Raw genomic sequence first — 129,234 nt, forward strand, 5'->3', positions numbered from 1 at the left:
ATATAGTAATTCAGTAGACTACTCTAGAGCAAGATAGAACAGCATTGGATAAGTTATAAGATGTAAATTGAGTTTAAAAAGTGGTGACTAACAGTGTAATTCCATTAAGATATATTTCAAACAAAACAAAATTTTTAGGGATGTAAACATGAAAAACTAAAAGAAACCAAAGAAACAGTAAAGAAACTCAATACAGTGTCTATTCTAAGGATGTAGAGAAAGAGATGGAAAAGTAATTGGGTATATAGAGAACCTTAGGGTAATGTTAATAATCTTTTAATGAAATTGAGTGCTGTCCCCACAGAGGATTCCCACATCTTTTTTCTTTCTTTTTTTTTTTTTACAAATAGTTTATTGTCAAATTAGTTTCCAATCCCACATCTTTATTTACCCCTTATATATACTGCACACAAATTCTTTTGTATCTACTAAATATTGAATTTAAAAAATTATTTAATGAAGATTGATAGAAAACTGTGCAATATCTGTGTTTAAAATAGGTATTTTTGATGAAATAAAAATTAAAACTCGGGACAAAATTTTTTAAAAAGAAAAAAAACCAGGAGTATTACTTGGGATCTCTGCCATTAGCTACTCTTCTTACCCTATTTGTTACTGTGGTATAGTTCAGAGGTAGACTCAAACTTTGCCTATCCCTAGATCTTTCTGGCATACAGAGTGTTTAAAAAAAAAAACTGATAAGACCTAGAATTGATATCATTATGACTCTCACAGAAGCAGGTTCTTAGCCAAATTTAAGTCTATATTTCTTTTGGAGTAGATGTTCATGTGTGTGTTTGTGTTTGTGTGCATGGAAAGCACTGAAACAGGTCAATACTTCCATCCATTTGAGACACCATTTTTCCATTCAAGAGCTGTGAAGTATGTTTGATGAATTGAATGGACCTGACTGATGACATATCACTATTCCTACATGGTGAAATGTCATCTGTCGCAGGGAAGCTAAAGGAGAGGTATGGGTAGTAGAAAGTTGTACAGTCAACTCATATACGTTTCTCCTTCCTGTGGTACAGCCCAAAGTCAACACCCCATGCGTAGCCTAAGTGTGGAGATTTAAGCAGCAGTCACTTCTTCAACCACCATAAAGTTGATTCCACCTAACATAAGTTCTGCACAATAGGCTTTCATGGGCAAACAACTTTGGAAAATATATTGTCAAACAAAGGTGATAAGTTTCTTTAGTAAAAATTATTTTAGAGGATGTAAAACACTAAGCCATGTGATTCTCCTCAGCAGGAGATTGTGTATACATTTTTCCTTAAATGTATTTGATTCTATTTTCTTTTCCTTTTTGGATTATCATTCCATGAGATTGTTGACTTATGTAATAGACCCTGAGAAATGCTGTTGTGAGTTGTTCTATTCTTTACCTTTTCCTAAAAAAGTATAGTAATTACAGAATATAGGATATCCCAGTGGAATATTAGGGTCTAGTATGGGGTGGCAGAATGTACAGAGAAGCAAACTGAAGTGAAATTTTGAGCATACTTATACTCTACAAAAATAGTAGAAAAACAGTTTATAAAAGCATAGATTTATCTACTGATCTCTTAAGATACTGCTAAAGGCTTCCTTGGTCTTTAATATTTCCTCATCATTCTATTCTACCTTACCATCTCCTGCCCCGATCTAAACCATAAAACATTAATCTAGACTCAGGAGTTTAAAAAAATAAAAGGAGAGGTCTCTTGCTAAGTTCATCTTCTTTTTAATCAGGCCAAAGATTTTTCACTTTAAATATAGAAGTGTGTCTCACTCAAGTTTCTCTACAAATATCATACGACCCACATCCTACTTGGCTGTTTTTAGATTCTTAGTCCTCATAAAAGGATAAGACTAAGAGGTGAGAGAAGTCAGGTGAATGTACTGAATGAAATGGAATGAAAAGTTAACACTCCATATGGAACCATGTTTTATTTGAGTGTGAAATTGGGAAAAAATAACCTGTCAAGCTGTTGTTAGTGGCTATTGGGTTTTTAGGATTTGAAAAGTTGTTTCACACATACCAATTTCTTCCACAATTTTATCAAGGTTGTGCATATATAGGATTATTTTTATTTGTATATAGTGATTAGAAATATGTAAAATGAGGCAAATTTAGATAACCTGTGTAAAGTCACAGGGGGTGAGAGGGTTGGATTAAATGAACTTTAAGAGCCGATTCTAGATTTAGCATTGTTGCATTCTACTGTGACAGTGCTCTTTCTAGTCTCAAGTTTCTTCTAGAACATCCAGGAGATATGGTAACAGGGAATATTTAGGGATAGTATTAATACTTGATACTGATTATATATACTATGTTGATTAACTCAGCCATTCATTATGGATCTTTGTGAAAGTGTGTGCTGATGGCTCTGGAGTCCATTGCTTGTTCTCTATTTCCCCAGGCCTGGGAAGAGGGATATTACATCTCTTTGGTCTACAATGAAGGAAGGTGGAATTCTGCCTGTTACTAGTACATAATACAAAATAAAATGGCATGCAGAGGTTATATAGATTAAAGAAACTGAACAAATACACAAAATAAAAGAAGTAATGGGATTCCTGTTTCCATAATTTCTGTTGATTGGATGAAATTTATAGTTTTGTAGAACTGTAAAACTATCATTCAAAATGATATTTTATTAATTTATTTTAACTATCTAGATTAAATTTAATATATTTGCTAAATATATTTAATTAAAGTATAATTAATTTATTTTATTCAATGATATCTATATTTTATTAATTATTAGTTTAAGCTTGTGCTGTAAAGTCCTCAAAAAATGAAGTTTGATAATAATATCAGCTACTGGGTAAATGTCAATAGAAAAGTATATTTGATAATGACTCTTGAAACTTCCACATGATTGTTTGTATACCAGAGCAGGGGATGAAATTATCAGCAAAATTGTCAAAAAATACAGAGAAATGATCTATCTTTATTCCTTATCTTGTGCTGAAAATGGTCTGTAGACTAAGAACTGGAAGAAAATTTTTGCTTGTAAAGTGTACCTCTTAAAAAGATAGGTGAGGTACACTTGGGTGGCTCAGTCAGTGAGCATCCGACTTCAGCTCAGGTCATGATCTCACTGCTGGTGGGTTCAAGCCTCATGTTGGGCTCTGTGCTGATAGCTCAGAGCCTGTAGCCTGCTTCAGATTCTGTGTGTCCCCCACTCTCTCTCTGCCTTTCCCCCGCTGGCACTCTGTCTATGTCTCTCTCTCAAAATAGATAAACATTATTAAAAAATAGGTGAACTTTGGCATTACCAAAACTATAGAATGGTAAATCCAATATTTTCATGTTTGTGTTTCCTAAGCCTTAGAAACAGTTCTTACGGACTACTCTGATAATTATTCCTATTATATAGAATGGGGAAGCCATGTCTCAGACAGGTTAAGTAAACTAACCAAGAGTAAACACCTGATATGACAACTGCAGAATTCCAATTAAAATGTTTCTGACTCCAACACCTGATATCTTAAGCATTAAAGTAGGCTGTCTCTATATATATCAGGAGCTTCTCTTCATGTAGAAGACTTTTCTGAACCCCTGAAATATTATTATTTACCCTCCTGTGGAAAGCCAGTTTGGCACCACTCCTCCATTTCTTTATCTCACCATCAGGGACAAATTTATAGATAGATATGAAATTCAGGATACTGGGATTCTTTTACCTATGAGAACAGGGGCAAATCACATAATCCCTTCAGAACTTAGTTTCCCCTTTCATATAATAGGAAGATTGTAACAGATCGTCTTTGAGATGCCTTTCAGATTGAACACTGTTCAAAATTCCATCACGATTTTCTCTCTATGCCTAAGAATATGATTTTAAATCTCTTCAGAGTTTTTCAGAACTCAAGAGAGTTTCTTCAGAACTCTTTTGGAAAACAGGATCAGATAATAACTAATTAAGTTAATAATAAATAAAAAATAAAACTGTTGTGACGGGTACCTGGCTGGCTCAGTCAGAAGACCACGTGGCTCTTGATATTGAGGTCATGGATCTAGGTTGTGAATTCTAGCCCCACATTGGGTGTAGAGATTATGTAAATAAATAAGTAAATGCATAAATAAAATTGGTGTGATATCAACATTTTAGCCATATTTTAGGGATCTACCTTATCCATTTTAAATATTATATAGTGCTCCATAGAACTCCATGCCATTCTAAAATGCACCAAGTTTATTTTGTCCTATAGCTTTGTAAGGGCCTTTCTATTTCCAGGGTTTCTTTTTCTTTTTCTTTATATTTATTATTTTTGGCTTTTACAAGTAAGTTGCACTGTATATACTTATTTAAACTGGACATATTCTTTAGATTTCTAGTATTGCTAACTGGGACAAAGTGTAGTGAACATTTTAGTTTATTTACAGTTATTTGCTGATGATTATCCAGCATGTTAAAATGATTTGTGTTATCACTGTCAGTATTTGAGATCTTACCAGGGTACTCTGGGCTGCAATGAATACAAAGTATCAATTTAGTTTACTTAAGTAATAATAAGAGTCATTATCTTGGTTAACTCTAAGTCCAGAAAATGAAAGGGTAGTCTTCAGATCTCATTCCTCTCCTGTTCTCCTATCCTTATATAGCTCGCCAAGATATTGCAAGAGACTGCAGCTCTACCAGGTGTCTGCTCTAGATCTAACACCATCCAGATGCAGAAATGGACATCTTTAATCTTCCTTTTCTTTAAGCATAGTTGACGCACAATGTTACAGTAATCCCAGGTGTACACCATAGTGATTGAACACCTCTTTGTTGTGCTGTGCCCCCACAAGTGTAACTACTGTCTGTCATCATGCAATGCTGTCACTATGTTCCCTATGCTGTGTTTTTTATTTCCATGACTTATTCATCTCATAAATAGAAGCCTGTATCTCTTGCTCCTCTTCACCCATTTTTCCCATCTTGCTTTCTTCTAGCAATCAGTAGTATATTTTCCATATTTATTCGTCTGATTCTGCTTTTTGTTTGTGAATTCATTTGTATTTTAGATTACACATGAGTGAAATCATATGATATTTGCCTTTCTCTAACTTAATTCCTTTAGTGTCACACCCTCTAGATCCATCCATGTGGTTGCAAATGGCAAGATCTCATCCTTTTCTATGACTGCATAACATTCCTGTGGTGTGTGTGTGTGTGTGTGTGTGTGTGTACGTACCATATCTATCCATTCATAAATTGATGGACACTTTGGTTGCTTCTGTATCTTGGCTATTGTGAATAATGCTGCATTAAACACAGGGATACAAATATCTATTTGAATTAGTGTTTTCATTATTTTTGGGCAAAGACCCAGTTGTGGAATTTTTGGGCCATACAGTATTTCTATTTTCAGTTCTTTGAGGCACCTCTGTACTGTTTTCCACAGTGGCTATACCAATTTACATTCTTAGCAACAGTGCACAATGATTCCTTTTTCTCCACATCCTCACCAATAATCGTTATTTCTTACCATTTTCACTTTAGCCACTTTGATAAATATAAGGTCATAACATTGTGGTTGTGGCTTGCATTTCCCTGATGATTTGTTGTTGAGCTGTAGAAGTTCTTTATATATTTATGGTATTAATCCCATTATTGGATATATCTTTTGCAAATACCATATCCCATATAGTAGGTGGCCTTTTAGTATTGTTGATGGTTTCCTTCACTGTGCAAAACCTTAGAAATGGATTTCTTGATATATTTTGTAAAAGGTGTGCAATCTGCAGAATTTTACCTCTTATTTCATTGGCCTGAGTTATGTGAGAAATCTATGCTTAAACTAATCACTGGAAATGGATTGACTCAACAAGATTTAACCCTGGAATTGCAAGTAGAGCCAGCAAATTCTCCAATGTGCCAAGAAGGATAAAAAACTAAATAAATTTGATTATTTCCAGAAATAAAGAGGTAATTGGGTGTGGTTAGGTAACTAACAAGTCTGTGATTTTTAGTCTTGGAAGGTTAGTTTGCTCCCATCTGATGGACATAAGGATATCACATAATCGTTTTTAAATAGATTTAGAAACATGTTTAAATGTTTTATTTATTTATTTATTTATTTTTGAGAGATAGACACAGAGCACAAGTTGGGGGAGGGGCAGAGAAATCCAAAGACTGAGTGGGCTCCAGGTTCCAAGTGCTTAGTCTAGAGTCCAAGGTGGGGCTTGAATTCTTGGACTACAGGATCATGACCTAAGCTGAAGTCGAATGCTTAACCAGCTGAGCCACACAGGCATGCCCACATAATTGTTTTAATTTGAATTCCTCTGGCTATTGGTATGGTTAAGTCTCTCTCTCTCTCTCTTTTTTTTCCCATGTATTTATTGGCTTTTTGTAATTTTTCTTCTGTTAACTGACTGTTAGAGCATGTTCTCATTATTCTGTTGGAATGAAATACTTGTCAGTTATATAAGCTCTTGGCAGAATAATGTGTTAATACATTTTGAGTAAAATAATTTAAAAAAAATATGTGGTCTATAGTTGGACTTTGATTTTTTTCATAGATCACGTTCTTTATGAATGTTTCCTTCTCCTAACTCCCACTTTTGAATCCTGGATTTTTGTCTTACTTAAGAGGCCATAAGATATAAAAATATTTTCTTGTGACTTTTGAAGTAAAATTTAACTCATTCAAATATTGATTTTGATATAAAAGTATTATGAGAAAGTGAAGGGATAGTTGCCATAAGGTACTTATTTATGAGAATAAATGAAGCATCACAAGGCAGTATTTGTTAAGGACTCAGTGGGGCCTTCCTTGAGCCCCATCCCAATATAAACAAGTTCTCCATTCTGCTACCACTTCTTATCCCAACTTATGTAGTTTCTCAATAGCACTTATCACAACTGGTTTGTTCATATTTATTACTATGTGTTTTTCTGTTTAATACCAGTCTTCCCACCTAAAAAAATAAGCCCAAAGAAGGAAAAGGCCATTCCCTTTCTATACTTTGCTGTATCCTCAGGACACCTAGAACACATTGCCTGGCACATAGGTTTTCAATAGTAAATACTAAATAAATTAGTTAACACAAAGTGAAGTGGGGAGCTGTGTCATGAAGAAAGAGAACATTTCACCTTGCATTGTCAAACAAGTGAAAGAAAGGAGCTATTACTCTGGAGAGTCTGTTTCTAAATTTTAGTTGCTGCCAAATTCTACAAGTTTGGCAATATTGATCCAAAGGCAAGCATTGTAAAAATACTTCTGCCCTTTCACCTGGGTGGCTCAGTTGGTTAAGCATTCAGCTTCATCTCAGATCATGATCTCATGGTTCATGATTTTGAGTCCCACAATGGGCTATGTGCTAACAGTGCAGAGCCTGCTTGCACTGTCTCTCCCTCTCTCTCTGCCCTTCCCCCATTTGTCCTTTCTCTCTCTCTCAAAATAAATAAATAAACTTAAAAATACTTGTGCCCTTTGACTCAATAATTCAATGTCAAGAAATGATTCCAGAGAACCAAGCAGAGAGATAATCATAGGATTACATACAAGAAGTTATCGTAAGTATTAGTTATAATGGCAGATATTTGGAAATAATGTCGATGTCCAACAAAAGAGGACTCATTAAAAAAATAAAAAGACATGGCAGACAAAACATGATGCAATATTATCAAATCATCACAATTGGAATTTTAAAGACTATGTAATGACCAAATAGCCAGTATTAAAAGAGGAATTTCAGTAACTTTTAGTTTTTTCTTTATAGTTTTTATTTTTTCCAAATACAGTAAAACCTTAGTTTGTGAGCATAATTTGTCCTGGAGACATGCTTGTAATACAAAGCACTTGGATATCAAAGTGAATTTCCCCCTAAGAAATAAAAGAAACTCTGAAGATTTGTTCCACAACCCAAAAATATTGATATTGAGATGATTATAATTCTGTAGTATAACATAAAATGATAAAGAAAGTACAAAATATAAAGAAAAATAAATTGACCTGCACTTACCTTTGACAGCCTTTGTGGCTGGTGTGAGGGAGATGAAAGAGGAGGGTTATTGTGTAGGATAGTTTTTGCTATCACTAACAGATGTTGACTAGTGTACAGTATTACTAAACTCTTGTCATATACTGTATTTAATGTGACTGGCAATAAGGCAGCAGAGGGAAGGGTCTATATCAGTTGGCAGCCTGACCTAGAATGAAGCAAAGCATTCCTAAGCTTACTCTTGTATTACTCTTGTATGGAAAAGCAAAGGACTATCCATAGGTGCTTTATAGTGACAAAAAAAAAAAAAAAACAAAAAAAAACAAAAAAACAAAACAAAACACTAGTACCAGTTGTGGGCACCTTTAACATTCTGAGAAATCACTGATTTCTGCCAAACACTACAACCTGGCACTGAGAATCCAAGCATGGGAGAGATAATCACCCACAATCCTACAGTGAGAGGGAAAGAAAGAGAGAAAGAGAAGAACCTTTGGATCAGTTGTGATCATGTGATGTCCAGGGTCACATACTACTCATATTGCAAGACATTGCTCATTTTTAATTGTATGGTACCTGGAACATGGATTCCTTTTACAGTCAGCCAAAGGTGAATATTATAAAAAGTATAAAGATTGAGCTTTCTAAGTAACAGTGGCATAGTCAGTATTATCTGAAGTACACTATTATTCTTAACTATTTTACAGCCCCCCACCACTGCCCCACAACTAGAAATTCAGTTGACTAGAATCTCCTCTATCTCCTACCTATGAGTGATATCATTTTGCACATTGTGACTGAGATTTAATATAGTTTCTTTATCACTCTATTTCTTTTTTAAATTTCTTTTAATGTTTATTTATTTTTGAGAGAGAGAGAGACAGAGTGTTAGCAGGGGAGGAGCAGAGAGAGAAGGAGACACAGAATCTGAAGCAGGCTCTAGGCTCTGAGCTATCAGCACAGAACCCGATATGGGACTTGAACTCACTAACTGAAAGAGATCATGACCTGAGCCAAAGTCAGACATGTAACCAACTGAGCCACTGAGGCACCCCTATCACTCTATTTCTAATAGCTGTATCTAATGAATGAAAAAGAGATAGAGGCTTCTGATGACCAATACAACAAATAAAACATTTTCCTTATGTATATTATTTCCTCCAAAATACTCCCAATATTTTAGGAAATTGAAAACATTTATTTTTTCTACTTTTTGCTCCTGCTTTTCCTACTGTTGTTTGCATAAACTAAAGGGGAAAAAAAAAAAAAAAACATGGGATACCTGGCTGGCTCAGTCAGTGGAGCATGTGACTCTTGATCACACGGTGGTGAGTTGAAGCTCCATGTTGGGTACAGAGATTACTTTAAAAAAAGAGATAAAGAAAGAAGAAAGAAAGATAAAAGAAGGAAAGAAAGAAAAACATTAGTTAGACTTGAAAATATTTGTGTGTTTTGATCCAAACAATAGAGGAAGGCCTTCAGAGTGTAAACCTCTCATCAGAACTGGATCCAACACCATTTATTCCACTTCACAAATATTCTCTTTCCCTAGTGGTCTTGTCCCATTTATTTCTGTTTAGGAATTTAACTCAATCATGACCTTTGCCACTTGTTAATGTCTTTAGCTAGAGAAAAATAACCCTAAGGCAGTGTGGAGGCAGTTATACAAATAGAGGTTAGGTTTTTCATTAAAGGGGGGCACAGTCCATATATAATGAAACATGTAATTTTCAAAACCAAAATAGAATACAAAACATGAAAGATTATAAGTACTAAGCTTAGAGTTATCTGCTCTGGCAATTTAGAATTTAATACCATATTAAACTATGTAGTGTCCATTAAATGCCAAAATATTTGACTGAAAGCTTTTGCAAATAAGTACCTTTCTAAGGAGTAATTACAGAGTTTCTGACAACGTATACAGAGTATTCAAGTATACAGAGCATAAAAAACACCTTGATGATACAGTTTAATTTTATAATGGCTATTTATTTAATGCATAGTACTTGTGTCTAATTAAATGAGGAATACTTGGATTTCTTTTGACTTAAAGTTTCTCTTCAGGGACAAACCATAATTTAAAGGGTGGAGGAGGGAAGGAAGGAGGGGAACATGGCATGGGTGGCAGAGGATTTCAAAGAATTTCTTCTAATAGAATGGAATAGTGGATAGGGACATAGCCTCTGATACCAAGAAGACCTAGTTCCTAGACCAAGCTCTGACACTTATTAGTTGTGTTACTTTTTATTTTTTTATTTTATTTTATTTTTTTAATTTATTTCTAGGAGAGAGAGAGAGAGACAGCCTGAGCAGGGGAGGGTCAGAGAGAGAGGGAGTCACAGACTGAAACAGGCTCCAGGCTCAGAGCTGGCAGTCAGCACAGAGCCAAACAAAGGGCTCAAACACAAGAACCGAGAGATCATGACCTAAGAGAAAGTCGGACGCTTAACCGACTAAGCCACCCAGGCGCCCCTAGTTGTGTTACTTTTTAAATGTAATTTAATCTCTTTCAGTTTTAGTTTTCTACTGGTGAAATTTACAAACTATCACTTACTATTTCAAGGACTTGTTGAGACTACAGGAGATCAACATATGAACTGGCTAAGATGGTGCTTGGCACAAAGCATTCACTAATTCCTTTTCTGAGGCAGCTAATATTGAGGGTCCATGACAATGACCACTTCTATCCCTTGTGACCCGGTCCTCTTGTCAAAGTTGATTTAACAAAGGAATATACCTTACACACATAGAACCAGTTTTCTCCCTCTGAGAAATGTCTATTTTCTGATAGAGAAAAACACAGGAAGATTAGAAGACTTCTGCCTGCTTGTTTTGCCCTTTCTTAATGTTAGGTAGTTACTTAGTGTTTCCAGACTTCAAGTTATTTTTTTAAGTTTTATTTAGGGGGGGGGGGAGAATACAAGTAGGGGAGGGTCAGAAAAAGAGGGAGAGAGAAAATCCCAAGCAGACTCTGCAATACCCTGTGGAGCCCAGCCCAAGGCTTGAATCCATTCACTGTGAGATCATGACCTGAGCCAAAACCAAGAGTTGGAAACTCAACTGACTGAGCCACTCAGGCACTGCAGCTTCAAATTAATTTTTAGTAAAATGAGGAGGTGTGGGGTGCCTGGGTGGTTCAGTCAGCTAAGCATCTGACTCTTGATTTTGGCTCATGTCATGATCTCAAAGTTGTGAGATTGAGCTCCATGTCAGGCTCCATCTATGGAGCCTGCTTAAGATTCTTCCTTTCTCTCCCTCTGCCCTTCCCCTAAGCACATGTGCATGTGTGCACTCTCTCTCTCAAAAAGATAAAATAAAGTAAAATAAAATAATAAGAAAAAGAGGTTGGATTTAATTATCTGTCATGAGGTTCATTAAACAAATTACTGTGCATGGTTCTATTTGAAAACAATAGTATGTATTTTATAATTCGTTCTCCTTAATTGCAGGGATTTTAAGTTCTCAATGCTGCATGCAAAGTAAAAATGAGAATAAGTAATATTGCAAATGCCAAAGTTGTCCATGAAATTAATTTTAGTAAAATAATGTCACATCAGATCTGGTAGAATACTCACACTATGAGGGCATGTAGGACATGAAGACAAATAAGGCAATAAAGAATTGATTTACTTCATCCTCTGCTTCCTCTTGGGTGTACAGTATGTTTAATAATAGAATCATGGGGAAAAATCACTTGGTCCTTACTCTCTCATTTTTGAACTTTCACTCTCTGGCTCTTAAGTTTGAACTCTCTTATTTTCATTTTCCACCCCCTGTGATTACTATTCTCTGTGACTTCATAGCATCATGGCACATGTATATGTCCATAGGTCTCTTACAAACCTACACATAATGGGTGATTGAGAGATGTTTACTGAAACAACTATCAAATTCAGAAATTTAAATGGTTTTTTGTTTAATGAGACACTAATGTAAAAATTTACATGCAGCAAATTGTGTACATGAATGTATATAGTTATAATATTAGCAGTAAATGTTCACTATTATGATACTGATACTGCTCATTATTATGTTAAGTACTTAATTGGAATTATTTTACTCATAATCTGTGAAGTAGTTAACAGTGTTACCTACATTTTACAGATGTGAAAACTAAGGTTCAAAAAGTTAAATAATAGATATTAAAATAATTAATATAGAACTTGGGAACTTTCAGCCACTATCCAATCTTTTAATTATGGAAGCCACAATGTATTTCTTCTATGTACCAATCTACCTACCATTCCCCTCTCTCTCTCCTCAACTTCCAATAATTTATAACTTTATTAAAATTATGTAACTATATACTTTTCAGTCCTGCTTTATTTAGCAAACTGTCACCCACATTTTCCATGTCACTAAATATTTTAATATAGTCTCACTGAAACATACATATTTCCTTGTTTTTAACATTACCTTATCTTTCACCAAATGTAAATTGTGCTATTTTAATTTTCTTTTTTTTTAATGTTTTATTTATTTCTGAGAGAGAAAGACAGCATGAGCAGGGGAGGGTCAGAGAGAGAGGGAGACACAGAATCTGAAACAGGCTCCAGGCTCTGAGCTAGCTGTCAGCACAGAGCCTGATGCGGGGCTGGAACCCACAAACCGAACTGTGAGATCATGACCTGAGCCAAAGTCAGATGCTTAACTAACTGAGCCACCCAGGCACCCCCTATTTTTATTTTCTTGTTACTTAACCTAAACCTCAACACAAATTAATCTTCAGCTTTTTAAAAAATTCAAGAAGGATGGCATTTTACTCAAGAATTATTCATAAAATAAGTAACGTGTTTCTAAATTTAATTCTGTATTCATTAATTAATTATGCCTAACAAAACAAAACAAAAATAGCCCCTTTAAGTAGCTGCATATCATACTGGAGTTTGAATTGTACAGGAATTTTTCATTGATTTAAAGACTGAAGTCCCAAGTCTGAAATAAAATGATAAATGACCAAATCAGTTCTACCCGCCAGCATCTGGAGATGACAAGGTTAATATAGTCTAAAGGAAAATGAAAAATGTTTGAAAGCATTGTTTTAATATTAGGAAAGAACATTTTGTTTTTCATATCTCTTTGCTCATACTAAAAGCTTAATGCTAGCCTAGTTGAAATGAACAAATGTTTCCAAAGGGAAATAAAACTTATAATCACTGCTTACATTGCTGTAGACGTAAGGTATACAAAGTACTTTTTAAAAAGTAATGAAAATAAAATAGTTGGTTGTCAGCTTGGTAATTACCTGAGTAGAATCAAGATTCCAAGAAAGAAATAAGGCTCTCTGAAGGGATAAGTAGGAGATGAGAATGTTACCAACACTATGGTTCAGACCAAGTTGTATCATTAAACTAAACTCATAACCAACTGAAACTACCTAACTAAATACCCCAAAAATCTGCTTGTCAGTAGTATGCATACCTTCCTTCTCCATCCCCGGCGTCATCAATGATAACTGGCCTTCTACCGTATTGAAGAGTTAAATGGCAAGACTCAAAAAAAAGTAAATTATCTTTGAAGACTGGATAAAATAAACAGGAAAGAATTTCAATTATTACAATATATTTAAGAAGTACTGAAACAAATATTTTATGGTGATAACCTATATCTTTTTCTTAAACTAAAAACTAAAGTTGCTATGTTGTGGTTTGGGGTAGGAAGATCATTTCCTAGTTAGGAACTCTGTATTTCCTATTCTCACTCTGCTACTGATTAGCTGAGTAACTTTGGATCAGTCATTAAAACTCTCTGGGCCTGATTTCTTTTTTTCCCCCCTTTTCCCCTTTTATTTCTTATTCTTCTTTTTTTGGCATAAGGCTAAGCATTGGTGGGATATTTTCTAAAATCAATTTTCAGCCCCACATTGTATTTCATAACTTTTTCACTGAGTAATCTGATAGTGATTAATAGAAATATGGAAAGGTAATAAAAGTATGAAAGTATCTAATTTTACAAGTAGAACATCAATGAACTACAGCCATTTCAAAATGTTTAATTGATAGTCTTTAAAAGTTTTTTAAAATGTTTAATTCATTTTTGAGAGAGACAGCATGAGCAGGAGAGAGAGACAGAGAGAGAGAGAGAGAGAGAGAGAGAGAGGTAGAGCTCCTCCCTAAAGAATGTGGTGAAAATCTCAAGAAAAGGGAAGACAACCTGGCTATGTGCACATGCATGACATTCCTCACAACTCTGTAACATAGACTACCCATTCAGACTGAATGCTACCGTATATGGGAGACAAAGGAGCAAAAATTGTACAAAACACAACCTCACCACTGCTCTTAGGACTCAGCCTTTTTTTTTTTTTTAAATGTTTTATTTATTTCTAGGAGAGAGAGACAGCGTGAGCAGGGGAGGGTCAGAGAGAGAGGGAGTCACAGACTGAAACAGGCTCCAGGCTCTGAGCTGGCAGTCAGCACAGAGCCCGAGGCGGGGCTCGAACCCACGAACCGTGAGATCATGACCTAAGCGAAAGTCGGACGCTTAACAGACTAAGACACCCAGGCGCCCCTGGACACAGCTTTTTGGGTCTTAGCCTGCTGAGCCTGTCGGGGCACCAATAAAATTGCTTCCTGGAAAGAAAGCCTTAGTGTCCTGATTCTGTGTGTGACTCACCACTACAAGATGGAGACACAGAATCTGAAGAAATCTCCAGGCTTGAGCTGTCATAGCCCAGTGTGGGGCTCCAACTCAAACCATGAGATCATGACCTGAGCTGAAGTCAGAGGCTTAACCAACTGAGCCACCCAGGCACCTCTAGTTGATATGCTATTCAATATCAAGTTTTCAGAATCAGCCATGTATAATCTCTTACAATGCCAACAAATATTCATCTTCTTAAGTCACCTTTCTAAAATGTACATACAGTGTCCTGAAAGTGAACACCAGGCTGCCCTCCTAATGAATCTGTGTAGGGCTTGAGAACAAAAATCATGGCTTACCTATCTCTATATCACCAGCACCTGGTGCAGGGTTTGACACGTTAGCTGACAATTAAAGGAACTTGTTAAATGAATGAATGCATGAATTGATAAACTAACTTGAAAGCATACTGGTTTGCTTGGGTATCTGGTGAATAAAGTTCAAAAGAATTTTCTGTTAGAAAAAAGGATTCAAGCAAGTCAGAATAAACATTATAAATAAGTAAGTAGCTGCTTTACTAATATGAATTGAGGAATCAATGTCAAAGGAATCATCTCTTCTAATTTTTATGTCACCATTGCTATCTTCCATCTCCAAAACACATTTCTTCTTATAAAACTGACATTCCATATCCATTAAACAATAACTCCCCATTTCCTCCTCACAGCTGCCCCTAGCAACCATGCCGTTTTTTGTCTCTATGGTTTTGACTGCCCTCAGTAGCTCATATGTAAGTGGAATCATGCAGTGTTCGTTTTTTTGTGACTGGATTATTTCACTTAGCACAGTGTTCTTAAGGCTCATCCATGTTGTCACATATGTCAGAATTTCCTTCCTTCCTTTTTAAGGTTGAAAAGTATTCCATTGTATACAGATACCACATTTGGATTATCCACTTACATATTGATGCATACTGGGATTGCTTCCACTTTTGAGCTGTTAGAATTTCTTCCCTTCATTTTAGGTCACAGTTCAAGAGAACCATTCAAAGAGGTGCCTGGTTGACTCAGCCTGTTAAACATCCGACTCTTGATTTTGACTCAGGTCATGATTTCACCATTTGTGGGTTCAGGTCTGGTTGGGCTCTGCACTGCCAGCATGGAGGCTGCTTGGGATTCTCTTTGTCCCTTTCTTTATCTCTGTCCCTCCCCTGCTTGAGCTCTTTCTGACTTGCGTGTACTCTCTCTCTCAAAAAAAAGTGCATATATGTGTGTGTGTATGCACATTTATATATATATATATATATGAGATTTATATTATATATATATATATATGGGAGCCACTGAAAGAGAATGATATGAGTTCTTTGGAGAATGAGGTGGGTGGGGGCAGCAGGATCTGCATATGACTCAGAATTTTAACAGTCTAAAGACAAGAGGCTATGACTAGAGTTATCTGGTAACAGAGGAAGAGACTGGGTGCATTGGAAACACTCTGTACTTTCAGAGCTTGGCAACAAAATTGTGTTTTCCATGAGTCAGTTATGGCTCCCAGGAAAGGGAGTTGGCTGTGAGCTGTTTTGAAAGATTCCACATAAAGCCTTTCTGATCAGTAAAGAGACTGAGATCTACCTGGCGATGCACAAATCCTCACCGTCACTCAGATGCATTGTCCGTACCAGTAAACTTCTGGTGGCTCTTGGTGGATATCTATTAGGAACACTCAAAGGTGCTGAATAAGGAAGGACAACAATAATGTATCTAAAGCCCTTGTACCAGATTCTAATAAATCAATCAACTGATATCTACCCCCTTGCCCCTTGTTGAAAAACAGCTAAAAGGTGGGTATATGTTTGTGTGTTTGCTGTGTTTATGTGGGTGTTTCTATATTAGGGACAGAGTGAGGGAAGATATCCTAAGAAAAAGCAGAAATGCCAACGAGTTTCTCCCTTCCTTTTTCACATACCTTATCATGAAGTAGGTCTTTTCATTGCAGTAAGAACGTTATACATTGGAAAGTGCTTAGAATTTTATGTTAAGTTAAATTGTACATGTTAGTACCTGGTAAACACCAGTCATTTATCAGCTGATAATGCTGGGGAAAGCTATAAGATATGCCTGAAATTTCATCTGGAAGAAAGAATAACGAGTGCAGAGAAAGACTTGAAATGAATTTTTGTGAGAAAGATCTTATAAGAACCTATGTCTTAGACATACTGAGATTGTTCTACCTGGCAGCTGGACATAGGAAACAGAGGAGGGGTGGGGGAGAGGAGGGAAGGGTGTGCAGAGTAGGAATGATAGCAAGTCACATGGCTAAACTGTAATCTCTGCAAGGGCACCAAATGGGTTTCATTATTAAATGATGCCTAGACAGGGGGCTCTTGGGTGGCTCAGTCGATTAAGCATCGGAGTTCAACTCAGGTCATGATTCCCTGAGTTTGAGCCCCACATCAGGCTCTCTGCTGTCAGCAAAGAGCCTGCTTTGGATCCTCTGTCTCCCTCTCTCTGCCCTTCTTCCTCTGCATGTGCTTGCTGTCTCTCTCAAGAAATAAAATTTAGAAGTGAAATAAATAAATGATGCCTTGACTAAGGCCTGATAACAATGAGGTACTAATACATTTTGATGGATGTTATTAAGTAATAGGAAAATAGATAATGATAGATAATATTTATTGAATTTACAATATCATCCATAAGTGGTATAAATTATACATATATGTTTATTTATCCATACAACAGTATTATTAGCCCATATGTGGATGAGACAAATATAATAAATCTTTATCAGTGGTGACCCATTCATATTAGTAAAATTTCTAATAAGATTTAACATGTAATTAATTTTTTCTTGCTGAAACCTCTCCCTTTTTGAGAAGGGCAGTAGAAATTTTCACATATTTTCTGCAACTTTAAAGAAGTCATGTTTTAAGTGTCAATTTGAGGAGCTGAAATTAGTTTCCTCAATAAAATAGTCGGAAATTTTAAACTGAAAGTTTTTTTTAATGTTTATTTATTTTTGAGAGAGAGAAAGAGAACACGAGCAACTGCTAGGGAAGGAGTAAAGAGAGAGGGAGACTAAGGATCTGAAGCAAGCTCTGAGCTGACAGAAAAGAGACTGATGCAGGGCTCAAAATCAGGACTGCATGATCATGACCCGAGCTGAGGTCAGACACTTAACCACTTAACTGACGGAGCCATCAAGGACCCCATGAAAGTTTTTACAGTTTGGTCAATCCATATTGTTTTGTTTTGTTTTAAGTTTTCACATTTGTTTTCTACTGATGCAAACTATGATGTTTGCAATTATGATAGAATTTATATTTATGTTTTTACCACAGTTAATTGTTTTAAATCTTCTTCTGCTTGGGGCACCAGGATAGCTAAGTCAGTCAGGCAGCCAACTTCAGCTCAGGTTATGATGTCGTGCTCCATGGATTCAAGCCCCACATTGGGCTCTGCATTGACAGCTCAGAACCTGGGGCATGCTTCAAATTCTGTGTATCCTTCTCTCGCTGACCCTCCCCCATTTTTATTCAATCTCTCTCTCTCTAAAATTAATAAACATTAAAATTTTTTTAAAAACCTTTTTTTAATGTTTATTTACTTTGAAAAAGAGAGGAAACATGAGCAAGGAGAGACAGAGAGAGAAGGAGACAGAATCCCAAGCAGGTTCTGTGCTGTCAGTGCAGGGCCCAATATTGGGCTCAAACTCACAATCCATGAGACTGTGACCTGAGCCAAAATGATGAGTCAGACACTTAACCACCTGAGCCACACAGGCACCCCTACCAAAGGAATTAATTTCTTTTGAAAAATTAAAAAAAATTAATTTTAAAAATTAAAAAAATAGAAATAGTAATTGTTTTTAAAAATGAAATTAATTATTTAAAAGCTGGTTGACCTTTCAACTGAACAAATAAAAAAGAAGGAAATTAAGTCCATTTAAAGAATGCCATAAATTATCACTATAATTATTTGCAGTTATTTTTATTTGTCCTATTTTCCCCTGTTGTTTAAAATCCTCTTATATGGGGTACTTGATTCTGGAGCCAGTAGCAGGGAGTTCGTTCATACTACATACAGCTCCAGGTCTGTCTGTCCCACCAGCCTTAGCCACTCACATTGCCACACTCAGTGACACTCCTGTGACTCCAGAGTCTAAAAGAAAATCCCTGGGAGGACCATCATTAGCAATGAGAGACATTAGCCTGGGAAACGTCTGTTTTACTGTGTCATGATTGCCTAGAACATCTGAGAATCACTACAAGGTAACTCACAACATTGATCAAGTTCTTACATGGTGTGCCATGTTAGGTATGTGTTGAGAATGCTTGCAATTTTCAGGCCATAGTTTTGTATTAAAAAAAGATTATACACTGTGATTTTGGAAGAATGACCAACTTGACCTTCTTAGCATTCATGTACTGTTATTGCAAATATAAATGGTCTCATTTCTGGAGCATACTATATAAGATTCAACTTTTAGATTTTAGCAAATATTCACTGAACACATACCATGTTCCTGGTCCTCTTCTAGGTGCTGGAGAAAGTGCCCTGAGAATCAAGCAAGTAAATGCCCTGTTGTCACAGAGAACTAATGTTTTTATGTGATGGCAAGAGCATTCCAGGAGATGAAGATGGAAGTGAATATGTGTTTTGAGGTTCAGACTGCAGAACTCACACATCTGTACATTCTATTGGACAAAGCAAATTCAAGGTCAGTCCAAATTTAACTATGGGGACAGACTCTACCTTGGAATGTGGCTTGTCTAGTACCCTGAACATTGAGGTACTGAGTTTCTCAGGAGACAGAAGGAGACAGATTCAGATAATCAAGCCCAACTTTGTGTGTGTGCGCAATAACATAGACATTGACCCTGATAATGTCATGCTGTAATTAAGGGAGATAAATCTTTTGGCAGAAACTATAGATACTCCTTGCACCCTACTACCCTTCAAATGCTTTTGGGATCATAGATTACTGAATGTTAGAATTGAAAAGATCCATCTATACCACATGTATTATCAATTATTTTGTTGATAAGAAAATAAGGCCTAGAGAAATAAAGTAATTTTCCTGAAGTCATAGAGTTAATGATAGAACCGATTCCTGACTTTGGGACTCTATGCTCTTTGTATTACAACATGTTGCTTTTCAAGTTTTAGAGAAGACCATTAATAACTATTCCTTTTTTAACCACCATTATGTTATTCAGAAACTGCATGCATTCATTCTTAAGAGTTCAGTTTCTTAAATCAGATTGCCTGTGTTTAATATCTCCTCTGCCATGGACTGTATAACAACTCTGTGGGTTATTAAGGGCAAATAATTAAACCTCTCTAAACTTTAATCTTTCCTTGTGGAACACGGCAATGGTAGTTGTTCCTGCCTTGTAGTTTTTTTAGGAGGATCAAAACGATGTCTCACAGAACTGTTCCTGATGAAAATTATCCCTTTTGATAAAGATACTATTTATTTTATCAATAAATTTCTAAATTAAAGTGAAATTAACATACAGTGAAATGTTTAGATTTTAATTATGAATTTCATAAGTTTTATCGGTGGATAAGCCTCTGTAATAATCTTCCTAATCAAGGTATAGACTATTTCCTTTATCCCAGAAATCTCTCCTGTGCCTCAGTTAGCACAAGCCTCAGTCAGGCAAACTTTGTTTTGATTTTAGTCACATAGACTTCTTTTGCTGACCCTGAAGATCGTATAACTGGAATGGTTTGCTTATTTATTTATTTATTTATTTGAAGAGACAGTGCAAGCAGGGGAAGGGCAAAGGGAGAGGGAGAGAAAGAATCTTAAGCAGCTCCATACTCAGCACTGAGCCTGATTCAGGGCTCGATCTCATGACACTGAGATCATAACCTGAGCCAAAATCATGGGTAGGGCACCAACTAACTGAACTACCCAGGTGCCCCTGTATATATGTATGTGTGTGTGTGTGTAGATAGACAGATAGGTAGATATATAGATAGATACAGATATGTGTTTATATATATACGTGCATGTGAGTGACTCTTAAGTTTATTGCTAAAAACCGTATTTTTCCATTTTTTTTAAATATGGCATGAAATCTGATTATCCATTCACTTGTTGATGATACTTAGATTGTTCCAAATCTAATAAATCTTCAACACAATTCTTAAAAAGGGCTTTGAGGGGACATATTTTTATTTTTATTTGATAAAATATTTTGATGTAGAATCACTGGTCACATGGTAAGTGCATGTTTGAAATTGCTAAAATTGTAGTACCATTTTACATTTTCACCAGAAAATGTGTGAGTTTTGGTTGCTCTCCACCCTTTAAAATTTTAGTATTGTCAGTTTTGTTAATATGAAAAAAATCATGTGGTTTCAATTCATATTTGGTTAATGAGTACTGACAATGAGAAACTTTTCATGTTCTTATTAGATACACATACAATTTTTCATTAAATATCTATTCAAGTGTTTTGACCATTTTTATTAGGTTGTTTGTATTTTCATTAATAAGATAGAGGATTTCTTTTTTCTCTTTTTTTAATATTTTATCTTATTTTTGGGACAGAGAGAGAGAGAATGAGACAGAGAAAAAGCAGGAGAAGGAGAGAGACAAACACAGGAGTCTGAAGGGGCTCTAGGCTTTGGGCTGACAGCACAAAGCTCCATGGCGGGGGGGTGGGGAGGGGAGAGGAGAAGGGGGGGAGGTGCTTGAACTCACAAACCTTGAGATCATGACCTGAGCTGAAGTTAGCTGCTTACCCCACTGAGCCACCCAGGTATCCCGGATTACTTTTTCTTTTTCTTTTCTTTTTCTTTTCTTTTTTTTTCTTTTTCTTTTCTTTTTCTCTTCTTTTCTTTCTTTTCTTCTTTTCTTTTTTCTTTTCTACTTTCCTTTTCCTTTTTCTTTTCTCTTTTTTCTTCCTTCCTTCCTTCCTTCCTTCCTTCCTTCCTTCCTTCCTTCCTTCCTTCCTTCCTTCCTTCCGTCCTTCCTTCCTTCCTTCCTTCCTTCCTTTCTTCCTTCCTTTCTCATGTTTATTTAATTTAAGAGACAGACAGACAGTGCACGAGCAGGGGAGTGGCAGACAGAGAGGATCCCAAGCTGGCTTCGTGCTGTCAGCAGAGCCCCATGTGAGGTTCTATCTCATGAACAGTGAGACCATGACCTGAGCCAAAATCAAGAGTTGGACACTTAATCGACTGAGACACCCACATGCCCCAAGATGTAGGATCTCTTCATGTATACTGGATACAAGCTCTTTGTTGGATATTTTCATTGGGAATATTTTCTCCCTGTATGTGACTTGACTGACTTTCTTTCTTTCTTTCTTTCTTTCTTTCTTTCTTTCTTTCTTTCTTTCGTGGAATCTTTTGATAAACAGAAAGTTTGTTTTTATGAAGTTCAATTTATCAGTGTCATATTTTATATTTAATAATTTTTATATCTTGTCTAAGAAATTTTTGCCTACCCCAAAGTCATGAAGATAGTCTTTCTTTTCTAAAGACTAAATTTTTTAGCTTTTGCAGGTATGATAGAGTAAAAGACAAAGATTATTTAAAAAAAAACTTACCCATCTGGGAGCACATGGCTGCCTCAGTCAGTACCATGCAAGTCTTAATCTCCTGGCCATTAAGTTCAAGGCCTAAGTTAGGCATGGAGCCCTACTTAAAAAATAATTATTATAAAATAAAATTTAACCATTTCCCCAACATTATTGTTTTAAAATATTAATCTGTCCTGTTTAAAATGTCTCACCTTTGGGGCACCAAAGGGGCTCAATCAGTTGAGCATTGGACTTTGGCTCAGGTCATGATCTCAGGGTCTCTGAGTTCTAGCCCCACATTGGGCTCTGTGCTGCCAGCACAGAGACTGGAGCCTGCTTCCAATTCTGTGTCTCCTTCTCTCTCTGCCCCTCCACCACTCGTGCTCTATCTCTTTCTTTCAAAAACTACAATAAAATCTAAAAAAAATTTTTAATTAAAAATAGATAAATAAAATCCTTCACCTTTGTTGAAAGCCAAATGAAAATGTATATGTGGAACTCATTAATTGATTCTTTTGGCTAGTTACTAAAGCCAGAAGCTTAGATAATTAATTTTAATTTTTCCTGTTTTCTATATATTTGCAATTATAAATTTTTCTCCATATCCTGCTTTAGCTCCACAGAACAAATTTTGATATGTTGTATTTTCATTTTTTGAAGCAAATATGGTTTCCTTTTTGATCCATTAATTATTTAGAAGCATATTGTTCAATATCCCCAGTTTTTAGAACTTTTCTATTACTGATTTCCAATTGAATTCTATTGTTGTAAGAACATATATACTATAAGCTTTCAAAACTTTGAAATTTATTGAAATTTCAAAATATTGAAAATTATTTTATAAACATTTGATAGTTATGCACATTTGATAATTTATAATAATTGAGCGTAGTGTTCTATAAATGTAAAGTCAGAAGACTTTTAATATTGCCAATGAGGATTGTGGGATAGATCTATTTCTCCTGTCAGTCTTTGCTTCATTTTATTTTAAGCTTTATTATCAGGTGTGTACAATTTTATAATTTTTCTGTCCTGTTGATGAATCAATCCTTTTGTCATTATAAGAAATAGCACTTTATCTCTTCTAATAGTCCTTGTATTTATATGTATTTTCAGCCAGCATTTTGCTGTTTGTATTCTTCTTATCTCATTATTTCCTCCCCATTCTGTAATTTTCTGCCTCCTTTTGTACTTATGAATTAATTTTTAGTATTTGGTTTGAATTTCTCTAACGATTTTTAGATATATCTCTTTATATTGTTTCCAGGGGTGCTTTAAGGATTGCCATATTCATCTTTAACTTATCAAAGTCTATTTATAGTTGCTATTATGTCACTTCATGAAATAGAAGAAACTTGGAACAGAGTAACTTATTTAACCTTGGCTCCGAGATACTTGTTCTTTTATACATATATTTGATATAAACTTCAAAATGAGTTGTTATAATATTTGCATTAAAATTCAGGCATCTTGGGGGTGCCTGGATGGCTCAGTCAGTTAAGCCACCAGCTCTTGGTTTTTGCTCAAGTCATGATCTCACTATTCATGAGTTTGAGCCCTGCATGGGACTCCATGCTGTAAGTGCTTGTGACTCTCTCTCTTTCTCTGCCCCTCCCCCACAGGCACAACCACTCTCTCTGAAAATAAATAAAAATATACAAAACAAAACAAAAAAGGAAAAACGTCAAGTCTCTTTTAAAGGAAACACAATAAGATATGTGGGGATTTTTTGTTTTCTCACATATTAACCATTTTCAATGCTCTTCCCTTGTATAAATCTGGGTTTCTATATGGCATCACTTATCCTCAGCCTGAAGAGTTTACTTTATTAATATTGTCTCCTCACTGCCGGTGACAAATTCTTTCAGCTTTCATCTATTTGAAAATGTCTTTTTTTAAAGAGGGGGTTCACTTTTGAAAGATCCATTTACTGGATATAGAATTTTATATATACATTTTTTTCCAGCACTTTAAAGATGTCACCCACTGTTTCCTGGCCATTTTTTGATCAGTCAACCATCATTGCAATGTTAGCCTCTAGCAATTAAAGTGTTTCATTGTTCTCTGAATATTTTCAAAATATTCATTTTATCTTTAGTTTTTATATGTGTGATCATGAAGTTCCCAGGAGTAGTTTTCATTATGTTTACTCTGCTTGGAGTCCATTGAAATTCTTGGATCTATAAGAAATATTTTTATTAGCAATTTTGGGACATTCTTTGACTATTACTTTAAATATTTTCTGCTTTATTTTCTTCTTCTCCTTCTACAATAGTTTATTAGGAGGCTTGATACTGTCACAGATGTTAGAAGCTCTTTAAAATTTTTTTCAATATTTTTCTATGATTTTTATGTTAGATAATTTTTATTGATCTATTTTTAATTCTACTGATTATTTTCTCCATTCTGCTATTATCAATCTGTTACAGTTCTAGAGTTTTCTCTGTTTTAAAGTAGTTCCTGGGGCGCCTGGGTGGCTTAGTCGGTTAAGCGTCTGACTTTCGCTTAGGTCATGATCTCCCGGTTCTTGGGTTAGAGCCCCGCGTCGGGCTCTGCGCTGACTGTCAGCTCAGAGCCTGGAGCCTATTTCAGAGTCTGTATCTCCCTCTCTCTGACCCTCCCCTGCTCACGCTGTCTCTCTCTCTCTCCTAGAAATAAATAAAAATATTAAAAAAAAAAGTAAAGTAGTTCCTATTGCTTTGCTGAAAGTCCCTACTGTACACTCATTGACCACATAAATATCATGATAAATTAGTTGACTGAATATCCCTTATTTACTAATTGCACCTCAGGTTTTGTTTATATTGAAAGCTATTTGTTAAAAAATATGTGTCCTATTATCCTGTATGTATAAGACTTTGAATGTCTTTTGATATTTTTTTGCCATGAATCAAATACTTTTACCATGTATCAATACAACTTATATATTATCAGCATTCTGATTTTTATTAATCCTCTGAACAATGTTTACTTTTTCTTTCATTAGGAGTTAAATTATTAACAAAAGACCTTCATCTTGGGCAAGATCAATTTTTTTTGCTTTTTTCAGGTTAGTTTCAGTTTTGATCTTAGGCTTAGAGCAAATCCTAGTTCTATAGCACAGAAGGGTCATGGTCCTTCTAGGTAGGTTTTTAAGAAAAGAGTGATGTATTTATTATGATCCTCTAACTTAGAGGATTGAAACTCCAAACACAGTCTCTCCTGCTGATTGGCAGCTGGAATATTGGCTCAACATTTTCAGTCTTTCTGTTTTTAAACTTTTCCAGGTTTTTTGGTGTCTTTTGCCCAAAAACAAATCTATGCAAACAAGGGAAGTTTGCATACAGATTTCAAGTGTTACCTCTCTTGTTATTTTTTTTTCTATGATTTCCTCCTAGCTTGAGCAGCTCAGGCACCCCCACACGCTTCTTTAGAATCTCAAAGCAATAAGATTGCCGCTTTCTGATTCTAGTCATCCTGTCTCTCTGGGATTGCGGGTTTTCCTGGAATGCGGGACTTCCCATGCTTAAATCAGGCAAATTGGTGGCTAATAGGGACAAGCTGGTCATTCTGTAATTGCACTCTTTGGAAAAGCTACATAATTTTACATTTCATCCAGTTTAGTTTCATCTTTCTGTGGTCAGATGTTCAACACTTTATGCTTGCTTTGGTAACTTTCTAGTACTTTACACAGTTTAATATTTTGTCCACAACTTAAAATTGTTAGCATGAAGGATGGCTAGCCAATTTCATCATTACCAGGACTAGAAATGCAATAATGTACTTTGATTTCCCAAGTGATAAGAGATTTGATATCAACAGCCAAACTGGCCCAACATCAGACCCCATAATTCACTTTGAGAATAATAATATCAAATTATAAGTAAAAATAAAACTTTATTCAGAAAAGGGTAAACTGCAAAATGAATCTCCAACATATTGACAATGGCTTGCTTGAATGACAGGATGCAGGTGGTAATTTTTTTTCTATTTTATGATAATTTATATAAATGCATATTTGCACCTGTATACATGTATACAATGAAAGTATAAGCATCACATTTCCCAAATAATGGTTATTTAAATGTGTATTATAAACATATTTTCTTTTTTTTTTTTTAATGTTTTTATTTATTTCTAGGAGAGAGAGAGAGACCGCGTGAGCAGGGGAGGGTCAGAGAGAGAGGGAGTCACAGACTGAAAGAGGCTCCAGGCTCTGAGCTGGCAGTCAGCACAGAGCCCGACGCGGGGCTCGAACCCACGAACCGCGAGATCATGACCTAAGCGAAAGTCGGATGCTTAACCGACTAAGCCACCCAGGAGCCCCTATAAACATATTTTCTTAAAAATGGGCAAGAATAAATGTAACTAAAAGGTAATTAAAAATAGTGGATAAGGTGTCTTCCAATACTAGTGAATATAAAATGTATTGCAAAATCTTAGAAAATATAGTAAAAGAATTTTCTTCAGAAGTACCCACAAGATAGGAAATATCTGTGGGGCCCCTGGTGGCTCAGTAGGTTAAACATCTGACCTTGGCTCAGGTCATGATCTCACAGTTTGGCATTTTGTGAGTTTCAGACCCACAACGGGCTCTGTGCTGACAGCTCAGAGCCTGGAGCCTGTTTAGAATTCTGTGACTCCCTAAATCTCTGTCCCTCCCCTGCTCCCGTGCGCGCTCTCTCTCTCTCTCTCAAAAGTAAATAAACATTTAAAAAAAAGATAGGAAATGTCCGCAGAGTCAAACTGAAGCCTAGCCAGGAATAGTACAGGTAAAATTGTACCTAAACGTCATAAAAAGTAAATTTCCTTCACAGATTCTCTTAATATGCTGAGAGGTATTCCATTATTAAAGTAGATTAGAATTTATAGAGATTATTATGATATTGATAAAGGATCAATATATGAATTATTACTTTGGGAATATGATAACATTCATTCTCTTAGGTTAATATGCTTGTCACTAAACTCAGAAGAAAAAAAAGCTTATGATGCAAAACTGGAAATGTTCTTACAGTAGAAGACAGAATAGTCACATCAGTTTTTTACATGGTATGAACAATATTTGCAACCTAATGGCCTACATATGTTTGGTGTGGCCTCCTTTGTGTTTTAAAAATTGGGACATTTTTCATAATTTTATTTCAATTTCCTCTGGCAACTCTAACTAGAACCAAGCAGTGGCAATTCCATTCAGATTGGGTGTGATCAATCCAATGTGTATTGTTTCCAGCACTTCAGTGATTCAGAAACACAGCCCTTTTCTTTCATTTATCTTACTGGCTTGGTTTTGATAGGCACCTAGCCTTAGCCTACAAATATACAATAGAATAGCTTCATTAAAAACAAAGATACAGCTGGGGTACATGGGTGGCTCAGTCACTAAGTGTCCAATTTCGGCTCTGGTCATGTTCCCTCAGGTCATGATCTCATGGTCCATGGGTTCCAGCCTGAGCCCTGCTTCGGTCTTTATGCTGACAGCTCAGAGCCTGGAGCCTGCTTGGGATTCTGTGTTTCCCCTTTCTCTGTACTCCCTTCGCTCATCCTCTGTGTCCCTCTCTCTCAAAAATAAATAAACATTAAAAAAAGAAAGATTCAACAATTAACAACCAAGCATCTTTTTGTCAACATAAAGAGGGCCAAAGTTCCTCACAGTACTGCAAGGAACAAGAGAATTGCAAAGATAGGGATTTATATTTGTTCTCCCTCTATTTGAATCATAATAGAAAAGCCAATTGCCTGCTGCCTATGAATATTGTTGTTTTGACTGGATTCTGTTCAAATGTCACAAAATAAGGTAGATTTTTAAGGCCTGTAGGATTCCAGGTATGTCTGTGAGGCCTTTTTTCCTTCATTGTCAGAATGAATTGCTTCAACTTCTATTCTTGGCGGGAGCTACTAGTAATTCTCTCTGCTTTCCTTGGGCATAATTTAGGCTTGTGGATGGAATTTTCTATTCCTCTGCCTCCTGGACTCCTTACTCAAGTTCCCCACCTCGAAGACTTTCTGTAGAAAAGCCACTGGTTTTGAAATGACTCCCTACTATATAGCAGCAAGGTGTCTTTTGGTCCTCTTCACCTGTATCTCTCCATAAACTTTTTTGCTGTGGTCTGAACTCTACTGGACACTTCAAACAATTTTCACTTTCTTCTTTATGATGAGTAATGGGGTTTCCTCTGTGGCAGATGAACTAGCATGGCACAGAGGGATATCTCCCATGTATCAGTATCCATGGTAACATTCTAAGCAAGAAGGAAGCATGCTAACAGGACTCATCCACCCCAGAAATTTTCAGGATTGTCTCCAAGCAAAACAACAACAACAAAAAGGCATTTATTTCCCACATAGCAAATAGAAAACTCCTTATATTGTTAAATGTCCTCTTGATCTCTCCTCTTTTACCAAATCTCTTCACAAAGCAGCCCCTATCTTGTGGTTTATATTCTTTACTCAAGCAGCTATCTCAGTGTAATTATTTTCATCGTTCAAATGTTTGTCTTTACATTTTCTCTGGGGCTGGGGAACCAAAAAGGGGCTAGTAAATCCTGGGAAGCATAACATTTTTTCATGTCTTTTCATTCTATCAATGTCCTCTCCCTTCATTCAAATGGAAAATTCACCAAATCTATTTCCCTACAGAGTGTTTTACAGAGAAACAGTCATTCCTCCCCCTTCCACCACCACTGCCCCTCCTCCCCCTACAGTGTAACCGTGATTTCTAAGACTGCACGATTTTAATAAGGATTCCTGGCAGATCTGATGAGACAAACCTTCTGTCACTGGTGATATAGTTTACGGGCTTGCTAAAGCCTCTCTTGTTGCCATAAAAGTCAGTCCTTGCATCTGTGTGCGTGCAGTAAGGAGTTTAAAAGCACTGGGAAGACACCACGCATGTGTTAATTCGTGCTGCAGCAGAGTGCATCACTTCCACTTTGACCTCATAGTTAATCTGCGTGATAGTTAATCGCGCATAGAGTCTTTGATTTTTTAAATTTCTTTTAAACTCTCTCTCTCTCTCTCTCTCTCTCTCTCTCTCACACACACACACACACACACACACACACACACAGTTTTAGCCCTGCCTGCCCCCACTAAAAGAAAAACACAAAACAGAAAAAAAAAAAAAAAAAAGCACCACCTAAAACGATGGACCGGGGGAGTATGTGTAAGTGTCAGGGGCAGGAGTATGTGTAGAGTGTGCGCGCATCTCTCTCCCTTATTTGTCTCCCTGTGCGTCTCTCCCTGTACCCTCCCCCTGCCTCAAATACATTATTCCCCCAGACTTGGAAGCCGCTCCCAGAGCTGACGCTTTGATGGTATCTGCAAGCGTTTGTGCAGATCTTATTTCTGCCCCCTGAATATTAATTCCCAAAGCTGGTGGCAACACAGCAGCTCAGTGACGGGACCTACTAGAGGCAGGTGGGGGGAGCCACCATCAGATCATAAGCATAATAATAATACAAAGGGGAGGGATCCTTCTGCAACCAAGAGGCTAGAGGCAGAGGAGGAAAAAAAAACCCTGATGAGTCCGACAAATATATGGAGCACAGGAAGCTCAGGCTACTCGACTCCTGTATTTTCACAGAAAATGACGGTGTGGATTCTGCTCCTGCTATCGCTGTACCCTGGGTAAGATGTGCTGTTTTCAGCGTTGTTTTCTTCCGGAGAGGTGGGGGAGGGGGTAAGAATGTGGAAATAGGGAGACCACCCAGATTTTAAACACTGTTCTGGGATATGGGGTTATAATTTAAGGGAATGTGAAAATATGGGGCAGAAAAGAGAGGGAGGAAAGAAGAAGGTCACTTTCATTTATGTCTTTTTTAAAAATTTTATTTGTTTCGTTTTAGAGTGGGAAAGCTAACGTCATAAAGACTTTGTATTTGGGGAGTAGCATTTTGATAATACTGCAATCTGATGTGGAGGTGGGCTTAACTGATACATGCCGGCCATTGAGGCCATGTTGGAGGCATTTTGGGAGGGGGGGTCTGGAGCAAAAACTGCAAATGGGATCTTGGCTCACACCCAGGAGACGTATGTGTGTGGCGGGGAGGGATTCTGTTCCTGTACACCAAATATTGTTTGCTCCTGGACCTGGGCATTCTTAAGATCAGTCAGTCAAATTTTGTATTCATCCCCATTGACCTAGCAGCAGATTCCCTGATGGGCAGACATGGTTCAGCACCAGGGACAGCAGTCCCAGTTAGGGCCAAAAGGAAAAGAAGCTTATCTAACCCCATAGGACACTCTAATTCTACACAGGACATCCCTATAGTGAAGACGGAAGGCCAGGGGAGCCAGGGAGCACTAAAACCCGAGGAGGGGGGGAGGCAATTCTGATTTCCCTCCACCTCCCAGGAGATGGGAGGGGGACTGTGGGCATGGGTGGAGAATGTAGTTGATGATTTTATAGAGGATATATGGCTAGAAAAGAGGTGGTCTTGTTGCAATGTTGAAAAATAAGCTGAACTAGGTGAATGTTAAGCCAAAATTGTGAAGTTATGCACTGATACCTTAAATTTAGCCTTGCTGCATTAAATGGAAAAGATGGGTAGGGGAAGATGAATTTCTAAAAACCCTAGCAAGTATGTGCTCTGAAGTCTTTTGTAGCTATATTTTCCTGAACTTCACTGCACCAAAAGTATCAGGAGAATATTCCTCCACCTATAGGTCATCAGTTATCTACACACCTAAATAGCCCCTGGCACCACACCTACACATACCCTTAGGATTTCTAGCCAGGGCCAAAGGCAAGTTAGAAGTCCACTACTTACACTTCTTACTTTCTTCTAAACTGTCATTTTGAAATAAATCTTTATAAGAATTACTCTCATCCCTTTCACCTCCTACCTCACAAAAATAAAAGAAAAAACTAGCCATAGAAGAAATCAAGTCATTGTCCTAAGGTTTTTGTGGAAGTTGATGCTCTCGTGTAGTAGTTGTGTCAAAAGAAGACAAAAGGGATGAGGGCTAAACTATTATTTTATTGAAAATTTCTAGTCAACTTCTCTGGTCCTCCTCCCTTCTCTAGGGTAGGTATTGGGAGATACAGATTTCTGGTAAAGAGGAGACCCAGGGAAAACAAGGAGTGAAAGCCTTTTCTTGGAGTTTCTAAATAGAGACAAGTTCTGCTTAATTCTTTCAGCACTTTTCATACCTTTGTTCTTTACTATAAAAATAGAATGTGTTTTTCTTAAGAGTATAAGATTTAGTGGCTTTCTCAGAAGTATAAACTGCCTTATACTGGAAATTGTTCTATGGAATACATTTGAGTGGAATCCTGGAAAAAACATTTTTTCTGTTTAAAATTTATGCATATATTTTTCTGTTCAGTGTTGTGTGTAGCTCTTAATTTGTTTCAGAAACTAAGGAGTTGATAGTTGCTATGGATAGAATATCATCCTCATATTCTTACCATTTATGAAACCTGTGGATTGAAATCTACACAGGACATAGGAAAATGTGTCTCCTTCCTCTTCATGTCTATCTTAGTAAACAATTTTATAACTTAATAGATGAAGATATTTTTATCTCCAGTGGCCTTATTTTAATGAAAAATGTATAACTTTATTATTATTCATAATTGTATGATATTTAAGATGTTATTTTGTTTCCACAGCTCTGACTTTTCTTCTCCAATATTATATAAAAAGTAAAACTTTAGTGATACATTTTAATTTTCAATTCCTTGCCTAGTACCCTAGATGAGCTTTTTAGATAGTTCAAAATAATGGAAACTATGTGTCATGTAAACCCTCCAGTAGGAGAATTTGCACATTTTGTTAGTAATGAGAGGGAATGGAGTCATTGCAGTTTAATGCAGAGAATGTGATCAGAGTTTCAGTTTACTGCAATCTCATAAAAAAAAAAAAAAAAAAAGCCATTTGAGTGGCTGAATAGGGCCGGATGGAAATAGAAGCTTTGATGTCTAAAGCTGATTCTAAAGGAGGACAAAAAGCATCTGGGAAAATGTAGGATCCTAAAAGCCAATATAAAAGAAGGTTTAGGGGTAAATAGTGGCAGTAGAACTACCTAGAGAGTTGAAGGGAACTTTAAAAAACAAATATTTAATTGGCTTTTTCATTTGTATAACTGCTAAGAATAAATTTTTATCTCTTATTAAATTGACTAAATTTATTATGTTGTGTTTATACAACAGGAAAACAAAGAGGGATATCAAGCATTGGGGAGAGGATGTTAACACCTAATATCTCTTCTTATGTGGGAAATATTAATTTCTGAAACTCAAAGTTATGTAAACTGTCCTGTTACTTCTGTATAGTGCTATCATATCACCTAGAAAACTTACTAAAATGGAGATTCCTGAACCATATACTGAAAGATTCTGAATTGTTATTTCTGGGATGGAGCTCAGGAATATTCACTTTCAACAAGTAGGCCTTCATTGAAAAAAAGTGGTATTTGCTTTGCTGATTTCCAGAAGTTTATTCATCACTGTATTTAATATTCAAAAGTGTTTCGACTATTGCTACTTAATTATTCAACTGACCACAATGAGTCAATTTCACATACAGACTTTTTCATTTATAACATTGGGTATATTATATAAACCACAAAAGATAAAGAATACCTAGAAAGAATATTAATAAACCCAACTCATGTTGAGTAAACGTTGGCTGAAAAAATAAAATATACATGTATGTATGAATGTGTGTGTGTAATTATGTTCACAAACTATATACACTCCATGTATAACTATTCATACATACAGGTTTTAGAACAAATTTTACAATTTTATAAACTCTTTCAATGTAACTATATTCTATCTCAGAGTGAAAATACCCTAGCAAGAAAAAAGGAATTGTAATATAATAGAACTTTTTTAGAATAAATAGGAATAAGTGTTAAAAGTCATTTTTATTTCTGTTATAATAAATAAGATTTTTATATCAATTTTTTCAAGGTTAAATTGAATGGAGGCGAATTTGATTAACTTTTTGATACTAAATGTAACCTTTACTTTGAAGTTCTAGCCCTGAATTTTATTTCATTTTTTAACTTAGTTTTTTATTTTTTGGGGCTTATTTTGGGAGGAACAGAGAGAGAGAGGGAGAGAGAGAGAATCCCAGGCAGGCTCTATCTACACTGCCAGCACAGAGCCTGACTTGGGACTTGAACCCACGGACCGTGAGATCATGAGTTGAAATCAAGAGCTGGAAGCTTAACTGACTGAGCCACCCAGTGCCCCACACTGAATTATGAAAGAAGAAAACTGAGTTCGAGATTTGTAAATATTTTCTATTCTTAGCTGTTCCCTGAACGGAAATGCTTCAGGTGACTCTTCTGGTGCACTGCTAAAGATCTTGACCTATAACCAATTTTTCATGGTTTTTAACATTATTTAGTAGGCTATGATCCTGCATGGAGAGAGGATGTTGTGATTCTTTATTATAACACTGTCTTAACAGAATTTCTTTATCTACAAGCCTATACTTTCCTATATTTCCAAATCTTCCACTTGGTTTTATTTAGAAGAAAAATAATTTCCTCAGCATAGTTAATTGCTTAGTTAAATTTCAAATAGTTTACCCTGAGGCAAACATCTACCTGGGGGGAAAAAAAAAGAAAAAATATTATCACCTGATATTTCTCAGAATCCAGATGACCATCACACTCTACACAAAACATTTGACTTATAGACAGAAATTTAAGAATCAGCTTTTAATTTAAATAGTTACATAAATGTCTGATATCTTAGGCTTCATTTAGAATAATCTCCTCTAAAGAATTAAACTAAAGAATATTTAATGATAGCAGTCTTTCTTCCACACACTTGAAAATTTGGTTCCACATCAAGAAATTTTTAAGTTGGGAGTCCCTGGGTGGCTCAGTTGATTAAGCATCCAACTTTTGGTTTCAGTTCAGGTCATGGTCTCACGTTCATGAGTTCAAGCCCCATACTGAGCTCTGTGCTGACAGCATGGAGCCTGCTTGGAATTCTATCCCTCACTCTCAGTCTCTCTGTTCCTCCCCGACTCGCACTGTCTCTGTCTCTCTGAAAGTAAACAAACATTAAAAAAAAAAAAAAGAATTTTTCAAATTGAAAGGAAGTTAATATTAACTTTGGAGGCTTTATCTTTGTTGTAAATACGTTAATAGAACTATGGCCCTTGTCACTGACACAGTTTCCTAGCCATTCCAAGATAGGCTTTTCATTGTTCAAACACAAGTAGGCTTTGCTGGAATAACACATACTTGTAATTGAAGGGGAACAGCTATATATTTGTCTCACTACATAGACTTTGGTTCTACAACCAAACTTGAGTTCATGGCAGGGCTTCAATTATTACAAAGGATCTTTGCTTAACAAGTATTCTTGTTTTCACCACTATTATTTTATTTGCTATTCATATGTTTTTCCTTATTAATGGGTGGAGAGCGTAATACCAGTGCTACTTGTTTAGCATTTACATGGCACTTTATCTATAGAATTATACAATGATATTTTAATGATATAGAATTATTACCATATTTTGCACTCTTATCACAATACTATAGGGATTAATATGATTTGGAGTTAAACCTTATTTTTACTCCAAGCCACAAATGTGTAACTTAAAGAAGGGTTTTTTATTTTCTTTTAAAGGATGTTTATTCCCCAGAATATGGGAGAAATGAATAACAAACAACCCTCCCAATAAAGTCAACTGGAGAGGCTTTTTATATCTCAAAACAATCCAAGTATTTTCTTAATGTTAGAAAAACAAAAGGGTGACTATACTTGTGTAGTTTGGATTATTGACCTAGGAATGTGACTAGGGGAGTCTTTGTGTGTGTTTGTGTGTGTGTGTGTGTGTGTGTGTGTGAGACTAGGGGAGTCTTAATCCTGCTGTACAAGTAATATTGAAGAAGACTCAGACTAGTCCTTTAACTTCTCCATATCTCAATTCCTACAGCAAAAAAGTCACAAAAAAGTATTATCTTCCTCATCAAACTCATGAGACCAGAAAATAAGAATGTGCATGCAAATATTCTCAGAAAAAATAAGACCACAATTTCTAGGTGTAAGTTCATACTCCTCTGGAAATTAAAGCTTAAGCACTTTGATATTAAGCTATCACATGCCAAAGTTAATTAAGCAGTTGCTTGTATTACTGAGGTGATTAAAATGTCAACCTTAAATATTAACATATTGAACACAGAGATATCCAGATATTGAGGTAGTAATATTATTTCTACTTGAATAGTATAGTTGCCTCAATTTCATCTTTCATTTTTTTTTCTAAGTATTTTTGTAGATCTTTAATTTCATGTCTTCTCTTAGGAGATGATACTTAAAATTTGCCTGAACTTCTCAATAACAGATTTATTGAACTTGCTATGTACAGTCTAGAAATTATGTTTCTCTTCAAACCTCATCTGTTAAATCTCTTTTCCTCACACCAGGACAATATCTAAGACAAATCCTATATGTTTCTTACTTATTTTAAAGTTGAGAATAATCTTGTTTTTAGCTATTAAACTCATCTAAATTGATCTTTCAACCTCCCAATGAGCTTTGTTTTGTTTTTTTCTTCTATTCTTTTGATCAAGCTTGACCTAAGATTTGGCCTTTTCGTCTCTTGTATTATGCTGTTTTTGAATATTTTTTGAGATTGGAGTGGAAGGAAAGAAGATAATTAAAGGAGCAGAAAGATATTAATTTAAATTATCTGGGTGACAGATACCTAAATGCTGAGTTACTCTTTCATGGTATGATTGGATGGGTTCTATGAAGATACTCTTTCTCCTTTCCACTTTTGGAGACTTCTGGCATCACACTATTCCCTGACATGAGTTATACTATATGATGGTTGATGTCAGATGATACCCCTTCAGCTCCACTCTAAAATATATTCACTGTGATTCCTTGCTAGCATCATCTCTCCAGATAGACAGTTTTAAAAGACAATTCCAACATAATTGTTTGTTTTGTTTTGTTTTGTTTTGTTTTGACATTCATTTAGCTCATGGGAAGGGAAGGAGGGAGGGAGAAGGAAGGATGGAAGGGAGTGAGGGAGAAAGAAAATATGAACTGATAGACTTAGCAAACTCTCTGTCTGATTCTGGAAGTGAAGATCTTTCTGACTCTATTCACTATTGGGCTCATTCAAACAAGCCTATGACCTTTAGACTTTTTCAGGAGAGAATCAGCCTAGTCATTTGGACTGTTCAGATTGTAGAGAATATAAGCCAAATTTACCTAAGATTTCTCTACCCACTCTGTGTTCAGATAGCACTAAGAGGCAGGTATGCAAGTTTTCTGTTTGGGGTAGAGATAACAATTGCCCTCCTTAGTTTTCCCTCACAGTGGACATCTATGAGTTGATTTCTTGACTTCCTTTTTAATTGCCTTGAGCTAGAAGTGGAGCAAGTACCTCCATGGGAGGAGGGGATATGAAATTGCACAGCTCTTTCTACTCATAGGCCAGTAACCTTCTTCTACAAGAACGCCTCTCTCATTGATTTCTTATACTTCTATCATGTAGCTCCAAAGTAGGTAAAGGAAAAGGAATCCATGACCTGTTTTAGCCTTCTCTAGCAAGTTCTGCCTCTCTTTGGTAGCCTGCCACATTTTGTATTAAATAAGTGTCTAACCCTTCTCCCTTCCCCCTTTTTTTTCTGTTCTCAACATTGGTCATGACAACAGAGAAAGTATATTTAACATTCTGTTCCCAGGGCACCTGGATGGCTCAGTCAGTTAAGTGTCTGTTATGACTTTGACTCAGGCCATGATTTCACAGTTCATGGGTTCGAGCCCTGAGTCAGGCTCTGTGATGACAGCTCAGAGCCAGAGCCTGCTTTGGATTCTGTGTCTCCCTCCCTCTCTGCCCCTTGCCTGCTCTCTCTTTCTCTTTTTCTCATTCTCTCTCAAAAATAAACATCAAAAATTTTTTTAATAAAAAAATTCTGTTCCCTTTGCAATGTTTCTCCCAGACATTCACTAGCTAATTCACCTACTTCAAGTCTTTTCTCGAATATTACATTCCCAATGAGGCCGATACTGATTATTTAATGTAATAGTGCAAACAACTCTCAACCATGTACTCACAATTCCATGTACCCTCACCTATGTTTGATCCTTCCTTATACTTCAGGCCTTCAGTAATTAAGTAGATAACTTTATTGCATGTTGCATACAGGTTTATTATTTTTACTTTCTATTTTCTGCCTCCCTTAGCTAGAAGCCAGAAATAATGAAAGTAAAGTCACTGATATGTCTCCTGATATAACCCAGGCTTTTAGAGAAGGGCTTTGCCTTGAATAGATGCTTAATAATTCTTTTCTAAGTAAATAATTAAAATTGCATTTTCTTTTCCTTCAAATTTGTCTTTTTCTAAAAAAAGAAAGGAAAGTCTTTTTATTTTCCCATCAGTATCTCAATCTAAGTTCAACATACTTAGCTGCAGGTAAAAAACAACAACAACAAATGGGTCCTATAGTGTAGTGTAGTCCTTAAAGAACATAAGCTATGGAACCACACTTGACCAGAATTCCAAGTCCTATCCCTATCATTACTTGATGGCCCTTAGTCACCTTCATATAGTCTTAGTGTCTTTATATTAAAAAAAATGAAGATAACAATTTTTCATAAGCTTATTCTGTGCCATAATTGATATGATACATGTTAAGGTCTTTACACATAGTAATCATCCCTTGTAGGTTGTCATTTTTGTTATTGTTTTTGTTACTACTATAGGGTCTATTTCCTGGAGATATTCCTAGAAGCAGAAATCTCTTCTCCACCTCTGTTAAACTCTAAATTTTAGAAGAGTGCATAAGAGAGTTTCTTAATAAAAATTCTCTAATTCTTCAGTCTCCTACCTTAACTTGTATAAGAAAAGAAAATAGGGGAGAGGTTCCTACATTTGTAGAATGCCTATGCTAATCGTTCACCTTAGATCATTATTGTAAACTTAATATTTCTAACATATGTTGATTAGATACCAATATAATAAGAAAATATATGTTAACATATGAAACTTCTTCTTGAAGATAGCTTCCTTAATGATATGCAAAGAAGGATCTTTTTCCAGAGATAGTGTGAAACCACTGCCTGGGTGTCTGAGCAAAATTACTCAACCCATTATTCAGAGCAAACACATGTTGTTACTCTTGATGAAAATTTGTATATTAGGCCATGAAATGTAAGCAATGGATTACATCTGGAGATGAAGGTGGAAGGAGACAATCCAAGCTGATATGTTGCTATTCAATGTCATGACTAACTCTTCATTTTTCTTTGTGCCTAAGAGGTCTGATCATAGAATTAAACTCAACATTATATGTTACATACGGTACTATATCAGTCATCCGAAGTATCTTTCTGATTTCAGTTTTGCTATCTTACTAATTTACCACACAGCAAATAGACTTTTCTTGTATCAGATATTTTTTAAAATAACGATAATTGAGATGTAATAAAACATTCCGAATTTAGATGTATAGTTAGATGAAATTTTTTCAAATGTATCCACTAGTATAGACATCCCTCCTATATACATATACATAACATATATACATATACACATTCATTTTTAATATATATTAGCTTCCCTCACACCTGCAGATTTTCTTGTGCCACTTTCTGATTAACTACCTGTCTACTCTCCCTTTCCTCCCTTCTGATAGTCTCTTTTATGACTTTTCTCGGCATAGACTATTTTTTTTCCTGCTCTAGAACTTGATAGTGATTAAATCAACAGTTTCTGCCTAGCTTCTTTTGCCAAACATAATGTTTTTGAGACATAATAATATTTCATATATTATGAGTTCCTTTGTATTGTTTAGAATCCCATGGTAAGAATTGAAACATGTTTACCCAGTCTTCTGTTAATGCATCCAATTTGAGGCAGTTTGGATGCAGCTCATAAGAACATTATTGTACAAGTGTTTCTTTGGACCTGTTTTCATTTCTCTTGGTGGGAATGGTAGCACATAGAATTGATTTATTTTTATAAGAAATTATTAAAAATTTCAGAATGATTTTCTAATGTGTGAAAGTTCAAATTACTGCAAATCCTTACAACTTTAGGTATTGTCTGCCTTTGTGTTAGTAATCTATTTCTATATAAGTAGTTATCCAAAACATTAAAAAAAAAAAAAAACATATCTCACAAGGTTTCTGAGGATCAGAAATCCAAGGGTGACTTAGCTAGATGATTCTGGTTCAGAATCTCTCATGAGGTTGCATTCAAGTTGTTGGACAGGGTTCCAGTTTTCTGAAGGTGCTGGAAAATCCGTTCCCAAGTTCACTCCTATATTGATAGGAAGCTCCATTTCCTTGACCAGTGGTCTTTCAAAGGTGATGGAGAGGTGGAGTGAAAAAAAGGAGAGAGAGAGAGAGCACTCCAGATAGAAGCCACAGGATTTTACAATAAAATGTTAAAATTATGAACCAATATTATTGCAATGTGGTATTAGTAACAAAGAACAATCCTGATACACAGTGCGAAAGGTTTAGGTAAAAGTGTGAATGCGTGGATACCAGGAAGATAAGGATCACCTGGGACATGTTAGAATCTGGTAACTAAAGCCTTTGGGATTTTAACCATTATAGTGGGAGTAAAGTTGTACCTATTTGGATTTTTTGTTTCTTTTGATTCATTTTATTATTCATTTGTAGGAGTACTTAGGAATTTTAGATAAAAGTCCTTTGTCAGATATATATACTGAAAATATTTTTCCAATATATAGCCTTATTTAGTAATTTACCTAGGTGAACAAAATGTTCAATTTTAAAGTACAATTCATCATTGTTTCTATTCTGGTTAGTGGTTTTACTGGCCTAAGATATTTGCCTCCCTGAAGTTTGCAAAAATATTTTCATATTTTTTCTAGAGGCTTTGTAGTTATAGCTTTCTCTTTTAGTTCTTTGATCCATCTCAATTTTTTATTATTCTTACTTAATATGTTAGAAGATGAGATTCATTTCCCCTATACATTTATCCAATTGTCTCAGCCCTATTTTTTGAGATTTTCCTTTTCCTATTGACATTCCTTTGAACTTCATCAAAATGTTACTAACATATATGTTGAAGTCTGTTTGTGAAATCTGTATTCATTTCCATTGGTCTACTTGACTATTCTTAAGTCAGTACCATATAACTTTGATCATTGTAGCCTTATGGTAAATTTTGAAATGAAGCACTGAATATAAAATACATCCTTGGGGTGCCTGGGTGGCTCAGTTGATTGAGCGCCCGGCTTCGGCTCAGGTCATGATCTCACGGTTAGTGGGTTCGAGCCCCGCGTCCAGCTGTCTGTGCTGATAACTAGCTCAGAGCCTGGTATATATACCAGGAGCCTGCTTCAGATTCTGATCTCCCTCTCTCTCTGACCCTCCCCTGCTCACACTGTCTCTCTCTCTCTCAGAAATAAATAAAAAACATTAAAAATCTGCCTTTAAAAGAAAAAGAAATACATCCTTATGTGTTCTTCATTTGCAAGATATCTGATTTATCTATTTTACATCTTTTAAATCCTTACATATTTTAGTACATTTGTCAATTTATACAAAAACAAAAATGGACTGCTGTGTCTCTCTTGAAATGGCACTGAATATGTAGATCAAATCGAAAATTATTGACAATTTGACAATATTAAGTTCTATAATCCATGGACATAGTTTATCTTTATGTTTAGGTTTTCTTAAATTCTTCTCACTAATTTATTGTATCTTTCATTGTAGACACTACACATTTTCCTTAAGTTTATTAAATATTTTGTCTCCTTTTAAGTTATGTTTTTAAATTATTTTCTGTTTGTTACTATTATATAGATAAACAATATATTTTGTGTATTACTTTTATATCCTTTGGAATTTGTTCTAAAAGTTATTCCAGTAGTTCTTATAGATCCCTTATGATTTTTTATATACCATATTGTTATCTCCAAATAAAGATAGTTTTACTTCAGAATGACTTCTTGAAATACAAATATGGTTGTTATATTGCCACATTAAACGTTTGCAATAACTCCCATACTACCATGAGACCCAGTTGTCTTAACTTGACTTGAATATAATTTACCATATATTTGTTATGCAAAATGGAGACATTTTTATTGTGAAAGGGTATAATTGTTAATAATTCTGTCAGGATCACAGGTGCCTGTGGAAAGTTAAATTTGGAATGGTAATAAACTGGGCATGTGATTACTCAATATAGTCTTTTTTTTTTAATGCTGCTGTTTCTTTTTTTTTTTTTTTAATGTTTTATTTGTTTCTGAGAGAGAGAGAGAGAGAGAGAGAGAGAGGCTGCATGAGCACGGGAGGATCAGACAGGGAGACACAGAAGCTGAAGCAGACTTCAGGCTCTGAGCTAGCTGTCAACACAGAGCTCGACGTGGAGCTTGAACCCACTAACCATGAGATCATGACCTGAGCCAAAGTTGGATGCTTAACCAACTGAGCCACCCAGGCACCCCTCAATATAGTCTTTGATGATAAAATCCCTGACAACTTCTATAGGGTCAGCTCTTGATTCTTTGTCAGACACAATTTGACTGTCACACTATATTTTGCCATTTTCTTTCAAATGCTAGTTTCATTTTCCTAACTCCTTTATACATACTACTTTCAGAGCTTTTTACCTCTCTTCAAAATTCTTTTGAAGATTTTGAAATTCTTTAATTCAGAATTTTCATTAGAGAGATGTTTTAGAATTGAGGAATATTTTTAATATAAATCTTTTCTATTTCATGGTTACAAAAGAGAGGTCATAGTGAAAGATATTTAACTAAGCTAATTATTACATTGAAAAAGATGAAAAATATCCAGTAATAAAACCCTACCTAAATGGATAAACAGAGCAAAACCTCCTAGTCATACCACGTCACCTCACCCAAATCTTTTATATAATACAATAAACAGCAAATAAAATCAACTCAGTAGCCCACATAATGGCCATGTTGGCCATTAAATACTCCTTGAAACATGTGACTTTTCAAGTACCCTTGTGGTCAAGAGGCCATTTACAGAGTTTCTGAGGTCCATTATGGGAGCTCCTTTCTGTAGACCTGCTACCATTCCTATATGCAGCTCAGTGCTTCTGATGAGTAAGTATGAAAGTAAACTCTGTAGAGAATCATAATAAGGAAGGAAAGGCTTTCTCATTAATTTTATTCTTTGGACTTCAGATTCCAAGTAATCTCCTAAGCATATTCTTAGTAGATGTTTAGATATAAATGAAATTTATCAGAAAAATGCATATAAAGCAGAAGTTTGGAGATAGTGGTTACATACTCTGAATCAGGTGATCTGAATAGTGACCTTCTTAATTCCTATCTATTTTGTGAATCACATTTTGTTTAATCCCTTGCCACTATATTCCTGGCACTATGCTGGATGCTGAAAAGTATTGAATGAGATGAATCCAGTCCTTGCTCTTGTGGAAGTTATTTTCCAGAATAAAGACATGCTTTTAAAAGCAAAACACTAAACTATTTATTATATATTATAATCATAATTTTATAAATTTACTTATAGAAAATGTTCTATTTTATAGTTATTTCAATTACTACCTGTGATTTAAGGAAATTGTGTAACCAAATAAACACTACATGCTCAATAATTTTTTCAACCCATCGGTCCATGTGATTCTGTCCATTTTCTCCTTGAAATAAGCTAACATGAGATGTCATTTGACTCTTGTTGAGCTTTAAATTGCTAACTTAAATGTGGAATGGTAATAAATGCAAAGCAGACAAATTTCTTCCTTCTTGTCTCCTGCCATCCTGCCATAAATAAATATTTGTTTCATCCCCAACACTTGTTTGGCACTGTACTAGAGGATGGAGATAAAACCATGAGAAAAATAGATATCTTCTTAATCCTCTTAGACTTTGCAGTCTAGGGACAAACAGTAAACAAACTTCAAAGAGAGGTAAGAGTTGAAGAAATAATAAAAATGTGGTATGATGGAGAAAAGAAAAGAATTACTTTAGGGAGAATGGTCAGGGAAAGCTATTCTGACTAATGGATAAGAAATTCCATTTATATGAGTATAAAAAATTTCATCCATGAGAAGATTGAAGGGAAGATGGCTCTCAACATAGGTAATTGCAAGTGCAAGGGTCCTGAATGGAGTGAGAACTTGTTGTGATTTAGGAACTAAAGAAAGGCCCAGTTGGCTGGAGGATAGCAACCAAGGATGAAAAGGTCAGGGTATAGGATTTGGGAGGCAGGAATCTACTTTCTTCCAGCTTTAGTGAAGAATTTGAATTATATTTGAGATACAGTGTTTGTGTCAAGGGAAATGCCTCATATAATAATACCATCAATTTTTTCTTCCTAAGTAAGAAGTGTGCTTCTATGTTTTGAGGAATGGTGAGAGTTGCAATTTACCTACCAATTTTCAGTTGCTTGTAATTATCAAAAATTTTGGCTTTAACTTTTCTTAGGGTTATATATAGTAGTATTCTATATTTTGATACAAAATCTTAGTGGAATCAAGAGTTAGTTATTAATTCTGCTATTATGTCAATTATTTGAAGCATAGTAATTTTTTTTTAAATGTTTTATTTATTTCTAGGAGAGAGAGAGAGAGACAGCGTGAGCAGGGGAGGGTCAGAGAGAGAGGGAGTCACAGACTGAAACAGGCTCCAGGCTCTGAGCTGGCAGTCAGCACAGGGCCCGACGCGGGGCTCGAACCCACGAACCGCGAGATCATGACCTAAGCGGAAGTCGGACGCTTAACCGACTAAGCCACCCAGGCGCCCCTGAAGCATAGTAATTTATTTTGTGGCATTGTTATCAAATGATTGCACTATATTTAAATAATGTGTTTAAACAGATATGTTTTTATGAAGATGAATATTCTGTATCTAAGTAGTGGCAAAGATAGTATCTTAATTCCAAAATAATCAATATGACTTAGAAGCAGTTATTAACATAACTGAATTTTAGAGTTTAAAGGATTCTCCAAGAGCATTAAAAAGTATACTTATTTCCTATCCATAAACTATGTTGTTTAACTTAATCTGTGAACAACAAAGCCATGCAAAGCAATGTTCCATCTAAAAAGCTGAAAGAATCCAACTATCATTGTCTCAACTTAAAAGGAAACCACATTACCATTTAATTAATAAAATTCTTTTCTCCCCAGAAGATTTTTAAATGTTTAGACTCAATTATCTCATATGTTGGCATATGGAAATTTCACAAACATCTCATATCAAAGAATATTTTTAAATGTTCAGTGATTTAAAATTACAGCATAATAGCTCTTTGTCTCATTTTTAAGTTAACCTCTCAAACATAATTGACCTTTATTGGTAGGGGATTGTATGAATTTTAACAACATAAATTCTTTTAATTCTGTATTGGTATAGTGAATTGTTCTATCACCCCCTCCTCCCACAATAATCGCCTCCTACAACCCCTTTGTAGTCACACCATTCCCCCTCCCTTAACTCTTGGCAACAACTGGTCTGCCATTCATTAGTGTAGTTTTTTTCTTTTCAAGAATATTATCTAAGTAGAATCATCTAGTTGACTTCATACAGTGCCTTTGAGATTCATCCAAGTTATCGAGGTATCAGTAAGCACACACAAAAAGAAGCTCAATGTTGTTAGTCATTAAACATAAATGTACATTATGATACCACTATACATTTATCAGAATGGGTAAAATAAAAAAGAATACTGGCAAAACTAAGTGTTGGTAAGAATATGGAGCAACTGAAACTCTCAAACGTTGCTAGTGGGAATAATTTGGCAATCTTATGTAAGGTTAAACATACATACATACTAGTCAGCAATCTCCTATTTGCATGGGAGAATTAAATGTCTTAGGAAATAATAACTTTAAAAATGGATAACTAGATTATTTTTTTCTGGAGTGCTTACACAAAATAATCATATTAAGTTTTTCCAGACAAGATGGAAGTTTCTTTTATTTTGACTTGAGATTGTACTCTTGACTGAAATAATCAGGACCTTTTCATTGATAGTGATGTCACTGAAATGATAATTAGCAGTGTGATCTGCTTTGGCACCACTGGTAATTATGTACCTGAGGACTGTGGAAAGAATGGAATGAATATTGTTAGGGAACACATAGGAAGAAGTATGGTTTTTGTGGGAGCCTCTTTTTATAATTTGTGCATTAGGTTATTAGTCTCTTGAAAAAAGTAGTAATATCCTATCTAGAAAAGACCATTATTAAATTTTATATAAACAGAAACATAGCATGTGGGTGTGTGTATATGAGTGTATGTATAGCATCTTTTGCTCAAAGTTTTATTTTTCAGATTTCATTTTGCTGAATTTAGTAATAGTGTGCCAATTTGTACTGTTGTATAATATTATGTGAATATACCATATTTTATTAATCCATTGTACTGGATTATGTTCTTATCTGCTTGGATTATGTTTTATTTTATGTTTATATCTATTACTAATAATGCAACTACGAATATTTTTGTACAAGTCTTTGAGTGGAAATGTGCATTGTTTCTTTTTGAAATAAATCTAGGGATGGACTTTTTGGGCTATGGATACATGGGTGATTATCATTAGCAGATAATGCCAAAATGTTTTCCCTCCAGTAGTAAATGAGTTCTAGTTGCTCTACATTCTCCCACTTTTATTTAAGAACAGTTAAACAAACAAGGATGGTGAAGTGGCTAACCCAGAGAAAATGAACTTCAGGGATAATCCTAGATCTAACATTGATGGGGTTTTTTTCCATGTACACCCTGTGACCCCAATCAGTGTTGCAGTTGCCTTTTCCATATTTTCTCTCCTCATTTTATTAATTGTCCCAATTATCACTGGGTGTCTCTGAAGTCCTCATGCTTTTTTATGAAGTGAATTCCATCTTTGATCCTAATGGCAGGATAGTCAGTCTAAAATAATTAAAATAATCCCACCCTCTGGCCATAGATCATAGTTTCATATGTGTGAATTCATATGTATTTGGCTAGTGAAGCACAAAATTAGACTTTCTGAGGACTTCTTTTTGAGAGAATTTCTGGAAGAGTTTCTCTGTGTTTTCATAGATGTAAATATGGAGGGATGGAGGTAAGGTGCTGGAGTTAGCATTTCCTGACTGCAGAATCAAGCCATTTTTGGGTTGAAGCTGACACCATGGAGGATAGAAGATTGAGGTGGAAAGAATTTTGAGTTTTTAAATACATAGTTATGAAGCTAACCAGAGCACCATGAAGCTCATCCTACTTTATGATTATATATGCCAGTGCTCCCCAGTTTAGTTTGAATGTTCTGATACTTGTCATGGATCATTGGTGATTGCTAATTAAAAAACACTTTGCATTTACACATTGGAATATATATGTGTGATAATGGACTCAGTCAAATAAGCATATTTACCCACAGCTGTTAACCTAATATTAAAAAATTGAACCTGGTAAGAGTTAAGGAAACCATCATAAGTAGGAATTGATACTTCCTTGCTGTAACGCTCACCTTTTTGCATATACATGCAGGCAGAGAGCATTCACAACAGGTTCTGCACAGTTTCCTTATATGTCCTTACTGGGAGGTACAGAATCGCATAGGCCGCTGAAGACTCTAGGTGAAAGAGTCATTTGTACCCCAATGCTCTTGTTCACAGAGCAGCACAGTGTCTGCTTGGACAATATAGAGTGGAGTCCCCTCCTCCCATGATCAGATTATGAGTTCACCTTCCATACTGCTCTGATACTTTGTGCAGTGGCTGGAAGACATCCTTTAAAATGAACTGGTTGATATGTATGCCTTGCCCCTGCAGTGTGCATGCCTTTCCAACCTGAGAAAGTGTTTGAGACGCTTGATCACATCCATCAAGTTAAATTGTGAGCTTTGCTTTTTATTTTTAATGTTTGTTTATTTTTGAGAGATGGGGAGAGAGAGAGAGAGAGCACAAGCAGGGGAGAAGCGCTGAGAGTGGGAGACAGAATCTGAAGCAGGCTTCAGACTCTGAGCTGATGTGAGCTTGAACTCACAAGCTGATATCATGACCTGAGCGTAATTTGGATGCTTAACTGACTGAGCCACCCAGGCATCCCAAGAACTCTGCTTTTATTCCCTGGTATGGGGAGCTCAAATTATAGGTATCTGGAATAGCAGGCTTATAAAATTTGAATTTATTAAAATTTGTGCTGAAGGTGGCAAACTATTATTGAGCTCAGGCATAAACTAATTTATTGTCTTAAAGGAAAATGAACTTGAACAACTATTTATTTTGGATGATTTTATTTTTTCATGAATGTACAATAGCAGATTATTTGGACCCAATTTCTTTTTTTAAAGGAAGTTTTGAGGTTTTTTAATTGTTTTTAATGTTTATTTATTTTGAGGGAGAGTATAAACAGGGAGGAGTAGAGAGAGAGGGAGACAGAATCCGAAACAGGCTCCAGGCTCTGAGGTGTCAGCACAGAGCCCGATGTGGGGCTTGAACTCACAAACTGTGAGATCATGACCTAAGCCGAAGTCAGATGCTTAACTGACTGAGCCACTCAGTCACCTCTGGACCCAATTTCTTTTTAAAGCCTTGTGGAATAATCATTAAACGTTTTGGTTTTGGCAAACTGAAGTAACTAATGGTAAATATTGTTTTTCTTCATTGGCAAAATGGGGATAATTATAGGAATAGTGGTGTTTCAAGTATTAAGTGGGAGAATGTATGAGAAGTCCTTAAAGTTATCCCTAGGACATGGTGAATATTGAAAAGTAGCTATTGTTGGTATTATTTTATTTGCCTCAGAAAAACTGATTAGCAAGAATATTTATTCTTTCCACAAATCTTTTTTTAAAAATATTTTTATTTATTTCTAGGAGCGAGAGAGAGAGAGACAGCGTGAGCAGGGGAGGGTCAGAGAGAGAGGGAGACACAGACTCTGAAATAGGCTCCAGGCTCCGAGCTGGCAGTCAGCACAGAGCCAACGGGGATCTCGAACCCATGAACGCGAGGTCATGACCTAAGCGAAAGTCAGACGCTTAACTGACTAAGGCACCCAGGCGCCCCTATTCTTTCCACAGATCTTAATTAAGCATGAATTTATAGTCTAGTAATGGAGAGTAATTTATAGTCTAGTAATGGAGACAGACCATAAGCAGATCAGTACACTGACATTGTAACAAATGCTATGAATCCATCATGGGACTGACTATAGGATATAAAGGGTGGAGTGGGTGACAGAGTTAGATAAAACAATAAGGGATGACTTCTATGTGAAGGTGATTTTTGTTGAATAGTAAGAAGGAATAAGCTATGCCAAATAACAGTTTAGGAGGTGAAGAGAAGAAAAGATTGTAGGCAGGAACGACTATATGTTTAAATGTACTGGAGTTTGGCCAAGTTTCTGAACTCAACAAACTTGGGTAATACGATGATGTAAGGAACAACACATTCTTTTGTTACTGATGCTTTTGGAATGTGAGGATTCTCATTGGATTTTATGGTCTAATGAAACTGTGAAGTAGAAAGGGATCTCTGTGGGAGTAGAGATTTGTGTTATATAACCAGTGGAGATTCACAAGAGGTAATTTTAACAGAGCAGAAAATCTAATGCATAGGAACTTTTAATAGAAAAGATTCAAAAGGTTTTATTTTGCTGACATACATCTCTTGGGAGATTTATTCTGACATATAAAATACCCTGTATTTCACTGATTGCACCTATAAAATAAAAGTAAACTGAGATTTGTACCAACAAAATATTGAAGCTAATGTTAGGAAATAACAAAACAGTATTTAAAAAGAACTCAAGCATAAAAATTAATGAGTTTTTGTATAATTTTTATTCTACTTACCTACATATATCAGAGAAAGAAAAAATATATGTTCTTCCTTTAGAAAAATATATACTCTGCCTTTATGATGTCCAGTACCAGTAGGTTTTAAGATACCTGAATGAAATGACAAATGTTTTTATATCTCACCCAAGCATTTGCTGTTATATTACCCTGGGAGGATACAATGATGAGATTTTTCCTCTCAAAAAACTTAGATATTTATTGAATTTCCAGAAATCTGAAATATATGGATTAAAATTTAAAATTTCAGGGTGCCTGAGTGGCTCAGTCGGTTGAACGTCCGACTTCAGCTCAGGTCATGATCTCATGGTTCGTGGGTTCGAGCCCCGCATCGGGCTCTGTGCTGACAGCTAGCTCAGAGCCTGGAGCCTGCTTCACATTCTGTGTCTCCCTCTCTCTCTGACCCTCCCCTGCTCACACTGTCTCTCTCTCTCTCTCAGAAATAAATAAAACATTTTTTAAAAAAATTCATAAACTGCATGATTAATCTTTAGTGTCAAACATTTAGAATATGTACCAAAAATGGAATATTTAGCATCTTCTATGTAATTGAACTCTCACTGAACATCAGTCAAGTTTTTTTTTTCTTTCTTGAAAAAGTTTTTTTAATGTTTATTTTTGAGAGAGAGAGAGAGAGACAGAGCATAAGTGGGGGACAGGAAGAGAGAGGGGGAGACACAGAATCCAAGGTAGGATCCAGGCTCTGAACTGTCAGCACAGAGCCCAACTCACGACTTGAACTCACAGGCCATGAGATCATAACTTGAGCTGAACTTAGAAGGTTAACAGACTTGAGCCATCCAGTTGTCCTTATTTATTTATTTATTTATTTTTGTTTTTCTAGGTGACTTTTATTTTTATAAATAAAATCAATTTTTGTTTCTGATTATAAACATGAACTTAAAACATGTTTGTAATAATGCATAAATGCAAATCATACATAAAATGTAAACATGAAAATAAAATACAGTAACCTAATTTACAACATGGAGACTTAGAAGATCTAAATGGCAAATCTGGGAATCTATTTTTAAAGAGCTAACCCCTACCTCATCCAGGAGTAAATGTCACTGGTTTAAACATTGACTGAGATTCTCAAATTTTAACGTGCAAGTGAATCGCTTGTAAATTTGTTAAAGATTTTGATTCGGGAATCTCAGTGGGGCCCAAGGTTCTGAATTTGTGTTAATATCTTAGGAGATACTCATGTTGCTTGTCCAAGGTTCATGGTCAGATGGCTTTCTCCCATTTTTTAAAAAGCTTTTAGGATGAGAGGTGCCTGGGTCAGGTTAGGCATCTGACTTCTGTTCAGGTCTTGATCTTGGGGGTTCAGGAGTTCAAGCCCCACATTGGGCTCTGTGCTGACAGTTCAGAGTCTGGAGCCTGCTTTGGATTCTGTGTCTCCCTTTCTCTCTGCTTCTCTACTGCTTACATGCTCGCTCTCTCTCTCTCTCTCTCTCAAAAATAAACATTAAAGACTAATATAAAATAGGGGCGCCTGGGTGGCTTAGTCGGTTAAGCGTCCGACTTTCACTTAGGTCATGATCTCGCGGTTTGTGGATTCGAGCCCCGTGTCGGGTTCTGTGCTGACTGCCAGCTCGGAGCCTGGAGCCTGTTTCAATCTGTGACTCCCTCTCTCTCTGACCCTTCCCTGCTCACGCTGTCTCTCTCTCTCCTAGAAATAAATAAAAAAAAAAACCTGGTATTTAAAAAAAAATAATAATAACATAAAATAAAAAATAAAAAGCTTTCAAGGATGAAAATTTACATTTTTGAGTATTGTCTTTGACAAATTTTTACTCAGATTACAAAAAAAATGTTCTTCAGTATGATAAGTTAAGAGTAATTTCAATTTTAGTTCTCTCTCTTCATAAGATTATTCTTAAACTAAAGGGTACAAGAACAAGTAATCGCTTGTAAAGGCTACTGCATTTGGATAGATACCGTTAGGGGGAAGTTCACCTTTATCTTTGCTCAGTGGACTCAATTGTCAAGTGCATTTTCTTGAATCATTATCAATCTATTTATACCCAGGCCTTCTTATGAAGTTGATAATTCCACAGAATGCATTTTTCTAATGATCAGCATTCATCTATTTCTAGACAGCCTACCTATAAATGAAGAAGTCTTGACTCCACAGAATTCTGGAGAAAGAAATAACCTATGTTGAATGAGAGAGGCAGTTTTTTCTTTTTTTTTTTTTTTAAAGACAAATCTGGAAACAATCCCAGATTATGCATCAGTCCCATTAATTTAGACCTCAGCTGGGAAAACTCTAGAGAATAAAAACTTCATTTATTTATGATGTAGGGGTTCATTATTTTTCTTCCTGGAAAACATCTATTTTTAGTTCTTCTCAGCATGTGTTAGATCAAAACCTGGAAGTACCTTCTATAGATTCAGGTTTTAGTTACATGGTTGGAGCTGTTGTTATAAATCTAACCATTATAACAGTAATATAACAATAATTACAATGGGCCTATTTTTCAGGGCTATGTGTCTGGCACTGTGTGAAACACTTAATAACCACTATCTTAACCTGACACAAAAATATGTCAAAAAATGCTAGAATATTAGCATTAGCTCTATTTTAAAGATGATAACTTTGTGAAGGTTAGCAAGTTTAAATAACTTGCCCCCAGCCATAAAATAATGATAGAGGAAAGACATGATGAATCCAGAAAGCAGACCTAGTACTTCCTAACTTAAAAATATATACTCTTAATTTCTCAATGCCTTTTTTTTACTTCTCTCTGGCTCAGTAGGCATCCTCAAGTATGACAAAGTCTGTTACTGATAATTTTATATGAAATAATCTGTTTATTATTTTGGCATCTAATAGATGATGACTCTAAAAAAGTTACTGGTGCAATTCTAGAAAGTGGTATTCCTTCTAAGCAAGTATCCTTTGTATTTTTACTTAATGTATTTTTCCTAGGAGCCTGCAGATGATGGTAACAAAAGTTATACAGTACCATCATGCTTGGGTCATTTAGTTGTTAGTGTGAGGAGTTGCTTTAACTGAGCAAACCAAATGATTTAATATTTCTTTCCTTCCCTTGAAGAAACTTTAATAGGGTACATTTGTCTGAGAGAGACAGAAAGAGAGACAGAGACACACAGAGGGCAGGGGAAAGGAAGAAGGAGAGATTTTTTTTTTTTAAGGCACTTTTGCATGGATGAATGAAATGGTGATACAGTCCCATTATGATGATGTCCAATGGGACTACCACATTCTTTTCTCAAAGTTGTTGAAGGGATTTGAAAGTTTCTTTGTCAGAGAGCTGTTTTTTCTTCTTAAACTGGTAGGATATAGGTCATAGGATTAGAGCTCTATTAGGCAGTGTTCAGCAGTGTTCTGGAGAAATGATGAATTGAGGTCCAAGGATTTTCCTAGCAGAGAACTGGACTTTGCCAGCACCAACGCCTTTCTCTTTGAGAGTTCCTTGAAGCTTTGTGCAGCCCATCATACCCTGAATGGGTGCTTTATGATATTTAAATGTTGTTTAAAGTTGTTATGCCAATCGAAGTACAAGATGTAAGGCTGCTATGATAGGTTTTATGCAGATGTGTGGCTCAGTTTTTATAACATTTCCTATTTATAAAGCTTTAAAGGAATAAAAGAGGAGATTACTTGCTTACTAAGTTGATCCATGCCAGTGATTACTCTTAAAAGTTTATCTCCTATGCTCATTCTCAAACCTGGTTAATCATGCAATCAGCTTTCTTCTACCATATGTAGTCAACTATTTACCTATTCATATACACATATACATACATATATTTTATATGTTTAAATTGATGAATGAGTATGATTGAAGAAAGATGATAAATATGGTTTGTGTGTGTGTATGTATGTATGCATATGTATATTCAGGGTAATAAATGTGGCGGTGGTTTGATTTCTGACCAGACCATTCTTTACCATATATTTACAAAATAAAATGAAGATGGGGATGGGACTTTATATATTAAGTTTGTAATTTTTTAAATTACTATAAACCATAAAAGAAACCAACATTCACTGAATGCTGATAAAAATGAAAATGGCAGCTGTTATAAGGTTTGCATTGCTCCTAGATCTGAAAAATGTAATCCTCTCGTGTGGAGGGTGGGGAGAGGGGAGTTGGACCTTGAAGCATGGGGAAAAGCGAGGACTGGGAATTCCAATATCTTTCCAAAGTCAGCCTTAAGTTCTGGTCCAATTGTGGGGGTTTTCTGATAGGTTCAGGCACTGAAAACTGAATCACAGGATATTATGTGGCTATTTGATCACTCAAAGTAGGTAATTTCATTTATACAATTATAGTACATTAACCATTAGTATGAGTTTCCAGGTTAGGAACTTTAGCTGTAATAAAGACTGGTTTAAAGTCTACAATGACATTTTTCTTCATAGTGCCAGGTTCTAAACAATCAAAGATAAATGAACCGCCCTTGCTTTCAGTGCAAGTGAGGGGAAAAAATACACATACACACACTCTGGGGGAAGAAAAGCAGCAATACCGAGTTCTCTTTAGTAGTTCAATTGAGAGGGGAGAGGCTTGTCTGGCTGTTTGTGGGAGTGAATCTAATTATCAGTCTCTTACTTTCATTAATAGGTTGGAGCAAGTTAACTTCTTAGAGGAGGAAGTAGACATTATGTGTGAATTCTTAGACTACATTATGATGATTTAAGCATTATTTAAAATAGGTTAAGCATTCACAAAAATCATTTTTTCTTAATAAGTCCTTCGTGTGGTTGGGTAGGTGGACAGGAAGAACGTCAAATATGGAAAAGACAAAAATAACATGTAAAACATGATACTTACAGATGGGAAGACAGAGCATTCTGGAAAACTGAAGAGTACACTTTAATAAATTTTAATCTACATCTGTGCATTTTAATTAGCTAGACTAACCCTCAGTGAAAAATGTCACTGTCATCCACTGTAATGCATTCCTGTAATCCTGTTTCATTTCTCCCTTCCTCTACAGTGGTATGTGAGTAAAAGTCTTCTTGGATGAAGTCTATGTTTCCTGACCAATATTTTCTGTTTTCTTAGCCTCACTAGCCAAAAATCTGATGATGACTATGAAGATTATGCTTCTAACAAAACATGGGTCTTGACTCCAAAAGTTCCTGAGGGTGATGTCACAGTCATCTTAAATAACCTCCTGGAAGGATATGACAATAAACTACGGCCTGATATAGGAGGTACGTTAAAATATTTTGTGAAGTGATGTAGACAGACACAAACACATTGGAAGAAAACATTAGCATATTCTAATAATCAGAAATACTTAATGATCATTATACATTGTAAAAATAGATAAGGAATGTGTAAATAGCATTCAGGCTTGGGGGTGGGAGAGGCATTGATAAATCGAAAATGAAGAAAGTTGATCTTCAAGTGAGGCGTGAGAGCTAGAAATTCAAATTTCCCTAAATATCTTAGGCAAAGGCAATAGAAGAAATATGACAATTTGCTTTATGAAGTAACATCAAATCAAACAAGTAAATAATGGTAAAAGAAAGGATGTATTAGTTACACACTGCTGTGAAACAAAGTGCCACAACTCTCAGTGCCTTATAATAATAAGCATTTATTTAACACTTTGCCAGAGGTGGTCTAATTTAAGCTAAACCAGGTTGCAGCTGCTCATTTAAGAAAGCTATATTCTCATTCTACTCCTAGGAGCAGCAGATTAGCCAGGAGTATCCTTCTCATGAAAATAACAAAGAGCAAGACAGAAAGTGGAAGCTCATAAGGATTAATGTTTGGGATTAGAACTAGTGTACTCACTTGCCTGTGTAGTATTGGCCAACATAAGTCAGATGGTTAAGCACCAAGTTCAGAGGCAGAGAAGTAGCCCAACTGGGGGCATAGGTGCAGGGACTAATGAAGAATTCAATCCAACACAGAACATTAGGCCATGACACTTTCAGGGAAAGTGGATAATGATGACAGAAAACACCCTTGTTGAATTGAGGTACAGAATTATCTTATAAATCCTTGTTCATTAACTCTTAAATGAAAATGGAGCACGTCCATTTGGTCATGGATGTAATAATACATGAGTTTTAATATCAGTCATCTTTGACAAATGGTTGTATATTGAGTTTCCATATGGTTTCCTCATATTGTTTGATGAGTCACACGATTGAATATGTCATTTAGGAAGACTGATTTTGTGTTGGCCGAGGTGTATGAGGATTAAGTGGTCAGGAAAGGAATCAATAGAGGGAAATGTTTTAAAAACAACTTATAATATTTGTTGCACTATAGGTATATGCCACGTTTTTAATACATATTTTTTTCTGAACCACTAAGTATTATTTTTTTCTACATGGGTCAAGTCAGATTATGATGCCCAAAAAGATTCTGGGGCTTGAAGAAAAATGGTAAAATTCAGGATATCTGAGAAAAGGCCGAAGAAAATCTAAGCAGTATTTTATTTGTTCATTTTAATGTAATTTTAAAGGATAATCAGTTTCAAAACTCTAATATGCTTAGTTACTGCATTTACATGCTAAAAAGGAGATTTTTTGAAAGTAAATAGTTATTTAAATGTAATAAATTAGTCACCAACACCAAATTAGTTGTGAATAAATCACTTCTAATGTAGCAAAATAAATTTATTTCTAGAATAACACAGACTAAAACATTAAAATGTTAATGCACATATCTCTATCATTCTCTTTAAAGTGAAACCAACATTAATTCACACAGACATGTATGTGAACAGCATTGGTCCAGTGAATGCTATTAATATGGTAAGTTTTAATGGTTTGTCCATTCTAGTAAAATATTAGAGAATGTAGTATCATGAAAATAGCAAAGAATATGCTAATAAAAAATTTATAAGAAAGAGACAATCTTGCAGATTTTTATTTCAGAATCTTAATTATAATATGAAGATAATTATAATTTATTATGAGACTTAAATATGATCATATGTATACAAATTAATTTTTGTAAATATATACTTTTAAATTATACTTTTAAAATTCAACAATCATTGCTTACTTGGTAAGTACTGTTTACTATAAAATAAAATACAGTGTTCCACTAGTTTTTAGAAAATAATGGAATAGAGAAGACAGGTTGCTTCATACTGGAATTATTTATCAGAGAAAATAGTGCATTAGATATAACAATAAATGTAGCTTTGTTATTGTATGATTCTTTCTGCCCAAATCTGACATAAAAACTAGATTGGAATCTAGAATAGAACAGAGTACAACATGCCATAACATAAAACATAACATTAGTGATACTATAGTTTTGAAATGGTGTTTATCAGGCTGGCAATATGGATGGTCTCTTGAGTCAGAGAGATGAGAGACTTTAAGTGCTCTCACTTACAGTGATTAAAAAAAAAAAAAAAACCCAAAAAACTCTACTACTTGCATACTCCAAGCAAGTAAGTTTGTTTGTTTAACAATGAAGCAAATACCAACAATCTTCTTCCGCATAACTAAAATTTTCAGCATATTTGACATTCCAAAGCAAATTGTAAATATTAAAGACAAAGCTGTATGTATAGTTTATTTAAACATAGAACTTTTAATTTCAGGAGTATTAGTCCCCAGTACTGTTATCCCAGAATCATATTTTATGACATGCTGGTTTCAATGAATCTTAAAGATTTTATTTTTGTGGGTTTTATATATTTATTTATTTTTTTGCTTCTTGCCAAAATTTAGTTCAGAAATTATTTAATTACTTTATCTACTGGCATATCACAAATTAGTTGATAAAGAATTTCATAAGATGGGTTCCTTTCTTACTACTTGCAGACTACAAATAAGGAACAGAATGATGAATGAGTGATGTGGTTTACCTGGTGGAAATGTAGTCAGTTACAATGAGACACCTCATTAGGAGCTGCAAAGAAATCAATGCAAGTGAGGCAAAGGAAGGAGATTCTAGGGTAATCCTGAGAGGCTATGTATTTTTGGGTAAATAAATAATCTCATTTTATGTATGTTCTTCATTATAGAATGGTGGTTGGTTAGTGGTATCGGACAGGAAATGTGGGTGATTCCCATCACTCAGCTCTCAGGTTCTAAGAACACTGAGTTTTTTTCATTTATAGACATCAGTGAAATGTCTATAAGTTATAAAATATGTCTAGACATCAGTGAAATGTCTAAAAGTTATAAAATAATGTTAAGTAATATCTAAATATGACAAACCAAAACTTGGGAGTTCCTACTCCGGGTCTAATGGTCTGAATTCATATCAAACAATTCTTTTAATTAAAATCAACCACTTGCCACTTTAGTGATATATACTTGAGGGTAATCATTATAGAATCATGTCTCATCACAGCACTTTGAGAATGTGCTTTATGATAGAGTAAGCACAGTATTAAAGATTATTTTTTAATTGGTTCATTTCCTTGTGTTTAGTGAAAAGGACAGCTTTGATAGTAAAACATATTTTAAAAGTTACCTTGCATTGGGTTTTTGCTCTCTGCCAGACCAAAACCACTTTATGTGCATTCTCCTTTTCCATCTTCACACTACATAACAAGACAGGTTCTTAAAGATCCCAATTTTATTATGAGGCAACTGAGCCTTCCTCCAGAGCTCCAGTTTAGGGCTGTTTTGAGTACTATGGACTTTCTTGACTCTTTAGCAGTGATTCTGAACCTATGTGATTGATTTCCTCAAGACACATGTGATAATGTCTGAAGATATTTTTAGCTATCACAATATCCAGAGGTTATTGTGCTACTGGTGTCTAGTGGATAGAGGCTAAGAACCTACTAAGCATTCTCACACACACAAAACAGCCCCCAACAGCAAAGAATTAGCTAGCCCAAAGTAACATGAGAAACTGCCCTACAGACACTGAATGCAAATGACTATATTAAAACTATGATCTTTTGCTAGAATTCATCTAAACAGGTCTATTTTTTTTCATAAAAATATTAATTTGTCTATAAAAGATGGGTATATCTCCTTAGCAAAGCTTTTGCCTTCTTTTGGATTAATCAAAACCAGAGTAGCTTTGCTTTGTATTGGTAATGAGAATACAAATGATAAATACTAACAAATGTTCCACATTATAACTCTGTGTTAAAAATGTTCTATTTCACACCTTTTTTTTTTTAAAACAGGAATATACAATTGACATATTTTTTGCCCAAACATGGTATGACAGACGTCTGAAATTTAACAGCACCATTAAAGTCCTCCGATTGAATAGCAACATGGTAGGGAAAATCTGGATTCCAGACACTTTCTTCAGAAACTCCAAGAAAGCTGATGCACACTGGATAACCACCCCTAATAGGATGCTGAGAATTTGGAATGATGGTCGAGTGCTCTACACTTTAAGGTATTCTTTTGAAAAAGGAAAGGAATAATCTCTGGGAATAAAACAAAGATCACCCACATTCGCTTAAAACAAGAGGGATGAAAGAAATTTCAAACCTTCAGGGTGGGCAAGTTTGACCAAAATAGTATACGATAGTACAAAATTTGTATTTTGCTCTATTATCAATATGCTTTTTCAAAGCCATAGGTAGAACTTACTTTCTCTGATTGATGTGAGAACTCTGTTTTCTCACAGAGACATGAAATGTTTCAACTTTGTAAGGTTACCTGATCTTTGCGTCAGTCTTGACTTTTACATGTGTGTCCTGCTGCTATAAAATAAGGAAACTAACACACAGTTATCATTGGGATGACCAGTTGTTATGCTTGGAAATGTCTCTGTTTCCAAGGAAACCATTGCTAAAGGAGGAATTTTGGTTTGGAGGTCTCCTTGTAACTCCTTGTCTTTTCGCTATGCAATAGCAGGTAACTACAATGAGTTTAATCTGCCAGCTCCCACTCCCCACTATGCTGATATGCTATTTGACTTAATTTATTGGCTATTTCAGGAATAGACTTCTTTAGGGATAACTTGAAGGAGGTGTCTTTTATTTTCAGAACTAAATATGAAATAACTTTTGGGAGATTTTCTACTTAAATTCCTGTATGCCATTATCTTGATACTTCATTTTTATTATTTATTTATTTATTTATTTATTTATTTATAAAATGTTTAATTTTGAGAGAGTGCAAGTGGGGGAGGGACAGAGAGAGGGGGACAGAGGATCTGAAGCAGACTGCGCACTGATAGCAATGAGCTCGATGTGGGGCTCAAACTCACGAATTGCCAAGATCATGACCTGAGCTGATGTAGGATGCCCAACCGACTGAGCCACTCAGGCACCCCAGTGAAAGTATATTATTAAACAACATAATAGTTAAGTATGTAGACTTAAGAACCAGACACATCTGGCTTTGGTTCTTAGCTCTGTTTGACTATCAGTATGAATTAGGGCAACTCTCCAGAATTTCTATGTATATGATTTAGGTGCAGCTATCTGGTTGCAGGGGTCTTGGTGCTAGAAGATCTATCTCAAAGTTTTATTAGTAAATTTAATGTTTCTACTTTGTTACATTTTTATTTAGAGGAATTAGGTAGGAATTGATGGAGATTATTGGAAAGAATGCATCACCATTCCCATGACTCATGCCCCCACCCAAGATCAGTGACTAGGAAAAATGGCCACAATTACAAAAAGAATTCATTCCATATAGTTTGGATTCATCATGGGTTTCATTAAATGAGAGATAAGGTAATGATTGAAATTAGAATATAGTGGAAATCAAAGTTTGATAAATCAAAGCTCAGTCTAGCTTTTGAAAAATTAAGTCACTCACACTATCTCAAGTCCCTTTATTGTCCTATTAAGTACAGTCATTTTTTTACTTGTATTAATTTGTAGAATCTCAATCCAATATTTAATTATGGAAATAACCTCAAAAATGCTACTCATAAGATTCAAAGTTTGAATGAGTTGTGAATGTATACAGAGATGATTTTATTCTTGTTGCTAATCTATAAACTATAAATATTTCTGTGTGCATAGATTATATATGTGTACATCTGTCTTCGTATCTGCAATCTTTCTAAAAGTGTTTTCAATTTTAATAATTCCAGTTTAACTTAAAAATAATAAAATATCAAATTTAATTATAATTTCACTTATGAATAAAACTAACCTTTTCTTTTGAAGAGCATATAATTATTGAATGACAATGATTAAAACCTTCAGCTTTGGAGACAAATAATGTGTTCAAATCTTAACTGTGCTGCTAGTTTTCTGACTTTGATCACATTAAAGTACAATAAAGCCATAATAACATTTATTAAATGAAAGAACAAGTGATCATACCCAGTTCCACATGGATGATTAAAGGCTGAATAATTATCACTTACATTTTAAGATCAGTAGTTGCTCTTTTATACAATAGAAAAATGAAATCTCCTCAATTAAAAATAATGCTGAATTGTAAAATCTTTTAAAATAAACTAATATTTATAAAATAGTATTTTATTAATTCAAGATTATTAGCTGTACATTGTAAGAAATATAGCTAACAAATAAGAAATCTTAAAAATTATTGACTCACCACCATTACAATTTTAGAATATATTCCTACTTGTCCAAAGATGGTCAAAACATATGGGATTCCATTAAATTTCTCCCTCTTAGAGTCCTAGGCTATATCAAGATCCAGAAAATCTGTACCTTTAATAAGCACCCCAGATGAAAACCAATTTTGGCTCACTGGCAAACATTTTTCAAATATGTCTGTATATGTGTATTTACTATTTCTTGTTTGCCATTTTCTTCTACTCTATAACTTCCAGTTTAATGGCTTCATAGTGTTCCATTATAAGAATGCATAATACTCCACTGTGAAATATAAGTATTTTAAAACTCACATATAGTAATTTAAATCTAACAGCTAACAAGTACTTATAAACAGAAGGTTCTGCTTTAATTAGCAGATAAGATCTGAGAATTATCAGCATTCATTTACATGCAAACACTAAATGAGCTTAAGTTCCTAAAACAGTTTGTTCTGTTAAGTTAAATATATTCACTGAGCAATCTCATGTGTGCAATTAATTTGCCAAAAAGTTACGTGGTCATAAATTCTGGAAAAAATGGAATTGAGGTAAATGAGAGCCTATTGTTTGGTCTGTGAAAATGAATGGATGACATTAAGTCTTAATTTTCTCATGGACTTGGTGGATTTCTTCAGGGAGAATTATCTTGAATTATCAATAAGAATATGAGATATATTCTCCAGGAACAAAGATGAAGAATAGTCATTAAAAATTGTATTCATGTATATTCTTAAAACTGTGTCTAAACTCTATTTGTGTTTCATGTGCTTCTGTTTAGGTTGACAATTGATGCAGAGTGCCAATTGCAGTTGCACAATTTTCCAATGGACGAACATTCCTGCCCCTTAGAGTTCTCCAGCTGTAAGTAATCTCATTCTGTATTCTGTATCCTCTTTCACCAGCAGTTTCCTAATTGCAATGCCAACTAATTGGGAGGCTCCTAGAGAATGCAGAAACAAACAATGTTGTTGACTTTGAAGATTTTGACAGTTACTTTCATCATAATATCAGCTTAGCCCTATTAGAGTGATTCCTGCAAGAAAAGGATCTGTTTTCTTAGAACTAACACGTAGGTTTCACTGGGATATAAATTTTTAATAAATTCACAGTGGTTGCCTAGAGACACTTTTCTTTTCTTTTTTAATTTTTATTTATTTGTGAGAAAAAGAGAGTGCATGGGGGAGGGGCAGAGGGAGAGGGAGGGAGACACAGAACCCAAAGCAGGCTCCAGGCTCTGAGCTGTCAGCACAAAACCTGAAGGGTTGTAAAGCCAGGCCTGGATTCAATGGAAAGGTACAATGGTGAATTTTACATCCTTCTTCCCGGCTCGCCCCCTATTGGCTCCGAAGAAGAGGGTAGCAACCTCTTTGCTACTTATTTTCTCCCTTACTCAGCAGGGGGTACATAGATTTAACAGTGTCATCTGCTTATTTCAATTTCAGTATGCATGTTAAAGATAGCAAAATTAAAAATTACCTACCTTGTCTGGAGTTTGAATAATACCTAAAACTAGTTATCTACCAGTGAGTAAAAGACTAATATTTGGCATCTTATGGGTGTAGTCCAAATCTCAACTCCATCACTATAGACTTGAGCAAATAATTAAATCCTGCAGTAAGTCCAGAATCTCAGTTGCCCAATAGAGATGATGAGGCAAGCCCCACCACAATATTGTTTTGTTGATGTAATATGTGTAAAATGGTTGGTATGCTACCTTACACACAATAAAATTCAGTAAAGAGCTCTATTATTCTTATTAATTATTATTATTATCAGACAATACTATATAGCAAGAAGATCTGTGATGATTATAATACAAATAAAGCTTCATAGCTAGTTCCTGCCTGAACTAAACCCAAGCCTTAGTTTCCCCCAGATGTTTGCCTCACGATTTGTTGAGCATCCATATTAGGTTTCTCACCTCTTTCTTATTTTTGATCTGCCAGCTATGCATACTAGGCAGAATGAAAAACTGATTATGAATTTTAAGTTTATATTTCTATAAATAGAATTTCCCAAGCAGGGAGTGACAGAGACTCATATGAACCAACTAAATCATAATAACTACCCTTTCTTTCTTTTTTTTTTTTTTAATGTTTTATTTATTTCTAGGAGAGAGAGACAGAGACAGCATGAGCAGGGGAGGGTCAGAGAGAGAGGGAGTCACAGATTGAAACAGGCTCCAGGCTCTGAGCCGGCAGTCAGCACAGAGCCCGACGCGGGGCTCGAACCCACGAACCGCGAGATCATGACCTAAGCGAAAGTCGGACACTTAACCGACTAAGCCACCCAGGTGCCCCAATAACTACCCTTTCAAAAAGAAAAAAAAAAGTCAATGATAAGAGAAGCAATCATCTGTTCCTCATTACATAAATTCCAGAAGGAACTAGAGGAAAAATATCACTATGTATCATATCTATTTAGAAAAGTTCCCATTATATTGGGGCACCTGGGTGGCTCAGTAGGTTAAGCATCTGACTTTGGCTCAAGTCATGATCTCATGGGTTCGTGAGTTTGAATCCCACATCTGTCTCTGTGCTGACAGCTCAGAGCCTGAGTCTGCTTCATATTCTATGTATCCCCCTCCCTCTCCCCATCCTTCACACATTCTCTGCTTCTCTTTCTCTCAAAAATAAAGTAAAACATTAAAAGAATTAAAAAGGACGGGGCGCCTGGGTGGCTCAGTCGGTTAAGTGTCCGACTTCGGCTCAGGTCATGATCTCATGGTTTGTGGGTTCGAGCCCCGCATTGGGCTCTGTGCTGACAGCTCAGAGCCTGGGGCCTGCTTCAGATTCTGTATCTCCCTCTCTCTCTCTCTCTGACCCTCCCCTGCTCGCGCTCTCTCTCTCTCTCTCTCTTGCTCTCTCTCCCCTCCCTCCCTCTCAGAAATAAATAAAACATTAAAAAAATAAAAAGGAAAATTCCCATTATAAATCGTATTTCATATATTTTACTTTATCCAAGAATGAAATAATTTTGAGTAAAATCTTTCTCAAGCTTTAGGAGATGAGACTTATTTTTTATCAATTTTTCAACTGGGACTACTCTTCTGAGTCAACTAAAATCTAAGAGCTGATGATTTCTCTGTCTTTAGGTCACTGATGGACAACCGACTTCTCAACCCAAACACAACTTAATGTTACTTATTGCTATCAAAAAAGTTAAATCACCAACATGTTCTCCATAGGGTGTTCCCTAAAATCATCATTCTTTTTCTTGATTTTCAACACATTCTGTCTCACTACCCCTGCTCCATACCATTCTGGGAAATCATGCTTTCTTTTTCCTTTCATCTTAGTTAATAAACACATAATACACAACCAGTTGGACCAAAAGAAAGAAAAGGAGAACACATAAGAGATCCTATTCCAGGTAGTCAATCAACCTCCATAATTAAGAGTTTAAAAGCATTATTAGTCCATAAATAGTTGAGATGATATCTAGTTTTATTTATCATCTCTCTATCATTTATCTGTCATCTATCTATCCATCTATGTATCTATCTATCTGTTTTTACTTGAGTTTATTTTATTTTTTTCTTTTATGCTTTATTTTTACTGATCTCTACACCCAATGTGAGGCTTGAACTTGCAACCCTGATATGTAGACTTGCATGAACTACAGACTGAGCCAGCCAGGCATCCCTACATAGTTTATTCTATAATTTATTTAATCATGTTTATCCATTCAACAAATATGCTATGACCATCAATTTCATGAAATAAGTACTACCATCATCTCCATCAAGAAACAAATAACTTAGGTAAAAAAAATGAAGAAACCTCTAGGGTATTATGGCTAACAAATGATACTGATAATCACTACATTATAAGTACAGTACCTCTTTCATGAAGGCTTTCTGTTCTCTTGGATGAACATGATTAACTTCTTCAGAATCTATAATAGTGCTCATTGGTATCTTCCCCTTGACATTTCTACTTACTGCCTTTTTTTTAAAGTTTGTTTACTTTGAGAGAGAGAGAGTGGGGGAGGTGGGACAGAAGGATGGAGAAAGAATGCAAGCAGGCTTCACACTGTCAGTAGAGACCCTGATGTGGGGCTCAGACTCATGAACCACGTGATCACGACCTGAACTGAAATCAAGAGTTGGATGTTTAATGGACTGAGCCACCCAGGTGTTCCTCTACTTACTGCTGTTAATAGTAGATTTCTGCATGTATTAAAACAAAGTCCCAAGAAATTGAAAGAGAGAAAATAATGTAAATAGTTGAAGTTGTTTTTCCCAGTCATCTTCCACTCCAAGGGCATACCCTGGAGAGGGATTTGAATCTCCTTTTCTGTTATTTTCTGTTTCTGCATGACCTTGTTTACTCCCCTTCATCATAAAATGATATCTGGCATATGTACTATATATCATATACTAGTTACTTTTTGTATGCAGATAATGTAAAGCATGCATATAGTACACACACAACCAGGTATAGCATACCTTCTATGCAAATTAAGTGACTTTCAAGGATAATTTTGACCTTATACTTTTAACTTCTTGTTGGGATAAGATGTCATGGTATTTATTTCCTCTATTGTGATGCTCTTTAGTTCAAGATCCTTTTCTAACTTATAACTCCATCTTTCTCATACTTACCTCAGTGTCTTGTTCATGGAAGGTGGTTGCTACATACATTCATCTACAAATAATTTAAAATGTGTGCTTTTCCATAGACGGCTATCCACGTGAAGAAATTGTCTACCAATGGAAGCGTAGTTCTGTTGAAGTAGGTGACACAAGATCTTGGAGGCTTTATCAATTTTCATTTGTTGGACTGAGAAATACCACTGAAGTAGTGAAGACAACTTCTGGTAAGGTGCATTTGAAAAAAATGTTGAATGACCCCTTCCAGAATTAAAATTCTGGTATAAATAATTCAGAAGACTTTCAATATCTGTCTACAAATGATATGCAGAAAATTAAATGAAGTGTTTTAATTTACCAGAGAAAATTATAATTGGTATTCTAGCATAATAGATAAATATAAATGGATTCTATCAGTTTGAAGCAAAATGGATTAAAATTGGATTAGTAACTTATTTGCTTAATTTCTTTAAGCAGAAATGAGTAGCAATTATTTTAAAAGCAGAAAATATTTATTAGGTGTAGGTGTAATGTTTCTTTTAGGAAATAGGTTTTATAGTATATTGAAATAGTAACATTTAAAGTAATCACACAGGGAAAATTAGCTTTCTACAAATACAGAAGTATGATCAAAATGGATATGGGCAGATTCTCCATTCAGTAATTTAATATTTTGATCTGATTTATCATGGATAAGGTACAGGCCTGGTTTCAAATCCCAACTCCATCAGTTACTAGCTAAAGATATTGAGAAAGTTACTGAATTTTTCAGGGATTAACTCTCTCATATAACTAATGTGGACAAAAGACCTGTTTCACAGGTATACTATGTATACAAAAAAAAAAAAAAAAGGAGAGTGCTTAGAATGATACCTGGCACTTAGTAAGCATTCAATAAATAGTAGCTTTTACTAATATTATAATTCACAAGTGTGTATAGGACCTAATGTGGTCAGGACCTCAGATTATTTAAGAGAAACTAAAAATCTTTATTTTTATAACAAATATCATGACTTTAATGGTATTAATTGAATTTATTTAAAAACCAATGTGATATAATTTAAACCTATTTCAGAGACCGTATCTGTCTCCTGGGTGGCCAGTATAAACCTTCTGCAATGTTGAGTATATACTCCATGCAAATTTTTCAAGCTACTCCTTTTAAAATTAAGTGACTTTAATATGTCCCAGTTTCAAATACTGGGTTCTCAGCTTACTGTCTATTAAGATATGTATTTTGATATGTATTCCTGTATGAGTTGAGCTATTTTCTGTTGATTTATTTACACATACCTGATTTTTTTTCACCTGAAATTCATAGGACATACTTTTGTCTTGACTAATTTGGAATAAGATCTTGGTCTACTGTACACAGAGAAACAAATTAAGGACCTATGCAAAAATAGAAATTTAAGATTATATCTTCATAACCAGCATCATCCAAATCAAAGTACTATCTGGTCTTAACACTATTATCAACAGTGTTTGCAGATTTCTCTAGCTCTCTTAATTTGCAAAAAGAATAGAAAAGAAGGTCAAAGAAATGATTGAGTATATTTTTGAAAAGTGGCCTTCTGTTCTCTTATTCACTGCAAACCCTGAACATCAAGTCCTAGAACAGTCTTTTATTTGGTCCCTAAAAAAGATTTAGGATTGCCTTAGAACTGGTTTTCCATCTGTGAAAGGAAGAACGTGTGTAAAAATAATCTCTAAGTCTGCATGCTTCCAGAATGAGAAATTGGGCATTATATTGTGTTGTATATTCATGTTTCTGTAATTGCTCCAGCACCCTAAAACAGAACCCCAAAACTGATGACTAGCCAGTCTTTTTAGTCATTTGAGCCCAAAGGGGCATTAAAACCAAATGGTGGTGATGGAAAGGGTTGGCTTTATATCACTGGTCCTCAATCATTCCCTCCCCAATATTTCATACTGAGAATTATCTAGAGTATTTATTTTCTATTAAGAGATATTTCCAAAAGAAAATGACCTACGTACTTAAAGCATGTCAAGAAATATTACCAAGGTTTAACAAAGATATTAATCTTCCTAGGGAAATCAAAGCAAAACCTCATTGATCTCAGATTTGGTTTTGAGTAGCATCATTTAATTGATTGCAGCCATTGTTGTGAATTTTAATATGGTGGTTAGCATCCCTGTTCGTCTTGTTATCCACTTTCTGCTCTTGCTGGTTTGTATTTTGTGTGCCGTGCCATTTTAGTTGTATCTGTGAAGAGAAAGGACTAAATGGAAACTTAACACCAATGCCGAGAGGCAGCCCGATTCTTGTGACAGTTGATTTTGTAATGACTAGAAGTTTCTGCATGACCTTTTGTTTGATTTCTGATGCCATTCTTACCTTCAAAGCAGAGCTTTATAACTAGTTAATATCTACAAGGAAGTTATAAAAACAGCTTTCTTGGGAAATTATCAGAATATCAAATTTATACTCCTTTTAAATTGCAGCCATTATTACAATGTGATTTTCTCCTAGACTTAGAGTAAATGTATATTAGTTTAATATACATTAAAACTGGGAGAGAGTAAATGTATGTTAGAGTAAATGTATATTAGTTTAATATGCATCAAAACTGAGTGAGAGTATTGCCTAAAGTCTGACCTAGCTTACTGCAAGGTTTTCTAACCTTCATTCATTCAAGCCCACCTCTCATGACTTTATTATATCCAAATAGTGACTATACTGCTAATTCCTCAGTATTTTTTCTTTAAATTGATTCATTATTGTTTTTAGGAAAATGGATTTTTTAAAAGAAAGTTCATATTAGGGCCATAATTAGAAAATCAGTAGCATTTGACACGATAGAAGTTGCTACAAAAATATAGTGAAAAGCAAACAAATGTTATTAAATTTTAAGTGCATATATTTGTGTTCTGCAGACTGAGTATATTGAAAATGAGAGAAGAAAACAGTATTTGAGAAATGGGAAAGTTCAGCTGGCACCAAAGTAAAACATTTCATAGATGTAAACAGAAGAGTAGAAGGGCCATTTCACAGGAATCTTCTCACCATGTAATTCAATGTCATTTGTGACAACTGTGCACAAACCACCTGAATTGTCCTAATTTCTCACCAATCACATCTGTATCACACTTGAGAAAAATATTGCCTTAGTGGTAGATTGATAGGACTTGAAGAACACCTTTAGTTCACAGTCAATATATCAAAACAGATTCTGTATCCATGATTTTTTCTCCAAACCATCATGTCTTTGTAATTGCTGTGCATCTGGGAATAGCACCATCATTGTCTCAGTGAGCCAGGCGTGAACAGTCAGAGTCATGTTTCTACCTCCTACCTCTAATGAATCACAAAGCACTTATGCCTCTGAAGCATCTTGTGTAACTGTCCCCTTTTCTGTTGCTATTACCACTGTCCTAGTTCAGGATTTTGTCTGTTCTCATCTGGACTGTGTTGGTAGCCTATTAAGTTATGTCCCTGCTGTCAGTCTTTCTCTTCCATAGTCTATCTTTTACACATTAATCATAAAAGTTAGTGGTTACTAAACACTAACTATATACACTGTAGCAAGCCTTTTAGCTAAACAACCTACTTGATTTCTCATAGCCATGGTCATATTTCCTACACATCACATCCAAGATATCACTGTGGATAAGGAAACAGACTTCTAGAAGCTCATTTACTACAGGGATCAGTTATAAAAGCTGGGCTATAAGTTCAATGATTTGCTCCTAGACTTGTGCTTTTAATTATTACACTATTTTATTTCCGCTGTGGCCTACTGGGTCTTCTGAAAATACAACTTTCACCATGTTTCAAGAATTTGGTAGGTAAATTTAAGCACAAGCTTTTGCTCTCAGGAACTTTCTGACTTTGTTTTCTATAATTTCCCACCTTGTGACAGAACGAATCAAACTATATTTTCCTGACTATAACTAGCCAATCCTATACATACACTGAATCTTAGTTTTTCTCTTCTGAATAGCTTCTCACTCATTCCTACCTTCTTTATGATGTTAAGGCTTAAAAGCGTAGCATCTCCTCAGGCCTTTATTTACCTTCCATCAAAACAATTTGGAGAAATTTTTAAAGAATGTGTACTCTTGGAGTCAGGCAACTCAAGTTTGAATACTAGCTTGTATAAATTATTTAATATGTTTAAGCTTAGTGTCACCGGTATTTCAGGATTATTCTGAGGATTAAGTAAGACACTCTATTAAAACTGCTTAAAATTTTATCCGACACATAGAAAAGACTCTGTAATGGAAGACATTCTTATTAAAATTATCATCATCATCATCCCATTAACTTTCCCTCAGAGCATTTTCACCTACCTTATGAAGACCTAATTTCTGCTTTTGTATTGCTTAAGGCACTCCCCTCACACTAATTTATTTATTATTTATTTATTTAAATTTATATTTTAGTTAGCATATAGTACAATATTGGTTTCATTGCTCATCACAAGTGCCCATTTTAATATCCATGAGTTATCTGGCCCATCCCCCACCCCCTCTGTCACTTGTGGTTTGTTTCCCTCCCTTGTCTTCCCCCCCTTCCCATGTGTTCATCTGTTTTGTTTCTTCCGAGTGAAATTCTATGGTATTTGTCTTTCTGTGAGTGACTTTTCTCACTTAGCATAATACTTTCTAGCTCCATCTCCACTGGTGCACATGACAAGATTTCATTATTTTGGAAGGGTGAGTAATATTCCTGTGTGTGTGTGTGTGTGTGTGTGTGTGTGTATACATACCACATCTTATTTATCCATTCATCAGTCAATGGACATTTGGGCTCTCTCCATAATTTGGCTATTGTTCATAATGCTGCCATAAACATTGGGGTGCATGTACTCCTTTGAATATGTATTTTTTTATCCTTTGAGTAAATACCTAATAGTGCAATTGCTGAATTATAGGGCTTAGGCACTTTTGATTTACCCTTTTCTGTCCCCTCATTCCAGTAAATCACAAATTTCACAATGAAAGCCTTCTTTTAATCATCTTTGTATACATGATGTTATTTGGGTAGTGGCATGCCTTAGAGTTGTTGATTAGTAGCAATTGCAGAATTGATTGCTTCTGACAATTATATTGATAAAACTGTAAAATTTGCTTCAACTTAATAAGCAGTGCAGAATTCTGTTATGTATATTCCCAATACTCATTGTTTACTCTAAAGTAGAAGACTTTGTTCTTCCTGATCATTGCCAGTTCACCAAATTAATCTACATGATTTTTAGTATCAAGCAGACCTTTGTTCTTTCATGTTCCTTCATGTTCTCATTCTGAAATGTGAGCTAGAAAAATGGGCAAATAAGAAGAACATGTGATCCAAATACCATCATTCTTAATCAAAAAGAACGTATCACATTCTTCCTATATTGTAATGCCATTAAAGCTTCCATATTTTTTTTAGGATGCAAACTTCAGTGTTTCATGAAATATCCTCATAAATTTTTTGGTAAACCCGAGAACATTAGATATTATTTACTTTTTTGTCTTTAATTCACCATGGTTAGGTGAATTAGGTTCACCTAATTTCATGTGCTTATTATATTTTCCTAATTTCTATTATGATAAATACGTAAATATTAAAATAAAAATTCAATGTACCACTAAATTTACCTTACTTTCCAACAGTGCTGGTCAGACTACAATTTTAGAAATACCAGCTCTGTGGATAAAGTCCATATTCATTGCTTCATTTGTAAAATATTAATAATATACTCTGTTTCTTCAAACATTGGCCACTATTCTCCCCCCATACCCTTAATCTCCCTGAGGTATTCTGTGTAGGCAGTATGTATTTCACGTCTTTGTGTCCTGTGTTCCTTACTTAATACCAAGCTCAAGTCCAACCTTCTATACCTGTATCAGGATATACATATTGGCCAAATAGTTCTCCAAATAGAACAAAAAAAAGTAGCTCCAACCTTCCAGGATGGTTTTAACTTAGATGTCTTTGGCAAACCAGGGAGACACTTTTGAAAATTATACGCATCATGGAGATAAACTATTTTAAGGTAAAGAAAAGGAAAAAAAAGATATAAGTTAACAGTGTTCTTTTCTTTTTTTCTGAAAATGTTGAAATAAAAAAATTAGGAAACCTAGTTGGTAGGAGAAGAATAAACAACTGTGCATTCATCTCACAGTCTCCCGTGAGACTCTTCAGTCACAACAAACTGTGAGTTCATTTTAGTCAGCAATAAACTTTTCAACTAGCTGAAGCAATGTCATGTCTTAAATCCATGGAAGATCTCACAGTAATTAATTTTTATTTTATTAAGCTTTGATTTTGAAAAAATTAAGTTTGGTTTCAAGAGAAGAAAATGTAAGAATAACATAAAGAGTGCTGGGCCAGGAATAGCCATATCTGGGATGAAAGTTCCTCACTTATAAGATGAATGTGTTTGACTAGATGCTTCTTTGAAGTCCTTGTTCTTAGACCTATCCAGAACCTCTGATGTCACTGCAGTTACACTATATATGTCCTAATGTAGGAGTGCCTTTTATTTATAAATTATGCTTTCCTAGAATGTTCTCCATCAAGTTTTCAATATTTTTTCAAAGCAAGTCAAAGGCAGAAACAAACTTCTTTAAATTTTTAATTTAAGGGGAATGATAGTACCATCCATGTATATGTTTTTAGTGACATATGATGGTATATATATATTAACCCAAAATATTATGTTTTACTTCCTTTCAGTTGTAATCCTGGAATATTTTATATATTACATTTTTAAAAATCCCACATCAGAATTTTAAATTCCAAGATTCCTCTAACCTTACCTAATACAGAGATAGGGCTGGAGAGAGAGAGAGAAAAGTTGCATAGAGAAGTCATAGGAAATCTAAGGAAAATTGTTTGGCTTCAAGACGATACTTTATTTCTGCTTATATTCCACTACTAAGAATGTTGTATATTCTCATGATGATAAAATGAGTCTGGGAAATGTAGCTCAGTTGTGTGCTAGGAAGGGACAATGGGTTTTATGGATTTCTACCATCTGTGCAACATGGTGTGCTATCATATTATTTCTCACAAGAAACCTCTGAGAAATACAGTCTTTTGCTATTTGACACATGAAGCAACTTAAGTTTAGAGGGGCTAAGTAATTTGTTCAAGGATATTCAATAAAGCAGAAGTTATTTATCCAGGTACCAAATTTTTACCCCATTGCCTCTCATTAAACATTACATAAAGAGATGAATTAATTAAAAGAAAAAGTTAATTCTTCGGCTTGATAATAGGCAATATTACACAATCAATGTAATGAAGTCATAGCACTTAATATGATAACCTTACATATGCATCAAAATATGTTAACTTGTTGCAAATGGAATTTTGTTTTATATAGTGAGAAACAATTTAGCAATGATATGCTTCATTTTTCAGAAACATATTTACTGCCTATGAGCTAATAATGTTCTCTTGCTTAGCAGATCAAATGGTCACTATCCAAATATGGTCTTAATTAAGAAACTGTCAGATCCAGTGTATTTGCTGTTTGCTCTTATAGGAAAGAAAACCTAATAAAGGGTTTGCATAAGTACTATTTACAGTAATTTTGGGGATTAATACCTTATTGTGATAGTCTATCAAAACTAACCAGGTCAAGATGTTAATTTTGATCAAGTCTTTGGTGTTTCCTAATTCAAATGAAAAATCCTATTTTGCTGTATTTAAAAGACACATTCAACCGTGCTCTTGATATGACTAATAGAACCCTCCTGTTGAGGTGCTGCCCCAAATAAATGTAAAACATTAAATAATTTTTAAAAAATAAAATGTGAGATAATAGAGACTGAGTCTACAGACATGCTCTCCACACAAACTCATTAATGATTCCTTTCACTCTGTTTCATGCAATTGACTAATTTCCTCATCTTATTTTTGCACTTTCAGAAAATAATGCTATTCAGCAATGTAGATATGCAAATTTAAGCTCGTCAGAGACTGAAAAGGGAAGCAAGTGGCAATGAGGAAAATTATTTTTCTTTAATATTTGACTTTTTTACTAAAAGGAGTTTATTAAGAAGGTCATAGCACATTGCAGTGCATAACAGCCCAGAAAAGAATTTGCTTGGGCATATAAGCTGTGGCTGGCCAGAATTTGTTAAGCATACTCACCTGCCTCTCATGTAATCTATCTCATTTAGAAAAACAAGAACAATCCATTCCTGAAGGGCAGAAATAGGTCAGAAAAGCCCAAGGAAAAGATAATTGACAAATATGTTAAACATGACTAAATTAATTTTTTTTACATTGATATGTCCACTGTTTAAGAAATTAACAGTGCTTCTCATTAACAGCTGAGTCACATCATAAACGTTTAATTTTTCATATCTGTCTTCAAATTTATCTACCCTAAACAACTTTTCCTTGCTATGCATTATTTTTATTTTTCAGAATAATGACAAAAAGAATACTAAAAAGTGGCATTTTCTTAAAATTACAGTTGTTCTGCATCCCCATCACAAACCTAATTGTTTTGCCCTTATGTGCTTCTCTATCAGCTCTATAAAAACACTGAAGTACAATAAATAAGTGGCTTTGCTTAGAAGTGAAGCCTCAGTAGAGACCACTGAGTTTGCTAGAATAGTTTCCAAACACGATTTCTAGTATGCCTTTGCTCACATGACTTACAGCACCAACCAGCTGGAATTTCATCACTAAGTGGTGAAGAGCTATATAACATATAAGACAATGTGCAATTCATGAGCTGTGTGATAGCTCCTTATTAAACAGACAATGCAATCATGGATACCAATTATAACCACCTAATGATTGTACTTTCTTAGCTGCTGGTTTCTTGTTCCCGGTATCAGTGACTGAGAGTGGAAATAGATAGAGAAAAATGCTAAGTCTTGAAGATCAAGCCCAGTTGTCGTTTTACTTACAGGAAAATTACTCCAAAGAGGTAGTCAGTGGTTGGAGCTTGGTAGCCACTTGCCCAACTCCCACTTAGAGCATTGGTCTTTAGACATGGAAGAGTTTACTTTTATTTTAGTCAATATTGAACATTTGGAAATTTTCATGTGAAAATCTTAAACATGTTTTTACATCTTAAACCTCTGGGTCTTCATTTTCATTTGTACACAACTGAGTAGAGTTGTACTGCATCCCCATCACACACTTAATTGTTTTGCCCTTATGTGCTTCTCTATCACCTCTGAAAAGGTGAGGTAAATCATTTCCAGTTTACCAAAGTCCCTGTTGTATTTTTGGGGTTTTGGGTTTTTTCTTCAATCACTGTTTCCCTATGTTGAAAAACTAAGTGCGTCTATATCTCTGTGGAAAACTGGGGAAAATGAGAGTCCCAAATGAGCACTGATGATAAGATGGAAATGAAGTTTTTGTTTGTTTGTTGCTGTTTTTACTTTTAATTAACAAAAAGAAACGAATGCAAAAACTATTACTCAACCAAGGTTTGCTTGAAAATAGACAGTGATTTGAAGGGAAGTGCCAGAACCTGGCTAACCTATGTTTCACTTGCTATTTTATGTTCTACAACTGGATTTATTTGTCATAAATATCTAGCATGTGCAGTGCAAATCAATTTTAAGTTTATTCAGTTTATTTCTGTAATCCACTTTCATGGCAGATGAATTTTAAGTAAAATCCTGGGTGCCTCAGTTGGTTAAGTGTCCAAATCTTGAATTTGCTTCAGGTCATGATCTCACGGTTTGTGAGATAAAGCTCCACGTTGGACTCTTCTCTGACAGTGTGGAGCCTGCTCATGCACTCTTTGCTCATGCTCTCTCTTTCTCTTTCTCTCAAAAAAAAAAAAAAAAAACAAAACCACTTAAATATATGTGTATATATAAACATAAAGTTATAAAGTTATATAGATAGACACTTGTGCATCTAGTCTTGTTTGTATTTTTCTTTTTCAGTTCACATCTAAGCAGATAAAAGCTTGGTTGCGATTTTCTTGAACATTACTGATTAGCAGTCTTGCATAGCCAATTGACACTTTTTCCTGTTGTACTTTTCTGAAGATTGATACAATTATTGTTCTGCGGTAAAGCTCTGTTCTTTATTATCCTGGATGAAATGAAGCAGCTAGATATAGAGCAAAAAAACTGATTCCTATGTAAGAGTTGCTTCTGTGGTTGTGCTATCATATAGTTGAATGATCTTGAGCAGTTGTATTATTTTGTTTTGACCCTTTATTTCTTTGTCTCAAAAAAAATCAGACTAGATTGAATTTGAAGCTCCTTTCACTTCTAAAATGCTGTGCTATATTTCCTAATATTTGTCAGTTCTGTTATAAAGCAAACTTCTGATGGGCATTTATATCCCCACATTTTCCTAGAAGAAACTTCCTCCTGTTTTCTTATTCTATTAACAGATCTATTTTATCTGTCATGTATAGAGAACTTCAGTTGTAACCATGGGGGCAAGAGGCCTAGAGTGTTGCCATAGAAATGGCTGATAAGTTAGTTAAGGTCTGAAAAAAAAATGAATTTGGCATGGGAAAGACAGGCCACAGTGGGCATGAGGGGAGGTGGATGTGAACTACATTTATTCTGAATGAGAAATTAGGAGAGGGCAAAGTTAGGGCCATGGCTATGGCATGGCTTTCAGAGAAAAGAAGAGACACTTGGTATACTCCAACAAAAAGAACACTTGCCCTCAAGAGTGCATAGTATGACCACATTGTATTATTTTATTTTTAAGAGCTTAACTGTATAAATTTGGCTGATGGATATAGTGCTGAGAATTGGTGATCCCTTAAAATAATACTGATCTACCACTTCTAAATTAAAAAGATGTACTAGCATTTGTAAGTTCTCTCGGCATAAATCATTTCATTAAATCTTCACAATATTTCTATAATGCAATGCTCATTTTCCACATGAGATGATTACATACAACCAATCTTGTAGAAGACTATACAGAGAGGGTAAAGACCTTGTCCAAGATCATAGAGTAAGTCACTAAACAGAAAATCATGTTTCCTGATGGGCTCATTTTCTAATGCAGCAGTGACTCAAACACCAGAACTATTTCTGAACTTATGTTTCCAAAGCAATTTGCCATTGGCCACAATTTGTGTTCTTTTTATTGTGATTGCATCTGTCTAGCTTCCTGTCCAGCTATCATCTATCTATCTAAAACTAGTATGGCAGAATTGGAGTGTATTGGTCAGTTTAAGCTAGACTATGCTATGAGCAAATAGTCTTCAAATATCCGTGAAACTGATAAAAATATAAAACTGAAAAAAAATTTCCATTCTATGGCATGCTATTCTAATGGCTGAGGGGGAAATAGTAGAAGAATAAAATGATTTTTAGTTTCTGCTTTGATAAGCATAAGTGATTTGGCTCACATTCCATTTGCCAAAGCAAGCGACATAGACAAACCTGTTGCCCATGGAGTGGAATGCACACTTCTCTTACACAAAGGGCCACTGGGCAAGGCCTTTGTAGGGAAAGACTTTGTAGAAAGAGATAACAAATACTTGGAACTACAAAGTCATAAGCAAAATTTACCATTAGTATAATCCTTTGTGCTATTCATGGCCTGTCCACCTGGCCAGGTGAGAAGGTATAGCTCAAGATAATGCAGGAGGAAAAGCCCCCACTAGCAAGAAAGAGGAATGATGAACTCTCAAAGAAAATAGAATCCAGTCATTAAAATATCTCTGATTCTGAAAAAAATATTCTTTTTAAAAAATTTTTAATGTTTATTTTTAAGAGAGAGAGTGTGAGCAGAGGAAGGGCAAAAAGAGAGAGGGTGGGAGACACAGAATCTGAAGCAGGCTCCAGGCTCCAAGGTGTCAGCACAGAGCTGGACATGAGCCTTGAACTCACGAACAGTGAGATCATGACCTGAGCCAAAGTCAGATGATTAACTGACTGAGCCACCCAGGTGCCCCATGGGAATTATTCTCTTTAAAAGAGACTGTTTTGGGTCAAGCTTGCTTATTTTGTCAATGACCCAGCCATGATTTCCTATTTATATAAAACTGGCTTCAGAAGGAACAGATGCAAAGATACAATATTAACACGTAAATGATTGTTGGGTGATATGAACTGTCACATTTTATAAACATGGACAGGGTTTTCCCTGCTATACTTCTGGGACAGCTTTATTAATTACATTGAAAAACAAGTCCGTAAATATTGGTCCCGCACTAAATTAAATTTTACAGATATTAGGCAGTGTAACTTCTAAGAAACAATAAACTAGCATAATCCACTTGTCACTAGGAGGAAGTAATTGAACATGATTTAATAAAGAATGGCCACAAAATAATGAAAAGTTCAGGCTGGTTTGATTGCTGTTATTTTGTCATGATAAAAAAAATCTGTAATAGTCTTGTATAAGAAAAGAGTATAAATAGAGTAGTTTCAAGTAAAATTGAAATCCTTTTATTTAATCTTAACAATAAAACTATCATTTTAACCCTTTCCTTTACAAAACATTCTTAAAAGTAATTCTGTCCCTCTGTTTTATAGGTGGAGTACATGAAGTATAGGGTAACAATAATTTAAAACATTTTCGCTTGGCTACTTATCAGTAGAATTACAACTAATCAACAAGCATCTGTGTCCCCAGGTCACTGTTCCATGGCCACTTATCTAAAACCAAGCTAATATAAAATAGAATTTTCATTTCATTGGCTGATGCCAAATAAGTGAGCAATAGGAGATATTTTGGTCCTAAAGATCTACTACTATTTATCTACACACTAATGATTCTTGTTGATAATGAGCGGGTGGTAGTGGTGATAAGGATGATGATAAGAATGTTCAAGTTAACTTTTCTTGGGCTTTTCTTGTATGCCAGGCTCAGGGCTCAGGATTTTACAAGGTTTATTAAATACAACTGCAAGAGCTTTAGAAGACTAACCTTAATTTTATTTCTATGATTATGTAGATGGGAAGTGGCAGAGCCAGAACCTTTGCTCTGAGACTGAGCCATAGCATTTTGGGGGGATTCTCATTTGTAGGAAATAGCAATTTCCTTTTTATAAAGGCAAAAGACTATTCTCATGAACAGGTGTGTTTGTGTGTGTGTGTGTGTGTGTGTGTGTGTGTGTGTGTGTAGTGTACCATAGAGAGCACATGTTTTCAAGGTACCTCATGCCCCTGGCAAACCATAACAACCTAATATGTTTTGTTATTCAAGTTGATGGCAAAGTTTAGAGTGTTGAGAACTGGATGTATCTAGTTAGAGTCAATTTTTCTTTACAAAGATAAAAATAAGAAAGTAATAGGAGCATCCTGAACAAGGCTAGTTGACATGCTTTCTATTACTAGAAGTATTTTCTATGACTCAAAACTCTGGACATAATGACATGTATACTATGTTACTAAAACATGAATTTTAGTAAAATTTGAAAGGAAATAATACTTGGCTAAGGGTGAGATGAGCTGGCCTTAGGTCCTCGCTGACCTTATTTATAGGTTTATACATCTGAGCAAATCCTTTAATCTGGTAGACCTCACTGGATTATCTGTAAAATGGAAGAATTATAATTTTCCTATGAGAGTTGCTAAGACTATCTGAAAATGCCTAGAAAACTGTGAATAGCTTTGGAAATAGAGAACAACGTGATGATATAATTGTATTTTCCTCTCTCATTCCTTTCCCTTATCGTTGAAATACATGTATTTCTGCATGAAGATTTCAGGCATATTTAATGACTAAGGAAAGAAGAGTGATTTATAATTTATTGAAAGTTCATAGAAGATAGTGATTGATGCAGTGACTCACCTCTGCTTGCTTTTGTAAACTTACATTTAGACTAAAAAAAGAAAAGAATGCTGAATTTTGTCCAAAAAGGGCAGATGTGTGTGTGGGAGTGCTCTTTTAATAGCTGTCCCATAAAGTGACTTTGGAAAGATTTGGGAAAGGGAAGTTAAGTCGACTTTTTGATTGACCATGACCAACTTGGAATCTCTCTGTCTCAGTTTCTGTCTCTCTCTCTCTCTCTCTCTCTCTCTCTCTCTCTCTCACACACACACACACACACACACTTGATAAATGTGTCAGGGAAATTCGTTATTTTCCATTTCACACTACTAACAATATTAATGCTGCAGTTATATAATAAAGACAAAAACATGCAAGTCAAAGAGACTCTGGAATTGCCTACTCAGAATGTCCTTATTTCCCATATTAAAAAGAAAACTAAAGTCTCTGTAAGTGAAATGGCTAGCCTATGTTCTCAAACCTCTCTGTTAAGTTCTACAACTCAAATGTTTATGGGCAGGTCCTTTCCCATGTATCAGGTATTGAGGTAAAATAAAATGAAGAAAAATAAAAATCAAGAATAAAAGAATGACTGAGTTAAGGAGAGGACCTATTTCTACTTCTATGTTGGCAGAAGATGTTGTATTCACTGCTTTCTGAGAAATAAGTCACATGCAGCTTAGCACTGCTGATAGTATAACTATACATTATTAGTTGGAATCTCATGGAATGGTGACAGAAGAACTAGAATAAGAGTCTTAAAACCCAGGTTCCACTCACAGCCTGTGTCTGACTTGCTGCATTACCTTGATCAAATCCTTTTAATCCCTTTGTGTTTTAGTTTCTGTCAGTAAGTTGTGTGTGGCGTTAGCGAGAGTCCTTTCTCAGAGAGGTGTGGGGAGAGTCAAATGACATAACGGATGTGAAAATGCTTTATAACATGTTGGGAGTGCAGCACATATCCAAAGCATCACTGTCATCACTCTTACAATTACGTTAAGGCTTCCTCTAGATCTGAAGTTCCAGAGTCATGCCGCAAAGGTAAGGCTTAAAGCTGTATGTCTTTGTGCCAGTAAGGAAACTGAGGCATAAAAAAAAAATAAGTAAATCATTGATCTCAGCCCCAGATGGAGCAAGGCTGGGAGTGTGACTCAATTCTGCCTCTCAGTTCTGGGTCTCTGTGATCTGATTTTGTCATCAGGACTTGATGAGGATAACAAGTTAATCAAAATTAAGGGTATTATTAAAGCAACACAAAAGGCAAAATTCTGACTTTTCTTTTTTGCTACTCTTTGGGAGAACCTGATATTAAAAGATCAAGGCTAAATGTACAAATGAAAGGGCAATGAAAGTTATGCTCAGTGGAAGGCACAGGAAAATGGAATTTGGATGTTCACTAGGATTAATGCATTTTCACCTAAAGTCAATAAGAGACCTGCTCATTTGAGAATCTCGGAGTCGCTGTGGGTTTGCAAAAGAGCCAAGTGGGCTAAACTCAATACTTTCATTTTTCTGGGGATCAAAAGTTAAACTTTATTTATTTGTTTATTAAAAAATGTATTTTGAAAGAGTGGGAGAGGAGAAGGGAGGGGGAGAAGAGAAGGGGAGAGAAGACAATCTTAAACAGTCTCCATGCCTATTGTAGAGCCAGATGCAGGGCTTGATGGCACTACCCTGGGATCATCACCTGAGCCAAAATCAAGAGTTAGACACTTAACTGACTGAGCCACCCACGAGCCCCCAAAGTGAAACTTTTAGATGGAGAATATGGGATGGAAAATATTTTGAAATTAAAATTCATGTAGGTATTTAAGAAACATTTTAAGAAAATTATATTTCCTTTGAAAACATTCAGTGTGTTCTCATGACTGCAAGAGTGGGTACAAGAAAAAAGACAAGTCAGCATTAGTGCTAGTCTTCAATTTGTTTGGGACTAAGAAAAAGAGATGCTTATTTCTTAAGAATAAGTCTCCTCATATAACGTTTCTCTTGGAATAAATGCTGCTTATTTTAAGATATCACAGTTATCCAGTGGGATAATTAATAACATGATTTATTTATTGAAAACATACTATGTACAACAAACTGCCCATGGTAATTTCTATAAAGCTTCTTTTTTAATCCCCATGAAAACCTCCAAGTAGGTATGATCACCTACCATCCTTTCAGAGCTAAGAGAACTGTAACTCAAAGAAATTAGGTAACTTGTCCAAGCCCTTCCAAGCAGTAAGAGAAACTAAGGATTTGAAATCAGATTGAACAGGCCACATATCCCAGGTTCTTAAACATTTTGCTCTGTAGAATTCCTTATTATGATGTTTTTGGTGAGGGACAGGGGATGAAGAGGAAGAGGAAAAATAATGCTGTAGTTAAAATTTACTTGAGAAGTCACTGGAAATTGAGACCAGCATGGCCAGAGCACTTGCCAAAGATGCTAGTAGAATTTGCCAAATGGATGTTTAACAGTGCACTTTATTTCTCGGTAGTATTCCCTTACCCTGTGTTAAATAATTAAAAGAAAAAATGTTAAAGGTCACCTTTTAGGTCGCTGAATAGTTCAACTGTTTTTATTTCTTAAGGATTATTTACTGGTGAATTTCACCAACTCTAAGACTAGTCAGAAATTTAGCGTAGATGAGGGATTAATGCAAATTAGTAGGTAAACATACTGCATAGAAAGACGTTTTCTTTTTCTTTTTTTATTATTTCTTTTTTTAAAATTTTTAAATTTAAAAGTTTTTTTTTAATTTTAAATAGTTTATTGTCAAGTTGATTTCCGTGTAACACCCAGTGCTCATCCCCAAAAGTGCCCTCCTCCATGCCCATCACCCCCCTCCCACATCCCCTCCCCATCTGCCCTCAGTTTGTTCTCAGCATTCAAGAGTCTTTCATGGTTTGCCTCCTTCCCTCTACCCCGCTATTTTTCCCCTTCTTCTCCCCCATAGTCCTGCGTTAAGTTCCTCCTAATCCTCCTATATGCGCAAACATACGGTATTTGCCCTTCTCTGTCTGACTTAATTTCACTCAGCATAACAATCTCAAGGTCCATCCATGTTGCTACACAAGGCCAGATTTCATTGTTTCTCATTGCCATGTAGTATTCCATTGTATAGATAAACTACATCTTCTTGATCCATTCATCAGTTGATGGACACTTAGGCTCTAGAAAGATGTTTTCTTCACTGTTTTGTTTTAAACTGGCCCAGGATTTTCAATCCTTTAAAGAAATTGTACCTTACTTTTTGGGAAAAGTTTAAAGAATCTAAAAAGACTTTTTGTTGTTGTTTGTTTGTTTGTTTGTTTGTTTTGCTATTGGAATAATTGATTCCTAGTACCAGTGTTATTTAATTCTCTCAATTACCCCATGCAGTGGGTAATTTAGTACAGCCACTTAAAAATGTTTTTAATCTTGGGGCGCCTGGGTGGCTTAGTCGGTTAAGCGTCTGACTTTCGCTTAGGTCATGATCTCGCGGTTCGTGGGTTCGAGCCCCGCGTCGGGCTCTGTGCTGACTGCCAGCTCAGAGCCTGGAGCCTATTTCGGAGTCTGTGTCTCCCTCTCTCTCTGACCCTCCCCTGCTCACGCTCTCTCTCTCTCTCCTAGGAATAAATAAAAATATTTTTAAAAAATGTTTTTAATCTTTATTTATTTTGAGAGAGAGAGAGGGACAGAGTACAGAGGAGGGGCAGAGGAGGGGCAGAGAGAGACACACACACAGAAACCAAACCAGGCTCCAGGTTCTGAGCTTTCAGCGCAGAGCCTGATGCAGGGCTCGAACTCACAAAAGTGAGTTTATAACCTGACCCCAAGTTGGTGGTTAAGCAACTGAACCATCCAGGCTCATCCCCTTTAAAAATGGAAAAAACAAGGATCAGAAGGGATAAACACCTTACCCAAGGTCACACAGCTAGTGAGCAGAAGACCTGGGATTCACGCTCAGTTGAGACAACAAAGCCTGCCTGTGTATATCTGTGCAATGATGCTAAGTTCTACCACAAGTAGCGAAAAGCTCTGGTTAGTTCTTCTCTTTGACATCAGCTAAGTTCCATTTATTGGTTATTTTGCAGGACCTCCGATGTTCTAAGCACCATTAATAGGGTTCAAGACAACAAGTTAACTATAGTCCTTGCCCTTGAGCAGCCCATAGTACAATAGATTGACAATGAACCACATCTAATTGAATTTTAAGTAATTTTTCCATGAATTTCTGTGCGACAAGACTTACAAAGTATCACACAAATATCCATACTTTTTACTACCCCAACACATGTTAATGCATACATGCTTCAATAGTGTGCCATCCTCACTTTTTTTTTTCCCTGAATGAAGAAACTTTTATCCTAAAAATATCTCAAATTCTTAAAATAAATTGGTATACATTTGCAACATAATTTGAAAGTACCAGTAGACTCATAATCTTGTTTAAGAGATATTGTAGTTCTTAATTGTGACTGCTCTAAGGGCTTAATTTAGTGAGTTATCTACTTCCATCCACTCCTCTTTCTGGCAGTTGGGATGCTTGCCCCTCTACCTATGATGCTCAGTGCCTCCCAGATAGAGGCCGGTGGGAGAGAGGTGTTTCCAGAAGCCAACTGCTAGCCCAGCACTCTGGAATCAGGGTTTACTTGGGGAGCATTTGCGAACATACGAGCCAGCATGGTATTTCTATACTTATGCTGGCTTAATGCTGAGTAAAATTCTGTATGGTTTCTAGTTGCTTTCCCTGTCTTTCATTCCATTTTTGGTCCATGTAAATACCAGGCATGAGCATTGCATCCAGAAAAATCTGATCTGTCTGTAGTTCTAGATATGATAGTCATTCGATGTTGTATCCAACCTTTCAATCCATGCTCAGTCCCTCAGGAATCCATTTTGTGCTGTAGGAGAATATAACAGGTCATAGCAAGAAAGGTATGTATTTTAAAAAGAGACAGAAAGAGAGAGAGAGCCAAGTTCTCATTGAGACCTATAGTTCTAACATAGCAATTTCATGTCTAAACATGACATTATATCTACTAAAATTATTTGTATAGTGGTAATATTAGGAAGTTGCAGTCAGCACTCCAGACTGTAGCTTTCACTTGAATAATGCATCGTTCTAGCCTTGTGACTTGGGTAAATTCTAGAAGAGGAGTCAGGTGACCTGAGTTCTGGGGACCATCTCTGTAAGCTGCATGGACTCTGGTAAGTTTCTAGCCTATCTTAGCCACAGTTTGCATGCCTATAAATAAGACTAAAATATCCTATTTAGTCAACCATACAGAATCTCTCTAATAATTAAATAAGATTAAAGTATATTGAAATGGCTTTGTAATGGCAAAGCACTACATACCTCCGCAGGATCACTTGTACAATGTTATATACGTTCAGCTAGTTACTTTGTGAATTATTCATTTGGTATTTCCAGAGCACATGTGGTAAACAAAACATTTATTTAAAACATGATATTAGGTTCAAAGTTACATAAGGCATCAATCTCACTGTCAAGAAGCTTCAAACCTAGGTATTCAGTGAAATAATTATAAAACTATAGAGGAGAGGAACTGTTTACTCTCCTCCTTTAATTTAGTTCCAACTAGTCTACATAGCTACTTTTTGCATTCCCTCCAATGAAAGTATTGACTGATGCCCTTGGTAATTTGAACACTTGAGGCTCATGGGTGGCTCTATTACGTGTCCAAGTAATTCTGCTTAATTTCCTATTTACCCAGAGTTCTATATCTGCCCAAATATGTTTATGAGTGGCAAACTACTATTTTAATGATACATTAGACATTTTATGAAGTCATATATGGCAAACTACTATTTTAATGATACATTAGACATTTTATGAAGTCATATATTTGGGTGTGGGTTGTGAGTGATTATAAAAATTATGGATATTAGAACAAATTTTATACTTCAAATTTTTAGAGTAGATGAATTTCGATTTATGGCCTATAATTTTAGGTTCTACTTATGTGCAGAAGGTAACACACTGATAAGCAATTGGCAGAATCTTGTTCACAGAAAAAGAGCCTTGGGTCTATTTTTTAAAGTGGTGGATAAAGTATACTTTTTGTAAATTTTTAGGTTAAAATGCACCTAAAAACAACCTACACAAGCTCTTTGTATTTGAGGAGAGGAATTCTCCTTCATAAGACTGAAAACAGATAAAACATCATGAAAGTCCAACTTCATTGTTATCTCCTTAGCGATTAGCACAGGATCTGACACAGAGAATGCTAACTGTCTCTTGTACAATATAGGGAAGACAGCTAGAAGAAAAAATCATGGAGACTGAGCTCTTGAACTGAATCTTGAAAATAGGGAGAAGTTAGGCTTGATAGAAATGTGGACAGAACAGAAAGAACATGAATGTATCTTCTTGAGAGCAAAGGATTGTGGTTTAATGTAATTTAAGATGTATAGGCACATTTCAGAATATGATTCAGTATTCTGGGATTGTACTTATAATTACTGGCCTTCAGTGGAGACTGAGAGTATGACATCAGAAAAATTAATTCCTATTTTTGCTGAAAGTTCTTAGTTTGACATTTGAATATCTATGCTTGCAAAATTTGGAAGAGCTAGAAATCAAAGGGTCATGTAGAAGCATTCATGTTTGCATGCATAAATGAATGTTCTTGCTAACTTTACAATGTCTTAGTGTTTCTGAAGGCCAAAGTCAGATTGTAAAAAGTTTTAAAATTATATAAAGAAGCATAATAGAATTTGCGGATATGAATGGGTTGAGTTTAATACACACTTTTTCTTATTCTGCTAGGCTAGAACTTGAAATATTTTGCTGAGTTTATAAGGAACATAGACACAATCACACTTGATACATATGCTTATTTTAATGTTCTTATTTTTGAGAGAGAGAGAGAGAGAACAAGCAGGAGAGGGGCAGAGAGAGAAGGAGACAGAGGATGTGAAGTGGGCACATGCTGACAGCAGTGAGCCTGATACAGGGCTCGAACCTATGAACCCTAAGATCATGACCTGAACCAAAGTTGGATCCTCAAATTACTGAGCCACCCAGGAGCCCCATATGCTAATATTTTAAAAATCTCATGAAGTATGTACTTATATATTTTGAGTGATTTTGAATTATTCAGAGTTAAATACACTAAATACAATGCCAGACAAAAAGTGTTCAATACAGTATAGCTATTGAAATCCTCAGTGTCTTATTCACAGTATTTGAGCTCAAGTAAAAGTATTAATTCGACAGTTGTAGTTTTTATTTCATTCTCATAAAAGTAATACAACTTGATCTCAACTCATTTGACTGAGAGAACTGACCTGTAAAGACATGAGGCCTCTTATAGACTGTGTCCCATTTAGTATGAATATTCATGCATTTTCCAATAGCAACAGAAATATATTTGATTATGGCTACTGCTCCAGCCCCTTATGAATTGTTCGGTAGCCTATGTCATATGCATAGTGTTCATTTTATAAAATCTTTTTAGAAAATGGCTTCAGAACACATTTATCCCCAAGACATGTGGGGGGAAAGGATTTTATGTCTTTACTTAAATCTCTGCAGTTGATCCAAATGATTGTGTTTCCCATTCATGTCACTCATTAAAATGACTTATAAAGACAATTGGTTCTTTTCCTCTTTTACAGCAATTTAAGGGCTCTGAAATAAAACAAGGTAGAATCGCCTTGTTAATTTGTCCTTTACTACTCTGATATTTTTAGAGCATGCTTTCTCACAAGACATTATGGGTACTCCAACATTGCTCCTGCTACTTACTCAAAATACAGACTTCTAGACCTCTCCCCCTGTCTATAGAATTAGAATCCCAGAAGTGTGGCCCTGGACTCAGCATTGTAAACAGGATCCCAAGGCAATTCTTAGGCATTATAAAGTTTGAGAAATACCACTTCAGATGCTAAGGATAATCTGGCCTTTTTAGTCCCCTGGCATATTTATCTGTACCTTTATTATTGCCTATGATTACCACTGGGGCCTTCTAAGTAGAGGTCTTGAAATAGCTCCTAGGAAAGGAGAGTACGTTGACTTTCTTCAGAAAATTAGTCCAGACAGGGCAAGGATACTAGGGAAACTCTTGTTCTCTTTTTAGATATGGCAGGAATGTAACAAAAGGTATGGCTTCTTTCTTACTACAACATTTGACCAAAGTAATTAAGAGCTATGTGGTGATGTGGGAGTCTCAGTGGTCAAATAATACTATACAGCTTCAAACATTTCAAAAGGCAGGCATCTAAGAAGACACTAATTTGACTTAGAATTATTAACTTCCAACTGGCCCTTGTTCTTTAAACAAGCATTAGGAAAAGATGGGTTCAGTAGTTGGAAAAGTTGAGGTTTAAACCACAAACCCACAATGGGCCAGTTTAGTGAGTCACTCATGTTGTCTGTTTTAAATGGCCATTTCTTCATAAAATGGAAAAAATAATATTTACTTCAAAGTTTAGTTGGATTAAATGAATCATATAGAGCACAAAATATAGTTTAGTGTTTTGTATTTTATTTAACAGAAGACTATCTTCAACCCATTCTAGTATTGGATTATTTTCTTAGGAAATATCTGCAGATCAGAAATCAAGATACACTTGTGAGCATTATCATACACAGCTTAAGTAGAAGTTACTACCCCAAGGAAGTGAAATTGTTGAGCAATTTATGAGTAACCTCTGTGAGTGTCAGTGACAATGTGAAAGGTGAAGTCATAATGAGTGTGGGCTAAAAAGCAATAAAACTGTTTATCTAACTGATTTTTGTAAACTATTGAAAACAGCATGAATGAAAAAATATGAATGTATAAGCTAAGAAGTATAAGACAGTAATCCTCTGAAAGAAATTCTGAAGGGTTCAATTTCAAATGTTGCTCATTTGTGTCTTTGTCTTAACATTCTTCCATAATTATGTTATGTACATATACTGAATTCTTAGACTTCAAGCCCAATCTGTTCATTAGAAATGGAGAAGTCTAGGCCTAATGAACCCTGGGTTAAATTGTGACAGAGCTAGGGTTAAAACAACATGTTTTTATTGTTGTATCCAGTGTTCTATTCACTACTGGAACCACATCACATGACGATACTTCCATCATAAATTTATAGCCTTTCAAAAGATCTTATGAGTGTATTCTTCGCTTCTCCATCTGCAATTCATGATCATATATGTTAAGCCTCCTTTCCAGTGGAGGCATTACAGGCCCACCAATGAAACTAGAAAAAAATTCCTGAAATTTTATTATGGAGTCTGTGAAATTCCATGAGATGGAAATGACTGGTTAATGACTGCCATTTTATGATCTCTTAGAATATAAATCATATCAGCCAAATAACAATTAAATGGATATTTCTAGACAAAATATACAGGCTAAAACTGTGCATACTATGGCTATTATACCTGCAACAATATTCCACTTTTTTATGAATGTTTTTTATTGTATAGTTGACATAAAATATTAGTTTTAGGTATATAACATAGTGATTTGACAATTATATACATTATGAAATACCATAAGAAGTGTAGTTACCTCTGTCACCATGTAAATTATTACAACATTATTGACTATACCCTATACTCTACTTTTCATCCCTATGACTTATTTATTCTATAACTAGAAGTTTGTGCCTCTTAATCTCCTTCACCAGTTTTGCCCATCCTCCCACAACCACCAGTTTGATCTTTGTATTTATGAAACTATTTGTTTTTTGTTCACTTTTTAAATGTTTATTTATTTATTTTGAAAGAGAGAGAGAGAGAGGAGAGGAGAGAGAGAGAGGGAGAGAGAGAATCCCAAGTACACTCCATGCTGTTAGCACAGAACCCATTGGGGAGGTTGATCTCATGATCTGTGACATTATGACCTAGGCCAAAATCAAGAGTTGGACACATAACCAACTGAGCTACCCAGACACTCCTGTTTTGTTTTTTAGATTGCATATGTAAGTAAAATTATATAGTATTTGACTGACCTATTTCACTTAGTATAATGTCCTCTAGGTCCATCCATGTTGTTTTGAGTGGCAAGATATTATTCTTGTTATGGTTGAGTAATATTCCATTGTGCCCATGTGCCTGTACTTGTGCACGTGGGTGTGCATGTGTGTGTGTGTATACACCACACTTTTATCGATTCATCTGTTGATGGACACTTAGGTTGCTTCCATATCTTGGCTATTGTAAATAATGCCGCAATAAACTTAGAGGTGTATGTATCTTTACAAATGAGTGTTTTGTTTTCTTCAGGTAACTACCCAGTAGTAGAATTACTGGGTCATATGGTAATTCTATTTTTAATTTTCTGAGAAAACGTCATACTGTTTTTCATAGTGGCTGTACCAATTTATATTCCCACCAACAGTGTACAAAGGTTCAATTTTCTCCACATCCTCCTCAACACTTATTATTTCTTGTCTTTTTGATACTAGCTATTCTGACTGGTGTGAGATGTTATCTCATAGTGCTTTTGATTTATACTTTCCTGATAATTACTGATATTGAACCTACTTTCATGTTTCTTGACTATATGTATATCTTTGGAAAAATGCCCATATTGCCTGCCCATTTTTAATTGGATTATTTGTGAGGTTTTCTTGGTGTTGAGTTCTATGAGTTAAAAAATATATTTTGGATATTAACTTCTTATTGGATATATTATTTGGAAATAGCTTCTTCAATTCAGTAGGTTGCCTTTTAGTTTTGTTGATGGCTTCTTTTGCTATGCAAAAGCTTTTTAGTTGGAGGTAGTCACAACAGTTTATTTTAGCTTTTGTTTCCCTTGTCTGGGGACACAAATGCAGAAAAATATTTCTAAGGTTAATGTCAAAGAGATTACTGTCTCTGTTATCTTTAGGAATTTTATGGTTTCAGGTGTTATATTTAGGTTTTTAATCCATTTGGATAAATCCATTTATTTTTATGTATGGTATAAGAAAGTGGTCCAGTTTTAATCTTTTGCATTTACCTGTCCAGTTTTCCTTGCACCACTTACTGAAGAGAATCCTTTCCCTGTTGTATATTCTTCCCTCCTTTGTTGCAGATTATTTGACCATATATGTGTAGATTCATTTCTGGGGTCTTTATTCTGTTTCATTGATCTTTGTGTCTATTTCTGGGCCAACATAATTATTAAAGAATAAGGCACATAGAGAAAAGTGCAAAAACAGTGTTTTCAGCTTGAATTTTTACAAAACAAACACACCATGCAGTCACTACCCAAATAAAAATATAGAATAATACTAACACCAAAGAACTTCTCTAATAAACCTTCTTAGTGATACCTACTTACCCCTACCTCCATCACTATGCTGTTTTTCCTTTTCTAGTTATGTTTTTTATCAGGTTTTGAAATTTATATAACATTTTATCAGTTTGATATTTACACGAATGGGACCATACAGTATGTAAACTTTTTCATATAGTGTCTTAGATCTAGTACATTCTTCCATGTTGTGAGCAGCAATTATTTAATTTCATTGATATGTAATATGCAACTTCATTAATATGCCATTATTTTATGCATGATGAACATTTTGATTGATTTACTTTTGACTACTATAAATAACATTGCTATAAACATTGATATGCATATCTTTTGGTGCATTTATGCATTACCCTTGGATATATATACCCAAGACTGAAATTTCTGGGTCATAAAGAAAGCAGATGTTCAGCTTTTGTAGAAATTGTGTTTCCCAAGATGATTGTATCACTTTACACTTTCACTATAAGTTTTAGACTACTCTACATTCTAGCCAAGTCTTGGGATTTCCATGAAAAGTTAATTTTTTAAGTTTTATTTTTAATTTTTAGCCACTCTGATGGGGGAATGGTGGCATCAGTTTGTAGGTATAACTTTGATTTCTCTGATACTTCTGAAGTATGCTTATTGGTCATTTGCTTATTTCTCCTTGCAAAGTACCTGCTTAAGGCACTGCTCCTGATTTTTTTGTCTTTCTTTTTCTTACTGGTTTGTAGGAATTCTTGAATTTCTGGATACAAGGCTTTTGACAGCTAGATAAAGGTCTCCCATTCTCTGATTTGCCATTTCATTTCTCTGTGATGCTTTTTCATTAATAGTAGTTCTTAACTTTACTGTAACACAGTTTTAATCTTATGGTTAACTGCCTTTAGTGTCACATTGAAGATATCTCTGCCTACCTCAATATCAAGAAGAAATTTTCCTCTGTTCTAGAAATTATATTTTACTGTTAGATCTTTCACATTTACATCCAAGATCCCTCTGGAATTGTTTTTGTGTAAGGTGTAATGTAGCAATCAAGCAACAAATTAAACCAAATGTATATTCAATGATGTTATCAGTATTTTTTTAAAAGACTGTCCTTTCCAGATGCAGGTTAGTGACAACTTTGTAACAGGTTAAGTGGGGCCATATATATATGTTTCTTACAGTAAATGTAGTATGATTTTCTTTCTTTGTGCCAGTATCACATTGTCTGAATTATTCAAGTTTATAAAATCTTGTTACCTAATCATATAATTCCTCAGCTTGATTTTTTGGTTATTATATAGAAAAATATCAAATTTTTCTATAAATTTTAAAGCATCTTATCAATTTAAAAAATACCTGAAATTATGATTGATGCTGTACTGAGTCTATAAATCTTTTATGGACAACTGGCATCTTTATAGTATCAACCTTTTACAAAGTATATGCCTGCTTTTATTTAGATCTTCTTAACTTGTTACCTTCATCATACTTGTTGTGTCGATGTCTGTGTGTGTGCATGTGCATGCATGCATATATAAGTCCTGCATATTTTTTGTTAGATATCATAAAAGTGCATTATAAGACAAATAGAAAAAAGCCCAAGAAGGAGAAAGAAAAGAACAGAGAGGAAGAGGAGAGCAAGGAGGAAAAGAACAATAAAAACAAAAGCAAAAACAAAAAGAGCAAGGAAAAGAACTCGTAAAAATACACTCAGACTGACCTTGCTCATGAACTTGGAGGTAAAATTGTAATCAAGGTGTTGACACATCTACTCCAGTGTTATATAAGAAGAATGTTAGTTCACAACCAAGTCAAGTTTATTCTTAGAATCCAGAGCTGGCTTAATATTATAAAATCAAGGGTGCCTGGGTGGCTCAGTTGGTTAAGCGTCTGACTTCGGCTCAGGTCATGGTCCCATGGTTCATGGGTTCGAGCCCCACATTGGGCTCTGTACTGACAGCTAGCTCAGAGCCTGGAGCCTGTTTCGGATTCTATGTCTCCCTTCTCCCTGACCCTCCCCTGTTCATGCTGTCTCTCTCTCTCAGAAATAAATAAAACATTTAAAAATTTAAAAAATATTATAAAACCAATCACTCTATGCTAAATTTATCACAGTCCTAAAATAAAAAGAGAAATACATATGATCATATCTCTGTGGATGTAAAACATTCATTTGGAAAACATGACGTTAATAATAAAAATAATGAGTAAACTAAGAATAAAAAGGAAATTCCCCAATACAATAAAGAGTATTTAAAATAAAAAATCAAAGGCAAACATATAGTGGTAAAATATTGAAAGATTCTCTCTGGAATAAAAATTCAGTAAAATCACTAAATCAAATGCCAATAGAAAAATCACTGTTATTTCTCTATATTACATATAATAATTAGAAACTCAACTGAAAGCTTAGGTTGTTGTCCAGATTCCCTCTTTCTGATCTGTCCTGGAACTCCATTTTTTTTACTGTCCTAGCAACATGAAAGTGCTGAATCAACAAATGAAAGTGACTGTAGTTTTCTTTTCTCTAGAATTTTGAGAGAGGTTCTGGATGTCTTCTTTGTTACCTGAGGCCTTCAAACTATGTGCTTTCATTTCCTGTCAAAAAATTTTACCCATTTCCTTTTTAAAAATATTTTTATACTTTTGTCTCATCAGGAGGTTTGTTGTGATAGGTTTCTCTTTTACAGTTAGAAATGGACATCTATATGATTATTTTTTTTTCTTACTCTTACCATTACTAGCATCCCTTAAAAGTTTATTTTTGATTTTTTGGTCAATTGTAGTTAAGTCAAAATTAGTTTTGAATAAGACTTTGTCCTCAGTTTTTGATGCATTTAGCCCTAACTTAATTTTTTTTCATACATTTCCCTTATAAATTTTGTTGACATTCATTAAGGTAGGAACATTGTCTCTCTTGGTCTGTGTTTTATACCCTAATATAGAATCTGACCTATATTCTCAAAAAATATTTCTGAAAAAAGTTAACTTCATTGATTCTATAGTGCACATTTATTTTATATCTTAGTATCTCTAAAATCAAGACATTTCCAAAATCTATGTTGTTCTCCAATACCTGTAAGATAAGTAGATTCTGATACAGCCAAGAAAGCACCAATATTAACATTTAATATTAATTAAATCACCTTAGAACATATTAAACATGATAATCGTTAGATATTTGAAAACAAAATAACAATGATGAACTGAAGTATTATCATTCTGCAGATGACAAACTGAGATTTAGAGAAGTTAAGAAACTTGCCTCACGACACTTTTGTGTGTGGCAAAGCCACGACGTGAAAGTAGGCCTGTCTGACTCCAAATAGTGTACTTATAATCATTGAGTTAATACTTTGAGTTGTGTGTGAAACATTTAAAATAATTGCTATCATTATAGGGGCATCATCTTTAAATTATAAGTCATCACAAAATATGGGAGGAAAGTCAATCCCTTATGTTCACAAGAGCAAAACATGGCAGTAAGCGACTAGTCAAGATTAGGGCAGTTAATTAGAGTTAAAGCAATGCTCAGTAGAGATGCCAAATACACCAGAGCAGGCTCCCTAGAAGATAGCATGCTTGAGCTGGGTTTTAATGTGAGATTTTTGATAGGCTGAAGAGTGAACAGAGGCATTTAAGCAAGAATAAGAGCATAAATAAAGACTCAGATATAGGAAGGACCAAGCTCATTCAAATGATTGTGAATGTTGAGTGTTTAAGGAATCCAATTCCTAATATCACATTTTTGCCTCTGCTGTTCTAAAACAATTTTTTCAATATAAACAAGTAATGGAAAGTGACCAAAGTATCTTCTTCATTACTGGCAAAGTTGATCATTTTTCTTTGTTTAAAGTTTATTAATTTTGAGAGAGAGAGAGAGAGAGAGACAGAGAGAGAGAGAGAATGCAGTTGAAGGGCAGAGAGAGAGAGAGAGAATCTTGATTTTGAAAAATCTCACATATACCTATGTGAGAGTGAGCTTTACAGTACTAAACACCAGAAAAAGAATTACCATCCAGAAGAACTAAGATTACCCATACCTGGAATAACGATGAAACAGGTATGTCCTTTAGGCACTCACTCCCAAGAAGAAGGAGGAACAGGAAGGAGCTGGGCAATGACTGTCCAGTTTCTCCTTCTAAAGCTCCTCACTCATCTAAGCAATTCCATCTTCCCCGGGACTGACTGAAAATCTATAGAGTGGATAGTAGCGTTATTCTAATAAAGTTCTTTCACAGGGTGGGAAACATCCCACACAGGTGGGAGTGTAGATGAAATATACCTTCAACTTGGCCAGGCTTGAAAATCTATACCTAACCGTCATAAAAATTTATTCCTTTTCTTAATTTTCTACTTGGCACATAATGCTAGAGATCTAGCCCTTCATTCCTAGTTAACCTTAAATATTCCAAATAGCCATGAAATAGCAGTGAAATACTCCTGTACAAAGTAGCTCAAGGGATCTCATAAGTCATCCAGAAAGGGCAATTTTTAAATGCCTTTTAAATGTTTTCAAATAAGCTACACTGTTCTCAGTTCCTTCTGGAATGGAGGGATATGTTTGCACCTAAGGATATGAAAAACTGAATGGAAGACTGGGTTTCTCAGATTGGATCATGATATCATTCCAAGTATATCTCCTATGTGTTCAATAGTTCAAATAATTAAATCTGAAAAAAAAAAAAGAACTTGGGATAAATATTCTATATCTTAAGACTTTCACTTTCTGGTAGAGGAATAACTAGAAAAATTTATGGCCAGATATATTTTTTTAATTCCTAGAAAGTATATTTATTTGTTTCTAGTTGAATCTTTGAGCCAACTATGTTTGGTGCCAGAGTCCTTTTAAATTCTCTGTATGTTCAATATTATCTCACTATCTCCTCATGTATCCTTTCTATCATTAATTTCTGTTTTTATGAATCATTTTAAATTTTGTTAGGAAGGTAAAATTATAGGCATCTGGGATCTACTGACCATGCCACTTCCAACCAAGGTCATGGGTGACATGGGCACTACAGAGGCCTCATTGCAAATGTATGTAGTAGCTACACTTTAGGGTCTAATATATAAAGTTTTTTGGAGTCCTATACACCATTTTGGAGTTAGGGTTCTCAGATCTTTAGATACTACTTGTTAATTACTGCCAAGTTACTAAGGTAAGAGGATTCTTGAGCTGTCTCAGGAACATCAGGAAGATCCCCGAGGCTAGAAATAGGCATCTATTACAAGGAATTTAACCAGGGTGGTAGTTTTTTGACAGATGAGTATGATGAATGGCAACAGAGTTGAGAGAATATAAGGGGATAGTATAATGATCAGACAAAGAATTTACAGAGTAAGGGGAGAGAGGATACTGAGGAGACAATGGAGAATAAAAAGCTTATAGAAACAAAGGACTGAAGGTCCCTGTTGGGTCAAAAGATTTTGGAGACAAGGGTACCAGAAAAAGTTAAGTAGAAAGATGAGGTTTTAGTCACCTGGTAAAATTCATGAGGTAGAAATTATGGAACAGTTGCAGTTAATTATTAAAAAGTGATGTTGTAAGGGCCCCTGGGTGGCTCAGTCAGTTGAGTGATTGACTTCGGCTCAGGCCATGATCTCACAGTTTGTGGGTTCGAGCCCCACATTGGGTTCTGTGCTGACAGCTCAGAGCCTTAAGCCTGTTTCTGATTTTGTCTCCCTCTCTCTCTGCTCCTTCCCTGCTCTCTCTCTCTCCACTCAGTTTTAATAAATAAACATTAAACTTTTTTAAACAGTGGTGTTGCGTATGCCACACAAGTGGGTGAATAAAGTGGCATTGAGGTCAGTATCAGCAAACTAGAGGAATTTAAAGAACTCAAAGAAACAGAGTTGTATAAAGATCAGAATTTATATGTCAGAGAGTGTGATAGAGAGCCAAGAGTGAAAAATCTTTAATTTGGGGAATGATCTGAGCATATTGATTAGACATGAAACATTCAAGGCAGCTACTGCTGGGGTTGTTGCTGAGGCTAGGGAGAAATTATCTGTGTCTCCTTCTTCACCATTATAGATGAGAAAAGTCAGGCTGGAAAACCAGACGTTTATGCCAGTATGTGATCCAGGCCTCTCCCTAACTGATCCTTGATGATTGGAAAAGCCTAGGGAAATCACAGTCTTACACTAGTATATGGATTCACTCTTGACCTCTATTGTGGGTGGGTGAGATTATACCTGAAACCTTTAAATAGAGTTGAAACTTAGGGAGAAGGCAAATGTTATCATGAGATTTCCCTATTCATCCTGATAATGGTGGCAGAAGGCCTAGGAAATGATGTTCATTGCTCTCAGGTAGAATTCGAAATTCCTTCACATAACATATGTGAGCCTTAATATCAGCTTCTCCAAGCATTCCCTCTCTGCCTTCTTCACTCAATCCTGAAGCTCTACCTTATGCCCACAGAACTGTTTGTAGTTTCCCAAATATTTCAGGCTCTCACATGCCTCAGGGAATTTGCACTTGCTGTTTTCTTCTACATAGCATTTTCTTGGATTCTTCACCTAACAACTCTTTCTGTCCTTTCATGTCCTTCAGTTGAGATGAGGTAACCCCTGACAATGTTTGCATTTCTCTTCCTTCATTCTCCTCTTTTGTGGCACTTGTGACAGTGTCATGAATTTCTTGTTTACTTCTCATTATACATGAATGGCATTTTGTGAACTGAGAACTTCTCATTCACCCGTGCATTTTCAGTTCCTCCCACTGGGAGTAGCTTATAGCAAATGTTCATAAATATTGGTTACTATAAATATATTTAACTTCCAATAGTAGTCTTCCTTAACTTTTGAAAACTTACAGTTCCAAAATTTCAGAGGTAATTCCCAGACATCTTACCTCTGCAAACCTACCATTGTTAGAATTCAACAGTGGCATTATTAAGATATGATAAGAGAGGAAAAAAAGTAAGTACAAACACATAAGTAATAGAGATTAAGAGACCATGATTGCCTGAAGCTCCAGGATTCATGTTAAGGATTGTTTTTAGCAAATTCATCAAATCTCCACACACTGACAAAGTGTGTGGTTTGAACATAAATGTCATTTTTCTTCACATGGAAATCTTCATTATTGCATGCACTTTAGATATTTGGAGTAAATGGATTTTCCTTCAAAATTAAAACTATGCTCAAAAAATTAAGGTTATTCTAGGTTCATATTATTATCTCTCTAATTATCTATATAATCCTTTTAGGATTTATGACTAAATCTAAGATTTTTGTAAGATTATAGAATTGGGACTATTTTTATCTATCATGTAATCCAACCATCATTGGAAGCTCATGCCTCCAAACATGAGGAATACTGAGGTTTTGCCTTAATGGTGGATTAGACTGTCAGCCTTCTCAGTTAATTTCAGTGGCTCTGAATATGAGGCTGGGCTCATGAATCCCAGAAATCCCACTTTTGAAAATCTTGTCTACTGAGTTAAAGCATTGTGTCTATAGGAATCTCCTATCCAATTCAAATGCTGTTAGGAAAGATAATCATTAGACACCTGGTCTATTATGGTGTCTTCCTTTCTACCAGGTCAGTCAGAAGGGAGGGAATTTAACACAAAAAAGAATTTAATGTAGATATGAAGAAATATTTTCCAAGGAGTTAAGTAGCTTACCTAAAGATGTATACCTAGTAAGAACTAGAGTTAAGGTGTATATCCAGATTTGATTTCAAAGTCCACACTGTTTTCATTGCATAAACTTAATTAGAACACAGAGGTTGCTTATGGCAAGCATGTCAGGCAAGGTCCTGTATGAAGTTGGGCAGGGGGCAGGAAGGACATCTTTGGCTGCATGGGACAGGCAGCATCAGGAGGAAAAGACCAGAGAAATGGAAAACAGGAAGATATAATTTCAGCCTTTATCATGCTTTTGCTTAGATCCTCAGAATTAACCAGAAAAAGGGAAAACCATGTTTTTCTTGCAGCTACTGGTCTAGCCTTCTGAATGCTATTTCTTTCCTGGGGATTAAAGAACATGGCTACATGCCAAGCCATGTATCTCTCCTGCTTATCTTTCCCGAATTCTCTTCCCTGGCTGAGATACAGTGAGGAGGTGGATTGATTTTGGCTCAGATTTTCATCTTGGTCATTCAACCTACATTCAGCAAGTGGCATTATTTTACTCCTGGAGGCAGAGAGACAGTCAGTCCCTCCCTGGAGGACAGTTGACTAAGTGTGGAGAGACTGTTTGTTGGCATCCCTTCCCTTGTCTGGGTTTGTTTTACATAATAGCATGCCACAGCTCTTCAAGGAACAATGCAAGAACTGCCCTGGTTTCCCTTCTTGTGACATGTAGAGAGGAAACATAAGTACTGGGAAAATGCTGCTGCTCCAAGCTCAGCTCCCAGCAGGCAGATAATCAATTTTCTCCAACACCAAGTTCCTTTCTCTCCTCTCTTCTCCCTCTTACGCCAAATTACACATAGTAGCCTATGACAGAGGATCACTAATAGCTCCCAGTTCTCTGGGAGGAAGGTTAAGAAGTGAGGGGTTTACGTTCTTCATTTCTAAGATGCAGGTATTGACAAGTTGATATATAGAATTGAATATTTTTGTGGTCTTGGTTATTGTGTTATTTTGCCAGGGTATGCAGCAAAAAATATGTGCAACACTTTTAATGGAAATTTGCCATGGAAATTGAGAATCAAGCTCCTGGAATTCAAAATTTTAGATTGGATGTATCATTTTTAACCCTGAGCTTCAGTTACAGCTGGATTAGATTATCTTTGAGATGTCTTCTAGTTCTAAAGTCTAAGCTATATGCATTCTCTCTTTCTATTAGTACATATTTCACTTACTTTGTAATAATAATTTTTTATTTTTTTAATTTTTTTTATTTTTATTTATTTTTATTTTTTTCCATGTTAATTTTATTTTATTTTATTTATTTTTTTTACAAATAGTTTATTGTCAAATTAGTTTCCACATAACACTCAGTGCTCATCCCCAAAGTGCCCCCCTCCATGCCCACCCCCCCTCCCCCCCACATCCATCAGTCCTCAGTTTTTGTCAGCATTCAAGAGTCTCTCATGGTTTGCCTCTCTCCCTTTCCCCCACCATTTCCGCCCTTCTTCTCCCCCTTGTTCCTCCGTCAAGTTCCTCCTAATCCTCCTATACGTGCAAACATATGATATTTGTCCTTCTCTGCCTGACTTATAAGTAATAATAATTTTTTAAAGTAATTCCTCTAGAATTAGAAACAAAGAGAATTTGTTTGCATTCTGTTCTTTATCAGTGTCTTTTCTTAACAAGAACAGTGGTCAGACTCTGTAGAGGAGCAATGAAGGGGTACATGGAATGTTTATGTCACCACATTTTTTTATGTCTTTCTACAAAAGATGAGCTGTAGAGGACACCTTTGAACCCTGTAGTAAGTGTTCTTTTGTTTCAGAGATTTTAATTTGGTAACAGCCAAAAATAAGTAGTAAAGGAGTAGCCCTAAAATATCCAAAATATGGTAAAAGTGTAGTCCTAAACAAGTTTTCACTTTGTCTCAGTATTGCCCAATAATATAAAGCCTTTTATAAAAAAAGGCTTTCCTACTAAAAATGTTCTAGGCTCATTGGATAGTGAGGTCAAAAGGCAGTTGGGGTCTTTGGGCAGTTAGTGAACCCCTTTCCATCTGCATATCCAGCTCCTGGCCATGGGGGGCTCTCTCAGTTCAGGTCTTTGGTAGTTCATTTTGGCCAAAGTCAGTTAAAGATTGCTATTCTCTATCAAAAATTTAGTGTGCTCATAAAATCCGAAACAGTTTTTAAATTCACACAGTCTCAGTTACGCTACTAGGAAATCAAGGCTCTAATTTACTTCAGATGTATCCTGCACTCAGTTATACATTTTTAATTTCATATTTGAAAGTTAAATATCAACATTTCTTTAAAAAGTAACCATTGTTCTTTGAAAACATATCTACCCCTAAGTTCCATTTCAAGAAATGTTTTCTTTAGCTTTTGTAGAGATGGCTCTAACTAAGCTCTGAGCACTCTGTGCATGTACACGACCCTGAACTCTTCACACTCATTTTGGATTTCTCACATAGATTATTATAGTCATCAAAACAATCAAATCAACCTTGATTGAATGACTGTTAGGGCATGATGTTTCCTATTTTCAGACTGTTCTAGTTCCTTGTACTTGATTATTCTGCTCCCATAATGAGCCCTGGTGATATCAGATTTAGCTTGTCCCTCATTGGGAGCTGTGTTAATAGTGGCTGCCTCACGTAATTTCTAAATTGGGCTCATCGCATTGTGTTGTATTTTTATGATCTTACATGAAAAGAATCTGCCTTGGAAGTAAAACTTACCCCAATAAATTTTGGTGTGAGTCTGCATGAAATGGTAGACTTCATATTCATGCAAAGAATGACTGGGGATGCCTGCTTTCCTTACCTTATATTTAGTCAGCACAGCTCTTAGATCATTCTTTATTCAAGTATATTAAAGTCAATCTGTAATAATTATGAAAATAGATGTATATGTTTACTAAGTATAGTTTAATACTTCACTTTTCTAAAATGTCTTGGTACAACATATTTGATAAAATTTAGTATGCCTGAGAAGTTTGACCAATTTTTTGTATTTGTTTTACTTTTCCAATTTTTATCTGTCTTTTGAGGGTCTAAGCTTGTCATGTGCATCTAGGTGTGTGTGTGTGTGTGTGTGTGTGTGTGTGTGTGTGTGTGTGTTTTAGCAAAATTTTTCTGCTTCTAGCTTGTCTGGTATTTAACTCTTGAGAAGAATTGGAGATATATTTGACATTCATGTTGATGTATAACATAGATGTGTTATTTTAGCAGGCTGGTTCCTATTCCTTCTCTTAATTGTATGACTAGTATAAGTATGTCTTCAATAATTCCGTTTGAGATACACATTTAATTACTAATTAAATTAAAATTTTTTAGCTTAAAAAAAAGATGAGCATGGAGGGGGGCACTTGTGGGGATGAGCACTGGGTGTTATATGGAAACCAACCTGACAATAAAAAAAAAAAGGAAATAAAGAAACTGAGCAAATAAAAAAAAAAAAAAAAAAAGATGAACTATATGTAAGCTTCATGAATTTGAATTTGAGGCAGGTTGCAGATTGTTCACCAAATGGCAAACAAGTGAGGGATCTCTTTTTGCAGAGTCAAAGGTCTTAAAACATAACCAAGAGTAACTTTCCTACCACTGTAAAGATTAAATATACTTGTATTTAGCTTAAAGCAGCTGTTTTCAACTCTTTAATATCCTATAGCTTGAAAACTGGGTTTCAAAATTTTTCTAAGTACCTTTACATGCCACCAAATCCAATATGTTGTCAAAGAATTGATTGGGCCAAAGGAGCTATAGATTAACGTTAATAAATTCTACGAAGTGCACATCCTTTAAAAGCTGGTGGAAAAAAAAGAGTGATGTTTTTTTCTTCCTGCCAAGGAGGTTATAGAAGGGAAGCAAGGGATCTCAATTCGCCATTATTTAAACACCAGATTCCAAGTAGGCAACAATTTTATTAATATCAACATCAAATTCTCCTTGAGAAATCTCTTGTGATCGGCTGACAAGAAGTTGTTGCCTCAATGATGAGACAACAATAGTGCGTGGCAAATAACAGCCATCTACAATTAATATTTTTTCTTCTTATTTGTAAATCATAAAAGCAGTTACTCCACAGAAAGAATTGGTTAACTCTGAAGTTTATTTAGGAACTTAAGCAAGGGAAAGGAGAGAAAAGAACCTCTAATTAAATCCTTAATACATAAAACCATACATCAATTTTACAACTCGAAGTTTAGTTATTCAAATGACAGAATTAATGAAAAGAAAGCTCTTGAGGGTAAATTGAGAGACCTAGCTTCTGGTGAAAGTTCTGTGGTGTAACCTTTGGCAAGCTCTGGTATTCCTCAGAGTTTTACTTTCTCATCTGAAAAATGAAGAAACTGGCCTGATCTCTAAATTCTCTTTTAGCTATGACACCCTAGGATCAAATCCAAATTCTAATTCAGCAATGAAAGTACTGAAAACTCCCTATATAATGAGGCCAAAGACACTTTCAGTTTTGGTGAGCAGAGCATTACACCATTGTTCTTGATGCTAATTAGACATCGAATACCATCTGTGAAAATAAAACAAGTGCCAACTTAAAAAAAAGGAAAAGACTTGGAGCACCTTTAATAATCTCTTGTATCAATTCTGCAATAGCAGAAGCCACATAGGAGGCTGATACCCACATACAGTGGTTCACATGATTTCTCTCCCAGAACATTTGCTCCCAGAGGTCCATTTTGCTCAAAAACACAATTGGTTATCTTCCCTGTGGACAGAGAATGCTGAGCATCAATCCTGTGATCTAGACTGTCTTCATAAAGTGAAAGAGACACAACACTCCATTGGAATCAGGTTGATGCTAGAATTTATTCTCTGACATATAAAGCAAAAAAGCCTTGAGATATGAATCCCAGTATAATCAGAAAATGGTTGTGGTTGCATGCTTTTTCAAATCTTTATATTACTTTCTTTTATTTATTTTTTAAATGTTTTATTTATTTCTGAGACAGAGAGAAAGAGAGAGAGACTGAGCAGGGGAGGGTCAGATAGAGAGGGAGACACAGAATCCGAAACAGGCTCCAGGCTCTGAGCTAGTTGTCAGCTCAGAGCCCAATTCGGGGCTCGAACCCACAAACCGTGAGATCATGACCTGAGCTGAAGTCAGATGCTTAACTGACTGAGCCACCCATGCACCCCTATTACTTTCCATTATTAATCAAGTGACAACAAGGGCTTTCTGGTGTATAAAAGTAGATGACTAATAGTTGAGTAGAGGCAGGACACATGTCATCCCACCAGCCCTGGGGTGGAGTCTTCAGTGGGTAGTGTCACATATTGACTACAAGGCCTGCTGACCCCTGGTAGGGGCATTCTTATATCCTGGTATACTGTGCCCTTCTTAAGTTTTAAGTCTGTGGTAGAATCTTTTCAGGGGAAGGAAGACGATAGTGTTCTGCTCTCTTGTCTTTGACTCCAAGGCCATCACAGGGCTAGAAAAGAGGTTCTGTCAGGTGTACAGCTATAGAATTCTTACATTTAAAACCAGGGGAGGAAGGAATGGGACTAAGATTTGACTTCCTAATGGTGGAGAAAAACGATGTTTATTGTAGATACAAATCAAAACAAACAGCTCTGATATAAACAAACTAGTTTCTGAAGGTCATAAGACCCTCTGTTATCAGTGAAAACATTAGGAAAAGGAAAAAAAATGATAATAAAGTTCAGTAACATTTATTAAGACCTATGATGCCTCAGTCCCTGTTATAAACACTCTACAGCAATCATTCCACTTAACTTTCACTAGAATTTTAGTAGGTAAGGAAGACTATTAGCCCTGTTTCTCCATGTGTTAAAGCTGAGACCAGACAAGTTAAGAAACCTGCTTGAGGTTATAGAGCAAATTAATGTCAAACTAAGAAATAGCCGGTTTTTATTTTATTTTTTGTCAAATATCTCATTTCTTCATTTTTCATAAATTTTAGAACTCCTGATGGTGAAATTTGAATATATGATTCAACTATACAGATTTAAATATCCCCTAATAATAAACTTAATATTAAAATAATAATTAATATTTTATGTAAGGTCTCCACAAGACCCATTATCTAATTGAATTAGTTTTATTTTTCAAAAAGACAAAAAAAAAAAAAAACAGAAAGGAAAATGGATTTACCGAAGGTCACATAGAAGATCATAAACAGGCAGGAATTAGAGTATAGGTCTGCTGACTTTGAGTCCAGTACTTCCCCTACCAGAATAAAGCTTCCTTTTTCAGAGAAGTTGAGTGTTTGAGAACTCTATGTAGTTTGATATAATTTACAGAGTTTTAAAAAATATATTAGTAATAATTTTTAACAGACATCTTAAAAATTGTCTTGAATATCACAAAATGTAAAACTTCCTCGGTGAGAGAATATCAGCACGGGTTGGGGGTGGACTGCTTTAAAATTGACTGTTTGGGCATAGAACAAAGAGCAAGTGAGGTCAAGTTTTTAAGCTTATAATTTTGCAGAGTATCCCCAGGAGTGATTTGACATCTTGGGGAACATTTTGTGATTTGACCTTTTGCAACCATTGCCTGCAGTTGCCTGAGTTTGGATGTTCTTTTTCCAGCTGCTTTCAAAGCTGGTTTAGAAAGCTTGGTGTTCTGATAACATTAGGTTTCTCAACTGCTCTGGAGTCTTTTCTTTAAGAAAATGTCAGTGCCTGGATTAGATTAATCAGGTCTGGCTTCAAACACAAAATTATGCCAGGCCCATCAAATGAATAAAAACAAGAAATTACAGTGTTTCTACTGACATGTTTATTTCACCAGAACAGTTTTCTGGGTTTGAATTAAAGTCATTAAAACCTTTTCCTCTTTGCGTCCTGATTTTGAAATCATTTGTGAAATAGATTCATAAATCCAACAGATAGAATTCTAATACCATCTTTATTGCTGGTAGCATTGATTTGGAAGATAAGTTTGAAATCACAGTTGGGATTCTTACTAATTTCTAATACAAATCTAACTTTGGAATTACCCAACTCAGAAGATAAGTTGGTGTACAAGACCAATTACTTAGCCAGCTTATAATAGCTGGCTGGCAACAATTGGGTACCTAAAGTAGGGACTGAGTGAACAAACCTCTAGATTAACCTCTAAAAATTAGTTCTTGGCTTGACTTAGGAGACCTTACCAAATGGAGAACAGGTGCAAGAAATTATTAGCTCTATCCAGTAAGGAAACACCTAAACAAGCATGTGTCTCAGTTTTGCCCATCAGACAACAGAATGAATGAAGCAGAAGAAAGGGTGGAATCTTTTTTTTCCAGTGTTTTTGAAAAGGGTGGAAATTCCTATTTAATAGGTGAGGGAAAATAGAGGAAACTACGACTGCCCATGGCTTAAGACTCCATTCTTCACAAACAGAACTGTGGCTTTGCCTTTCATATTGGGAAATCTTGCTTCTTTCTGCGGGTCACAAATAGAATTTGTATTCTATTCCTCTGTGAAGTGTAGTATCATCATATATATGTCAGGATGGCAAAATGTAACATATTGACACCTTTGCTGTGGCCCTGGGATTAGGACTATGACAAATCAATTATAACCTCTAATTACAAGTAGCATAAAGTCCTTCCTCATTGAGCACTTAACCTGTGGTTGACTGGAAGTAAACAACTGCTATTCTTCTTAGATTTCTCAACTATCCAGTGATACTTTTATTAAGCCAGTTTAATTTTCTTATTCAAGTTGACAGATTTAACTATACTGTAGTATGTGCTTCTTATGGGTATCTCTCTCCTGAGCTGTTGACAATATTTCCAGTCAGCAGATTAGAGCCATGAGAGCTGCGTGGAACATGAATTCACATTTTAAAATCTCCCCTACAATGGGACTTCTCAAAGAGATAAATTAGGAGATCCGATCGTGTCACAGTAATACTCCACACAGGAGTAACCAGATATAAAAAGATATTTTGTAACCTTTGACTACCAAGCCATTGATAAATAATTAATCCATACTTCAGTTTCAAGTTGAACAGATGATTTTTGTGACATATATCTGTGACCTATGTTAAGACGATAGTATTAATGATTTTCATGGGTACGCTGATGTTCATATACACAAGAATGAGACTGAATGCCTTACTATTATTCCTGATGGTTGCAAGTAGTCTTTTAACAAAGGATAAAAAATAAATATATCACCTGAAGAGGAAGCTTACTTACCAATTTCATAGAAGCTATTTTGCAAAACAACGGTTGCTGAAATATTACAAAGCAATTAGCAATGGTGTTTTTCACAACAGCCTTAGCAATAGGTATGATTATGTCTATTTTACTGGGAGAATGTAAGCAACTGGTCCTTATCTCTGCACTTTGTTAGTGCCAATACTAGTAACTTGAAATCTGGGACTGTATTCAGTATATTTCCTGCTACCACAACCTATACTGCACTTACATAAAACATGTTTTAGTATCTAGTCAGATGTCTGTAGGAGTTAGATTTAATTATGTTGAGAAATTGCATTCTTTTTGGATGGATCAAAGTGGCAAATACATTTATTTGTATCTTCAGCTTTAGAATTCTGAGCCAGAGTTGTTTTATTTGTATAAATCCCAAGGTGAATTTATTTGCTACATTGTTGGAATTTGATAATGGACCCAAAAGAATGAATTGCATTACAAAAGGTCACAATGAGCTAAGAAACTGTGGTGGCTTCTTCAGAAGGTAGGGAAGAGAAGTGGTTTACACTAGTAAAGAGAATTTTCTAGGACAGAAATACAGAGAACTGAGATAGTAGCAAACATTTAGGTTCACTGGGTGAACCTAGAGAAAACCACTCATCTCTGGAAGGTTTATAAATATTAAGCTTCCTTCTATCTAAAGCTATTCTTCAGGAGGAAATCTCTATTAAAGTTTCTAACCTCCTAAAAGTAATTTGCCTATCATATAAGGTTCAAGAGAAAATGAAAGGAATTTTTCTCTTTGTGGTTGGGGGCCCGCAGTTATCCAAACCAGCTTTCTGTATTAACTACATTCAATAAGTGCTTGACTTCCTATTTGTGTGTTTGCTTTTTACTTTATTTCAATGATCCTAGCTATTGGCTCAATACCTCAAATGAACAGGCTGTTTACTATAAAAGAGTGTTGCTTTGGGAGGCAGAAGTTCGGGGTCTGCCACTAGATAGCTCTGTTTTCTTGGATAAAACATGGAATTTCTTTGATGAATCTCAGTTGCCCAATCTTTAAGAGGAAAAAATTGGTTGATATAGATAAATTCTTGGGCCCTTCCTAAGCAGTTCTCTTTTGGACTTTGAGTACTATTTCTTCTATGCTTACATATCCCAGAATGGTGTTAATAATATTACATAGATTATGCTATTTGGTACTAGTAAATGATATTAATGGACCATTTATTATGTGCCAGGAATTATATCAGACACTTTACATGCATTAACTCATTTGGTTCACAATAACTGTATGAGGTGAATTTTCTTATTATCCCTAATTTATACATAAGGAACTTGATAGAGAGTTAAGGCACTTTCCCCAAATCACACAACCAGTTAGTGACAGTCTAGGACATTTGAATCAAGCCAGTCTGACATCACAGTCCTTGTAGCACACATTGTTGATGCCCCCTCCTTCCCATCTTCTCTGAAATGGTGTACCCATCCTCCAGGTGCTGGATGGGTTGCCTGCTGACAACCTACCACTGTTCCTTCTCTATAGAATTGCCTTAGACCAAAATAGAACCATCTTAACCAGAAGATTATAACCGTTCCACTTCAGGCTACAGAGTACAGATGACTGCTGCTCCTGTGTCAAGGTGGCACTAACTCTGTGGTGCGCTTTGTTCCAGAATCTCCTAGAAGCTTTCCTCCTTAAGCTGAAACAAATCTATGCTTAGCTTCCCCCCACCCCCCACTGCCAGTTCTTGCTTCCTTCTCTCACTCCACTTTTTCTAAAAGTTAAAACCACAAGTCACTCACCCCGGCAGGAATTCTTGACTCTATTGACTCTACCTCTGCTTCTGGGGAATCTAACTTGAAGTACCTGGTCTTCACCACAATCCTATGCTCTCTTTGCTCAGTGGAGAAGTCAGATGAGGTCTTTAAAAGATAGATTTAGCTTAGAAAAAATTAAAAAAATTATAAATTATACTTTTAATTTTCCATTGTAATTTTTCAAATTGCTATTTTTTTCAACATGTGAGTTTAAAGAAATAATAGACAAAATAAAAATGGTGAAGTTTAGAAATGAAAACACACCATTAGACTTAATAGAGAAAACTGATTGATCTGTTTCAACAGCCAAAGCCCTTTGTTTTCTTCTCTCATTAATTGGATCTGGCTGAGAAACTCAAATCACCAATTGATTTTTTTAATAAGCATAATGTGGTCACTCTAAAATAACTGATTTCCTGCCCCTTTTTCTTCTTGGCAAGCAGTTAAGATTGCTAACAGCTCACTGTGACCTTATATTCACATTCTGGGGATTAAGTTCAGCAAGGTATCCACCAAAAATATTTCCAGAAGCAATCATTTCTAAAATCTTTAAAATGATTTTAAATGATTTCATTTAAATACTTAAAATGAAAGTTTAATATTTTAAAAGCTCATGGTGATCTCTGCCTTGTTCTTAAATGTTTTTGGTATAGAGTTCACACAAGATTTTCTGCATGGCTTTCAAAGCTAAAACATTTATTCATTTAACAAATAATTGTTGAACTCCTTCTGTGTACCAGGCACTATACCAGATGCTGTGACTAAAATAGGTAAGTAGGTATACCTACTTCCCTCATGGAACTAGTGAACTAATTATAGATTGTAATCCAACATTCACACCAATCATATATTTTGAATTGTGATCAGGTCTCTCATTGTCATATATACTATGAGGTTTTACTGAAGACATTAGCTCTATTAAGGGTTTCTTTGATGATGGGATAATTTAATGGACATTTGAATAAAGAATGGAGAAATTAAATAAAATAGGGATATTGGAATTTTAGCCAAGAGAATCAGCATGTGAAAATATCCTAAGGCAAGAAGTAGCATGGCCATTTAAGGAATCATAAGAACCCCAGCTGGAGTATAGGAATTCTTTTTAAGATAAGGTTAGAGGCTAGAGTCAGGGGAAAGACCATACAAAGTCTTAAAGGACAATTTAAAGGATTTTAGTGTATAATGATATCAATGAACACTTATTGAAGGGTTTAGAGGAATGTAGATGTGTGTGACATGATCAAAGGAACAGGAAGTATTCCAAAAATTAGAGGTAACATAGGGCAAATGAAGACACAAGAATGAGTAGTACCCCTTGGCAGAGTAGAAAGTAAATCAGGTTGGATGGGTTTTAAATGGAGAGATGAAAAATGGTATGAGATACAGCTGGGATTATTCAGTGTGGATCAAGGTAAAATGGACCAGAAGCACATGTTATATTGTATATTAAGCAGTATGGATTGTATACTGAGACACATGAAGGGAATGGCATAGCAGAAATAAATTTTAGAAAGATTGGCCTAAACTAGCACTGTCCAACTGAGTTTTCCAAAATGAAGTAGCTTTTCTATAATCTGTACTATCACAACTACAGTTGTGTAACTGTATGTAATTACTGAGCACTTGAAATGCCCTTCATGAACTGGGGGAATAGATTTTTGAATTTTGTTTAAGTCTAGTCATAGTACAGAGCATGTGTGTGTGGTAGTGTTGGGAGATTTGGGAACTGGGAATGAGGAAAAGGAGCAAGGAGATGAGCTAGGAATCATAGACAGAGGAGGTCAGAAAGAATAAAGACAGAAAAATCATAGAAGTGTGAAGTGAAAAATATTTAATTTACTTTGTCTAGGACTTAATGAACATGAAGGGAATAATGAGAAAGGTTTAGGTTAAATTCAGATTACAGACAATCTCCCATGCCAGACTAAGGGGTCTGGACTTTCTATGAGGAGGAACATGGATCTCTTTAAGGCTTCCAAAGATTAGAATTATTTATGCAGAACTCTCAGAAATTTTCTTGCCAGAAACTCAATTATGGTATTGAAACGGCACCTGAGTAATGCAGTCAATTGAACATCCAAGTCTTGATTTAGGCTCAGGTCATGATCTCATGGTTGATGAAATGGAGTCCCATTTTGGGCTCCATGCTGACAACACAGAGCTTGCTTGGGGTTATCTCTTTCCCTCTCTCTCTCTCTGACCCTCCCCTGGAGGAAAGTGCACTCTCCCAAAATAAATAAATAAATTTTAAAAAATCATGGTATGTTATCATGTATATGTTTTGTTAGAGCCCTTTGCCATTGAATAGTAATGCTATATCCATAGGTCTTTCTTAGTCTGAGGAGTCTTTGAAGGCAAGGATTACAGTTTAGCCATGTTTCCCTTTCCCTGACCCCACAGGATCTAGTTGCTGGAAGAATGTTGAATGCAATTCCAGGAGAGTTAATAGGAGCTTCAGCCATCATAGGGAATGGTGGGCAGGCGATGGGTCCAGAAACACATGGGAAGGGCATGTATAGAAGTTAGCAGCTATTTGCCATTTAAATGTGAAAGTCATCACTTCCCCACAATGCTCTAGACTCCGTAAACTCAGGGACTATGATTCTGCCCAAGGAGTAGGTATTCTACTCATTCTTTTGAGCACACAACAAACCTGGAGAAAACTTCATGCCATTTCAAAGGCAATATTAACAAAGCATATTGGGGGTGGGCAGTGTTTATTATAGATATCATGAAGTTAAATATATTTTTAAAAAGATATTTCCAGATTATGTTTCAAAAAATCAAGTAAACCCCCTCCTAGAGTGTGCAGCTCTCTTTGTTTACATCTTGTCTATACTGGAAATTATTTGTTCCCCAATGTAATGGGCTGAAAATAAAATGGTTTTACTTGGCATTTCACTGATCACTACCAAAGGTGAGAATCTTCATGTATCCGTTGATTCACCATTCATTTGTTTGACCTATTTAAAAATTTGGGTTTCTTTTCTTAATGATTAATGGGAATTATTTATTTATTGGTGATATTAGCCTTGGGTTTCTTATTTTGGTGATAGATTATTCAATTATGGTATTTTGCCTTTTAAAATTACGAAAAGCATTCTTTAAAAAAATGTTAAGCTGTCTATGTATGCATGTATGTATGTATCTCTATCTGTCTGTCTGTCTGTCTATCTATCTATCTATCAGTAGACTCTACCCCCAATCTGGGACTCAAACTCACAGCCCCAAGATCAAGAGTCCCATTGTTCCACCAGCTGAGTCAGCCAGACACTCCTAAAGCTTTCTTTATAATACAGGAGTTCTAACTTCAAAAAAAAAAAAAAAAATTAATGCTTTATTTTTGAGAGACAGAGGAAGAGAGAGACAAAGCATGAGCAGGGTAGAGAGAGACAGAGAGGGAGACACAGAATCTGAAGCAGGCTCTAAGCTCTGAACTGTCAGCACAGAGCCCCACACGGAGCTTGAACCCATTAACTGTGAGATCATGACATAAGCCAAAGGCAGATGCTTAAGTGACTGAGCCACCCAGGTGCCCCATGAGTTCTAACTTTTACATGCTAAATGTGTAAATTTTTTCCATTATGCTTTTTAGGTTTTATGCCTTTTCCACAGTAAGACTATAGTGATACTCTCTTGTAGTTTTTCCTTGTGTAGAATTTATATTCATGCTTGGATCTTAAGTCTATTTTAAATTTATTTTTGTGAGGTGATGTACAGATCTAATTTAAAAAATCCCCAAATAAAAATGTAGCCAACCAACTCTCCTTCTTTCCTGTGGTCAAAAGCAACGGCAGAGAAGGATACCACAGATTCAAGTATATAATGAAGGGTGATAGAGTTAAATCTAATGCATTATCTCAATACATGTCTAGATCTGAATTGTAGTCAGAAGAAAATTTTCTTGTCCCCACTTAATCTATTTAATTTAGAATCAGTTATGAGATTCCATTGGTCTTAATCTTCACATTCCCTAATAGAATGCTCTATACATATCAGTGATTCAAAATGTTTGTTGATTTAAAGAAAAGAATGTAAAGAAAAGCGTAGCACTAATTATGCCTTCAAGTCAATCTAGTAGAATAATATATACTCTATTCAATGATATTTAAGTGGAGTAAGAGTCATGAGTGAGGAACAAAGTGAAGTCTTTGTTTTATTCACTGTCCTGACAAGGTGTTGGTGATGTTGAGATATTATATGCAAATCATTCAGTCCCAGTCTCTCTATATAGTAGGTCCTCATTACTGTATGGTAGGTAACCAGAAAATACTGTTTTCATTATTTCAGGTGTTCATTGGGGTGGAAGACTTTTCTACCATGGAATCTTGAAGGTTTTAGAAAATAGTTTTGTATATGAAATAAATCCTAAACACCCTAATAAACACTGAATTTTAAAGGTTTAATATGGTTAACAACATAGTTTAAAAAAATGGAATTCGTTGTTAATTGACATTGATAGTCTCTTGCTAAAACCAAACATAAGAAGCTTATAAAAAACTAAAGAAAGAATGGACCCTTAGTGGATGTTGTTCAAATCCTGTCCTCTATTTTCAATCATAGCTTGTGTCTATTATATTCTAAATTAGGACAAAAACAAGGACTTAACTAATTTATAAAATGCTATGACTTTAAATATTATATGTTAGAATAAATCAATAGAAGAAATATATTTGAAGTGGCTGAAATAACCACTTTTGACTTGGTTGGCATTTAAACCTTTTGGGTTTAGGAATCACTGATGTGGCACTTTCAGGGGATTTGATTTTATAGGCTCCTTGGCCCAGAGTTTTTAAAAATACAAAAAGGGATGTGGCCTTAGAGATAAGACAGACATCAAGCTGTCACTGTGAAGCTGCTTTGCTTTTAAATGGCCTGTTCCCAAGTTTGAATTCATAATCTACTGGTAGAAAAGCTTTGGATTTGCTGGCAAAGATGAAAGATGCTCAGAAGCTATTACCTTAAAATAGAAATTGATAGATAAATAGGCTATGGAAGTTTAGATTCAGACCCAAAGGGAAGTGGAGAATTGAGTTGAGATAATTATCTTGTTAACTTGAGACAAAATTAAAGTTCACCTTTAAAAGAATCAGATCATTAAGGCCAAAGTGTAGATTCTCATTCACTTACATGATAAGAAGTAAAACGAAGTTACTAAAATTGTCTAGATATATTTAAAATATTATAATTTATAAAGTCTCACTTAAACACATGTTTAAAATATGCAGAAAACTCTCAAGGACTCCGAAAAGAGGGAGAAATAGTACCACTGAATATTATTATTTAAAAAGAAAACCTCTCCTTGTTTTTCCTATCTAACATATGAGAACTTGCATTTGCCTTTGATATTCTGATCAAAGAGGAAAGAAAAAGACAGACATTACTAGGATAATCTCAAATTAAATGTCTTTACTCCACAATCATAGCCTGTGTCTATTATATTCTAAACTAGAAAAGCAGAGACCAAACTAACTTATGAAATACCATGACTTTAGAGAGCTTAAGTCATCCAGATAAATAAACATAGAGAAGAATAAGCTATTCAAGACCAATATATCAAGCTTAATACCAATGAGATATCCCTACCTTTATGTTTTCAGGGATAGTGGCTAAAAATGATTACTTGTTGATCTCTGAGAGGAAACTCAAGGCCAAATGGAAGTTGAATTTCCCAGTTAGTGTCTGGGTCACTATCACTGCCTTAACCAAGCCTGACTTGGGCAAATAAGGGTACATCAGTCCACCAACAGGCAGTGTTAGGAGGTTTCATAACCCCACTTAAGGGAGAGTCATTACTCCCTGGAGAAGTAACGAAGAGGGCTTCCTGTCTCATCAGCTTGGAAGGGTATAGAATCACGCTTGCAACTGGGATGGAAGACATGGACTGAGGACTGATAACTCACTCTGCTAAATCAATTGTTTCTGTCAGAGGCTTCTACAGTACTTGATTTTCAAATCAAATCTAAATCTCCTAAATAAGTAGAGAAACATTGGCACAAAGCCAAATAATTAAACCAAAATGCAGGATTTGGATTTTGTTCTTTATGTATTCTATGACAAATTATAATTTAGTAAAGAAAAAAAATACAACATTTGAGAAGTGGTCTCATGTTCATCTCACATTGCAAGAGCAGACAGTCTTGGAAACTAATATTCTCTGAGAGTATAAAGAAAATGTATAGTAACTAAAATATGCTTCCATAGTATAATCTAGTTAAACCATTTTAATTCCCTAAAATTTCACTTGGAATCATACAAAACATAAAACATGAAATTTTCAAAGCAATGCATGCAAAATGATTTAAAAAGAAAAAAAAGAGAGAGAGACTTCACAGGTGCCTGGGTGGCTCAGTCAGCTGAGCATTCGACTTTTGATTTCCGCCCAGGTCATGGTCTCACGGTTTGTGAGTTTGAGCCTGGGTTGGTTCTGAGCTGACAGGGCAGAGCCTGCTTGGGATTCTCTCACTCTTTCTCTGCCTCTTTCCTGCTTGGGGGCACTCCTTCTCTCTCTGGAAATAAATAAATGTTTTCTTAAAAAAATAAATAAAAATTAGAGACTTCAAATTGTGTCACATTAAATTGTTCTTATGCATAGCCATGTGGTTATTCTTTGATTCCCCTATTACTCTACTCTCAGGATTATTTACATAAACTCCTTTTTTAACCCAATGTTCCAGAATATAGCTTTTTGTGTTTTCCCTCCTCTATGTTTAAATTTATAAATGATAAAATTTATCATTTTTTCTTTTGATCATTTATTGAACAAATGTTACTGAATACCTATTTGGAGTCAAATAGGATGTGAGTACTGGTAGTGTAATGGTATGCTAAAATAGGCACTCTTTGTAAACTTGTGCAGATAAATTCTACTAGGACAGATATTATAAAAATAGACACGCAAATGAATGAGAAATTAAGAATTGCAGTAAGTGTTATGAAGGAAAGCCATATGTTTCAATGAAACATGATAAAAATGTCTCAGCATAGAAATTTGGTTATAAACTGAGTAAAATAGACATTTACTGGCGTCAACCACCAGCATAGTCTCCTGTGGCTTGTATAGAAAAAGGTTCTGAGAATAAGAGGAAGTTGTTACAAACCTTAGGGTTCAATATAGGCACTGTTTCCTTCCTTCCCCCCCGCCCAAGCAAAAAGTTTTATATTGTATATATTTAAGTAAGCAGACAAGGCACCATCAAGAAACACCTGAAGGAAGAAAATACTGTCAATATGCTCAAAAGGTTTCTTTTCATCTCATAGTCACAATACTTATGAAAGGATCAGAAATCAGCTTAATCTGAGTTTTTGTTTGCTTGTGTTTTAACTCAAATGGACAGAAGATAGTTTTCAAATACCCCTTGTACAGAACTCTTAAATGTGTGAACATGGAAATTCAGTATATGCTTATTTTCAAATGCTTTGCAGATTTTTACTGAAATATAATTGACATAAAATAATCTATTGGTTTTAGGTATACATCATTGTGATTTGATATTTTTATACATTGCAAAATGATCTCCATGATACATCTAGTTACCATTTGTTACCATACAAAAGTATTACAATACTATTGACTACGTCCCTATGGCTTATTTATTTTATAACTAGAAGTTTGTACCTCTTAATCACCATTACCTATTTCACCTACCCCCAACCCCTCCCCAGTCTGGTAATAAAGTTTGTTTCCTGTATCTATGAATCTGTTTCTGTTCTGTTTTTTAGTTTGCACATCTAAGTGAAATTTGTCTTTTTCTGACTATTTTACTTAGCATTATACCCTCTAGACTCATCCATGGTACCACAAATGGCAAGATTTAATTATGTTTTTATGGTGGAGTAATATTCTATTGTATATATATTACATCTTTATCAATTTATCTGTGGATGGACACTAAAGTTGCTTCTGCATCTTAACTATTGTAAATGATGTGGCAATAAATATAGGAATTAATATATTTCTTCAAATTGGTGTTTTTGTTTCCTTTTGGTAAAAAGAAATAGAATTTCTGGATTGTATGATATTTCTATTATTAATTTTTTGAGGAACTTCCATACTGTTTCCCATATTGACTGCACCGAATAATTTTCTCAGCAACAGCAAACAAGGGTGATTGCCTTTTCTCCACATCCTTTCCAATAACTTATTTTTTTTGTCTTTTTGATAATAGCAAGTCTGACAGGTATGAAGTGGTGTGTGACTGAGGTTTTGATTTGCATTTCCCTGATGATTAGTGATGTTGAACATCTTTTCTTGTGCCTCTTGGCATTTGTAGGTCTTCTTTAGAAAAAATGCCTTTTCAAGTACCACTCATTTTTAATTGGATTTTTTAGTATTATGTAAGTTCTTTATATATTTTGGATATTAACCTCTTATCAAATATATCATTTGAAAACATCTTCTATTCAGCAGGTTGCCTTTTCATTTTGCTGATGCTTTCCTTCACTGTGCAAAAGCTTTTCAGTTTGGAATAATCTCATTTGTTTTAGTTCTTGTTTTCCTTGCCTGAGACTGGTCCAAAAATATGTTATTTAGACTGATGTTGAAGCACTTACTGCGTATGTTTCTTCTAGGAGTTTTATGGTATCAGGTCTTACATTCAAGTCTTTAAACCATTTTGAATTTATTTTTGTATATAGTATAAGGCACCCATCCAGTTTCATTCTTTTGCATGTAGCTGTCTGATTTTCCCAACACTATTTATTGGAGACCTCTTTGCCTCCTTTGTCATTGACTAATTGACCATATCAGCATGGGTTTATTGCTGGGCTTCCATTCTATTTAAAAGCATTCCATTCTAAATGCTTTTCAAGTTTAATAAGGTTTAGCATGGTGCTATCTTTTTTCTGTTCCAGGAGATTATGTGGTCATGTCTGTCTACTTTGACCTGAGCAGAAGAATGGGATACTTCACCATCCAGACCTACATCCCCTGCACACTCATCGTTGTCCTATCCTGGGTATCTTTCTGGATCAATAAGGATGCTGTGCCAGCCAGAACTTCTTTAGGTAAGACACATTTCTTTGTGTTTTAGTGTTTCAGTAACCAATATCAATAATCTTCATTCCCCTTTCTAAGTTGATTTGCTTTTACTTCTGTCAGCAATTACATAGAAATGCTGTTACATTATGTTATATTATGTTATGTCATGTCATGTCACATTAAGAGAGAGACAGAGAGTGGGGTGCCTGTGTTGCTCAGTTGGTTAAGCATCTGACTTCAGCTCAGGTCATGATCTCACATTCATGGGTTTGATCCCCATGTCAGGCTCTGTGCTGACAGCTCAGAGCCTGGAGCCTGTCTTTGGATTCTGTGTCTCCCTCTCTCTCTGCCCCTGCTGCACTCAGGCTGTCTCTCTCTGTCTCTCTCTCTCTTTCTCTCAAAAATAAATCAACATTAAAAAAATTTTAAATCTTTAAAAAAAGAGGAAGAGAGAGAGTGTGTGAGCAGGAGATGGAGAGAGAGAATCTAAACCAGGCTCCTCACTCAACAGAGAGCCTGATGCAGGGCTCTCAATCTCATGACCCTGAGATCATGACCTGAGTGAAATCAAGAGTCGAACACTTACCTGACTGAGCTACCCAGCTGCCCCTATTATTTCATTTTGAAGAAAACTAGCATTATAAAAAGTGTTTAAAAGTTTTCTTGTTCTAGTTTTCCTTAATCACCATCATTGGCTTTCTTTGGTAAATTTTCTTAATAAATTTCAGTTAACTAGGGAAAAATCATACTTATAATTTCAACAGACTTTTGTTTTGGTCTGGGCAGTTATATTTTGGGGCTGCTCACACAAGCTCATAAGAGCTCATTGTGTTCCCAAATGTTGTATTGAGAGATATCACATTGGTAGCCTGAAGTCAGCCAAGGTGAAAGTATTAACATCATGGAAATAGGCAAACACTAAATATCAGGACTGCCTTTTTTCTCCAGTAAACTGTTACACATTTACCAGCACAGACTGATGTCTATTAATTTCAACACCCATAATTATCATAATGACATCTGAAGACATACACAGTAATTGGGCCTATGTACAAGAACCACTGAAATTACTGTTTTTGAAAAAATACCTGTGACATTTTCGGAACACTACCATTCACCCCCCCACCCTCCCCGCACACACACTTTTAAGATTATTTGAGATTGCTCAATGTATTATATATGGTGATACTTACCTTGAATTTTCATATATTTTTCCTCATATGAGGAAGAAGTTTCACATAGATTATTACAAAGCCACAGACTCAGGACATTGGAGTCTAGGTCCATGAATGATATTTTCATACTGCATAAAATTCCTTAAGTAAGAATAAAGCTGTTGAATGATTAATTATAAGATCACAATCCTCTTTTATCAGTTATGTGAAAACTAGAACCACATCTGTTGCTTACTCTTTAGCTAGAGAGTCAATATAATTGCAATATATATTGCAGAAGTCAGGAGCTTGGGTTTTAAAATCCAATAAACCTGGATTTCAACCCACATGTATAATATAGCCTTAGGAATGCTCCTTAAGTTGTATTAATCACAGTTTCCTCAAATGTAGAACATATATCATTTTCTGCCCCTAACTTGTAGGGTTTTATTAGGTTACATATTCTATGTAACACATAATGAAATGTGGCCTAGTAAGGCCTTAGAAATGTTAGCAACTACACTTGACCCTTGAATAGTGTGAGGGTTAAGGGCTCTGACTCCACTTGTGCAGTCAAAAATCCATGTATAACTTTTAACTCCCCCAAAACTTAAGTCCTAATAGCCTACTGTTGACTGGAAGGCTTACCAGTAACACATATATTATATGTTACATAATCTATGTACTGTATGTTCTTACAATAAACTAAGGTAGAGAAAAGCAAATGCTATTAAGAAAATCATAAGAGAAAACACATTACTGTGCTGTTTCTATTGAAAAAATCTGAATATAAGTGGACCCATGTAGCTAAAACCCATGTAGCTCAAGGGGCAACTATATAGTCATTTTCAGACAAAATGATCTGTACCAGGTTATTAAAACTGAGGGCAACAGACGTATGGGAAGAAGACATCATTTGCATATTTTGCCTCGTCCAAACCTAATTTAGTCTCCCATCTGTTTCAAAATAATTTTATTTTTCTTTTATATGCAGTACTTTGTTACAAGTCCTATTCAGTAATTATAAGTTCTTGTCTAATACTTCAAGCTGAAACAAATCCAAACTATATTGAGCCTATTACTTTAGGACCATTACTTGTCACTGTGAGTAGAATCCATTTCATTACATGCTCACAAGTCTGTCTCTCACAACAGAATGTAAATGGTTTTTTTCATTCTCAGTATAGTGCCTGGTGCATAGCTGGTACCTCAGTGATTATTCAAGTAATGTATGCTCTTATGAATGGATGGAACAAATGCATTAATGCATTCCAGTCTACCTATATCAAAGATATTTTAAGGAAAAGCTTTTAAATCAATCTCCTCTCTTGAAGTCCAGATTTTTTGCTGGCCAAAACCCCTCTTAAGACCATTTTGTAATTCATTTCAACCACCCATTAAGTGAATGCTCATTGGCAAAGCACCATGGTAGGAAAAGGGATCAAGGTGAGTGAGGTAAGGAATGAGGGAGAAGCCCCTGAACAAATAGCAGGTAGGTGTTCCTATTTGTTGATCTTTGACAAGTCATGCATGTTTCATATAGCACCCATGCCTTTTCTGCTCTTCACAACTGGATATAGAAGTTGAAATGATAATAAAAATTATCATCACATATTTTAGGGGTAAGAAAGCAGAGGTGCTGCAATGTTAAATGATAGTCACAAAGTCACAGGGCCAGCAGATAGTACATCTGTCTGCACCTTAGCTAATGGGACCTATATTTGCTCTGTGTGTGAGGCCTTGAATGCCTTAGTGGGGAAAGGTGGGCCAGCTGAGCAGACACGGTTTCTCTGTATTAACTTTGCTGTCTTCCCTAGATCTAGAACTTCTTAAATTTAACTGTACATTTAAATCACCAAGGTGCCATTAAAAGTACAGCTGCCTCAGTCCAATCACAGGAGATGTAGATTTCATTTTTGAAACCATGACCTGGGTGTCAGGATTAAAAAGCAATCTCCCAGGTGATTCAAATGTGCAATCATATTACCTTTTCCAGTGTTTATACTCTATAGTTAAACCAGATGACTCTAAACCCATGCAGACCTTAAGTTTCTTGCCACAGAATAGTGATAGTCAAGTTGTTTAATAAGTAAGATAAATATATCTGTATATTTATCAGTAGCAGACTCTGGCTGCTTTTTGAGTTGAGACCACAAGAGCATCAGAAGCAGTCATCTTAGAGCTTGTAACATTTGAATGTAGTTTGGTGCACAGGTGGTAGCTGGTAAGCCTTAATCATGGTTTAATGACGACGGATGAAACCATAAAAATACCAGTTGGTAATTTTCACCTGAGTAATCTGAGGTGAGGTAACATGCCTGAAGAGCTTACTTGATGCCAAGACTGGAGGAATTGATAAAAGCTATGGATATTTTTCATCTACCCCAGGTAAGAGAAATCTAATTCTTTTTTAGGCAAAACTGGACTTACAAACCACCCCCAGCTGTTGTTGTTAGTTGGTGAATCAGTTAAAACTACACTTGTGTGCCACTCATTGTTCTCTTCCCTGTTCTCTTCTTCAGCTCCCAGCTGAAACTTGAAAATATGATGAAGCAGTTTTTTTTAAATTTTTTTAATGTTTTATTTTTGAGAGACAGAGAAAGAAAGAGTATGAGCAGAGGAAGGGCAGAGAGAGAGGGAGGCGAGGGGCTCGAACCCACAAACTGTGAGATCATAACCTGAGCCAAAGTCAGACCCTCGACCAAATGGGCCAGCCAGGCACCCGAAGCAGTTTAAGATTCTTCTTTTAAATGGCTGTGATGAACTTCCATGTAGCCTAAATAACATCATCCCAACTTGTTTGATAAGTTTTTAACTTACATGTCAGACCTGTAAGTTTTCTGAAGTGAATTTATCTATAGTATCTACTATAAATACTGATATTTTCACTCCTTCATAGGTCAAGTGTGGCTTGAGGCCTGAATGTGAAGGGAAAGCCAAGGTCCCAATTTAGTTTTTAAATTCTCCTCCCTCAAATATCAACTGTAATTAAGTATAGTCAAGAACTTCTACATGAATTAATGCATAGACAACTAAAATGAAGCTTTTTTAGTTTGAGAAGCAGACTGTTATTCTCTAAAATAAATACATTTATTGATACCTTACTAGAAATTGACACTTAATGAACATTACTTAATCTTCATGAGAATACTATGAGGTCGGCCCCTCTTCACACCATCCCAGTTTGTAGAGGAGAAACTTGGCCAATCCTGATGTTCCACCATGGCAATATGGAAGACCCAGAGTCCACATCAACCCAAATTAGGCATAGCCCCCTGAGTGTCTCGTGCTTCATGCTGCGTATTAGTACATATTCATAGAGAGAGGGAGTATAACAATATGAGTCAGAGCATAGCATTTTATTTATTTTTAATTTTTTAAATGTTTTTTTTTTTTTTGAGAGGGAGAGCGAGCAAGCGAGAGAGGGATTGCATGAGCAGGAGAGGGACAGAGAGAAGAAGAGTAAGACATAGAATTTGAAGCCGACTTCAGGCTCTGAGCTGTCAGCACAGAGCCCAATGCAGGGCTTGAACCCACAGACTGCAAGATGATGATCTGAGCCAAATTCACTTAACCAACGGAGCCCCCAGAGCATAGTGTTTTATCTTAGAGTCCATAGGCTTGTATCTCATCTCATCTCTGTCACTTACTACATTGGACAATTTCCTTAATTTTTCTGTGTTCACTTTTTTTCACCTACAAAAGTAAAAATGATAACAGTGATAATTCTCATTGTGAGGATAGTACATCAAGTGCCTGACAGTACCTGACCAAAGAAAGAGATCCATAAATGTTAGCTGTTACATGCAGTTAAAACTATCTCCCCCAAGTCATCAGTATGGATTCCTATTTTTAAATGTAGGATAACTGTCTCTGTCCTTTCATGTACTTACTATTCATTGATTGCTTCATTTATGCATTCAAAAAATATTAAGTCCAAGAACTACAGTTTTCCATGAAATCACAAAGGACATTAAGATAGAGGTTTTTTCTGTTGTCACAGAGTATACAGACTAGGTTATTCCAAAATAATAATATTGGAAAGAGGCTATGATTGTAGTTTATAACTGCAGTTCCCCTTATTGTCCCTCCCCTCTGTGAAAAGCTACTCTTTTCTGTGAAAAGCTACTCTTTTCTGGGAAGTGATTTCAACCAGCACAAATCTTTCCCCTCTTGGGAATTTCATAACAGAAAATCCAGAGGAAACTTGATTTTAACTAAGAGATAATGACCCAAGAGAGCCATATGGTTCTTGTGGCTTATTTATTCTATAATTGGAAGTTTGTACTTAATCCCCTTCACCTGTTTTGCCTATACTCCTCCCCACCTCCCCTCCGACAAATACCAGTTTGTTCTCATGAGTGTTGCTATTCTTGTTGTTGCTAGCTCATTCGTACATTTGTTTTTAGATCCCACATAAAAGTGAAATCATGGCATTTGTCTTTGTCTGATTTATTTCCCTTAGCATAATACCCTCTAGGGTCATACATATTGTCACAAAAGGAAAGATTTTATTTCCTTGTAGCTGAGGAATAGTCCATGGTGTGTATATACCATGCTGTCTTTATCCACTCATCTATCAGTGGACATTTGAGTTTCTCTCATGTCATGGCTATTCTAAATGCCACTGCCATAACCATAGGGGTGCATATATGTTTTTGAATTAGTGTTTCCATTTTTTTCTGGTAAATGCCCAGAAGTGGAATTACTGGATCATGTAGTACTTCTATTTTTAGTTTCTTGAAGAACCTCCATACTGTTCTCCAGAGTGGCTACACCAATTTACATTTTTGACAACAGTGTACAAGGATTTCTTTCTCTCCATGTCCCTGCCAAGACCGTTATTTGTCTTGATACTAGCCATTCTGACAGGTGTAATATCTTTATGTAGTATCTTGAGGTAATAGCTTACTGTAATTTTGATTTGCATTTCAATGCTGAACATTTTTTCATGAGCACCTCCACTATTTCTGTGAGTCTTCTTTGGAAAAATATCCAGATCATCTGACCATTTTAATTGGATTCTTTTTCGGTGTTGAGTTGTATGAGTTCTTCATATAATTTGGATATTAACCCCATAGGAGAGATATCATTTGCAAATATCTTCTTCCATTCTGTAGATTGCCTTTTTGTTTTGTTGATGGTTTCCTTTGTTATGCAAAATCTTTTTAGTTTGATATACTCCCAATTGTTTATTTTTTCTTTTGTTTTCCCTGCCTGGAGAGACATATTCAGAAAAAATATTGCAAAGGCTGAGGTCCATGAGTTTACCAGCTATGTTTTCTTTTAGGAGTTTTATGGCTTCAGGTATTAAATTTAAGCCTTTAATCCATTTTGAGTTTATTTTTGTATGTGATGTAGGAAAGTGACCCAGTTTCTTTAGTTTTCACTGAGCTGTCCAGTTTCCAACACCATTTACCAGAGAGGTTTGCTTTTTCCTGTTGCATATTCTTGCCCCTTTCTTGTAGATTCATTGACCGTATATGCATTGTGTTCATTTCCTAGCTCTTTATCTTGATCCATTTATTTATATGTCTATTTTTGTACCAGTACCATACTGTTTTGACTACTATAGCTTCATGGTTTTGTTTCAAATCTGGAATAATGATACCTCTAGCTTTTCCTTTTGTCAAGATTGCTTTGGCTATCAAAGGGTCTTTTATGGCTCCACACAAACTTTAGGATTGTGAAAAAATGCTTTTGGTATTTTGGTAGAAATTACACTGAATCTGTAGATTGCTTTGGGTAATATGGATATTTTAACAATATTAATTCTTCTAAATCATGAGCATGGTCTATCTACTTATTCTTTTTTATCCTCAATTTCCTATTTTCAGAGTTGGATCTTTCTTTCACTTCCTTGGTTAAATTTATTCCTAAGTATTTTATTCCTTTTTGATGCAATTGTAAATAGGACTGTTTTCTTAATTTATCTTTTTGCTATTTCATTGCTAATGTATAGAAACAGGGATTTCTATATATTGATTTTGTGTCCTACAACCTTAATGAATTCAATTATTAATTCCAATAGTTTTTTGGTGGGGTCTTGAGGGTTTTTTATGTGTAGAATCATATCATCTGCAAATAGTAACAGTTTTACCTATTCCTTACCAATTCGGATGCCATTTCTTTCTTATTCTTATCTAATTGCTACTTCTAGGACTTGTGATACTATGTTGAATAAAAGTGTTGAGTATGGACATCCTTGTCTTGTCCTTCAGCTTTTCACCATTGAGTATGATGTTGGCTCTGGGTTTTTCATATATGGCCTTTATTATGCTGAGGTATGTGTCTTCTATACCCACTTGGTTGAGAGTTTTTGTCATGAATGGATGCTGAATTTTGTCAAATGCTTTTCCGCATCTATTGAGATGATCATATGATTTTGTAAAATGATCTTTTCTTTCATTTTGTTAATGTAGTGATCACATTGATTTGCACATACTGAACAATCCTCATATCTCTGGAATAAATATCACTTAATAGTATTGAATGATCCATTTAATGTATTGTTGAACTCAGTTTGCTAACATTTTGTTGAGAATTTTTGTATCTACATTTATCAGAAATATTGGTCTGTAATTTTCTTTTTCTTTTTTATAGTGTCTTTTCTGGTTTTGGTATGAGGATAATGTCCTCATAAAATGAATTTGGAGCATTCCCTTCTCTTCCATTTTTTGAATAGTTTGAGGGGGATATGTATAAGTCATCTTCAAATGTTTGGTAGAACTCATCTGTGAAGTCATCTGGTTGTTGACTTTTGTCTGTTGGGAGCTTTTTGAATACCAATTCAATTTCACCACTAGTAATTAACCAGTTCATTAAAAAAAATTCTTTCTGATTCAGTCTTAGAAGATTGTATATTTCTAGGAATTTATCCATTTCTTCTAGGCTATACATTTTTTGGTGTACATTTTTCAAAGTGGTCTGTTATTTTTTATATTTCTGTCTTATCAGTTAAAACTTCTGTTTCATTTCTGAATTTGAGTCCTTTCTCTTTTTTTCTTGCTTTAATAAATATTTCTCAATTTTATATTTTAAAAGAACAAGTTTTAGTTTCTTTTCTTTTTTAGTCTCTATTTCATTTATTTCCACTCTGATCTTTATCATTTCCTTCCTTCTACTAACCTTAGACTTCATTCTTCTTTTTCTAATTCCTTGAGGTGTAAGGTTAGATTTGAGATTAAGTTTTAATTGAGATTTTTCTTGTCTCTTGATGTAGGCCCGTATTGCTATAAACTTCCCTCATAGACTGCTTTTGCTGCCTCCCAAAGATTCTGAACCATAGTATTTCCATTTTCACTTGTTTCCAGGTATTTTTTTTTTATTTCCTCTTTGATTTCTTGTCTCATTTGTTCTTTAGTGGTATGCTGTTCAGCCTGTATGTCTTTATGTTTCTTCTGGCTGTTTTCTTGTAACTGATTTCTACTTTCTTTTTTTATAAAGTATTTTTAAAGTTTATTTTTGAGAGAGAACTAGTGGGGGAGGGGCAGAGAGAGAGAAGTACAGAGGATTCAAAGCAGGCTCTGTGCTGACAACAGAGAGCCCAATGCAGGGCTCAAATTCACAAACCATGTGATGATGACCTGAGCCCAAGTTGGATGCTTAACCAACTGAACAACCCAGGTGTCCTGATCTCTACTTTCATACCATTGTGCTTCTTAAATTTATTAAGACTTGTTTTGTGATACAATGTGTGTTCTCTTTTAGACAATGTTCCATGTACACTTGAAAAGGATGTGTATTCTGCCTTTAGGGATAGAATTTCCATATATATCTGTTAAATCTATCTGGTCTGTCATTTAAAGCCGTGTTCCTCTATTGACATTCCATCTGAATGATCTATCCCTTGATGTAAATGGGCTTTTAATGTGCCCTACTATTACTGTGTTACTGACAATTTCTCCCTTTTATGTCTCTTAGTATTTACTTTATATGTTTAGGTGCTCGTAATTTGGGTGTGTAGATATTTACAAGTGTTATGGCCTCTTGTTGCATTGGTCTTTTTATCATTATGTAATGCTATTCTTTGTGTCTTGTTACAGGCTTTGCTTCAAAGTCTATTTTGTCTGGAAAAAAAAAAAGTGTTGCCATCCCAGCTTTTTTTCCCACTTTCATTTGCATGAAATATCTTTTTCAATCCCTTCACTTTCAGTCTGTATGTGTCTTTAGGTCTGAAGTGAGTCTCTTGTAGGCAGAATAGAGATGGGGTCTTGTTTTTTTGTTTTTTTTTTTAATCTGTTCAGTCACTACATCTTTTGGTTGAAGTACTTAGTCTATTTACATTTAAAGTAATTATCAATAGGTATGTATTATTGCCATTTTAAAAATTGACTTCTGGTTGTTTTACACTTCTCTCTCTTTTTTTTTTTTTTTTAGGGGCACCTGGGTGGCTTAGTTAGTTAAGCATCCAGCTTCGGCTCAGGTCATGATCTCATGGCTTGTGAGTTTCAGGCCCCACATCAGGCTCTGTGCTGACAGCTCAGAGCCTAGAACCTGCTTTGGATTCTGTGTGTGTCTCTCCCTCTGATTCTCTCCTGCTTATGTTCTGTCTCTCTCAAAAATAAACAAACATAAAAATCTGAGATCATGACCTGAAACAAAATTGGACATTTACCAAAAGATCCACTCAGGTACCCCTATACTTTTCTCTTACTATCTTCTTTTGCTCTCTTCCCTTATAGTTTGAAGACTTTTTTTTTTTTAATATTTTTTTATTGTTTCTAGGAGAGAGACAGAGAGAGAGAGAGAGAGAGAGAGAGAGAGACAGCGTGAGCAGGGGAGGGTCAGAGAGGAGACACAGACTCCGAAATAGGCTCCAGGCTCTGAGCTGGCAGTCAGCACAGAGCCCGACGCGGGGCTCGAACCCACGAACCGCGAGATCATGACCTAAGCAAAAGTCGGACGCTTAACCGACTAAGCCACCCAGGCGCCCCTGAAGACTTTCTTTAGTGTTATGTTTCAATTACTTTACTTTTTGGGGGTGTATCTAGTTTTTAGTTTGTGATTACCCTGAAGTCCATATATAACATCCTAAGTATATATGTAAGTTGGTGATTGCTTAAGACCAAATACATTCTGAAAACACTGTATTTTAACTCTCCTCTCCATGTTTAACATCTTTTCATTTTATGTATTCCTTGACTAATTTTTGTAGATATAACTGATTATACTAATGTTTCATTTCAACCTTCACGCTAATGATTTGCTACCTTTAATGTATGTTTGCTTTTGCCATTGAGATTTTTACTTTCATAATTTTCTTCTAGTTATAGCTTTTTATTTTCCACTTAAAGAAGTTCCTTTTACATTTCCAGTAAGGCCAGTTCAGTGGTGATGAACTCCTGTAACTTTAATTTGTCTAGGCAACTCTCTGTCCTTCAGTTCTAATAATAGTTGTGAGGTGGAGTATTCTTGCTTATAGGGGTTTTTTTTTTTTCTTTCTTTCAGCACTTTGAAGATCATTCTACTCCCTTCTGGCCTGCAAAGTTCCTGCTGAAAAAATTAGCTGATAACCTTAGAGGGCTTTCCCTCTTATATAACTGTTTCCCCCTCTCTTGCTGTTTTTAAGATTCCTTATTTATCTTAAATTTTGCCATTTTAATTATGTCATGGCGTGGACCTCCTTGGTTTAACTTGTTTGGGACTTCCTGGACCTGGATGTTATTTTTCTTCCCCAGATTAGTGAACTTTTTAGCTGTCATTTTTTCAAATAAGTTTTGACCCACTTCTTTCTCTCTTCTCCTCTGGGACCTCTATAATGCAAATCTTAGCATGCTTGATGTTGTCTCAGAGATCCCTTAACCTATTCTCATTTTTTAAAACTCTTTTTGCTGTTCACCTTGGGTGCTTTCCCTTACCATCTCCCAGCTCACTCATTCATTCTTCTGCATCCTCAGATCTTCTGTTGATTCCCTCTAGTGTATTTTTAATTCCAGTTATTATATGTTTTAGCTCTGACTGGCTCTTTCTTCTTCTATTTTTTTGTTCTCATTGTGTTCAGTCACCCACCCCTCAAGTCATGTGAGTATCCTTGTGACCATTACTTTGAACTTTGTCAGGAATTTTGCACATCTCCATTTTGTTTAGCTCGTTTTCAGTGGTTTTGTCTTTTTTTGGGGCGGGGGGAATATATTCCTCTGTCTCCTCATTTTGAATAACTCTGTGTTTGTTTTTATGTCTTAGGTAGGTCAGCTACATCCGATCTTGAAATTAGTGGCTTTATGTTGAAGGCATCCCATGGGGCCCTGTAGCATAATACCCCTTGGTTTTCAGAGCCAGGTACCCCAGGGATATCCCGTGTGTGTGCATCCTCCTGTTGTTCTACTGTGGGCACATTGGCGGGCAGGGTGTGCCCTTATCACAGCTAGCTGAGAGGCCTGTTTATAACTACTGTGGCATGCTGGTGTGGGGGGTTAGCCCCCCAGTTACTGGGGGCAGAGTTTGCTTTGCAGGGACACTAGTTCTGGCAAGAGCTGCCTGCCAGGTTTTGTGGGGCAATAGACTCTTTGAGGGGTCACTGGTCCCAACTGAGGCCACCTGGCCAGTTATGTCAGAACAGGAGTCACTTTGGAGGGGTCCCTGCTGAGGAGGGTGCATTATGCGAGATGGACATATTGAGGAATAATGGGGTGGGGCAAGTGCTACTCACAAGGAAGAGAATTTCAGAACTGGCTCTTGCAAGCATCCAGCCATCTAGATTGAGGTGGGGTAAGAAAAATGGTGCCTGTCAGTACGTCTTTTCCTGGAGAAAACTTCTGCAGATTTCTGACCCTCTGGGATTTTGAAAATCAGTGATAAATACCTTTTTCAAATTGGTTCTTCTATGCTGAAAATCATTCTGAATAATAAAGTGTGCTGGTTCTTTAAAAGTGAAGACTGGGTTTCCTATAGCCTTCTGGCTCTCCTGGAGTTAAGCCATGCTGTTTTAATAAAAATTTAAAAAGGCCATTTATTTTTATTTTTAGACAGAGTATGCACAAGTGGGGCTGGAGCAGAAGAGAGAAAGAGAATCCCAGGCAGGTTCCATGCTCAGCATGGAGCCCAACACAGGTCTCCATCTCACAACTGTGAGATGATATCCTGAGCCAAAATCAAGAGTCACACACTTAACTGACTGAGCCATCCAGCTGCCCCAAGACCTGCTGACTTTTAAAACCAGATATTATGGCGGCTCATCTCAAATGCAGGAGCCCAATGCTGGGGATACCGAGCATAGGGCTTGATCCCATTGTTCCTCAATGCATATATGTCCCTCCCACTTGTTGGTAACTGTAGCAATTTAGTTCCTGACCGTGTCTCTTACCCTTCTTGATATGGCCTTCTTTTTGTGACTTTAGCTGTTGTAGAAGATCTGTTCTGCCAATCTTCAGGTCATTTTCAGAGTGAGTTGCAATATATGTATGTTGTTGGTATATTTGTGGGGGTGGTGACTCATAATCACCACTCAGGATCCTTCTACTCCATGATCTTCTTTCTATATCACAGCCTTTAAAAAGATTCATTAATCAGAACGTGTCACTTAGCACATCTCCTCTATTAACAGCTTTAATGGATTCTCTTTGTACTTTAAATGAAATGCAAAATCCATTGCATGCTTTGCATGATATAACTTCTGTTAACCCAGCAACACCTTGATACACCAGCCTCTCCCCAGATGCTAGGTATTCTAATTTTTTTTTTTTTTAAAGACATAGTGTCCCTTCCTCAGTATCTTCTTTTATTTACTCTGCAATTAGTCAAAAGTTGGTGTCTTCTAACTTTTTTTTTTTTTTACAAATAGTTTATTGTCAAATTAGTTTCCACATAACACTC

General features: G+C 35.5%; 1 protein-coding gene across 1 annotated transcript; it reads left to right on the top strand.

Annotated features, from left to right (window-relative positions):
* The first annotated feature begins 29,313 nt into the window (after positions 1-29,313).
* GABRG2 (gamma-aminobutyric acid type A receptor subunit gamma2) lies at positions 29,314-116,318 on the top strand. The gene is made up of 7 exons (XM_039219360.1): positions 29,314-29,660; positions 53,835-53,986; positions 55,479-55,546; positions 57,901-58,121; positions 61,033-61,115; positions 64,938-65,075; positions 116,140-116,318. Exons 1-7 carry the CDS (start codon positions 29,554-29,556, stop codon positions 116,316-116,318), a joined length of 948 nt encoding a protein of 315 aa, XP_039075291.1. The 5' UTR covers positions 29,314-29,553.
* The last annotated feature ends 12,916 nt before the right edge of the window (positions 116,319-129,234 follow it).

Source organism: Hyaena hyaena, unplaced genomic scaffold (genome assembly GCF_003009895.1).
Source record: "Hyaena hyaena isolate Hyena2069 unplaced genomic scaffold, ASM300989v1 scaffold_814, whole genome shotgun sequence".
Classification (NCBI taxonomy): Eukaryota; Metazoa; Chordata; class Mammalia; order Carnivora; family Hyaenidae; genus Hyaena; species Hyaena hyaena.

Bases quoted from the DNA above. Each gene is read 5' to 3' on its own strand.
- GABRG2 (XM_039219360.1), top strand. From the start codon at position 29,554: ATGAGTCCGACAAATATATGGAGCACAGGAAGCTCAGGCTACTCGACT. The intron at 53,987-55,478 runs GTACGTTAAAAT...TTCTCTTTAAAG, and splicing joins ACTACGGCCTGATATAGGAG to TGAAACCAACATTAATTCAC. The intron at 58,122-61,032 runs GTATTCTTTTGA...GCTTCTGTTTAG, and splicing joins CGAGTGCTCTACACTTTAAG to GTTGACAATTGATGCAGAGT.